This window comes from Zosterops lateralis (assembly GCF_965231275.1).
Source record: "Zosterops lateralis genome assembly, chromosome: 5".
NCBI classification, from domain to species: domain Eukaryota; kingdom Metazoa; phylum Chordata; class Aves; order Passeriformes; family Zosteropidae; genus Zosterops; species Zosterops lateralis.
In genome coordinates this window covers 31,154,647-31,283,035 of record NC_139766.1, presented here as the reverse complement: position 1 = coordinate 31,283,035, position 128,389 = coordinate 31,154,647, and the positions used below count along the sequence as shown (strand labels likewise).

Here is a 128,389-nt window from a genome sequence, read left to right as displayed (position 1 = left end):
TTTGCTACAAGGTCTGCTGAAGGTATGTTGTCTCTAAAGTTTGAATTTTCTGCCATTGATAAAATCTCTAGAACTTTTCATGTAACTTTGATCTCCATTATGAAAAGACACACTCCTTTTAGGATTGTTTTTAAATCTATATATAGTAAAACATTATATGAAGTTGTCATATACTTTTTATGTGATCTGGGACATAGAATAAAGGCTGTCACTTTGATACTGTGCATTGACTTTGTTGAATTTATTTGAATTATTACTGAAATTGGTATAGTGATCCATTTCAGAGAAGCTTTCTTGATTTAGAATTTCATAGCAGATTTTAGCTATATTTATATCATTGTGATTTCTTAGACAGGTGCACATATCCTTTGGATTTATTTTGGAACAAGGGTATGATTTCATTGATGAAAATGAGTGACCAATATTTTGACTCTGATTCCTGTGATATTCCTCAATTTATGTGTGAGGAACTGGTCTGCAGCCTGTTGTAAGAGATAAATGCCAGTGATGCCAATCATATTTATTTCTTCAAGAGAGGAGGAAGCAGTGGAGCTGTTAATAGGAAAGAAGATTTCTAAAGTTGTATATATTTTAATAATATATAAAGTAGGGAGGGGAATAGAAAATAACACCTCGGTGGTATTAAACCCTAAAGGTTTTTCTGAACTCCAGTAGCTGTGACATTATAAACATATCATCCCCTAAAAAGGTTTATTTTCCTTTAGCTTTATTCTATCTGAGTTATCTGATAAATGTTCACCATTCAGTATTTTATATGAAATAAACTAGAGCTTTTCATCTAGTTAATGGATCAAAGAATGTTCAAAGAAGAGAAACTCCTTTTATTGGCATTTTGTAGCAAATTCAGCTGACACAATAAGAAAGCAATGGAGGTGGAAAATGACTTGCTCTTTTATCTGTGAGTGTAATTCAAGGTTACAGCTAGCATGTCTGAGGGGTAGTTATTAGTGTTTTTAATTAGTCTGTTGAGAAATTTTCTATTCTATAGCTACTGACCCAGCAATTTATTTGTAGACTGAATCCACTTAAAATTGTATTTGGTGAACAACTATCTGACTAATAAAGAATCCAGATATAATACTTCAAATGTTTTAATTGAGATGGTTGAACTTGCAGCTATTTAATTATAACTGAAAAACTCTTGTGATTTTATGGGGAAGAAGTAATCTAAAAGCCAAGTCCTGAGTTTTTTACTTTTCAAATTATGTGGGATAATTTGAACACAATACTGTTTTTCTTGGCAAAATTTATGTAACATTATTGACTGGTTTTGTTCAATTATAGTACCTTTTATAACATATATCTGGAGGATATGACCCAAAATACAAAACAGCACAAAAGATGTCTGCTGAATAAAGTAAAATAAATGGTACAAAGCCTTCCAATAAATGGTACAAAGTACATGTTTGGAGATCTGTGTGGATTTTCTTTTCTTTTTCTTTTTTTGTTTTCTGAGAGAAGTTTGCAAAAGGTTGGTTTTCTTTTTGTTTCATTTTGGTTTGGTTATTTTGAATCACAATTTTAAAGTCTTTCATGATGTATTCATTTATCTTTGTATATAATCTCTCTGAGCTTCTTTCACTGCTATTAACTATCCCTTCTATTTTTGTCTACTATTTTTCAGGTTCTGTAGGTTTTTCCTTACATGAGAAAATGGATTGCCAGGTTGCCCTATCATACCGAAATATATCTGTCATTTTGATGTCACATGGATTGTTAGTTATGGAGAACTGTCTGTCCTATCATACAGAGATTTATTTGTGTCTCTTGACTTGATTCTCACCAGACATTTAGGCTCTGGTCTCAGTGGTATTTCCTGGGATTAGCATGTGTTTTATGATGAGCTTTGTTTGCCTGTAACAAAGTATTCCAGATAAGAAAATGAACAAAAAAATATAATCTGTTATACCTACCTATAACTGTCAGTATAGAGAGAGGATCCATAGTAAAATTATGGTATTTTTTCTCTTACTGATTAACCTGCTGAAATTTGTAAGTTATATTACAGGTTGAAAGTACTCTTTTCTCCATGTATATTCTTACTAAGTGCAACAATGTTCACTAAGTTATGGGCTGAGATTTTTCTTTATTTTTTAATTTGCCTTAATTTGATATAGCTCTATGGTTTCCAAGTAAAACAAGTGTCAGGCTTTGTTTATGCACATTTGTCTTATGCACTGTTCATAAATCTTCTGTCAGTGCTACTAAAGCCTCAAGAATCACTAAGAAAATTCACCATGTAGTGCTGAGCTATCCTACTGTAGGGACTGCCAGATCTTTCAATATTTAAAAATATTTGAGGATTAAACAAAAGAAAGAGTGGAATCAGATCTTTAATTTAAATTACTCATTAAATCATTGCCCCTGTTGTGGATTTTCTTACTTCATTGTTGGACGCCTGTTGCATGTAGGCAACAGGTATATTAAGAGTAAAAGAAAATGAAATGTATTTGATTTCACAGTGTTTTTTTCTTGTTTCAGTGAGTTTTGTCATCTATAATGTGATTTTTTTCAAAGGAGAATTCCTTTCCAAATTTTGCTGTCACCCTTTCAGTGATTACTGGAATTGCTTTCAGGTGTGTTCCATTGTCATGCATTTTCTTAAATTCAAATAAAAATATGGGCAGTTGCAGAAAAAGAACAGTTTTAATTTTTTTGAATCTGAAAGCTTGAGTTAAGTGTAATCTGTTTCTGATCTAGTGAAGTCTGCATAAAAAAATCCAATAAATCTGATGGAAATTATCACTACATCACATGGGCTAAAACATGGGTGGCCCTCAAGGAAAAGAGCAGAACCATTTTCCCCCACTATGTTCTTCCCCTTAGGTTTTTTGCAGCAATGGCAATCACTGAATGTGAGGTACACTTCCACCATGCAGCACAGAAACAGGAAATGGAAAACTCTTGAGAAAACACGGCAAAATTAAATTTTTAGGCTTTTCTCACAGGCATACATGCTACTGATGAGTTCTGAGAGAATCTGTGCCTTATTTTATCCTGGGCATAGAAGAGAACCTAGATTTAGAAGACTGCCTAGTGAAGTTATGTGTGTATTTTTCCAGTATTGGAGGACATGTTCCAATGTGTGATCAAACTCCACATGTGAAAATAAGCTGGTTTTTTTTTTTTTGGTGGGTGCTTTTTTTTTTTTTTTTTTTTTTTTTGTTCATTGAGTCACCTGTACTTTAATGTCTCTTTTCTGTGTGACTGTTCAGGTTAGCCTGCATTGCATGACCATGTCAGCTGCACGTGTGACATTGCCTTTCATGAACTTGCATTGTGAGCTGTAGTTACATGACACTAGCTTATTTCAGTGCAAAGTTGGAGGACACAACCCAGAAAATGTGTTGTCATTGAAGTGCAAGGTGAACTTCAGTGTTGTGTAATTAAGACTTCGAATGAAGATGGTAACATGTATTCCCAGTCTGCTGAAATACCAAGGAAACATACATACTGTCTGCAGTGGGCACTACAGAAGGCTTGAGGAGGAAGGGCTTATTATTGTATTGTGTCTGTTTTCAACAAATTCCCTTCTGAATTTAGACATTAGGAACACAGTGGGTAACTGGGATTTGGACATATATGTAGACCAGCAAACAGAAGAGATCCCTGGGGTTCTGCAGAAGAGGATGTGGAGCCTGGTGTTGCTTGGAGATAAGGGTAGGAGGAGTTCCTGCCCCCAGCAGATACAACCAGGGTCAAGATACAGACAGCCCTGTGACCCTGCACTGCCAGGTCAATGTCAAGCCTGGTGCCTTCCCCTGTTAATGAGGAAAATAGTGTTTATGGAGCTTCACAAGGGAGCTCTGAGACCTTGAACTCCACAACCATATCATTCCTGTGAGAAGTGATTCAGCCCACACTGAAGCAATGTCTGGTGTCCCCACTCTAGGAAAGGATATCTGAGTTTTGTCAAGATTTCTTGAGGAGAGCATGTTTTTTTCTTAAATTAAATTTTATGTGAAAGTAGAGAACCTGTATTTCCAGATGCTTTGCTTGTGCTTCTAGGCAAGGTCTGTTCTAGACCTAGATGCTAGAGCCTGGAAGTTTTGCTCGAGTCTTCTTGTTTCATGTATGGAGCTGACGACCTGAGAAAGAGCCAAATCAAGGTAAATTCTCTTATTTAGATCCTTTCTGCTTTTCAAAATCCGTCAGGAGAGGCAGGTTAGAAAATCTGGGAAAGCTTTCTTCTCTCATGAGCCCTTTGTCCTTCTGTCATATGCCTTGTGTTTCCATTTGAAATCAATAATTATCTTTTGAGAGACAAATGCTCTTTTCAAATGGGTATGAAGAAGAGAGTGCTCAATAATGTAACAAAATCTCCTTTTGTCATTGGCTAGATAAGATCCAGCTCTTTCTTCCTTTCTTATTTTACTCCTTTCTGATTACTGTAACCTCCTCAAACTTGCCAGCTGCGCTATATATTCCTGTTATGTTTGGGGAAAAAAAAAAAAAAAAAAAAAAAAAAAAAAAAAAAAAAAAAAAAAAAAAAAAAAAAAAAAAAAGTAATATGGTTTAAGTGACTGGGCCTTAAGGTGACTTTTCTGTGGACACTGCTAACTGGGAGAACCTACTCTAGAAAGGCAACAGGTCTGCTGTCAAAATATGCAACTCCTGTCATGCTTCAAGGAGTAGGATCTGCTTGGACAGGAATGGTGTTGTAGACCCTGGCACAACTCCATCAGGGAGTCAATGGTCCTGATGTCAATATTGCAAAGGAAATCACCCACTGAGGTAGAAGAAGAAGGACAGGCCCTCTATAGATGTCATGCCCTCTTTGATCTTTCTGCCTTTTCTATTGTATTATCCCTAACACCTATCCTGTTACTTTAAGTAATAGCAAATGAAGTAATCATCATGAAGTTCATCTTCTGTCTGATGATTTATGGCTTTAAAAGCAATAAAATGTTCTTGTTATCATTATGAGAGCCTTGTTATGGCTCTTCCTTAGTAAGCTTAATTGTCTTCTGGTTTTGACTAGAATGAAGGATTTTTAAAGTGGAATTTGGATTTGAAGTGGCATTTGGATACATTGGGAACATGGATCTTGTAATCCTGTCTTCTAAGGCTCCTCTTGTGCTTTGGGAACTGAAGAAGTTGAACAAAGAAGTAGATAGCTGAGTTGGAAAAGAAAATCCTATGCTGTGTGAGGGGTATTTTAAATACCAGAGGCATTTTTGCATCTCACTCTGGACAACTATTATATTTACACATTTCTTAAGTCCTGGAGAAAGAAAGGGAAAAAAAAATTAATCAAGGAAAATAACTTCCTGCTTAAACCAAGAAAACAGCTGAATCAGGGAGATGAACCCTAGTATAAATATATATTTAATCATAAAGAAGACATTTTCCATCTTATTACCCTGGATGTTGTTAGCTTCACATTTTTCTCCAGGGCTAAGGAAGAAATTTTAAAGTACACCAGATGAACCTTAAGGCTTAGATCAATACACACAACAGAATTCTTAAGAAAAACTCTTAAACTGAGCCTTAGCCCTATTATATGTACTAGAAGGCAGACTTTTTCTTGGAGACATGAAGCAATCAATGATTTGCAGTTGCTGTGTATAAGGAGAAAGAAGATATTATCATCCACAGTAGAATAGTATTACAGACCTCTCAGTAGTTACAAGTTAGAAGGAGGACTGTGTGCTTGAAACAAGGTAGATGTGGGGTGGAGAAGAGAATGTGTCTTTTCTGATCAAATACTTATGAAAGGTAAAAAATCTCAGTGGCTTATAGAATCATAACAATGCTTCACTGGTTTAGAGAGTGCTCAAAACAGAAGATTGCTTCTCATAAAGAAAAATGGGAATTCACTTTCTGCCCTCTGATCACCCTTGTTCGTTCAGCCCTTTGAAGTATTTGTTTTTTATGGGTAAGTTCAGCTGCTGTTTCAGAGAGACTTCTTGGTTTGGTTCTACAGACTGTACAAGCAGAAGGTCGTGGGGAGGTGGGGAGCTGGATTTCCCAGGGGAAGGTGAGGAAAGGGCAGCAGAGCTGGCCAGTGCTGGCCAGGACAGACTGTTGGTACTCCAGCACAGTGCACTCCACATGTCTGGTCTTCTTGATTACTTTCAGAACTGGGGGTTTTGGGGGCATTTTTTTGGGTTTTGGTATTGTTTGTGTTTTTTCGCTTGTTTGGGTTTTTTTTGTTTTTGATTGGTTTTGGCTTCTCATTTGGTTGCTTGGGTTTGTTGGGTTTTTTTGTGGTGGTTTTTGTTTTTGTTTTTGTTTTTGTTTTTGTTTTTGTGGGTTTTTTTTTTGTTTGTTTGTTTTTTGTTGTTTTTTTTTTTTGGTCAGTTACAGGATTTTTTTAGTGGCTTTGAGGTGTCCCCGAAAATGTAGCATGCCTGCATCTTGCAAGACTTCTCCTAGAATAGTTCTCTATCCTTTCTTACAGGCAAAGCCCTTTGGGCACAACTTGATTGTAAAGAAGTTACATAATAGCGAAAAGCTTAAAAAAAGAGGATGTTTTTCCCTAGTCGATGTAGCTGTCCCTTGCAACCACATGTTTAAATGTTGATGGGTACTCTAGAAACTTATCTCATCTTTCTGTCTTTTTCTATTGATTTAGCTGTGTTTTTAATGGACTGTCTTATTGCTGTAGCCTTTTGTCCACCTCCATTTTTGTATTTGCTTTTCAAGGTAATTTTCTCTCTCTCTAAATATGTATTGACTCTGCACTCTTAAAGATACTGTTACAATACAGTAAACAGATATCCTTCATGGTGGAACAGAGTATTAGCAATTACAGCAATTACAGCAAAAAGCTGATGAAACCCTGAGGTGCCTCTCATTCAGCAATGCAGCATGTTTAAAAAATTATATGGACAAACAAACTATTTACAGACAAAAGAAATGCCCTCACACACACAAACAAAATATGCATGGGCAAGAAAAGACCTCCAGAAAGATTTGGTGTATTTTTTGTCTTCTAAATAAAGCAACTACTTCAGAGCATGTACTATACAAATACTACGTTGTTTACAACTATTATTTTGCTATTTCAGGAAAAGCTGTTCTGCATTTAGTGTCATGTACAACTGTACAGCATATCTGGTGTGAAAGAAAATGTGCTGTTAAAACCAACGAACTGTATATTTTAGAAGCTGAATCAGTCACAAGAGAATTGGTGCTAAGATTTTTGAGGTTTATTTTCTGGCTGACAGAACTGGAAAACTGTGAACTTTCAACCTGATTGTAAGAGTCAGAATATACGGTGCTGGGTAAACAGGGACAAAGGTGAACAGTTTAAGAAATGGAATTCTGAACAAATAAATATGTACATTAAAAAAATAAATTTAAAAAAAAAAAAAAAAAGAAAAGAAAAAAAAGAAAGAAAAAAAAAGAAAAAAAGTTGTTATTGCTGACCCCAAATCATCTGCAGCTAATGTAGGAAGAGAATTTCTTTAACAAGCCAGATGAGTCTAACGAGGGGATTTACCAGGGGGTAAATCTTCAAGGATAATGTGGTGTTGTTTACTGTTCTGTGAAGACTGCAGATACACAGTGGCAAGAAGGATGTGTTCAAGCTGGAGATTAGCCAGACTGGGAATTTGAACAGTGGGGTCATGGTTGAAGGGAATGCATAGAGGCTTTAAGCAAGCTGCAGTGCATATATCTGGAAGGGAATTAGTCTGTCTCATTCTGACATCAGCTTCTGTCTGTTTAGATGACTAATAAAGCAAAGGACTACACTTTTATCTTGCAGATGTTTCTGAGATGTTTGTTACCAATCCTAATTCTAAAAGGCCTGTTATCTCTTCCCTTTATAACTGAAGCCACAAACTCCTGAAATCCTTGCTTGCCTTTCCAGCCCCCCATCCAGATTGTCATGTGAATTTTCTTTAGATCCTTGCTGAAAATTTACTCTTATGAAGCTTCACATGTTGGTATGAAGGGGTTAATAGGAGTATCTGTCCTCAGTGTCCTGCATTGCACCTGAGGGTTGGGCAGGATCAAGGTGAGAATATGGGAAGGTTGGCACGACCTTCATTTGGGAACAGGCAGAGAGGTGAAGTTTTGTTGAGGGTGGTGCTTCCAGCAGAGGTGAGCTGCAAAAGGGCTGCTTGTCTGGCTAGAGCTGTGTGGGAAGTGGGAATCCTGAAAAGAGCTGAGCTGCTTTGGGAGCTGACTTGAAGGGACATGAGCCTGTATGAGAGGCCAGACTAACCAAGGGATAAAAATCTCCATATTCTAATCCAGTTTTCTGAAAAGGAGGTGGAAAAGATATGTGTAAGCATGATGAAAAAACAGATAGTCCAGATCTCACTGTCATTTCCTTGTATTGATTTTATTTTTGTCCTGGAGAAGAAAATTCACCACATTTTTTGGTATTGTTTACTAATGCATATTCTGGACTGACTACTGCCCCTTCTAATGCCCACCTTCAGTCAGTTTGTGCAGGAGTCAAGATTTGTATGGCAATTTTATATAAGACAACTCTTTACTAATTTGGTCTTCAGTTTAGATTCTTCTTACCTCAGAGGAATAATGTGATCACTTGTTTCACCCTTACTGATGCCTGATTCTCTAAAATGGGAGGAGAGATCCCTCTCTGCAGCTTCACAAACCAGAAGTTTGCTGGTATGTGAACAGCAACATGCACTGAAGTTCAAACCAAACAATGTTCTGTAATCCTAGTCTTGGGTATTTCTCCTTCCCAAGCAACAGTGAGCACAACCAGATGTAGTCCAAAAGGCTGGGTGCAACTACTTCAGCCTAAGAGGCTGACGATTCATTTGGGCAAGCTCTGAAGTTAGTAGTATAACCAGAATAGCAGAGACTACTTTGAACAGATCCTTTAAGCACAAGAAACCAGGCTGGTGTTGTGATCACAAGATGAAGAGAAAATTTTAAATCCATTTATATTTTGAGCTAGGAATAAATACTTTTTTAGATGCTTCAGAGAATAATTATGAATCAGGTTCAGATTGAGATTCCCTTACTGTCTTGCTACTTTAGAAATACAAATAATCTTAAGGGTAGTATTGCTCTAGGTGTGCTGGACTGATGATTTCTCAGCTGTACAGTTTGATGACATCCTAAGATCTGAGATAAAGTGGTCCCCTGGGTTTCTTTCATCTCTCCAGTGTCACTCAGCATCATATCCTATATTTTGCCTATGAGTAAAGCTTGCATGCACATTACTTTATAGTCTTTATGTGCTTGTTTTCCCCAGGAATAGTTTTCCCAATAATTTGAATACTGGGCAACCATGACGATATCCAGTTTCACTAATTCAGACTGGCATGCCATCTGCACTATCTAAAGGTCAGTTCAAGTATTGTAATTCTGTGGCTTCTTAATAAGCAGCATAGTGGTGTGCTGCTTCCGTTCCCTGGTAACAGTAGCAGAAATCTAAATCCTGTGCCAAAAAAAAAAAAAAAAAAAAAAAAAAAAAAAAAAAAGACATTTCTCGCCTGGAAAAAACCTATATGTCTTCTAGTTCAGGAGCTGTTTCTGCATTTTTGAACACTCATTTTCATTGCTCTGAGAATTTTTCTTGGTGCTGATGCGTGGAAGGCTTCCCTAAGCTCTCGCCTGGATTACAGCAGCGAACAGCGGCCCCTTGTGACCGGGAGAAGAGTTTTTGGAACTCGGGTCTCCATGTGAGCAGCGCTGGTTAAACAGGCTCCCGAGCTGCTGCTGGATGGAAAGCAGGATGAGCTCTGGGAGATAGCTCTTCTTGCTGTTTGCAAGATCCACAGCTGAGCTAGGGGCAGCAGTGTGGGTCAGGGTGAAAAGGGAAAGGGAAGGCAAGAGATTATGTCAAGGCCAGACCACCAGCTGCTCCCCATATGCTGATCTGCTCTGGAAAAGAGCCTAGAGGTGCCTAGAGGTAGAGTTAAGGAAGTGAAATACCTAAAGGAGAGACAGAACTGGAGTTCTGGAGGGGAGAGGTGTGAGCAGAAGAGTCATAGAAGGGGTTGGGTTGGAAGGGAGCCTAAAGATCATCTAGTTCTATCCTCCCTTCCATGGGAAGGAAATCTTCCACTAGACTAGATTACACAAAGCACCATCCAGCCTGTTCTTGAACACCTCCAACCACTCTGGGCAACCTGTTCCAGTGTATCATCACCCTCACAGTAAATTTATTACTCATATCAAGTGTAAAGCTATCTTCCTTCAGACTTACTTCCTTCTATGATTATCTAGTGTCACAAAGAGAAATGTTTTCGGAGGCAGTGACTGGCCAGCAGCAAGGGCTACTTTGGGGTCCTGACTCCTCCAGGAGCATGTCACACCTAGTTTGTGTCACACCTAGAACTGAACCCTTGAAAAATCTCCAAGATTTCTGTTGTTGGTGGGTTTGCTGATCCAGTAGTGTACTTTATAGTACTTCTGTATCAAAGGAAGACAAGGCTGGAGAAATGTTCCCCCTTACCAAGTGCAATAAGTATTTTTCCACATACGGTTGTGTTTTGTGCTGTTTGGGATGCTTCTGAAATACTCAGGAGGAAGCAGTAGCAATAGATCACAAAAGAACTGGAATTTGAAAAGCTAGGAAGGTCTTTGGGCTTGAGTGCCAGTATTAGGGTTGCAAGTGATTTCCAGACCTGTGCTGTTAGTGCTGCTCCATTGCCACGTGTGGCTGTTGTGTGTTGATCTGCTTTTGTCGCATCATTCCTTTGAATGAAAGTGGAGCTCAAATATAAAGATGTTGATGGATAAGATCTTGTTGAGTCATAAGGTATCTACTGTATCTAACATATCTAAATAGTAGTTACTTATTATTATAGAATAGAAGGCATATCCAACATTTTGTAAATCCCAGTGAAAAGACACTTCACTGAGTTTGGATTAATTTCTACTATGTAAAAATAGAAATACTTAGAAGAGTATTATTAGGAGGAAGAAAATTCTTCCTTTTACCTATGATTTTTCCTGAAAGGGGAAGCAAACATTATTCAGTTTTATTTTATGCTTCTTCACAGTCCATATGCATTACTAACTTTAGGCTGTAATTTGATATCAACTTCACCTGTGTTTTTTGCCCATGTAATGTTTCATATTTAAAATTAGACAAAGGAGGGATAGCGCAAGGGGTGATTAGAGCCTTGAAGTACAATAGAGAACAACAGAGCACAACCAATACTTTGCTGTCCATGACTTTCTTTTAAGATTTGACACTGCAAATTAACATATTGAGGAAACAATGCCAGAGTGCTCCAGCAGCAGTGATTTCTACTGGAGGAAATATTTCTTCAGTGTCGGGTTGCCTTGAAAAAGCACAGAAGGAACTTCATTGTAGGACACAGCTGACAGCACTGCCATATAGTAAGAGATGAAGAGCAGTTTCAGAAACAGGGCAGTAAAAATAACTTCTCCCTCGTTCAGACACCAAACTGAAAACTTCCTTCAGTACAGCTGTAAGAAAGCTCCTGTATCTTGCTGAAATGAGCACTGTAAAAAACCAACCCAAAACACCCTTGGGTCAAGTTATCTTTTAGTCCATCTTGAAAACATCTTGCTTCATTTATTTAACAAAACTGAAGGAGCAGAACTAAAATAATTCATAAAAATTGGGAGATGGCATGAGTACAACTCCTCTAAACCTTTATTGACTGCTCCAAATTGCTAAAATGGTTTTTCTTTTTGTGGGAAATCTTGGTTAAAACCTTGTTTTCCATAAAGGACACGTTTTTCCCTCTTTCCTTTTTTTTTTTTTTTTCCTAGAACTGGCTGCTGTGTAAACCTGTCTTTTGGAAATACTTATTTGGTTATGTTTAGGCAGTAATTCTAATCTACCTGAAATTCTGTCCCTGTTCCATGACTGTCTGGTTGAGAGCAGAAATGAGTAGCTTTTGTCCCCTGATGTTGATTATACTCTTAATGTCACAGTGCCCATGGGAGATCTGGTTTTTTTGTTAGATAAGACCAAGCTGTTTGGATGAATATTTTTGATAATGGTCATGTTGGCAGGTGTTCTTTTGTCTCTTATGTTTGGGAACAAAGGGAACATTAAAAGATTGTACAGAGAATGTGCAAATGCCCAAACTGGTGCCATGTGATATGATTCAGTTCTCGTTTTACAAGCAGTGGACCACATTGATGGTTTAACAATCTCAGTTTAACAGTCTTAATTGTCTCAATTGCTTGCCGCTGCTTCTGCTATTAGTGTTTTCATTCTTTCTTAAAAGAATATGCATCTGTGAGAAGGTGCTGCCTGATTCATCTTGCTTGGTATCCTGTCTTTGCCAGTTTTAAGTCATGTGGTTCTGAAGAGGTTTTAGTTGGCTGTGACTCTGAAGACCTGGGTCTCTGATCCTTAAGTGATTTAGAATTATTGAGCCAGTGCCATATTGACTTTGATACTGTTTATTCCCATTCACTTATGATCTTTTTATTGTGTGATTATCATATTAAGCCATTTGGAAAGCAGCGAAACATCTCAACTTTTCCCACAGTGGACACAGATCCAGTCGGGAAGATATCTGCTAGTCTGGAATTCTCCAAGGTTCCTGTTGCACCTTGATCTTCCACTAGTTTCATATTTATAGTTTCTCTGGCAGAACTTCCTGCTTTTAATGTATTTTAAAATAAACCTTAATTTTTGATGTCTGCAAATTGGTCCTCAAACACTTCTGGGTTATGTTACTTGCCAGAGTTTGCTCCTTCTTTTCCTCATTTTTGTACAATTTTCACCTCCTGGAGTTCATAGACTTCCTTGCTTTTTTGCTGTACTTTGTCATTCTCCTTTTTGTCTTTCAATTCTTGCTGAAATAAATGGTACAAGCTTGCCGATATGACATCTTCGTACACTCTGTGCTCCATTCTAAGAATTGCCTTTTTAGCTGTCTCTCTCAGCTCTCTTTAAAAGTTTGTTCACTTCTGTGTTGTTTAGATGGTTTTGATCATGGCAGTTACAAGTTTTGGCTTTTGATGCTCCTTCAAAGCTTCATTTTTAAACTCTTGTTAAATACTATTTCTTTGGCAGTGTCAGTAGTCATTGAGTACTGTGAACCACAAGGCATTACCACAAGTTAATAAACTGATTTGGCTCTTGGGGGCTCATGGTGTGTTTTCTGCAGGAAAGGAGCTTCTGACAGGGCTGGAAGGTGTGTGGGTGGGCATGAAATACCCACACAGATGGGAACAGGAGAGACCACAGGGACCCTGCTGGTCCTGAGGCAACCTACCATAGAGTTAAGCTTGTGGTAAATGATCAATAAAAGAGAAATATGGAAAAATAAAGGCATTAATTCTGAATTATCCTGAGAGGTACAGTTCAGAGGATTCCTTCTTAAATTTTGTCATCTTCTTTGAGAATCTGTGTGTCTGTTATTGGATATCAACAGATCTAGCCATTCTCAGTTGCAAAGCCCACTTAAACATAGTATAGGAATGAAATATTTTTCAACTTTTTACATCAGTCTCTCAATGGAACTGTTCAGTATACCCTTCAAACGTAGAGCATTTTTTGTCTTTAACTCTGTAAGGAGATAGACAAAACCTGTTTGTTACAAGTTTTTCTTTAGACTCTTGTGAGAGGTTGGACAAGTTAGACACTCTTGAGTCTTTTACCTGAAGATTATTCTTTTCTGTACAGGCTACTAAAATGGATTGAGTTGAACAAATTTTTGGCAGAGTGGTTAAAGCAAATATGAATATGAGGGAAGAGATTTCTGCATTTTCTCAAGAATATTGACTAATTATAGCCAAAAAACTCCTAACGAAGAGCCTCAAACAAGCACTCTAAACCTCGGGGGTGCTTAAACTAACACACTTCACTCCAGATACAGGGAAATATTCTCTAGCATTTAAAATACACTATAACTGTACTTTTTTCTTGTTTGAGAGGTAATATCTGAATTCAGATACAGCTGGAGCTGAATGTCAATCCCTTAATACAGACCTTTTCTCTACTTGTTTCAACAATAAGTGCGAATACCATTGCCTTCTGGAGATATAAATCCAGCCCTCCTTCCTGTGTGCTTGTGCTGTGGGCAAAGTGGCTGTAGGCTGTTTAGCAGGGCTTTGGCAACAGAATTTATTAACCTCAGCTAGGGCTGAAATGGAGGAGCTGCTGTCCCCGTGGGACTGAGGACACTTAAATTTGAGTCTGCCTCACTTCCTCATAGTGGTAAAATAGTGATTGTGGGATTTTTAGGGTGGCCAGTAGAAAAATCATGGTAGCAATAGTGACGCCCACGGATTCTAGTAGTGCTTTTAAATATTTTCCTTTTAGGAAGGCTATTGAGGACAGCTTAGAAAGGTTTGCTGTCTCCCAAATAAGAAGGGACTTTAACTTGAGGAACACAGCGTCACATCTAGCTCTTGGAAAAGTTTCCACACTGAGGAAGAATTAGCGTACACTGAAACAGAGGAAGTCCCTAGGCTGTGAATTTAAGTGTCTAAAATACTTAAGATGTGGCCTACTAAAAAACTTGGAAACCATTAGTAGGATACACTTTCTTGGACTTCAAGCAAAACCTCTCTCTGCCTCAGCTGCTCTCTTACTTTCAGTAGCTATCTTCCTCTGATTTTCAAAATTCTTCATATTTTGCTTCTATGCATATCTGACTCTGAGCTGGAAAGTTCCTGTTGTTGTTGGCTGTGTTTTTGAATGGTTTTGGTGTTAGTGGTTTTTCTGCAGTTGTTTTGCTGCTTTTGTTTTCTTGCGACATCAGGTGCCTTTTTTGTCTTCGTCTTTTCTGTTGCCTGGGTTAGATGGCTTTCTGACTCCCTCAGCCTCCTCCAGCTCTTGAGGTGGGCGATCAGTGAAAGATGTGGATTTAAGCATTTGGGGCGTCTAATCCAACTCAGCCAAAGTGAACTTTGTTCTCCTGCTTTCTAGGTGTGTCCGAACAGCTACACTAAGTTTTTGGAGGTGAGTTCTGTGAAATTTTAGTGATATTGAACAGTGTTTTGCTTTAAACAAAAAAAAAATTCAGTGCATACAATCAGGCTCCAGTTGTCAGGCTAATTATATTTTTAGCCTTTTTCTCTGTGAGTTGAGGCATTTTTTCCCCAGTGAAAGTCAAAGCAGAAGTTTGTGTTACCTAAATGGCCATCATGAGGTATTAGTTGTTTAAACAGGAGGCCCTTGAACTTTTATGCTATAAATTACTGTCAATGCTTCAAGTTCTCTAGAAAAAGATGAAATTACAAAATAAACTTTTTGATGCAGCAGAATAATCTTTCCCTACGTATTTCTTCAAAGTTAAATTCAAGCTCTGTAAGCAATTCATCTTGCTTAGCATGTTTTCCAATTGGGACCCTGGGGATTAAGGATAGAATGACTCATTCACATAATTGGGCTTCTCAGTGCTTTTTCTCAAGTTGAAGGTTTCAACTCAAAGTATATAAGAATATAAGAAACTGAGAAATGACCATCTGCAGCAAAAAGTCTAGAAAGGCATATGGCTCAGCTTTGATAATGCTAAATGAGATTGTTTGCTCTTGTTCTAAGGTCATGTTCTTACTGATAGCCTTGACTCCTGAGTGACTGCTTCCAGTGCCTAATTTGTTTGTGTGTGAAGTTTTAGATGTGTGTTACCAGGTTTAGCAATGGACATTGGGCATTGGTAATTAATAACCATTTGATTATCAGCAAGTTTCCTCCTTACATGAGGGAAAATAATTGTAATTATCTTTCTCTTAAACTTTTTTCCTGTAAGATCAAAGCAAAGATCCCATTTTCCTGCTTTGCAATTGCACTAGGTATTGCACTATGATTCTCTGATTTTTATTCTCCCCCAGTGTAGCTCTGGAAGAACGAGTAATGCTGCCAAAATTTGTCTGCTTCAGCGTGATTTGTTTAATGGGGACTTCATCTATTTAGTATTTTTATAAAGGCTTGTGTGGGCTTGAAAGCATTTAATGCTAAATGTTGGCAAGAGCTATGAAAAGAAACTGAGGCAGCCACCTCTTGGTTGTCTGACGTGTGTGGAGTGTGTGCAGAGTTTTCAGTGAAACGTGTAGACTCCTTGTGTGGAGCCTGTGGTGTGGATGTTCACAACTGATGTGTGCAGAGCTGTGATCCAGACAGTGCTTCTGAATCATAGAATCATAGAATAGTTTTGGTTGGAAGATACCCAAAAGATCATTTAGTTACAAGCCCTTGTCATGGGCTGGGACACTTTACACTAGACCAGGTTGCTCAGAGCCCCATCCAATCTAACTTTTAGCACATCCAGACATGGGGCATCCACAACTTCTCTGGGCAACCCCTTTCAGTCTGTTATTATCCTCACAGTAGAAAAAGAAAAATGGTTTTCTAATAATTCATCTAAACCTACTCTCAGTTTGAAGCCACTCCCTCTTGTCCTGTCACTACAGGCTCTTGTAAATAGTCTCTCCATCTTTCTTGTAGGTCCCTTTCAGGTACTGGAAGGCCACAATTAGGTCACCTGAAAGCCTTCTCTTCTACAGGTTAAAGGATCACGATTGTCTCAGCCTTTTGTCATAGAAGAGGTGCTCTATCCCTCTGATCAGCTTGGTGGCCTCCTCTGGACTTGCTCCAACAGGTCAATGTCCTTCCTGTGTTTTGGACCCCAGAGCTGGACACAGGGAGGGTCTCACCAGAGCAGAGCAGAGAGGCAGAATCACTTCCCTTGACCTGCTACCCGTGCTGTTCTGGATGCAGCCAGGACCTGTTTGGCTTCCTGGGCTGCGAGTGGATGGCTCATATCCAGCCTCTCATCCACCAGCAGCCGTAAGTCTTTCTTGGCAGGGCTGCTCTTGATATGTTCATCCCCACCTAGCCTGTGTTGATACTGGGGGTTGCCCCAGCCCAAGGGCAGCATCTTGGTCTTGTTAAGCCTCATCAAATTCCCATGGCACCACTTCTGGAGCTTGTCCAGGTCCTCCTGGATGGCATCCCATCCTTCAGGTGTGTCAACAGCAGCACTCAGCTTGGGAGCATCTGCAAATCTGCTGAGGATGCACTTGGTCCCTTCATCTATGTAATGAAGACATTAATTTAATGATATTTTGAAAATACATTAATAATTATTTAAATATAAAGTATTATTAAATGTTAAGTACTACATTATTATTTATTACTTAAATATTAAATAGCACTGGTCCCAGTAGAGACCTCTGAGGGACACCAGTTCTGATGACCATCATGACTGAGCTGTTGACCACTACCCTCTGGATGTGATGATCCAATCAATTTCTTATCCACCTAACAGCCCACCCATCAAATCCATCTCTCTCCAATGTAGAGAGAAAAATTTTGTGGGGGCCTGGTAAAAGGCTTTATAGAAGTTCAGATAAATGACATCTGTAGCTCTTGGCTTGTCCATTGATATAGTCAGTCCAGCACATAAGGATGAAGAAAAGGCTGAGTTACTCAAGAGCTCTTTTGCTTTAGTCTTCAATGGAAACCTCTTTTCTTCCACCTCTCAAGTGGATGGGCAGTAGGATGAGGACTGGAGGAGCAAAGTCCCTCCAGCTATGAGTAAAGACCTTCATGACCTTCTGAGGAGCCTGAATGTACCTAAGCCCGTGGGACCCAATGAGGTACATCCCAGGGTGCTGAGGGAATTGGCTGATGTAGTTGCCAAGGCACTCTCCATGATACTTGAAAAGTCATGGCAGTCAGGTGAAGTCCCAGGTGACTGGAAAAAGAGAAACGATAGTGCCCATCTTTAGAAAGGATAGAAAGGACCCTGGGAATTACCAGCCTGTCAGCCTCACCTCCCTGTCTGGGAAGGTCATGGAACAGATCGTGCTAGAAGCTGTGCTAAAGACACAGGGAGGTGATTCAGGGCAATCAGCATGGCTTCTCCAGGGGCAGACTTGAGTCGGGAGTCACGGGAGGCACTTTGTGAATCGCACTTATTCAGCACTGGTCTGTCCACAGACAGGTGTCAGTCATGACCCCTTCACACAACACAGACTAACCCCTGCAGCTGTCTTCCCTCAAAGGCTTTACAGGTAGATTCAAGGTGGAAGTAGAGCATTTATTCTTACTCCTCTACTCCAAAAAGGAGCTTGCAGTTAGAGACATATTTCATACCTTCCTTGGCTTGAGGGGATTCAGATTTGTACCCCATGGGCAGTGCAGGAGCTCTGCTCAGATGTGGTTTCTTGGGACAGTACTTGTTTTATGGAGGCCATGGGTAGAACAGTGGAAAAACAATCTGAGTAAATATCCTTAGAAAAGGGGCCCAAATCTGGTACTCTGGTCATGTTCCTTCTATTAAGCATATATGCCTGCATCCTGGAGTTCTCAGACCAGGTGTGTTAAATACTGAATGAAAGAAGTTTCATGTCTGTTGTAGTTTCTGCTTCAATTATTCTTAATCAGGTAAAATTGCAGTTTGTTCTCTGCTTCAAGGCTAAGTGACATTTCATTCACTCAAAACATAGAATAGACAAAACAACAATGAGCTTGAATCGAATCTGCTCAAAAAACCCTTTAAATTCTACTATCTCATAAGTATTTTAAAACAGAAAAAAAAAAAAGCTTCCATTGAGGGACTTAACTACAGTTCAGCAAAGAGGCAGTAAGATGATTAAGAGACTGAGGCTGCTTTTATGTGAGAGGCTGAGAGAACTGAGGCTGACCAATCTGGGGAAAAAAGAGGGCTCAGTGGGGAACTTGATGATGTTTATAAATACCTGATGTGAAGCTGTAGACAGAGACAGGCTCTTCTCAGTGGGTGCCCTTTGGCACGGTAAGAAGGAATGGGGACAAATTGAAACACATGAAACTACATCTCAACATAAAACTCTTGCTGTGACATGAGGACAGATGAACACTGAAATAGTGAATGTGTGACTTCACTGAAATTCCTTATTTTAAAATGTTTGGTTTGTAAAATAAATCACATGGCTGATGCTTTTGAATGTGCTGGACTATTGTTGAGTTAAACACTAATGCTCTGCTGTATCAGTTTTAATTGGGTTTAAAATGTCACCAGTTTCATCTGGTGTATTGCTGTAACTCTGTGTGGGAAAATAGGTTTGATTGCACTTACTGGACCTGAATTAGGCAATAAGAGCTCCCCACAAAGGGAGCATTTGTCCAACATGTCCTTGCTTTACACACCAACAGCAAGGCTGTTGAAAGCTGCGGAGTTGAAAATGCCTGCTATTTCCATAAGTGAGTGTTACGATGCAGCTTTGTTTTCTGCTGTGAAGTATAACCTTGGTGTTACAGGTTGCCTAGCAGCACAGTTCTTGTGAAGAGGTAAAAAAAAATACATATACATATATATATGTGTGTATATATATTCTGATTCTTTCAACAAAACATTCTCTTACACCCACATGGAATTTCATTGTAGAATAATGCGACATTGTTCGTTTTCAGTTGGATGTTCTATGTTAGCCTTCAGTTCACAGTACTACAAATAAAAGTGTATTTAAATGTTGATATTCCTGTCCTTCACACCTCTCAATTTTAAAAATATGTCTTCAGGTCTTTTTCTGTAAATGAGCAACTTTAGAAAATGCATTTGTAGGGCAGGTTTTCATCTTTTCTGGAAATCTTCATCAACTGAGAAATTATGCCAAATTGTGCAGCATCTTCCTTTTGCTGACTCCTGAGACTCATTCCTACTGAGCAGCAGATATTAAGCAATCTTGAGCAGAACTTCCACTAGGCTCAACCTTCCTCCCTCAACATGGGCCTTATGGAGTGATGTGAACTACTACAGTGTGTGACACCCTCTGCTCATAGTTCTGTAAGATTCTTCTAAAGCTACTAATTAAGAAAATTCCAACAGTCTCATGTATAAAAGGCTCTTAGTTATCAGGGTCAATATTGCAGTGCATAGCCAGAATGTGAGTTTAAACCTATTGATTTTTTTAGTCTTTTTACATAAGTCATGAGATTATTAACCTGCATATGGGCAAGCTAACACAGGAATATCAGTGCCTGTGTCCTGTAATCCACCCAATTTCCATTATACAGCTGCCAAGCTGGGAGTTGTTCCATTTTGTATATAAATAGCACTCCAAATGCAGTACTGTTCCCCTAGATGGAAGAAGGCTGAGGCTTAGCTCTCAGGACAGAGAGAATCTTATATTGTATATTTCTAGGCTACAGAACTTTTTGACAGTAGGAACAAAATGGAGGTGGAGCTGAAAGGATTCCAGGCTATATTAAAAATTCACTAATGTGCCAAGAAATCTGTTCTGAACTTAAAAAGCATCCCTCAAGCAAGAGGCAGAAGAGTTACATTATCCCTTTAGCCTACCATCAGGCCAAATTTATGCTAGAGAATTCAGTTAAAGGCTTTGTTCTTTTCTAGTCAGAAAAGCAGCTGGATAATACACAAGAAAACTGTATTCCACCTTTACCTCTTCAAGGTAAACTTCTAGTGTGAACTTAATGTAAGAAACTGCAATTGAAATATAGTGGCAGGAAGCCACCAGCTATTTAGCACTAAGCCAGACAATGGAATGGCCATTTCAGCATGCAGGTGGCACAATCAAAGGGTAACTAGTCATGAAAGTAAGTATTTAGGTGATAAAGAAGGAGAGAAACTGATTTAAAGATATTGGGGATTTTTTCTGTACATATTTTTGTGACTTGAGATAAAAAAATTCAGTAATTTAAATAGCTGATACATGTTTAAAGAAAAATGCAAACTACTGAGAAGGCTACTGCAGTTTGATACCCATCAATCTTTATTCAGACTGGCCCGATTACTTTTAAAAACACCATTAAGCAGACACACACTGCCATCTCGTGAGCATCTCTAACACAGCTGCAGGCTGATTTTGGAGGAGAAGAAAACGAGTTGCTTGGAGCAAGTAACTTAATACAGTACAAAACATATACAGACTTAAAAAATGCTGCACTGAATGCTTTGTCAATGGTATATTATATAATAGAGATACACAGAGCAAAGCTAAAATATTTTATTAATAATTTATTGTCAGTAAGAAAGACTGGCTAATGGTAATTTTCAGTAAAAACCTTTACAAGACCATTGGATCACAAATATACAGACACTATAAAAACTGTGTCATGGTGGTTTTGGTTCTAAACTGGTATGCAAAGGGTCCCCAACACACTTTCCAAGAAGGGAAAAACATGTTTACAGTTCTAAAATACAGCAACCCATTTAAGACATTTCCATATAGCTGACCCAGAAAAATATCAGACCTAATGTATGTACAATTGAAATTGTGTGATTATGTTGAATGTTTTAGAATGAAATGTCAAACCTTAGTTTTCAGGGGAGTACATACAGTGATGCCCTGATTATAATAAGTCAGGGTGCTCATTTTTAATGGCACACTAACACCACTAGTTTCAGTGGAAAACAAATTCACAAAGTATCTACAAAATCTAGTTAAAACTATTAAAATCAAAACTGTACATAAAATTTACAAAAAGTAGGAGAAAATTAATTGCATTAGAACTATATAAATATAAGCATCATGCTAACATGAAGAAGTGGTATGTGATTTTTTTTTTTTAAACATAAAACAATGTAAGTACATAAAGGATGTTCAGAAATGGCACAGCCAATGGAAATCTTGGAACTTTCCAATTACAGTAGATCAGGAAATGGAAAGAGGTTCATTTAGTGAAATGAATTGCATGATCCAATGCTGCCATGCCAGTTTAGCTCACTGAAACAAAAGCATTCACCATGGCTGGGAAAAAAAAACAAAAAGAAAAAAGCTCTTGAAAATTGTTCTAGATTTCATAAAGTTTGTTAGAGTCCAGGCACTTTTGTTGAGTGTGTCAGACTTCTGTATGTTGCTGGGAATCAAGTGGAGGAATTTTCACATCTTCGAAGTGACCATCGTCTCCACTCTCGTAGTCACTCATCATGACTTCCGACTCCATCTCACAGCATGCTGACACATCCGAGCAGGAGGCTGTGGAAGCGTACACAGACATGGACATGTTGTCTACAGTGGGTGCTTCAAAGTCTTGGCTGAACCCCAGCGAGTACGGAGCGTACGGCTCTCTGTAGCTGCCGCTGCTGCCGCCGCCGCCGCTGGGTGTGCTCTGGGGTTCTGACATGTCTGCAGGGTAGTGATGGGGAAGGTACTGGTTAAGGTTAAATCTCTGCCTGCTCCTTGCTGAAGAACTCAAGCTACCTACAGCTGGCATGTCTCTGGGTGGCTGTATTGACTCAAACTGGTCGCTGTATTCAGGTGGTAATGGTGGAAGCTCATCAGGTGCAGGGAAGTCGTCAGGTGGAGGTGGAAAATCACTTTCTATGTCATAACCACCAGGGTAATAGTCTGTATCGATGGCATTTGGATCTGTGTAGAGGGGAGCTGACTCCTCAACCACTTCGTAATTTGGATACTCTTGGATACCTGGCAACTGAACACTTGGCATCCAATCTGATGTATCCCAGTGATAACCTGAAAAGTTAATTTAAAAAAAAAATAGTATTACTATCTTGTGTTCAAATTAGTCTGAACTGAGAAATCAACACATGTATTAAGACAATGCAATCACTGTGATTAGGACACTACTTGTTAATCAGCAGTTTGCCCTGGTTGCACAGAAGACATTCAACACAACTTTACATTATGCCATGCATGAGGTAGTGCATCATTCACACTTGAATTTTTACATTTTCTCAGATGCCACACTTAATATGGGAAGAGCTGTAGTCACCTATGGAATGCGCTGTCACACTACATAGTTGTTCAGTGGATAGCAAAGAATCAACATCCTACCTGGTGCAGCTAAATACTTTATTGTTGCTGAGTAATTAGTTAGGGTGGTAACAACAGCCTATTTTTCTTAAGAATATATTTAGCATATATAACCCATGACTTTCTTACATAAAAGAAGCAATTTCTATCTGGTAAAGTGCTCAGACCATTTAAAGTGACTTTGCCGCTCAAGCAAATTACAAAGTTAGTTTCACAAAATGCTGTTAGCTCTACAGGAACACCTGATAAAAATCTTTTGTTATTAGTAAAGACATTCCACATTCAACTCTAAGAACAAAACAGGAAAATCAGGCATAATCATGCAAAAATGACTGGACTTGATCCTCTCTTGCAAACTCCTTTTGAATAAGTTTGTATTTGTCTGCTGGAAACTAGATGTAAGCCTAAATTAACTAAAATCCAATAATTTCTCTCACCTGAACACCAATAAAAAATACACTGTTGTAATATAGAGCAAATTTATTAAAGAGAAATCACTGCAGACAAATGCACAGCAAGCAACTGACAGTAAGTCTGTGTTAAAGCCAAATATGAACAGAACTATTTTGGTGAACATCGATGAACTGCATGCAGAAGTCACCTCTTGAATTGCTGAGGTCAGGAACAGCAAAAGATTCTTTAGGTGGCAGAGTAAGAAGAAAAAGGAAAAAACATCTGTAGTTAGGAATCAAATAGAACCAATATAAAGACAAAAAAATGACTAGTAACTATGAATTCACACTGCTTTTGTCCAGTTGAATTAGCAATACTAAAGTTGGCTTTTTAAAAAAAAATTCTCCTGGGCTCCTTATTTTTTAAGACTTGAACTGTAGGACAGCTACTGAATTCATGTACACCCCATCTGGGACATAGCTGTCTTGTAGTGAAATCTGCAGTCTGGAGAGTTTACTGAAATCCTTGTATCAGTATATTCAAGGACTTCTGCTACACAGGGTAACAAAATTTGATCCGATTTTTTTCTTTCCTTGTATCTACCCTCGTGTTTTGATACAGGGCTCCATCTATTGGCCCTTACACTTTGAAGTATCTCTTGATATCAAGGTAACTCTTCCTTTAGTGTCTGGCTCCCATACATAAAGCACTGGGAAACCCGCCTCCCTTGGTACAGCAATTCCAACAACTCATCATCAGCAGAAAACTGCCCTGTGTTATCTGAAAAATATTAAACCTTTCTCTATTCAGGAATCTATATTCCCTGCTAAAGTCTCTAAGGATGAGTGATGCATATCCCAATAGCAGAATCTTCTAAGAATTCATATTTTCATCTGTTGGAAGACTGGAAGGGACAGAGGTTTCCTCTTTGAAGAGAAATAACTATTGTTTTAAGCTTGCCTAGCCTAGACAAGAAAAATACTGTTCAGACTAATGGAGATGCCAGTCTGAGCTCTAAGACTCTTAAAATATCTCTGGCCTCAACTCCAGGAGAAGGTTCTGATCACTAATCTGCTTAGAAGACAACATTCTTTAATTTTATTGGGAAATTGGGAAAGCCAATAGGCTTTATGATTTAGAGCACTTTTACCAATAAATGGAGAGATCTTGGTTTTCCTCTTCTTCTGAGGCAAAGACCCTTTAACATAAATGACAGAAACACAAACTAGACCCAGATGTACCCATCTTTATGTGACAATCTGCTAGATTGGACCTATATTTTCTCTTCCATTCAGCATTAGTGATTTGCATCAAGCTACAACCTGAGGAGCAGTGCAGAGAATACAGGCCTGAAACTGCCCTATGATAAGATTAGCTGAAGTTCATGCTTCCAGGATGCCTGTTGGACAGAAACACTTGGGGAGACTAAAGGTAAGGACCATCTGTCCCAGAACAGAACCTTGCTGCAGGCTTACGCAGGGATCTCTGCTGCTTGAACTAACAGCCTCCTGAGGGTACTCAAAAGCAGAACTCTTTATCTAAGATGTTTTGAAAGAAGAAATGCTTATTAAGAGCAGAAACTTTCAAATGTGAAGAAGCAGTTGAGTAGGACATATTTAATCTATGACTGCAATGCATACAATGTTTGCATTTATCTTATGATGATACTAAACCACCAAGCAATACTTTTATCTTTGACTTGAGAACTACATCAATTTTTAGATTCTACCAATTAAAATCTTAAGATAAAATCTGACTCAGTTATTAAATATTTCCCCTGGTACATCTGGCCTCTTTTAGTCTTGTAGTTCTCCCATTCCCAAGTACTGTGCATTGCAATTTTTCTGCACTGACTGTTGTCTGTAGGTACGTATTAATGAAATGGCACCCTCATTAATGAAATACTCTCAAGTAATTGGAAGCCCTTGCATTTGTCTACTTTCTTTTGTCTGTCTGCATAAATTAAAAAGGGTGTACTTCCAATAACAAATCAAAGTGCAACTTCAGCTACTATAATCAATTTTATGTTCTTACAATGACTTTGTTTAGGTAGGACTTAGTAAAAAACATTATGTTTCCTAGTTCATATATAGAAATAGGAAGCATAGGCTGGATGTTATTTCAGAAGAAACCTCTGCAAACTCATAGTCATGGAGTGAATAATTTGCCTTTCACTGGAAGTTAAAGTACTATTTAGTCAATTAAACAATAGTTAGCATTTGTATAAGCTCACTAGCACTTTTATTACTACTATTACTTTGTGAAGAGTTTGTATTTCCCAGAGTGGTTAATTCTTAAATGTTAGCAGAAATGAAATAAAATACCATTGAAAATGCCTACCTTGCCTCCTTCTAACTTCCAAATACATACTACATACCCACATACACAAATACGTGTGTGTGTTTGTGCACATACCCAAACGTATATTTTGGGTACTCCTTGTAAGGCTGCATAGTAACAAACTACTTAAACGGAAGAGGATGTGTGTGGCTATATATCTCAGCTGTAGACAAAAATAATTTTTTTCTGCTTAAGAAACAGATTGATCTCAAAACCAAGGAAGTGAGTACTGATAACAGACTATTTTGATTCTGCTCATCTGGACAAGGTATCAACAGGTGTGGGTGGGAGAAAAAAAGGAAGCGGAGGCTGCTGCTGTTTCATCTACAGTACTGCATAAATTTGCCTTTGATGTTGCCTCAATTCTGCTGGCAGCTTTAGTATGAATATTTTCAGAAGAGAGTAAGCACCAAGATCTTTTTATGTTGATTCTTTTTTCCTCCAAGAAAACACACTTTGAAACCTCTACAGCATATGCAAAAAATATTAACAGATATACAATATAAATATATTTTTTGCTATAACTTATCACAAAGTATAAGTAAATAATATTTTATAAATTGCATCTGGCTGGGACTACATTACTAGAACACAATATAAGAAGACAAACGTGCATTATGCCGCCAAAGCAGTAAATAAATATGAAAATATGTATATACCTTCTTTTTCCACCGAGTCAACAACAGCATTGACAAGGTGTATTACAGTCACTACGGAAGCTTGTAAAAGGTATAAAAGGAGCAAATTAAAACAAACCTAGAGTTAGTATCACTTTAAACAGCAGACAGATACACATAAAAATCCCCATCAACACTGTGAAATTGCACTTTGTTACTATTTTATAGAGGAAAATTATTGGTGTACATACACATTTACTCTCAATCTAGAGTAGTTACATGTAATACACAGAACATGTATCTAAGCTCAATTTTTTTCTTGCTAAACATACAAAAATACTTGTAACTACTCATGAAGTACGTTTTGCATGAGCACAAGGCTGCTTAAGTTGTGTTAGAATTTCTGAAATGTTGCCTAAATATACTCATTTGCATAATACTTTATCTACATAGCAACAAACCAGACTTTTCTAAAGGCTTGTGTTGGATGAATTAAGGATTATTGCATTAGACTTCTCCTTTAAAAATGTAAACTATGTTGCCTCCGTACCAAAGAAAGATATGGGAAAGAAATTTTCCCTGAAATGAACTAAAAGGATAGAATATAAAAAACACCTACTGGAAATTTCTGTTACTGATCTACTTAAGTTTTGTATGAAATAGAGATATCACAGTAGGAATATCAAATTCAGGCTGCTACATGCTTATTTAAAAAAAAAAAAAAAACCCAACAATTTTAATGAATGTATTTTTTAAGTCTTCCCTTTCCCTCAAGACAGTTTTGGAATGGAGAAGGATTTGTTCTTATAGGGTAAAATGAAGTAAGAACATGCAACTTGTTTGCACAGCTCAGGGATTAAATATCAAGCTAATAAATTTTGAATCTACCAAAATGGAAGGAAGGAACAGTATCTATGATGCTACAGCTATTTCTCTTAAAATGATGTATTAATGAGTAATCAATACATGACAGAAAATTGGAAAAAGAATATGCTAAACATATGGGATGGTGAGGAGGGGAGAACAACATATACAACACGACACATAAAAACACAGGAAAAAAGTTGGAAGCTGGTATCAGGTCTACTGATAAAATGATGAGGACTGTAAGCATACCATTTTACTTTCACCAATCATTAAACCAGATAGGGTTTTTTCATGCTGTTAATAACAAATCACTCTACTTCATTAAGAAGCAGAATGTTCTTTATTCCTAAGCTAAAGGAATTCCAAATTCTTTTTTACCAGGCAGAGACAAAAGCAGAAAGTGGAATAAAGAGTCAAAGCACACCCTAACTTAGCAAATTAAGTTATGAGACAGCTGTGGCTTTGTCCAATCAGTATGACATGTTTCTGAATACATAGATGCATTCATATCAATTATAAAAGCATCTATCATCACAACGGAAAAGACATCCAATTAATAATAATCAAACCCACAAATATGTATGCTGATTATATTTTGATGAACTTGAGGTAGGATCAAAATATTTATATCTTTATATTGGCTTTTTTCAATGTATGAAATGTTTATATGAATTCATTTCAATCATGGTGAAAGCCAAATATACTGTTCTATTATAACAAAATTCCTTTTTGTGCAGTTTCCTTCATTACTAAAGTAATCAAACTTACAAGCAGTCCCTTAAACTCTGCTCTCACTCAGAACTGATCTGATCCATATGGGAGCTGAGGTCGCAGCAAGAAAAAGAGAAGGAAACAAATGAAACTGTAACACCAGAAAGCTTTTTACTGAGAGCTGAACAGCAAAGTGAAAGTTATATTTGCGCAGAGGCCATTTTTAAAATTCTTGCATAGGGTGATAACTAAGGATAATCTTGAAGAGTTTACCAAAATTCTAATACATTTTAAATACAAGGCTCTGAGCATCTTGAGCTGCATTTTCACTGTAATACTCTAACAGCAGAATAATTACATATCATTTTAAAGTAAAATAATTAACAGTTGGTGTAGATAGGTAAAATATTTTTTAAAAAATTACCAGATCTGGGTATTAACATAAGTAAATACAAATATATATTAAATAAGCTACTATTTAATATATATTCAATATATGTAAATCCTATAGTTACTAAGAAATACAGATGCAAAGACAGAACAAATGAACATCAGCAGTGGTACACGATGATGGCATTTTACGTACCATTGTCATCACATGATTCAGACTGGAAGGAGCTGAGAGACTGGACTTCAGACATGCTTTCTCTAGCACTGTAGGGATGGGAGTTCTTTTCATCCAGAGGCTTCTTAGAAAGGCAGGGGTCAAGATCTACTACTTTAGCTGAAAGAAAAGGTTTCAAATGAGACAATGAATAGATTCTAGATTAAAGAATCAATACAATTTAAAGCTGAGATCTGCACATTTTTACAAAGCTTAGTGGAGCACGAAGGCTGATCAGAGACAAAACTCAGTAAAGTCATAATGCCTTTTGTACTCTAATAGGTATAGACAGAGACTTTGTACTCATATTAAAATTGTGCCAGAACACACATTTAACAGGAAAGTAAAAAAACAAGAACATCTCTTACTGTCATAGTCAAAATCCCAGCTGGGTTTCTGTATGGAATCACTGTCTGAAGGTGAGTTGGAGGGAGGTGGAGGTGGCAAATTTGGTGCAACACTGCAAACAGCTACAGCTTTCCGGTGACCATGTACAGAATCTGGGTTAAAAGTACTAAACTCGGGGTGCTCAGGGATAGCAGACCCTTCAAAGGAATTCCTGTCAAGATTGTTCCTGGAATCGCTTGGAATGCTTGGAGTGTACGAAATGGGACGAACAGGAACCTGTGGTGGGATGTCAGAATAGATGTTCTTATTCAATTTTGCATCAAAACACGGTCTTTGCAAGAAGGCTGTTGTAGCTCCCAGTTGCTTGTCTTCAGGTTCTGGCTGGTGCTTCTTCTTCCTACCAACCACTTTGCGGCAAACAACAAAAATCACAACTAACAAGAAGATTCCCGCGATGAAAACAATAATCCCAATCACTTCAGCTAAGCTGATGTTCCAAGATGTTGAAACGTATTTATTAAGAACAATATCTGTGCAGTGTTTGCCTCCAAATCCACGACTACAGTTGCAGTTATATGAACCATAAGTGTTCTCACAAAGGGCACCATTGAGACATGGGTTTTCTACGCATTCATCGACATCAGTCAGGCACCTATCAGAAACAGAGCACAGCAGCAATGCTTAGTTTACATCAGTCGTCTTTGTTGCAATCTTGTTCTCAACAATTTTAGATATATTTATTATAAGGTACTTCACACTTACATGCATTTGCTATTTTATCAAGATCCCAGATTTCAAGCAGTTTGAACTGTCAATCTGTTAATTAATACTAGTAAAATTCAATATATGTGGAATGCTACCTACCTTTCTCCACGAAAGCCTGCTTCACACTCACAGACAGGTCCATCCAAACTGTCAATACACTTGCCACTGTTTTTGCAGGGATTGTCTTTGCAATATGGACCCAGCTGGCACCTGCAAAGGCAAAACAAAAAAAAAACCAGCTGAACATTACCTTACTGCAAGCAAGCTTATAATGTGGGATTCAGAGCTGTAACATAGGGGCTGCTGTTAACTTCAGCCAGCTCCACTGTGTCTCAAAGTCTGACCTTTAAGTAGGAAACAGATAAAAAAAAAACAGAAAAAGTGTTACATTTATATCCTGTTTTCTAAGGGGTTCATTGATACAATGTAGCATACAAACCTACATACCTTTGACCTGTGTATTGTCCTCGGCACTGGCAGATAAAATCATCACTGACTGGGATGCAAGTCCCACCATAAAGGCAGGGGTTGGAAGCACATGGGTTGACACTCACATCGCAGTGAGTTCCCATAAACAAAGGTGCACACTTGCAGTAGTAACCTGAAATCAAATACAGCCTTTTTGAAAGATGCACACAGCTTTACTGGATTTGAGATAAAATCTTCCCTGCCCACCTACAGATTTAAGATAAACTCCTCCCTACCCACCAACCCGTTACAAGAGTGAAAAGATGAGAAAAAATAGGAATGTTTTTATCAAAATATGAGGCAAACTGTAACAGTAAGACTTTCTTTAAACATGACTGAAGGATAATTTCCATTTCTCTCACAAGACAGAAGGTGTTCCAATGATTTCAGAATTTTTAAAGAAAGATGCTGGAGTAGTTAAGACGATGGACCTCAGATGTGAGCACTGAAGATTAAATCCCCACTTTGCCAGATGGACTTTGTCTACCTCATACCCCAAGGAGTTGAATCTAGAAGGCACACACAGCCTTTCTTACCTATTCAACAACTGACCTTCTACAACTCTGGAAAACCAAGAATTATGCACAAAGTCATTTTGTCCTTCAAAGCAGAGAAGTTAAACAGCAGTTTTGAAAACTAAAAGCATAAGAATAAAGAGCAGCTTACCTCCATTTGACAGTGCGTTGCAGATGCCTCCATTCTGACATGGGCTGCTTGAACAGCCATCTGTGGCAGTCAGTAAGCATCCAGGAGTGACATCTACAGATTCTTCCATGTGTGCATAGTTTCGTGGCTTGCTGTTTAGGGGCAGCTCTTGTCCATTTAGTACAATGGAATCCATACAGCCTCTGAAACCATTGCTAACCTGAGGACTTCTGCCATGTCTTGTACCTTGCTGACGAATATGACCACCAAAAAACACATGATTGTCTAGGTTTAGAGTTCTAAGTGTACCAGGAGCAGTGCCAGATGCAGTATGCACCCTGTCCAGAACAAGTCGTGCATAATTTCCATCCACTTCAAGAGATACAGAATGCCACTGGCCATCATTGATCTGAGTGCTCTGAACAGAGACAATCCCAGGTCCACTGCCACAATCAAATTTATACTGCAGTCTTCCATGATGGATCTACAGAGGAAAGCCACAACATCAAAGTCTGCACACTTAAAGAGTATAAAATATTGATGCCTATAAAAGTTTATGTTTGCTGGAGAGACAAGATGATGGTGGTGTTCATAAAAAGTAGCTTAATAACACTGTTTTCTAGTCACAGCAACTGTGATTTATTCTATATATTTTTTTAAATTGAAATGTACACTTTGTACATTTTGTTCCTCTAGCAAAGCAGTCACAGATCATAATCAAAATATTACAATACCTTTCATCTTGTGCTTTAAGTAACTTTTCCTGTATGGACTTCAGTATTATAAGCAAATACATTTAAAGTTGCTTAAAATATATGATTCAGGAAGCTTTGTTTGTTTACACATTTTAAAAATTCTGTACAAGTTTGTCACCTGGATGTGTAACACACCCTACCTTTAAGGCAATTTAGAATTATAACAATTCTACAGAGATGTTATGACTCAATCTTTTAATCTGACACAAAAATAGTAAGAAGACGGTAGGAAGAAAGGAGGAGATATGCACTAGGAGATTTTAATATACCTCTAAGATACTGTAGTCTGTTCCTCGAGCATACATAACAACTGCATGAGCAGAGTAAGTTCTAAGTCTCATTGTCAGCTTCATTTCCTCTTTGTTTTCATTTTCCATGAGACGATATTTCACATAGCTGCTCCCAGTAAATGTCACAGCAGAGCCAGCTGATGCTTAGGAATACAGAAAACCATAAAAAGTGTTAGCGCAAGACTGGAATAGAATTTATATTTGGAAAGTAATATACTTCTAAACAGAGTTTTTTGGAGTTAATTCCTTACCAGGACATTGTCCAGCTTTGCTGTCTTGGCAAACACAGGTGTATTTTCCTTCCTTTGGATCTCCTAAACATTCAGTACCTTCAGGACATGGGTTTCCTTCACACACACTGTTCACCAGGGGGCATTTCCCTTCTGTAAAACCAAATCCATTATTTATCTTCTGTTGGTAGTCGATGGTATTTTGTGAAAAGGGACTCCCAAGTATTGTAACTGAAAGTACCCCAAATGATATTCCAAACTATCAGACAAGGAAGTGAGTAACAGTTATGGGGCATGACTGGCACAGACTAGGCAAATAGCATATAGTGTGGCTGATGCTCATCTTTATCTTGATTACTCAATTCAATTGTTAAAATTGGGAAACTGGTGTTGTGGTTTAAGGCTTACAATTAGAATCATTCACCACAAAACCCAACATGCAGATATTACACAGGGACAGAGTAGGTTGGGGAGAGCAGAGAAAAGCATGTCTATATTTGAGACAGAAAAGGAATGGTCTTTAAATATTTACTTCATATGTGCAAGTTCACCCAGCAAGGTTAAGTCTTGATTTTAAAAAGCAATGTTGTTTTCCTCAGAGATAAAGATATATTAATCTTCTGTCAGAAATATACTTACATATATTTTAATGAATATTTATTTCCCACATTACCCTCTCATTCCCAAACAAGTTTGGAAACTTGTGTTGGCTACTCCTCTGAATAGAAACAAGGAAGTATTCAGACACTTTGGAGGAACTTACCTTTGTGCACACAAGACTGAAAATGGCCATCAATATAGGACAGGCAACAACAAAACTTATTTCATAAAATAGAAAATGAAGGTGTAGTTATAAATATCTGCTCCCAGAAGCTTGTATTACATAAACTCTAGAAATGAGGTAATGAGATAAGAAAGAATTGCTCTTTACTATGAATAAAATTAGACAAACATTATGGACAGAGTTACAGAATGTTCCTAATCCTGTCCTGTAATATAAATTTCCACCTTTGGACTACTGCTTTTCAAAACCAGAAGGATCTTTTTCTTACTGTTCTTACCTTTACAAAGACAAACTGCTGTTCTGTGATGACGGGGAGTGACGAAACTCAACCTGGCTGTGCTGTGGGTTGACATGATGTTCTCATCCACTGTTACTTTTTCTTCACAAAATTTTAAAGGACAATCTAGGCCTGCACAGAGCTTGTGAAACACATCAATTATCCGGACACCTAAAATCTCCTCTAGGTCAGGCACAGAAGAGTTTATCTTGTGGAGCAAAATTCTCATTGGGTGATGAGAGCTACCAGACTTTTCAATATTCAGGAGGACATCCAGATTAGAAGGAGGATCAGAAGGCTGCAAACTAACAATCTGGATGTCATTTCTCCTCACACCCAAGATGTTTCTTAATGCTCTCTGGAAATTGCGCCAGTAATCGCCAATGAACTCTTCAGGGGACAGGTTTGCAAAGCGTATTGCGATACTGTGATTTAATACATCCTGTGTGATTTGTCGGATGTGTACAGTGATATCGGCTGCAGTTGTAAATTTTCCATCTGTAACAGTGACATTTAGGAGGTACTGTCCTACATCTAACCTTTTATGTGCTATTAGTTTGCCACCAGTACTGGAAACAGAGAACAGGGATTCCATTTTGGGGTCCAGACTGTATGTCAAAGTATCATAAACATCTTGATCAGTTGCATGAATTTTTCCAATTACACCTCCTGAATATTCTTCCCCAAAGGCTGTGATAAAGATTTCCAGAGGTAGTATTGCTGGAGAATAAATGCTTTCCTCAATAACTCTAATATCAATGTAAGTCAAAGATGACAACGGTGGTTTTCCATTATCTGCCACCTAAAGGAAAGATGAGGACAGATTTAAAATTTTGCTTTATCTCAAATTCTACTGTAGATATTTTTACTGTATACAGTAGAGCTGTATTTTTGTACCAAAATAACCGCACCAAAAAGTCCTATAGGAAAATACTTTACACAAATTCTGTAACACAATTCCTAACATAAAAGTTAACACTGAAAATTTAAAAAGCTTATATAAGCAGGCACACACATTTTCACTTCTCCCAAGATTAAAAGCCTACAGTGCTCTTATTACCTGAAAATGCCCAGAAGCTATTAACACTGGTAGCAAATACGGAGGAAAAGCACAGTAGCTGATTTCAGACAGCAGATGGTGCTTGAAGCTTTTTAATATAAAGCATGGAAACACTTTACAAACTTGAAATGAGTCATGCACCAGAAATGTACAACATGCTTCACTACAGTTAGGAGGTGGTCTGGAAGACAAGCTAAATGCACTGTGCCAAACAATACTTCAAAAGGAAAAAAATGCATGCAGAAAGTTACAATTAATTATGTTGCCTTTCATATTTTTGGTCACTGAAAGGGAAAAAAGAGGTGTAGTGCTATTTGCTTCAGACATATAATCAACTATCTTTAACTGTATCAGCCTAATTAAATTTTAAAGCCTTTTTGAACGCCCTATTCTCCACCCCTTTTGGACAAAGACATACACTGTTGCTGTATGAAGACAGTAAAAAAAAAGTGGAAAAAGTGAGTAAAAAGCATTTCCTTGGGTTCACTTTTTTCCTTCTTTTTCTCACCTCTTGTTTCCCATCAAACTTTTTCCAAAACTCTCTCCCAGTTACTGAAAGTTACACTGAAGAAATAGCTAAAGAAGAATTGGAGACATGTGAAGGTTCAAAGGGGCTCAGAAAGTAGAAGATATTCTGCATTGTTTAAAGGATTTTGCAATAATTTTATGGAGTAAACTTTGAAGATCTATGCAGAGAGACTGCCTTTGATTTTTTATACAAATTTAGGCAAAAGAGAAGTAACTCCAGGCACAAGATTATCTGTGCATGGGCACATAAACATGGCATTTTTAAAAGGTAATGCATGTCTCAGCACTACATGTCTTCATCTGTTTCTATTAAGTCCAAAAGACAGGCATGGCCAGAAACTTGCCCTCCAGTTACCCAAATAAATAACCCAAATAAAGAGCTTTAGCTCAAGTTGGCAAAGTTTTGTTTTGCCTAGATCTCTGCCTGGAAACAAGACAAGGCAGGCAGTTTAGCTACAGAAGAAATGCCCAAGGGAAACAAGAAAAGGCTCAAAACAAATAGACAAGCAAAATTATAACAAATGGACAGCAAGTAGGAAAGAAGAGCCCCAGGAGGAATGCATTTTCAATAGTGCAGATATTTAAAAATGTGCTGTGGTTTTAAACTGAAGACTTCACGGTGTGGCACAAAGGACTGCATGACTCATAGCTGAAGATTTCGCACACTAATGCTGTGAGACATTTGTTAATGGATAATCTATTTCCTTTGGAGAGAGGACAAGCAAACAAGTGGCATGCCCATTTAAGGTGACCATTGGGAAAAAAAAAATCCTTATTTCTATTAAAATGACAAAAGTAAAGTCTTTTGGAGGTAGTGGGTGCATAGAGTGCACATCGGGAAGGTTTGTGTGGTTTTAGTAGTTTTTTCTTTTGGTTATGAGTCCTTTCCAATTAAAAACATCACTACCTCAGCAATCCATTCAGAAAGTAACTAAGGTGAAAGCTGTCAACACTGAAAAGCACACCAGTAAAGGTCATGAAAAAACTGAAAATGGGTATCAAGAGATTATACACGGCCATTAACCTGTGATTTGCATGATCAAAATGCAGAAACTAAACATAAAGCAAACTTGAGAATTTTTTTTCCTACAAAAAATATTATTTTAAATGAATAGAGGAAGATTATTTTACCTCAACAGCCATGCCTATAGTTTTTTTGTGTATCATTGGAACTGGAGTCTTGTGATAGAGAAATGATAGTTTTAGTCTTGGATGCCTTCATACCCATGGATTGTAAGATAATAGCAAATAATAGCAGTATGTCTATTGAAAAAAGCTAGCAAAGTGTAAAATGACAAATGGCAATTAAGACAGTGATATATTTTAAGAATCCAGTCAAGAAACTTGGAAAACAACAGATCAGACAGGTCCAAAATACTGAGATTGGGTACTGTGTGACACAAAAAGAGGCACATTAGTACAGTGTGCTTTAATGATTTACAGTCTCTGAGAAGTCTTTGTTCTAAGTGAGTACATTTGTTTGAAGACACTTGTTTAGCTACTGGATGCCATTAAAACAGCCCATATTAATTCACTAATAAAAAGGCACTTTTCAGCTGCTGTGCTGAAGACAAGATAGCTGAAGTACTGACAGACTATTTACAAGCAGACTAGGGATCAGAAAGTGGCTTAGGAATGAAAGAATTGCAAGATTCCACCCAGAGGAAGATGTTAGACAGGCGTCTCACACTTAAGAAAAGGCAGGCACATAAGGAAGGGCCAAAGGTGCAGCTCAATCATGAAATGTGACAAAGTCGGTGTAACAGTCTATGCAGAACAAACATAACTGCTTGTACATGCATTTATAAGAACACATTTTAAAAGGAAAATAAATAGAAATTAGTTACTGCTTAGGGAAGATTTGAAGTAAAACATATGAATGCACTACACTGATTCCACACACAGGAAAAACATCCATGAACTAAAGGGTGACTTTGGGGGAATTGGCATACTACTGTTTAGGAAAAAATAGTGAACAGAGGAATGATATACCTGCCTCCATTTTCATCCCAATTCTTAAACCCTAAACTAAACTACATTTGAATGAAACTATATCTGTCCTTCTACTGATGGCTCTTGGTTACTAACATTTCAGTGACTCAAACAGCAAATCACAGTATCTGTGTGAATTTTTTCTTCTTTTCCCAAAGGAAATAGACTTTGTGTAAATACGTCACAATTATCCCAATGTGGACATAATTCAGCATACACCGTTATAAACAGTAGTGCTCTAAAATTCTACAAGTGCATTTTTACTCATAAATTATTTGCAATAATACGTGTAAGAATAATTTGGAGGTTGAAAGAAATTCCTCATGTGAAAATGAAGGGAAGGATTTTTTCTTAAAACCCTATTCTGGAAATGAAGTTTAAGAATTAAGGCCATCTATTTTTAGCCATCAATTTTAAGTCCTCTGTTCCCAGCTGCTTAATTTGTAACTGAATTTAAAAGGACTAGGTAAGATTAAAGCAATTGGTTTGAATTTTTCTCATACTAGGTTACAGAAAGTATTTGAGAGAACTTAGCTAGGTTAATGTAGGCTTGGACATGGTCTGGTCTTTTTGCACAACAATGGCAAGTATAGCATATATTATAGTATTTCAATATTTTGAGTTTTATGCTGTGGTTTCTACTGCGAGATCCTGAGATCTCAAACTACTGCACAGCAAGTTTCAATGCAATGAAAAAAAGTCTACTGAAAATACTATGGAAAAAGGTCCAAACTTAAGATGTTTTCAATTGCCATTAAAAAAAGAATGCGGCACTACACAAGAAATTTTCATTCCTGCTATGTTGCACAATATCCCTGCTTTCATCATGTGAGTTTAGTCTGGCACACAGCTTCAAGGGTCAAAACAATAGTGGCAAGAGGAATTCTGCAGTCAATAGTGAGTGGCTCAAGGGGCCTGTCCCCTGCTGGTGTTTTCAACATTCCAACCAGAAGGCAAAGGGCTTATCAAGACCACTCCCCCAGTTAACATTTCACTTACACCTTACTTCTACTGTGAGTTTAATTGAACTTCCCATTGCATCTATGTAGCATTTAAGCCAAGAGGTGATTGTCACCTCATGGGACATGCCTCAAATGACTACCTGGCATGTGAGGATCTCCTAACAGAAAGAGAAGTGGTGGAGTGAATATGAGTGGGAAAAGTTAATTAAACACTTACAATGCAAAACAGTAAGAGGAACATGACACAAACATCCTACCTTAACATGAAGCAAATAGTGATCTCTCACTTTGCGATTCAGTGCAGCACTTGTGGTCAGAACTCCCTGCGGGGTAATCTGAAAAGTTCTCTCTTCGTTTCCAGTCAGGATGGTGAAGAGAAAAGGAGGGCCATTGTGAGAAGAATCCCTGTCTGTCACCACTAGCTGCAGCACACTGAATCCAACAGGCTTATTTTCCTGTAGATATATAAGTGTTGTTATAATTGAGGATATGGTCTGATGCTGATTTCTTCATTCCAACAGAAACCTTAAAAAATTACTGTCAAACCAGTTAATCAGTACAAGAGAAATCAGAATGACAATACTGCTTCAGGGAAACTACTACCCTCTGAGAATAAGACTCAAAAACAGTAAAAGGAGAAAGGCAGTTTTTTAAACTTTGTATTGTATTTTTGAAGGTAGTTCAGCCTTAACATTTTGTATTTTTCACTTCTGGTCTGAACTAGTATTCTTGTAGTCTAATTACCAAATCATCCAAGATTTGAAATTTAGAGAAAACACCTGTTAAGAATAATCTAATCCCTTTTCTGGGAGGACTAGAAAAATATCCTCCTCCATCTGACCCTTTGGATCCCTAATTAGAGTTCTGACTACAGCTGTGGCTGCTACAGCCACCAACCAGTTAAAATATGAAATCCAGGTTTTAAAATTTGCATCATAAAATCCCTTCAAATTTGCATCACATGGATGTCTGAGGTTTCACAGACACTTCACATACATTGGCTTATCATGTATCTTACACACACATACAACTTTATCTAATACTTGTAATACCTCTCCCAGAATACTTGTATCAGCCAGATTTTTCTATATGCATACTTATTTGAAAAGGAAGAAAAGTAGAAACATTATTTTGAAGTAGGACGATAACAAAATGCTATCCCTTTCACAGATGTAAAATCTCCTGATAACAATTCTCTGTTTCCAAGAGAATAAGTCAATTTAGATATTAGATACTGCAAAAAGCTGAAGCATTCTGCATTCTCCCTTTCAGCAAAACAAAGACCATTGCTTTAAAATAAAAATATTTACAATTGGATATCCAAAGTAATTTGACTTTCCTAAGAGCTAAGCACATTTTCTACTGCATCCAAATTTTTCCATCTCCAATATGTGAGGAAATGCACATCAGCATTCTTGGGCAACTCTTCCAGATTCTTCTCTGCTACCTTCATTTCAAGTAGGGCAGGCCCATATGAATGAACTATAAACAAGAGGTCTCCCTTTTTAATTGAGTAACGGAAATAGTACAGACATTGGGTACACAGTCTGCAGTTCAAGAGATATTAATTAACATTTATTTCATGAAAGACTGTAATTGGAGAAAAACAGATACATTTGACAGCAAACAAACATGAATGTGTTGTTTTGGGGTTTGTTTTTTGTGTTTGTTTTTTTTTTCTTTTTTTTTTTTTTCTTTTGTCGTTGGTTGGCTGGTTTTGTGTTTTTGTTTTTGGTTTTTTTTTTTTTTTTTTTTTTTTTTTTCTTTTGTCGTTGGTTGGCTGGTTTTGTTTTGTTTTGTTTTTTTTTTACAAGATCCAGGACATCTTACTTGTATACTGTGTATATATTGTAAATATTCGCTTTGCCCTATTTCAGAAAGCTGCCTTTTAAAATGATGCACACTTTGATGTCTCAAACACAAGTGGTATGTTAGGATGGCACAGTGCATCAGGCAACATTGTCTGATCCTCACTGATCTACTGTACCAGGCCAGGAAACAGTAGGACCCAAGGGATTGAGCTCATTTGCATTACTAACCTACAAAGTCTTAATGCAATTCCTTTGTTGACTTCAATTTATTTCTGATTGGATTTAAGAAGACAAGAAGTATAGATGCTGACCCTGCTGTCTTTGCTTTAGCAGTTTTCTGAACCAGGCCAGAAACGTGCCTACTGCTACCATCCTACGGTGTAAAATTAGTCAAAGGATCGGTATGCAGCCATATGAAATTCCACTCTTGTTCTAACTGCTGCTGATCCCAGAGGAGGCCAATGGGAATCAAGGCTTAACCTATGTGCCATGGTGAGAATTTAGCTTAACAGTAACAGGTACCTAAAGGATCTTTTTCTAAGCAGTAACTCTTTGAAATAAAAAAAAAGCAAAATTTTAATGTATTTTAGCATCCCTGTATGATTCTAAGATTGTTCTATGCATAAATGGAATGTACAAAATGTATACACGTACACACACAAGGAATCTGAAAAATAGCCCAGAGAGGTTATTGCAGTCTCCCTCACTGTAAATATTCAGGAACTGTCTGGACTCAACCCTGTGCCATGTGCTCTGGGATGACCCTGCTTTAGCAGGGAGATTGGACCAGATGACTCACTGTAGTTCCTTCCAACATCACCCATTCTGTGCTTCTGACAACTTGCAATGTAAGATTCTATATAATGCGTAAACAGGAATTTTATAACCCTCAACACCTATTTCATAAGTAGTCTCACTGGCAACATTAAATAATTAAAAATACAGAAAAATTCAAATCACAAATTTGCAATTCGATGACATTGATTTAACTACTTCACTAATTGTATTTACCTGGATGATAACACTATAGTTTCCTTTTGAGAACACTGGAGGATTATCATTTACATCAGAAACATCAATGTTAACAGTAGTTGTGTTAACCTTAGGTGGGCTTCCATTATCTGAAGCTTGAACTGTCAAGGTATATCCTGAAATCTAAAAAATTAATTAAAAACAAAAAATTAAACCATTTACTGAAGAGGAAACAAGTAACATACTCAGATTTTGTTTTATGGAAGAATTATTTTAGCACAACCCCCAAGTAAAGGTTTCCTTCATAGATTTAATCCTTTCTCTTCCTCCCCCAAGTACTAAATATATATATATATGACTGCACTTTATTATAGCTATATTAATTTTGGAACATGAAATGGTAATTTACAAATAGAGTAAAAAAATGGTGGCCATCAATTATGTATAGGTAAATTAATCCCAGCTGCCCTAAAAACACAGAAAACTCACCTTTTCTCTGTCTAGAAGCTTAGTCACTTTTATTTCACCCCTGGTAGGGTCAATGGTGAAAGGATTTCCTTGATTGCCATCTATAATTGTGTAGTGAATGTGGTTGTTAGAAGGTCCATCCGCATCATCTGCCATAACCTAAGGGACATTACAATCTCATTTAAAGCAGGTTGAAATAGATTCTAGTACCTTCTAGATAAATTCATCCTGAAGATGAGCTCTTTTGGTCTAACAAATTTCACAGGAGAAATGCCATCTCAATAGGATATACCAACACCACTTAATTTCCTGAATTTCTTCTGAAAGTTAAGTCATGGTCTCACGAGAAGAACATAAACATTTGACAAAACATCATCTACTTTCCCGCAGCATCTGAAGTCCCTACTTCTGAAACTTTTTCAAAGTAAATTTTCAATTCACTCAGTGGCAAACATCTATTCATTGATGTTCACCTTCAAAACTGAAAGCATAATCATCATGACAGAGTATTTCAAAGTAAAAAAACCAATACGTACTGTAATAACTGATTGTTCAAGCATAGCATCTTCACTGACTACTGCAGTGTAAGTGTCTTGGCTAAACACTGGAGAATTGTCATTGATATCCGTGACATTAATATTCACTGTTACAACATCACTTAATGAAGGTGTGCCTCCATCTGTGGCTTCTACTGTCAAGTAGTACTCATGGGAGCTTTCATAATCCAAACTCTCAATGACAAAAATGGCTCCTAGGAAAGAAGAAAAAAAAAAAAAAAAGCCTCACACAAACTCTGCTACTGCTGTAGTATTATGTGTGGCAAATTTTTATTTTGACCTGGCAAATACTCAGCTTCTTCAGGGCTTGATTTGTCACTGTAAAGCTAGAGCTACCCAGTGAAATGATTATGCTTTACACATGGAAGTAACAAGATGCAAAGTTTCTGCCATTACCACAAAAGATTCACAGTTTAAAACAACCTGGCTTACATTTCGTAATGTGAGTTTTTAAATCACAGTTAAGATTAGTGCAGTCCCTAGCATACACATTGATTTCCTGGATGAGTTTTTCTGGAACCTTTTTACTCCTTTCAAATATGTGAAGTTTATCGGGCAAAATACTTATATACCTTAGTACCAGCATGTCCACTGGAAAAGCAGAACTTTAATTTCCACTATCCTAGTAGAATTGACTACTAAACTATTTAACTAACTACTAAAAGTCAATTAGAATTAACTTTAGTGTAAAAATCTTATTAAAAACAAAGCACCAACCCCAAACCCAAAAATTTTAACCAGAAACTAGTTCTAGAAAAAGAACTAGATACCTAAACAAAACTAAAATTGAGGTGGTTATTGATTTTTAACATAGAATTGTCTTTAATAGCGAAAATTTCTCAACATAACCTAAATAGTCCCTGAGTCTAAATCTGACTACCACACAAGCCTAAAATCTCCACTGTCATGCTGGATATATAGTTGAATATAATATTCCTATTCCAAGCTCTCTTTAATTCCATATCAAACTTCTCTAGGAGTACTGCCTTTATGGATCAATGAATAGTCTTCCCAATCAATTTCATTTCTAATCCTTCTTTTGCCAAGTCTGGCCATTCCTTCTGATTATATACTTTTTGTGGAAAGACTATTGTGTTTCTTATTACAGATCTATGTCTTTCCGCCTGCCTGCCTCCAGAGTGGGGAATTTCCAGTTAGGAACCCCTTACTCTTGCCAGCTAAATGAAACTAATCCAAGTAATAATCCAATAAATAGAAGCTACAAATAAAGTTCCTATTCTACATTTTACTGCACTCCTCTAGTAAGCATGCTGGCAAAATGGGTGAAAACACAGCAGCAGCAACTTTACAGCCAGGATAACGCATGTAGATTGTCCATAACCTGGCTGAACTATGAAGGAAATCAGTATGGCATTGTGCTTGCTTGGCCTAAAGTACATTCACAGTTATAGCCTGTTACCTGTTGTTGAATCGATGCTGAATTTTCCATGTTCATTCCCACTGACTATTGAGTATGTGATTTCAGCATTGGCCTCGATGTCTCTGCTTGCAGCATAGATCTGGAGAACTTCAGTTCCAACCAAAATGTCCTCTGATACACTTGCACTATACTCCCTATGCTCAAATACGGGGGGATTATCATTAATATCCAAAACAGAAACAATAAGACTACTTGTTGAAGACAGTCTTCTAGGTAAGCCTTCATCTGTAGCCTTCAAAGTTAACGTGTACACAGCTTGTAATTCCCGATCCAAAGGCTTCTCCAAACGAATGATTCCAGAGAATTCATCAATAGAGAACTGCCCCTCTGCAGAGTTCACCAGCGCATAATGGATTTTACGGTTCAACCCTGCATTTTGAAAACAATTTTCAAGTATGAAGCAGCCCTTAAAAATACATAACAACAGAATAATCCATCTGATAGCCACAGAAATAAGACATGCATGATAAATATTATCATACATGTTTAAAAGTAAATTTCAGAAATCGTTAAAGTCTCTTGTGAAGGGTAGAATTACTTCCAAAAAAACATTAAGCTAACATTTCAGTGAACCATGGTTCTGCTTCAGTTCCAGTACTAGTTAATATGAAACAATTGTTAATATAAATGTAATTATAACTTTAGAACAACAGAATCTGCTTAGCAAGCTTATAATGACAGAGGAGGATATGGGAGAGTTAGTCAATATCAATTAACTAGACTCAAAACCAGTACATTTATTTAAGAATAGTGCCCCAAAATTAACAGGAGCAAAATTTCTAGCAACATTTCTTTACAAAACAAATAAAAACCTTACAGATTTTAGGGGCAAGTATTTTGGTCTGTCTGAGCCTTTTAGATTAGTGAAGTATGAAAACATTTGTCTGTTACCTTCCAAACAAGCAACCTAGCTTCATCATAGCACAAAGCAGGTCAGTTGTTTTAGGAGACTGAGGTAACTATTAACTATTAATACTATTTGATTAAGAAATTGATGAGATGTGAAAATCATACACTTTTAAAATTACTTTATGCTGTTGTGTTCCTTACAACAAAGCCTATGGACAAAGTCTTTCTAATGTCATTTTCAGTTCATGTTTATAACTGAACAATGAAGACAAATAGACAGTAAAAATCTTAACAGCATATACATAAAGCTACAGCTAACCAGGGTTTTCCTGATGGCATGGTCATCGACGGCTGGCCTGAGAAGCATACATTCAAAAATCCATGAATGCCATTTACATGAACAGACATGGCTTGATAGTCCTATTACTTACATCAGGAATAAAAGGATGAACCTAATCAAACATAACATTAATACCTCATGACACTAAAAATATCCTACATTTTATCTCTGCCTCCTCTTCTCTTTTTTTTCAAAGACACTGTAGGGGTGTCTTCCAAGCTACTCACACATGGAAGTCAGGTGTTAAATGATTTAGTAGACCAAAATATATGCTTCAGGAGTCTAATCCTGAATGGTATTGAACATCTGTCAGCTCTACTGAAACACTTGACACTTCTCAGGATAAAATTAAAGAAATAATACTGTAAGTCTGAGAACATGACAAAAGTATCAGTCAAAGAATGCATACCTGCATCTGCATCCGCTGCCTGCACTCTTGTCAAAAGGGTTTTAGGCTCTGTGTTTTCAAATACTGTAATGGAGTAAGTATCAGTTGTAAACTCTGGGGCATTATCATTCACATCTTCCAGAGTTAGGATAATGTTAGCTTGGCAGAATCTTCCTCCTCCATCTGTAGCTTTCACTAGAAGATGATAAACTGCTTGCTGCTCACGATCAAGTGCCATTAATGTTTTCAGTTCACCTACAAACAACATAACATGTAAGTTGATGCAAGTTGCAAGGCTTAAGTACCCCTAACATGTTTTCTTCTAAAATAAGAGAAGCTAAAGAACAATTTTCTTGTTTACAGTAATTTCAACAGCTGTACTGTATTAATGAACTCCACTTTTGGCAAAGCATGTAACTGACCTGTCTTTTCAGCTTGAAAAGATTAAGGACTAAAACTCTTTATTTTTTTTTTCTAATGCTCTTGAAACAGAAATTAGCTAAACTCTCTGATAGTGCAGAGAGAGAATGTGTATACGGGCAAAAATCCACGTGTGTTTGTGCAAAGAAAATTAAAATATTAGAACTCTGGCTTTAAAAAATGCAAAGTTAAATGCATGTTTGGTTTTTCTGGGCTATTTAGTTGTATTCCTTCCATAGCTATTGCTATTTCCTCCTCTAACACTGCACAGATAAACACAGCTATTCACTCTAAGGTCTTAACTGCTACTCTAACACATACTTTCTTTCTAAAACAGAAAACATGAGAGGCTACTACTATGTATAGTCATTGTCTCCTTATAAACAGTTCAAAAAAGTATTATGAAACACTTTTTGTGAATATTCTAGTCCTACCAATTCTCAATTTCTGTAACAACACAGTAGCGCATCACACAGGTGACATTCGAAGTTGAAAACAACCCCTAAACCCGTGAAGGTCCTTCTCATTTGTCACTGAAAGTTTTCTAATCTCTTCTACTTGCATTACATTTTTGCATTCATCTTGTTCCATTTTTTCTACACTGTTTACCTTCCTACAGCTTGTCTACTGCAGCCTGCACAGTACAGGATTTTGGCAATAATTGTGACCTATACTATAATACAGAGCACATAAACACCATGAAAACCAAAGTGAAGCAAGTTAAAAGTTCATCTCATTTATACTTTTGACTTAATCTCATTCTAATAAAACTGGGGGCACTTCTGGTGTTTGCTATGGAAAGGAAATTTGTTGCTCCATCCAACCTCATCCCATTTAATTTTTCCAAAACAAAAGATGGCAAAGAGAATCTGAATGAAGATATGTTCAGTTAGAAACCATTATTGCTACTACTACAGTGATTATAAAATATAGCAAAATTAATGGCATACTTTTATTCCAGTCACTTCAGCATGGAAGTTTCTGGCTTCAGGGCAATTACCCTGTTTAGACTTTAGTTCCTCATACATTAAAATACTTCCCTTTTGCCTGACTTTATTCAATATATTATTAGTATTTGTGTAGTAGAAACTCACATTTTAAACTGTTGTACAATAAACCAACCCTTAGTGGAAGTTTTAACGACTGACATTTATGTCTTAATGTAATAGCAAAACATTTTATAAAATGAGGTGACTGGAATCTTGTATAATGTATAAAGTATTATTACCTGTGTCTGGAGTGAGTCTGAACTTTTCTGCTCCTGTGCCATGCAGTGTGTAAGTAATTTCTGCATTGGAACGAATATCTGCATCTGTAGCAGACACCTGCATTATCAGTTTGCCAGGAAGGGCATCTTCAGGAACTGAATCAGCATATAAAGTCTGCAAGATTTCAAAGTTACATTGAAAAACTAAACATACAAAGTAAGCAGAGCTTGGAAAAGGGAGGGGGAAAAGGAACAATAGAGGAAATAATATTCTGTTTGAATGTTTGGTAACATACAGTGTGAACCAGAGGATGAAATAACTGAAAATTAAAAGAACTTACGGTTTTCAAATTAATTACTTCCCATTTATTAGATTATTCAGAAAGGTATTTAATACTGCAACTATAGAGACTTTTGAACATAACTGCATTGCTCAGAACTCAAAACACTTGTAACTGATTAACTGATAATGAAATGTGTTCCCAAAATAGGAATTATAAATTTTTGCTAATTTCATTTATGTCTTTTGGTGGATCATCTTTTCTAGGTCTGTCTCAATCTATAAGAAATTGATATCTACCCTTTATTGACACAAAAGCTTCTAGATTAAATTAAAAATAAGAAAAAGAATACAGAATTTTATGACACTAAGCACTCTTATAGCTCAACCACGTCAGGAATGTGCATTACATTAGAAGCACTAAGCCTTGTAACACCAAAATTAACAGAGAGGAAAATAAAAGGAAAAAAAAAAAAAAAAATACTGACTTGCCAGTGTGTATAAGTGCAACCATTTACACAGAAGTGATCAACATAAATGTTAACTACGAAAAAGAATCCTATGTTCACTGTATACCTGTTTTTCCTAGTACAAGAGAAGATTTCAACCTGGTAATATCAAAATTGTGTTCAACTATGAAAAGTCCAAGAGAGGCAATAACACATCTTTCCGGAGCTATTTTCCTGAATTTTTTCTGTTCCTTATTTTTCATGTCTATTTTTGCAGACTATAAAATCTGGTCAGGTAGACAGCTTTGTAACAAGAAAACATTTATGGCCCAGAGATTTTTGGCGCTGTTGACTGCAATTGCAGGGTAATGTTCCACTCTTTTCAACTCTTTTATGCCAGGAAATACACACATAGTACAACTAAGCAATGGGATTAATCTTTGCTTAAAACTTTGCTTCTTTCATAAAATAGAGCTTATAAACGATGATGGCTGCAGCTTAAGACTTCTTTTTAGAAAAGTATTAACACAGGAGAAATTTACTACAATTCTCCTTATATCTCTCAAATACCCACTGAATGTCAACGAATTGTCTTTGGATTTTTAAAAAATCTGTCTGTGAAGTATCTTTTATTTCACAGCATTCTATCTTAATAGTCCAAATTTTTCTTACTGGTTTAAAAGGAATAGCTATTTGTCAGTCTCCTGAGAAGCAATTTCAGAGAAAATGTAAATTTTATGTATGAAAGTAGCTGGTAATGGAAGATACAAGACTCTGCCTACCTTTTCACAAACAGGGCTATTATCATTAGCATCTAGGACTTTAACCTCCACCACAGCTTTAGCTGCAAAGGTCCCATCAGTAGCTGTAATATTTAGAAGATAATTATCCTTTTCTTCCCTATCCAGAGGCTTTTTGACATAGACCTTCCATTCATTCTGTATATTTTCAATAGCAAACTGTCCCAAAGGATCACCTCCTGAAATACAAAAAGAAATAATTATTTAAAGATGGAGATTTCTACTATAAGTCTATCAAAATTAAAGTATAGCTAAAAAAACAAAACAAAACAAACAAAAAACACACAACAAAACAAAACAAAACAACAACAACAAAACAAACAAACAAACAAAAAACCAAACCAAAACAAAAAAAAAAACACGAAAAAGAAGAAGAAGAAAAAAAGGCAAATAAGCAGCTACTCTGGCTTTATGATGAAAATATCAAAATGGCTTCATTTCCCGGGTAGAAATTGTCAGTACATGCTCACACAACCAATTCAACTGTGGCCAACAGAATCCATAAAAATTAATGTAGAAATTCATGTAGCATTATAGAAAACATCATATCATGATGTATGCTAAATAAAAACAATAAATACTCCACTGGAAATGAACAGCCTATTATTTTGTGAAATTTCTTTCATTTCTTCTTTAACTACACCACTAATCTACATATAGATTTTAAAATTAAATTCAACATATAAATAATACACAGAGAAAGGCATTTTAAGCAAGGCACACATGAAACAAAGCCAGCTAAAACTCATTTTTCCACTGAAGTTTTTAATATTCATATTAAGATACACACATTCACTCTTTGCAGCTCTATGGTTTCAAACACTTTCCAGTCTTCCCAAAGATTAAGTTGTATCTGCCATCATTCCAGCACCATTCAAATGGTTATTCTGACATTACCCAAAAAGATTTACCTGTGATATAATAGAAGACTTGTCTATTGGTTTCTTCTGTATCCGCATCTGTTGTACTCAGGATGGCAATCACACCACCAGGAGGGTCATCCTCACTGACTGTTCCTTTATAAATCTCTGCAGTGAACCGTGGAGGATTGTCATTCACATCTGTGACAGTAACATCAACCACAGCCATAGAAGACAGTTGAATTTTTTCACCCCGGTCAGATGCGACCACTCTGATTTTGTATTTGTCCTGTTTCTCATGATCGAGTTCTTTCAGAGTGGTAATCCAGCCAGTTTCCATGTTTATGGCAAAAGAATCCAAAATGTCTAGCTCTTGAGAAGGATCCAAGCTGTAAGTAACCTGCCCATTGAGTCCTGAATCTAAGTCAGTTCCTTTAACCTGTATGACTCTTGTTCCAGCTGGTGTATTTTCTACGATGAATGCTTCATATGGGTTGGACTCCAAAATGGGTTTGTTATCATTTGCATCTTTTACTTGAATGCTTACCTCTACCGAGGAAACAACATTATAATCTTCACTTGTATACTGTGCTTGAACTGAGAATTGGTACCACTTTGTTGTTTCATGATCAAGATTCTTCTCAAGTTTCAACTCTCCAGTCTGTCGGTCAATCACAAAAAAGTCATCTCTGTTGCTTTCAGGAGTGTTCCCTTTAATCAGATTATATACTAAAGTCTGATTATGCTCTGCTTTGATAACATCTATCACAGTTCCAATTGGAATGTCCTCAGAAACAGCATAAGAATAAAATGGTTCTGAAAATTTTGGAGTAGGCACTTCTGGTGGGAGTATTCTAGCATAGACAGGAACAACTGACTCTTTTTGGGGGGATCCACCATCAACTGCTCTAACAAGGAAAGTAAGAAACTCATTTTCCAAGCCAATTAAGCTTTCTTTTGTAATAATTACACCAGACAATGAATCAATTTCTAAATTCTCTTCTACATTTTCAGATTCTGCTTCAATAGAATATGTGATGTCTGCATTTGTACCTTCATCAGCATCAGATGCCCAGACTTTAATGACCGAAGTACCCCGTGGAACATCAGACCCAATATTTACTTCATACTCCGTTGCTCGGAATTGAGGAGCATTATCATTGTCATCTGTAAGAATTACATTAACAGTACAGAAAGCAACTTTCCCTCCTGAATCTTTGGCCATTAAACTAATGGCAATTACTTTTTCTGCTTGTGTTTCACGGTCAAGCTTTTCAGAGGTAAATATCTGCCCTCTCTCATTTGTATAAAATCTGTCTTTGGCAAAATCATTTACAATGTGGTAAGTGATATGGCCATATGTACCAGAGTCTTCATCTGTCGCTTTAACTTCAGTAACTAAAGTATGCAATGGAGCATTTTCAGCTAGTTCGACCTCATATTCATTCTGGCTGAAAATAGGGCTGTGCATGTTGGCACTGATCACAGTTATATGGACTTGGGCTGAGCTTCTGAACACGCCATCAGAAACCGACACATTAAGATTATAATGTGACTTCAGTGTCTGTCTGCGTAGGTTTGAGATGGTGATAATGCCAGTTTTACTATCAATCACAAAATTCTTCTGATCATTGCCTGTGAGAATGGAGTACTCCAACTTGTCAACATCTGAACTATCTGCATCTGAGGCTTGCACACATATCACAAAATGTCCTCGAGGAGCCAGTTCACTTATTTTGGCTTCATAAAGCAATTGGCTAAAAAGAGGGGGGTTGTCATTGAGATCAGTTACATCCACAGTTACAACAGTATCACTGCTTAAGGGCAGCATGCCACCATCTATGGCCCTTATTAGTAACTTGTGTTGCTTAATTTGTTCATAGTCCAAAGTTCTCGCTGTAAGAATGAGTCCAGTGCTGCTATCAATGTGAAAGTAGTCATGACTTTCACTGTTATCCTCAACCAAGTGATAGGAAATTCCTCTGTTGGTTCCAGAATCGGCATCTGTAGCGCTCACTTGTGCAACAGATGTTCCAACAACAGATGCTTCAGAAAGTGCTGCAATGTAAGACTGCTCTGTAAACACAGGAGGATTATCATTGATGTCTTCCACTATTATGTCTACAAACACATCAGCATGTGCCCCATTTAAGGAGTCAGTTGCTCGGACACTCAGTTTATAGGCTGGATGAGACTCAAAGTCGAGAGGGGCAACAACATTTATAACTCCAGTGTTGAAGTTGATAGTGAATTGATTGAAAGGATCTCCACCTGTGATGCTGTAAAACACCTTGAGTCCTTCAGGGCTGATTGCTTGTACATGTACCACAGGACTGTGGAGCTGAATGTTTTCTGGTACCTCTGCACTGTAGAAAGGCTTTTCGAACACTGGCATAGCTTTACTCATAACTGTAATTGGGACTCTAACTTCAGCTGAAAATGCAGGGTCTCCTCCATCTTTTGCAACTACTGTGACCAGATACTCCTTATTTAGTGTGTCTGGGTCAAACTTCTTCTTCAGGGAGATTTCACCAGTGGGATCAATTTGGAAATGTTCATGATGTTCTTTGAGATAGTAATGCACCTCTCCATTTTTGCCTGCATCTTTATCCACTGCTGTCACACGTTGAATAACATGGCCTGCTTCAGAGTCTACTTTAACAACGGCATAATATGGAAGATTGACAAAAAATGGAGCATTATCATTTACATCTTCTACTGTGACTTTAACTACAATGTGTGCAACAACTGACGGTTTATTTTCCTCCGTCACTTCCACGAGCACATCAAAAGATTCTTGCTGTTCACGATCAAACGGTATTCCTGTTGTTGAAAGGACTCCTGAAGTCTGGCTTATTTTAAATCTGCTGTCTGGATTTAGAATATGGTAAAACAAAGGCCTATTTATTTGATTCCCTATAGCAGTAACAACAGCTATTGTTTTTGCCTCTGTGGAATTCTCCTGAACTGTTGCAGAGTAAGAACTCTGTGTGAACTTCAGCTGGCTTGCTTTGCTTTCTTTCACATTAATTTTTACAGATGCAGTGCTTGCAAATCTGCCATCAGATGCTCTCACAGTCAATTCATATCTGCTTCTTAACTGAGTTGTGTTTTGTACTGTTATATCTCCAGTCTTAGGGTTTATTGAAAATTTTTCTCCAATGTTGCCTTCAATAATGGAATAAATTAATTGAGAAAAAATGCCTGAATCTGCATCAGTGGCATTTACGCTGATGACTTTCACGCCTTTATAAGTTGGAACCAGAACGGATGTCTCATATAGCTCTCTTGAAAACACAGGAGGGCAATCATTGATGTCAATCACATAAATAGTAACATTAGCTGCATATTCTGCATACAGACGTGGTATCCCTGTATCATGCACTTGCACTGAAAAGTGGAAAATATTTGTCTCCTCATAGTCCAGACTCATTACTGTCCGAATGGCACCAGTGCTAGAATCAATGGCAAAATACTGGCGGACAGATGGTTCAACAATTTGATAAACAAGCAAAGCATTAGATTCTTTATCAGCATCTGTAGCTCGAATTACTAATGGGACATTCTTGTCAGTCAGAACAACACTGTTAATTGAAGCTGATTCACTGATGAGTCCTGTATATTCAGCCTGCATAAAAATTGGTGCATTGTCATTCTCATCCCGAAGATGAACCAAAACTGTTGTATTGCTGGACAAGCCAGCCATATTTGTTCCTTGCACAGTTAGAGCATAAAAAGGCAAAGTTTCAAAATCAAGTATCTTCTGAGTAACGATGACACCTGAGTTGGGGTTGATAGCAAAGGCATCATCTGTATTACCATCTTTTATTTCATAAACTACAGAAGACTGACTGTATGCTGCAACCATCCCAACAAAACTGCCAACGTTGGCACTTTCACTGATTTCCGTGGAATATTCTTTGGCTGTGAATTTTGGTGAGGCATTATCAGAAACTGTGACAAATATGTGCACAGAGGTCACTTCACTCATTGGAGGATGTCCTTTATCTGTAGCTTTTACCATCAGGTTGTATTCTTCCTGGTTACTACGATCTAATTCCTTTGCAATTTTAATCATACCCAAAATGGGATCAATAAGGAAGGAATTTCCAATATTCCCTGTGAAGAGAGAAAAAACAATTAAGAAAGAGGTATACAGAATTTAAGGGATGATTGCTTATTTAGCTCTATACTTAAAAAGAATAGACAGAACACAGAGACTATGAAAGTTTCTTAGTTTTGCCTGATAAACATTTGTTAGCCTGTCTGGAAAGTTTTCTGTAATCAAGAGCTGGCAGTAATTCTAACTTTACTTGTGGAAATATTGCATAAAATATAGTTCGCAAACCCATCCAAGCCTGAAAATGAAAGCAAAAAATTTTCTTTCAGCAAACACAAATATCAACTGAAAGGAATTTATATTCAGGAGTTAACATTAGTGGAATAAAAGTTACATTTTATAATCTAAAACAACTGGAATGGTTTGGGTAAGAAAAAAAGAAGGGTTGAAACAAACCCTTGTGAATCTTGTTTATGCAAGTATTACTTTAATCACTGCTTCAAAAACAAACTTTTTGAATTGGACAAATAGTTACCTCTCTCTTAACTTCCTATTGATACATAGACAAGTTATTCCCTGCGACAGTGTTAGAAGAAAAGAACCAGTTGTCATTTAATATAAACACTTGTTTGCTTCAAATTTTGAAATACACAGTTGAACACGGCATACGAGACTCTGCTCATGTATTAAAGATACTAAGATTTAACATGTTACTTACCTAAAAAATTACATTACTAAAGCCATGATCTCAGCATAAAAAAATCATTAAAAACTTCTGAGTTCTGCACACAAGTAAGCAAGAAGGAGGCTTTGTGTTTTGTTTGGGTTTTTTTACTGTTGGGGTTTTTTTTTGGTTGAGTGTTTTTGGGTTTTTTGGAGGAGACTCTAAACACAGTGGCATTCCTAAAATATCCCATTACAAATCTAAGCAGTCATTACAAGCATTTAAGAAATGTTCCTTCCATTTGCTTAGAATATCAATTAAAATGATTTAACCTTCCAGTAGACCACAATCCTATAAAATAAACCTTACAGGTCTTACATTTACTCCTACAAAAAACTAGAAGAAAGGAAGAGAACAGCATGTTACTTAATTCCAGACTGCAGGCACACACATTTTTTTCTTGCCATTGTTTGGCATTCATAAAACAAGCACTAACAAAATGGGAAAGGCAAGAGAAAAATTTCATGGACGTTGGTGTTCTGCTTAGTAAATGTCATATTTTTAGAAACATCAGAAAATGACAGAAAAATCTCATGTAATTTAAGCAACTTATGAGAGACTCAAAAACATTCAGTCTTGTCAGAGTATGATAATCACAGCTTTGTTTTAAAATGGTATTAAAGTATGCTTTCATAAGAAAACAGCACTTTGGAGAAGAAAATATTTATAGTAGATAATTTCTATCCTTTACAGAGCAATTTATGTAAAATAAAAAAAGCATCTGCATATATCACTTTGCATGGAACAGTAACTAAGTAACTTTTTACCTATTGGTGTTCTCTTAATATACAGTCTCTTATGTTTGTTACTGGGATTGTTATTTTAAATTATTTTTTTACCTTGAAAGCAGTACTTCACATAAGAAATGAAATTTAAATATCTTTTACTAGTCATGGTGTCTACAAACTCAGGACCTTGATAATGGCAAACTTATATTAATTCAGATTTAATGGACTGAACATCAAAAGCCACTTCTGTCTGGTAAGTAAACTCAATCAATGTCATTCGGATTCTAATATTAAAAATTTCCACACTTCAATCTCACTGTTGTAGGCAAAGTCAGAAAGATACTCTGAGGTTAAAAAACCGAGCAGTTCTTTTCTGGCCTGCCATCTGGAAGGAGTCTTAATGCCAAATTGACCAACTTTTAAGGAATTTCTCAAATATTTTAGTAAGATAGCAGTGCCACTACTAAAATCAGCCAGAGGGAGGTATGGAAAGCAACCCCTTCTTTGCTGCATCGATCAGAACAAAGTTTATCTTGAAAGCTGGGACTATTTAGGTACATGCATATTTAAGTTATTCTTGAACTCCTTACTTCTGCATTATAGTAAATACAGAAGCAGTAGTCTCAGGCTCTTACTCTATTCATCAAGTCTTTGTTTTTCCTATGCCACAAAAAGTAAGACTTAAAATACCAAAATGGAATGCATTTATTAGACCTGAACAGAATGATTCTGTAATTTCTAAAGAAATTATTCCTTTTGAGCATTTCAAGATGGCTTTTTCTACCCCTACTACTAAAATATGCCAAATGTATCTAGAGGATAACATAAATAGCTAAAGGATAGAGATGAATATTTGTAGTTTTCTTTTAAATACTCTGAGGCTGTGTCTTCAATACATCTCTCAGAATATGGCACATAAACCTGCACTGTCCCCTTTTTTTTAGAGATATGTTTTTACACATCTACAGTTGAAAAAGTATCAGCGAGTTCCATGGACTGAAAACGTAAGGAAGTGAATATACCTGATTCAATAGAGTACACAATTTCTGCATTTTTTCCTTTGTCTTTATCTAATGCTGTAACCTGGAGCACTGCTGATCCAACAGCTGCTGACTCATAGACTCGTCCCTCATAGGAAGGGCTGGTGAACCATGGAGCATGATCGTTTGTGTCACTGACATTAACAATGACTCTGGCGTAGTTGCGCTTCACAGGAACATCTTGATCTCGGACCTGCAACAGTCAGCACATCACCAGTAATTAGCACTGTTACTTCAGTACTTCACCTGATTTTAGTAATAATTCAAGGTGCAATCAGTTGCAGAGTGCGTAAAAATTAAACATAGAAACAAAAGTTTGAAATATAGGGAGAAACTAAAATAACATTAAAAAGTATCTTCTTGTCATTCACAACAGAAGAAATCTTGTATACTTACCATTATTGTGAGAATATGCTGGTTCATGGTCTCATGATCCAGTTTTTCTGAGGTATAAAGGGAGCCAGTTGCAGGGTCCAGACGAAATTTTTTAAGACTAATGGGATCAGTGCTGCCCTGCATAGTATAAATCAGTTTATTCTTCTCATCTCTGTCTGTGGCACTGACTTGCAGAATTTCTGTGTCTGGTAAGATATCCTCAGGTATAACGACTTCATATTTTGAAGCAGAAAACTGAGGCCTGTGATTATTTGTGTCTATAACTTTGATGTACACCTGAAATGATACAATAGGAAGGGGAAATACTGATGATATTTGGTAGAAATTAAAGGACGATATTTCATTAAAATTCAGACCATAACACTGAAGTAATAGCGGCTCTGACAATTTTATTTTGCTGGGAGGAGGAGAGATCCAAGACTTGTAGGGAAGAAGAATGTCACTAAAGCCAAATCTTCCTCACTAAAGCCTCACCTTCCCCAAAGTCAAACCAGAAATCTGTACAATCAGAAACGTCTTAGGTAAGACAACTTAAAGGGAATGATTTTTGCCCAAAGCAAGACAAAAAAAAAAAAATCCTTGTTAATTTTTGGAATTAAAAATACACTATATGGATCCTACAGTGGGTAAAAATCCTGTTTCGGGGTGCAAATCTACAATTTTAAACAATGTTTTTTCAAGGCAGTGCATGCCTATTCTCCAGTAATGTCGCACAATTTCAGCATAGCTCACTGGTCACCAACACGACTTCTCTGAAGTTATAGTTAAATTAAATCAGATGTTTCAAATTGCACCTTTGTGCAATATTGCTCACTGGAACCACACAACATCCCTGCACCCCTACTTGCTTTTCACAGCACCAAAGTTTTGTATAAAAAGGGTAAGACAGCCACCATCCCGTTCCTTCAACAGTGATTATCATCATAGAAGTAACGGTAATGCAAAGGAGTTGGCAAGTAGACAGCAAAGCTCCAGCAACACACAGACAAATTTAACTTCTTCATGTGCTGCAGGTACAGCCATGCTTTTATCCACCAAAGGTTAGGTGCTTTGTATAAATTTGTTAAGGGCTATATATAAACAGGTTTTTTAAATAGGTGCTTACAATATTGTAAGTGGGTTAAATTGCTCTTTGAAGACACTTACTGTTTTCCACTGGTTACAGGTGGAGCCTACAGATGTAATTTAGACAAGGTACCAAACTGCATGCAGTAGAAACTAAATTATATGAACCCTGATGGTGGCAAATAATTAGGAAATACCATACCTCTTGGTACAGGAAGAGGAAATGTCAGCCTTGCAAAACTAGGATCTTACTCTAAAACTGGATAATTTGGCACACTGATAAAATCCCTTGCAAGATGTTGCTATGGAAACTAAGGAGTTTGGTTTTGTCATGGATTAGAAAAAGATTAAAGAAAAGAAACAAAAAGTTAGAATAAATATTGAGTGGGGAGAAATATTGATGATACGTGACCCAGGATATATATTAGGACAAGTTTTTAAACATATTAGCTAACAAATTCAATTGGAAAATCAAAAGCAAGAATACATATTATGTTACAAATGTGATCTTTTTACATTTTCATGATTAGACAATGCAATAAAGCAACACAAGCACAAATGTTAGTTTCTTTTTTAATTTTGTATAAATAAAATACATTTTAATGCCTCTTGGAAGAATAAGACAAAAGGGTCTAATATACTCACAAAACATTTGAGTAAAAACAGCTGATCACTGAACAGTGGTGCTCAGGAAGATTAAAAAATTATACCAAATGAGATGAACAAACAAACAAAATTTGAAAAACCATAAAACCCCAACATTCAATACAAATTAAACTATAAAATAATTTTCGCATAAATTGAAGTTTTAAAGGCCATATACAATTACAACACTTCATTAATGGATACTGTCCTTTCAAAATGAACACATCACCAATTTTTTTATTAAATTTCCACTCCACTCCCAAAAAAATTATTAAGGTCAGACTCAGGAAAAAACCAAAGCGAAAAGATAAGGTGGCAAATGCAATGAATTTAAATTAAAATTGCTATTCAAGTTTATCTCTATTTCCACTTCCAAATGAGGAAACACAGAAATTTAGGTTAAAATTGGAAGTGAGAAGGTATAGGACTACAGAGCAATTCTGTTAAGTGAATCTTTGGAGCAGAAGACATGGCCACCTGTGCTGCTGGTAGTATACAAAACAAATAAATAAAACCAGCATTTCTAGAATGGAGCACCAAAAAAAAAAACCTCACGCAAACTACTAAGTTAAATGCCAGGAATGTAGTGACTGTAAAACAAACATCGGTACCTGCAGGACTAACCATATTTCCAAAGAACCTGCTTAACTGAAAAATGAGTCATTGATCATAGCATCAGGATTTACCATCAACTCTGGTATTAGCTAGTGCAGCAATTAAAATGATACATAAGGAGACATCCCCCAAAAAGTACTGTTGGGCTCAACAGATAAGGAGTTTGCCCCTCAAAATGTACAGCATTTTTAAATATGAATTATTAAAAAAAATACTGCTAAGAAATAAACATAGTGACTCAGTCACTATAAATATTTAGCTCAGGTATTCCATTACTTGTCATATTAGTTGTTCAGGCTGCAGTTTTTCTCCACACTGGTAAACACAACTACAAATACACAACTTCATGTATTAGTGCAATCATTTTAAATGTATGAAAAATCCAAGGTTTATCTTAAACTCAAGTGAAAACTGTTTTATCTACATGCTCTAGGATTCATTTTTCCATCAGTGATGTTATTACATTATGCCCCTGCACAAATTCTGGTGGACAAGCATAATTTGACCTGATGGGTTCCCTTTTGCTAACTTGTCTAACTCTGCACACTGGGCTGCTTAAATAAGGGCAGGTGAAAGGAATTACCCCCTTCTGTTTGACACTCACTGGTGGGAATGTAGATCCACTACAGTTTTAAGCCTGTAGTACAGGAGAGACCTTGACAAAGTGAAACAAATCCAGGTCATTAAAATCAGTGGGCACTGAAAAGAAGTCTGTTCACAGGAGGGGGGCAGGAAAGAGAGCCTGACTCTTCTCAGAGATGCACAGTGAAAAAGGACAGGAGGTGACACTCACAAGCTCCAGTAAGAGAAAATACAACTATGTATAAGAAAAATTTTTCTTCAAGGGGAGCTGTTAAACACCAGTATAAAAGCAAGTCCAAGGAAGAGGTGTTGTGCTTAGTCACCCCAGGTAGTTAGAACCTGATGAGTCACTGAAAAACTTGATCAACTACAGTTTGCTCTGCTTTGACCAGGAGTTTTAACGAGACCTCCAGGGGCTCTTTCCAATGTAAACTGTTAAATAAATATTAGATAAATTTCCTAGAGAAATCCTGTTTTCAATTCAGGAATTCTTACTGAGGCTAAGTGCAAGGTGCTAGATGTGCAATTACCTTTTAAAGGCAAGAGGACCAAAATTTCATGTAAACTGTCAAGACCTTGAAGCTAAATGGAAAGCACTTGCAGAAATAATTGTGAGTGCAGTTCTAAAGATCCATAAAGAAAAATATGGTTTAGTGTGTCTGAGAACAAAATACATGAAGAATTTATGCTATTCTAACATAACATGCAGCATAAAATAAAACTAGCTATTGAACATTTTTCAATGAAACTATAAGATTCGATTCAAATGAAATATGTTAATATTATCTCTTAAGAAAGAGTTGCACATTAAAAGAGACACAATATGTCAAGATGATGTCAAAAAACGCTTGACATCAGCAGAACATAACATTATCTTTAAAACAAAATGTTCTGGAACTAAAGAAACTTCACCCATTTTGCAAAAATATGCATGGGCTGTGTTGCCCAGCTGCCTTCTGCCCACAGATCCCACTGAGAGCAATGCACACGGGTTATACAAAGAACAAAGCAGCCCAGGATTACTTTGAGGAAGGACTTCAAATCTATTAATAATCTGGCAGGTGAAACCTAAATTTGCATATGGATGGATTCATTGCTTCTAAGAGGAGATACATGCCAGTGACAAAGTACTCAATGGGCAATATTTAAATATAGTTTTCCTTTAGATTGCTTTAATATCATTTTTCACTCACTGATTTTATGTGGAATTTAAAATCTATTCCTGTCCCATAACTACATTAGTCACATTGACATGTTTATAAAAACTTTCATAAATAAAAGTTGTATCATCCAGAGATAATATAACTTCATTCCAGCTCTAAATATTTCTGTAGAGCAGTGTAATCACAAGCAAAAATGCATGCAAAAATGTAGTACATGAGGATTATTCTATACTCCATTCTCAAAGTATCATATCCATATAAATTTTGCATAAAGCAAGATTAATTCTTTTGCAATGGAAAAGCAATAGGTAAAATGCTGCAATTAGCTGTTAACCATCTGAAGTATTACTTTTAATGAAAAAAATTGATATACATACCAATGAATGCACGTGGCTATAGCTAGAAACAGGACCATTCCTTTTTTATTTTCCCCAAAAATCAATTCAATAGGTCATTTATTACTAATTACAGCCTGTGAATAACCTCTTCTGTTTCAGTACATAGGTACACTGATTTGTAGGATTTAGTTATTTAGCTTCTGCATTTTTATTTTTATTTTATTTTTAATCATAATCCTTCCAAGCATGACACCAGTAATTTCTAACATGTCAAACACCACTACTGTAGGCCTGGAATTTGTTTGTCTTTGCTTTGCCTCATGCATTTGGCATTTAGATGCATGCAAAATTCTAATAAGTCTCCACGCCTACTATTGCTTTATTTTTCAAAAAAGCTATTTAACTCAAGTCCTGAAAGAGTCAAATGCTCTACAGATGTTAATGGCCCAAGGCCAGCAAATGCCTTCCAGTTCAAAGTCAGATTCAATACACTGCTTTTACACAGTAAGATTTTCATTTCTTGTGCCCCTTCTAATTTCTTGCAAATGCCATTTCCTTTTTCAAATTAAATGTCAAATTACTTACTTTACTGTTAATCAAGATCTGTTAAATTGTTTACTGTTGTTAACTTGTTTGCTGTATCTAGTGTTTATAGCAATTACTTTTTAGGCTAAAAGTTCTGCATTGTTGTTCCTCAGGTATGCACTCAGAATTTCTTTAATCTGTCACTCCATTTTAACTGTTTATCAGCTCTTAGAAGAATCCAATGCCACATCAGCATGTAAACTTTAATCATCAGTATTTCAGCAGTGAGTAATGGAGTTAACACACTGGCAGCCATAAATCACACCTTTAGTTTTGATTTTGTATCAACATTTTTAACCCCCCAATTTAAGCCTGATCTGAAATGCATCTTTTGAGGGATAGCCCTAAGGGTTATTTTAACAGATTAGTGCATTTGGGTGGGCCCGGAGTTTGAGGGAGATAAGAGAATCAATTAAAATCAGGATCATGCACCAACAGCTGCAGAGAGTTTGAAGCAGTCCACACTCCTCAATCTCACACACCATACTGAGACTCCAACAGCATCAGTGTAACTTGTGCTTATCCCACAAGCCAGGCAAAAGAAGACAAACAACACAAAGGAAGTCTTTGTGCTTGTTTGCAACAGAAACCACAATCTCTGCTCCTGCCAAACCTAACTGAGACAGGAAGGGAAAGATGAAAAATACAGTCACAGAAAAAGCAATCACAGAAATTACAAACTTGAGACTACTACTCCAGTTCTTCCGGAGAAGAGTGTTGTCGGGTAAATGTTAATAATGTTCACTTAGCTTTACAAAACGTTACAATAACAAATTCATTTTAAAACCTTGAACAAAAGCTACACTGAGTATTCCCAAGAAGAGCTAAATAAATCACATAACTCAAAGGAAGAGAAGGGGTGCAGGTTAAAGTAATTTTTTGACCTTCCAATTCTTGGTTGTTCTAAAAGACAAAGCAGATTATGGTTCAACTGTGACAGCTCAAGACGTCTGCATAAATTCAGATATGCAATCAGAAGCACTGGAAAGGCTATCTGCATTCATCAAGGCCCCATATTAAGCCTTCCCTAGTCCCCAGGCTACCCCAACACATTGTATGGCATTTTTAAATGCATTTTTGGGAGGGGGGAGAAGTGTGTATGGAAAAGCCTATTGCTGTCTTTTTGACTTTTAGCTGAATTTTTGTTCCTTCTATTTTTTGTCTTAAGTAATTTCTGCCCTCTATCCAGCATTCTGTAATCTCTAGAAGGGAATCTGCACAACATTCTTACCACAAGTGAGCAAATTAAATAAATTTACAGCAGGATTCTCCAAAACCTTTTATGACGGTTATCAGCACCAGAGGTAATGGCACCACAGTTATGATTGCAGCAAGTTCCTACTGGCAAACATGTTGCTGTCTTTGAAGATTCATGGTCTAGAAAAATCACTCACAATTGTCACCTTTAAAGGAAAAGGCACTTCTCAAAGGAAACTGCTAAACTTGATCACCTTCTACTATCAAATTTATTCTATTTGACCTATCAAGCCTCCAGACTTGCAGTCAGCAAAATAAAGATCCTGTTTAAAATCCTGAACATCGACAAGAAACATCTTTTCCTCTGGCCAAAAGCAGAAGACAACATATAAGGCATTAGAAAAGATAACAGAAAAACATACGCACTGCACGGAAGCTGAACAAGAAGAAATTGCATTTGTAGCACAGATTTCTATGTACAGAAAAGACAGTAGCAACCCACTTATTGCTCTTTGAGTGCCTGAGGGGCAGATCAGTGATAGGGGTAGGTAATACAGACACATCACTGTCCAAGTCCAACAGTCTTTAATCGGTAAATAAAACCTTTCCTTTCTATTTGGAAGAAAAGAGGAGCTCCTCTATAATAATGGCTCTATTCACACCAACCTCAGCTAAACTGTACTTTCAAATATATTCAGGTTCTGGACTGGGAAAAGAAACTAGATGGGAAAAACAGCTGGGATATACATCATAAGCTACTTTACTATTTCCAGTACTGTCACACAACGCTTCTACACCTTTAAATTAAATTATTAGTCCAACTGCAAGGAATTTCCACCATCACAGAGCCTTAGTAAAAAGGTAATTTTAAAATGTTGGTTTATCTGAGGCTGCTGCTTTTTGGCGATTGCTAAACAATCTCTACTTCCACCAAAACTAAAATAAAGTATTTGGGATAATACAAAGAGATGGTATAATCTAAACCTTGTTTCTATATGTACACTATGCAGAAAAAGCAGCTCAGTTTCATATAAAATTTCCATTACTTGGAAATTGCACAACTGGTCATCCACAGATCTTTCAGGGGGAGGGGAACCACAAATTTTTTAAATGGTTGTCTTTAAATTTCAAGAACAGTAATCAATTTGTGTAGTAATTTTGGGGGAGCTTGTAAAGAGGAGTAATTCAGATTAGCAGTGTTAATCTTTTTCTTGTGAGAAAGTCATGCATGCAGGGGCTTAGTTTCTGTTTTCATTTATTTAGCTGTAGGAACATGTTAAAACTTAAAAGGTGTTGGTTCAGACTACAGTTTAGTAACGCACCACATTACACCTAAGCCACCAAACAACATGGACAACATGGCTCTGTGAATATCAGAATTCACTTCTATTTTAGACAGTCCCTAATTTAAATAAATCATGTTGTTTGTCTAGGATTAAAAAAATGGTAAGACGAAAACCCAACACCTTCCCCACCCTCCAGCTACATACTCTTTCTATAAGTGCTTCATCAGAATGTTCCTCACCTGAGTGCTGATAGATCTGGTTCCATCTGTTGCTTCAACTGTCAAGTTGTAATTTGATTTCTGTTCTGCATCAAGAGGTCTTGCAACAATGATAGTTCCTGTGCCCTTGTCCACATCAAATCGACTGTCATAGTTGCCACCTTGTTCAGGAAGTTGTGAGAGGGAGAAGTTAATAAAACACATTTTTGCTTCAGCGTTTTCATGTATGATCATGTTCTGTCTTCCAATGCTTAATGAAGGTGGAACTATATATACATATACATACATTTAGTTTAAATACTTCAGGTTTTTTTCCTGGTAACATGATAATAGATATTTAAAACTGAGTAATTTTGAACAAAGCTGACTTGCCTGGCTTGTGGAAAGTCAGCAGGGACATTCTTATTAGCAGGATTCTCTACTTTAAAAAAAAAAAAATCCATGGAATTTAATGATTCCATATAGCAGGAAATTGAGAATTACTGTGTCAAATGCAACAGTTCCTTTTGGGCAGATTTTCAGCTAAGAAGTGAAAAACATACTTTTTATCAAAATACATTAAAATCCCAAATCAGACACACAGACAAATTTTCATTTTTTGGAGCAGAGTATGTATTATTATATACATATATGACTATAGATAAGGCTGAAAAAGCTGCAGTACCTCCAAAGGATTCTCATCTTAATGTTGAGTATCTAAAGAGTTCACTATCTCAACTGAGATAGGCAGGATTCAGAATAGTGCTAAATGTTTAAATGCCCCGTGCTTAAATATGGCCAAGTTCCTTTTCTGAAGCAAATTATCTTAATTTCCCTTGTGAAATTTTCAAATTACTCTTTGAAATATAGTTAAATAACTGTGTAGATCAATAGCTACACTCAGTTGCTTAAACATTTAATTGATCATCCTGCTGTCACCCGGAGCAGACTGTCCTGAGAATGCAATGTCCATTAAGTCCAAATACTATTAGCGATGATGAATACTGCCATTTAACTGCAATTGCTTTAGACCTCTCAATAAACTGCCTAAAATGGAAGAATCAATTTTTATTTTGGTCAAGCCAGTGCTAGATATGGCAAACCAATTTCTCCTAATTATGGGCATGTGTTTTTCTAATTATATTTTACAAGGATAGCAGATAGCATTCAGACACCATCTGAGTGCTTTTTTTTTCCTTTAACAAGATTATACATGCTAAGCTTTGCAAATCACCGAATGCCTTTTATGAAAAGCCAATGTTGGAAGTGAGAGGGTAAAGTTCCAAAGGTTGCAAATTTGAACTTAGTCCAAGAAAAAAACAGTAAATACTGAAATGAACCCCACATGTAAAAAGGATTTCACCTTTAGAAGGTTCCACTGCATGACAAACATATCACTTTAGGAAAGATGGGCTGGATTCTGCTTCACTGGATTTGAGATATTTGATAATGACCAACATGGCATAATTTTTCCAATTCAATTGAAAGCCAACTCGTCTTACTGACCTAGCAGCAGTTTCTGAATCACTCAAATGAATAGAAACTGTACATCATCAAAGGCAGCAGCTTTTTTCTTTTCTTAACAGATGTACATGAAATTTTTTAATGAGCTTTGTGCAGTATGTCAGTTTTAGAAGCTGAATCTATTTTTTCCTTTTATAGCTGGCAGGCAAAACCATTTTCTCAGATGCCCCAATGAAGTTCTCTATACTTTAAGGGAAGAGTAAAGTGAATGAGCATGAATTGGTACAATCAGTTTTTCTGACACAAGGACAAGCTCTCTAACCAACATTTTCCCTTCCTTATCAAGAAAATCACCAGGGTCTTGCCTGTATTTGTAGCAGTAGTGATATCTGGTGATCCGCTGAAGCAGAACTCAACCCAAACTTCTGCATCTAGTACACCGAAAGTGTAACAGCAACAGTTTTGGCCAAAGCCAAACCTGGATGCTCAGAATTGATGCTGTATAAATGTAATGATGACAAAACAAAACAAAAACGAACCTGTCACAAATGCAACCGTGAGCACTTTGATTTCCGAAGGGTTAATAAAATAAATAGTTTATAAATGTACGCTTTCATTTCAGATCTCATAATCTGGTAATAAATTATGTGATCTCAGCAGATACCTTCTGCTGTACAGTTCAGGTCACAAGCCATCTGTAAGATGTAAAATACTTCACTAGCAAGCTTGTCTCCTGGCTCAGCCAAAAAGAAAGAAAGCATGGAAAGCAAGCACAGAACACAAAGGAAAGCTGTCAATCAAATTCATTCATGCTATTAGAAACAGTAAAAGAGGGCAGTAAAGTGACCACCTGTAAGAGTAGCCCATAACTTCACAACATGATCACATATCAAATTTTCCAAAACACTTTTACTAAGAAAACTGTCAAAATGTAATGGTTTATTTTATAAAGCTTGGACAAGTTATGGTCTTTTCCCATGGAATTTTCTTTATATGTCTTTCTAAAAGAGCAGGAAAAGATCATTCATTTTCTGCATTAGGCATACAATAAAAATATGTAAATGTCCAAACTGTGCTGCATACTTAGAAAGAGCAGATCAAAATTATACTCTCAATCAGAATTCTATTCAGATGTACACACTGTTCAGAGTGCATAGCAGTTGAAGCATGCTAAGAACAATAGGAAAGTACATCCTCAATCTAATTAACAAATTTTGCTAATAAAAGGTCCCAGAAAACATCACTGCTGTACTGTGTTCAGACTGCAAAAAACTCTGAGGCCTATTTTATCTACTCTCTTTCATCTCTTTCACTTTCTTAATCCTTCATTTAATGGACTCATTTAGTCTACAGATATTTGTTTGCTATTGACTGGCTAACCCTAATTTGGAGTACATGATACCTTCTCATTTTCCCTGCTCACTTATTTTTTATACTTTCTGCTTTTCTATTCCCGTATCCCTGAGTGTGTTTGGGAGAACAGTGAAAGAGCTTGGTTCCAAAATATCTCTAATGCAGAACTTTGTTCCTGTGAGAATGTAAGAAAGTATCTTCAACTTTATAGTCCCTCTAGAGAGTTCTATTGATCTGTAACCCCTAGATTTGTCAAAATGGCAATATTTTTTAATTCAATTACAATCTATTTGGACTTTTTTTTTCAAGAATACATTAGAAAGAACCATTTAAAAAATTCTATGTCAGTATTTAATGCATTAGCAATGATTATAATTATCATCACAGGTTGCTCATGCACGAAGCATGATTTTAGGAAAGAATTGTATCTGCTTGCATGTTCTTGAAATTTTTTTGAAAACAAGTGTTTGGCATTTATATATTCCTGCTACTTTTGTCAGTTTCATAAACCTTATTTTTAACTGTTCTCGGTATGCCTCAGGAAATGCATACCACCAAAACAGATGTTTAAAATACTTAAATTATTGACAAATAATTTAAAATATGCTCTTCCCAGCAACTTAGCATCATAATCATGGCTAAAGTTTCCAGTAGTAACCAAGATGATAAAGATCATTCTCTTGTGAATGTAGTAGAAAAATCACAAATCTATTGAATCACAAATCTATTAAAAATCTGATAGACTGACAGAAAGAGTTTACTTAAGACTAGAAGCAGTCTGCTACAAGGGACCTCTCCTGAAACAAAGCTATTCCATTCTCCTTGATTCCAACACACTTAACACACAACAGAACTTGGTTTTAGTATCAGCTATGCAGTGAACACTCTGTGTATTACTAGTCCTCATAAGTCTAGTGACAAAGTCTAAACTTCAAAAAAGTACTATTAATTCTGCTACCATGACATCAACATATAGTCGTATTACTGGTTAGAATCCCCTTTCAATGGTAGAGGTTAAGATATGATTTAGTAGAAAAAATATGTACAGGAAGAAGATTGCTGGGGTTAGGAACATTGCAAGCTTTCCTTTTAGTACTGAATCAAAGGACAGCAAATGAGAAGCAGCCCAGAGGAGAAGAAATCTATGTGAACCGTAAAATCTCTTTTTGAGCCTACTATCCTGATTTGCAGAAAACTAGCATCTTATTTCCTTTCCTATCATACAGTCTATGAGATTGACTTCATTAGTTTTCATTTCAGTGACACAATATTCATAAATAAATTTTAAAACTGCAATACAGCAGATGTTTTGCAGCTTCATTTTAATCTTTGATAGAGAGTGGCATTTATAAAAATTAAATAATTTTGCCTTATAAAATCCACATCTGCATTTAAAGAACGTCAAACCTTGCATTATTTAGAAGAGTGATTAAAACCAAGCTGCAATGAGCCCTCCAGTATCTCAGACTCCATACATTTGTTTCTAATAATAAAGGCCCTTAAGGCATCCTTACCCGTTATGTCAAACCAAAGTGGTGTTCCAAGAGGTTCAACAGCTATTACACCAATCATGTGAGCAACTGGGTCACTTTCCATCACCGTAAAAGAAAAAGATGATTCCTCAAAATAAATAGGCTCTGTGGGAGGGACAGGCTTTGGAATCCATTCTATGTGAAGCCGTGTAGTCGAAGATTTTTGTGGACGACCATTATCTACAGCTTTAATCTGTGAAACAGACACATCTTTTAGGCTACAGGATCACATAAATCATTATGTCACATAAATAGAAAGCAGTAATAAGCTCCAAGCATGTTTGCTCGTGTGAGATATTTCCAAAAAGGTTAAGTGTCTCTCAAAGTGCCACTTGCCCTTCATTATCTGGGCAGCAAATGGAGAAAAAGTATGCAGCACCTGATAGCAGCACAAACTACTACCATAAATTCACTTTTATTTTGCTTTTTTCCTGAAGGTGAGTCAAACTGTTTATGTTCCCTCATCACAAAAATTATCTGTCAAGCTCTGAAAAACAACAGCAGTTCTTAATACACAATACAAACATCTCAAATCATCCTTTAATAAAAACCAAACAAACACACAAAACAATACTTTTGGATTTGCTGAAGCTTTCTTCCTTCAGAGACTGCAGTCACTCACCTGCCAGCCACTTAATAAAAAATGAACAGATAAAAGAATGCTTTACATATTCAGGATATACAAGATTTTCACTCACTGAAAGGATATCGTAGTCCCTTGCTGCCGAAAATTTCTTTGATGAAACCACTCCAGTTTTTGGTTCAATAAAGAATTTGCCATGCTCATCCCCATCTTCAATGCTGTAGGAGATCTCTGCATTGGGGCCTTCATCTTTATCTGCAGCAATAACTCGATAGATGGGCTCTCTCCTGGCAGCTCTCTCTCGCTCGGGCTTACCACGTTCTGGAAGCCGAATTTTGTAGAATTTTTGCAAGAATTGAGGCTTGTTGTCATTCTCATCTAAGACCTTCACAATCACCCGTGCAATTGTTGACTTTGCAGGAGTACCGTTGTCTGTTACTGTTACCTGTTTTTATTAACAAGGGTAAAGTTAGAGCTCAAACATGGTCCTTCCAACAATGCTCCTCTCTAAATGAGATTTTCCTACAACTGCCTAAAGAACTGTTCAGTTATCCCCTAACTTCAGTTAAAGCACTTGCCTAAAGCTATTTACAAAAGACATTCAAAAGTATGTTCAGCTATTATCTTCATATTTTGACACATAAAATGCAACATGAAATGCAAATATTCATGCTCATGTCTAACAGATGGTATGATTTCCACATATATGAATATCTGCTCCCTTTGGTACCCGTAATGGAACACCACCACATTTTTCAGTTCACAAAAAAACCCCAACCACACCCAATGAGAAAACCAAAGCATATCCCAAATGAAGAAATTACAAGGGGTATGGGATAACATGTCCATTATGTAAAATTAGCATTGCACTGAACCAAGCAAATAACAAAGGTGAATTTGAGAAACGTGTTTGATTTGAATGCAGCATCAGTTTTGAAGGCATTACTGACATAACCAAGAGTATACTAAGATATGAGAGAATAACATGAAGCTAATCTAAAATAACTCCGTAAGAAAGTGTGAATTGGAACTCAGAAAACACAATTTAGGAATAAAAAAATGGGGCATATTATTTACTATTATGCAAGCAGAAGTGCAATCAATAATCCAATTTAATAGCAGAAAGGAATAAACCCACCAACTCATCTGGTCAACATTTCAATGCTCGATTAATTAGCCAGATACTCAGCATTTGGATGATAATACTGTCCATCATTATGTGCATTTCTGGGTTTCTTCCCAACCTATTATCAGAGTTGTAAACATAAAACTAACACATGGGAGAACTGCTACTTTAGGCCAGGCTGTCTGTCAGTATCACTCTGTAGTTATGAGTTCTTCTGTCAGATACTTCACAGACTTTTAGTTAAAACAACCAGTTGGGATTCAAAATGAAAAAAGAATGAAGAATTATGAATTACACCAGCAGGCAATAAACGATGCTCCAAACTAAAGAGCAATGAGCTTAAGCTGCTATTTTATACAGAATGATGAAAGCAGGAGTATTTATGTGCCACTACGTGACATTGTAATCCTAAAAATAAACTTTCTGAATTCTGTACATGTTAGCTTAAGGTTATAAAGTTAAGCTTACATTAGCATGACTGCTAGCAGACAACTGCCCATAACATTACACTATGAGTATGACCTCTGGCATAAGTTTTGGTCCAAAACAAGTAGCGCACACACACACACTGCTTAGCTGCACCTTGAGAATTCGCACAATTCAGATACAATTTTCAACAGGCAACTTGGATGTGGTCATCCGGTTCCAGGGATAAGGTGGAAGCAATCAAGCCATATGGACCATGTTGCCTCAGGATCAGAAAACAACTCACAGTGCATTTTATTTACTGTATAAATCTAATAAAGAATCCAGGAGAATATATAGAGAAGAAAAATAACAATTTACCAATTTTACAACCAATATACATAGCAGTGGTCAAGAAATAAGATATAATGGACATGAAGTGCTTTGGTAAACTGACACAACCAGGTTTGAGGAGGCAATTTGAAAAGAGAATTGTTAAAATTTAAAATGTACAGGAATACTATGTCTAGTACTAAATCAGATTTGCCATTTTATTAATTTTGTTACTATTACTTCCAGAAACAAACTGCAAAGGAAATTCTGCCCCATTGCTACTTAGGTACAAAGCTTTCTTTTCAAAGCTGATACAGAAAATAATGATAAAAAAATTGGTCCAACAGCTGCATTAATCCAGCTTGCAATGCACCAAAGAGATACAAAAGGCCCAGGAAGACTGCACATATACTGCAATTACGCAAAAGGATAGTTGGTGCTATCATGGAACAAATACATTCATCTCCACGTTTCTGCAGTCACTGCACTCCTATTGGAACACCTCTCTAAGGATTTCACAAGTTTTGAGTAAATCTAGAGTTGCTTCTCTGTCTTTAACAATAATTTGGCCAACTCTCGTTGCAGTCTTTTATCTGTCATCCAGGACAAGAGGCACAGTAAATGTTCCAGATAAATCTCAGGACATAAAAATCACTGTGAATATTAAGTCTTCACTACAGAGAAGTACCATGCCATCACATTGCTTGACAACATTGTGAAACTTAAAGTTCTCCATATGTTTTCCTTTCCGGTTGTTTGACAGAGAATGAGAAAAGCTCTTAAATAAACTACAGGCAATTAATTAAATATAGTTAAGTAAAAGCATTATGTCACAAGTTTCATGCTCTTGGACACGGGCTCTACAAAGCATGTCTTGCAACTGATTGGTAATTGGTAAACATCTTATGCAGGAAATAGGGTTACTCACATACCATCCTTTTGTATTCTCAATATTATAAAAAACCTTCTGCACTTCTTTTTCAGAAGCCTATATTCAGCAAGTTAGGCTGAAATAGCTATTCCAACAATCACACAGGAATATAAAAAGAGGAATCACTCCTTTTAACAATCATGCCTTTGTACCATTTGAATGTAAATCTTTGTTTTGAGATATAGAAAAAAAATCATTCAATCTGTACCTTTACTCTTTTTTAAGCAAAAAAGCCTCAACACACTGTTTTCATAAGATACATGGTTATCTGCATTGCAACATAATGAACACAGAAAGAAATTACTTCTGAAATTCCTTCTTTTTTAATTCTTCATATAGTAATCAAGCCTGGCAAATGTAATTCTCTGTAAAAGAGCAATGAACTTACAGTCACTACTTTTCAGCAATCTAAATAAATTATTTACCTCCAGTATGTGCTCTGCCTGCTGCTCTCGATCTAGCTTTCTGGATGTTGTTGTAATTAGCCCTGTAAACATAAGAGAATAATTAATCAGATCCGTGAAGAAAATAATCTGAATGAAGGTTAGGTTAAATCAGCAGGTATTGATATCCTTAATATCAATTTCTTCTTAGGTGGCCACTTCCATTTTCGTAGAATTTATGTTTTCATTAAGGGAAGAGGTGAGGGGTTTCCAATCCTTAAAAGCTGTGAAAATATTCTTTGCAATCTGAAAACTAAGCTGTTCTAACACTTAAGACAAACACAGTTCAGTGTGTGAAAAACACATCTGTGTGTGTTATGTTTCTGACAGAGTAATGAATGCAATTCTCCCACATGAAATCTTGTTTTCAGAGGGCATTCATACGCCTTTTTGAAAGAGTGCTGATGGACATTATTTGAATTAATCACCAATCTCTTCTGGAGAAATACCTATTTGTAATATTAGTGATAATGGCAAAAGAATGATAGCCTGAAGAGATGCAGTAATAGTGGAAAAAACGGCAATTTGTCTGTGTTGGCTTGATTTCGCAACGACAAGTGGCCAAACAGTTGCTGTTGACAATAGCAGAGAACCACAAGTTTTTGCTGCATGATATTGTAATTTGTCACAAGACTTTGATACACTCCTGATGCAAGATTAGAAAGGTATGATGGGTTTTGCTTTAAATGAAGGAAGTCAAAGAGTAAAAGGTAACAAAAAGACAGTGAAATCTAATGCAGAAGGATCTTATTTGAATTAATTCTCCCTAACAGTTCAGAATTTTAACTATTGAGTTTCAAGAAAACAAAATTTGGTCAACTCTCAGTTATAGTGGAATGATTTGCTATTGTGGGAGTTAACTGTGTCACAGATGCAGTCACAAGAGAATTCAGTTTCTTTGCTGCACAAAAGCCATTATCCATTTTGCAGGTCCAAGTTGGTCCCACAAATATCATTGCTGTGTCCACGTGGGACTGAGCCTGTGCTAGTAAATCTTGCTAGACCCAACCTGGTCTTTCATGAAGCAAACACCAAGGTTTGGATTTGCTCAGTTTGAGCAACTGCTGATCAAAGCATCCCATATTCTCTTAAAGAGCAACACAGAGGATATTGCAATGTCAGAAGACATTTTATCCAACTATCCCAGCTTTTGATAGTGAAAGGAAAGCAGTCATCCTAATCCTTAACTGTTGAACTGGAAAACAAGGAAGCAAATTACCCAATGAAAGATGAAATAGAGATCAAAATACAGGTGGCATACTTCATGTTCCATTTTCTAACTACAGAGTAACTTTTTGATTTAGTAATTTTTAAAATAGTAATAGTAAAAGAAATAGTAATTTTAATATGACCTTATCCTAATGAAAATTAAAATCCACTTATAAAGTTTTCAAAGCTGGTCTGCTACACTAAAAAAACCTTCAATTTTGTCTCTCAGATGATAGAAAGCAGAGTATGTAAGAAAAGCAATAAAGACTTCAATTTCACTTAGAAGAGAAAGGCCAAGAGAAACAGGATTATATACCACAGGTGCATAGTTACGCAGTGCTTCTGACAAAAACAGCTGTAGTCTACTTATACCAACAAAACAGACAGCCTGTACTAAATAATACCAATGAAACCTATATAAGGCAATATTACAGCTGTCAAATGTTCAAACAACTATTCTTCAAAAAAAGAGATAGTACAAATAACAGCTGTTTCAATCTGCCCTTGTTTTTCCAGCAATTTTGTTTACCATCATATCGAATTCATTATTTATCTAGTATTCTAGACAAAGATATGTCAACTTCTCTCGCCTTACATTTTTATGCTTTTACAGCACACAGAAGGGCTCCTATTGTTAGGATATATCTTTTGGTATTATGAAGTAATTGTCCTTAGTTACAAAGAAAGGGCAAATGAAAATTAAAACATACAAAACCCCAAAACAAACCAAATAAACAGCAAGGAAAAAAAAAGATGCACTATTATCGTGAATTTAGAAAGGGGCAGGAGAAGAAAGAGGAAATGATGTGACAGCTGTCTATTAACCTTCTTGAGGTAATATTTTCACATGGATATTACAGAGCTGTGAATAATGACCACTGAAAATATTTACTGTCACATATTCTAAAAAGCTTCACTTTCCTGCCTAAGTCTGGGCAACACATTTTCTTTTCACAGGCTCTATGGGAAACAGAATAGGACTGTTAATTGGAAGTGCACAAGTGGCACAGCCGCCACCTCATCTGCTTCATTCCAGCAAAGGGACTTGCAGGTGACTTGAAAAAACACAAGTTCTGCTAAAACCTCTTTCTACTGAGTACCTCTGTAAAAAGCCAGTACAAGCCCTCCCATGAAGCATTAATCTCAAGGCTCATCACAGTTACAAGAGAACAGGGTAGATTGCAGCATAGCCACTAAAGGAATTGACTGTTGAACAGCTGGATTGAAGACGGGGAAAATCTAAAAAAAAACATGGGAAAAATAAAGCAATCCTAGCAGAAGTACCTCATGATGCTTGCATTTCCCTGAATATTAAACAGTTAGTCTGCATCCTCTCACAGCACAGCAAGTAGAGAATTACATGAGGTCAGAAAAATGGCACTTTTCAATAGCTTCCTATCAATTTTATTTTTCATCAAGAGCCATGAAGACAGGAGCCACTCCTGAAGACGGCAATTAATACTTGGAGGAACAAAACAGCAATCAAAAAAACATTCAAAAGCTTTTGCTTTAAGCACTCAAAACAAAATTCTATCATGTACCACTACTTTACACACTAGTGATTCTTAAAGCAAGTCTTGTTCCAGATAAAATTCCTGTTAATGAAGTTGGTCAATACAACTCAAATGGGTAAGCAGAAAAATATCCAGCAAGAACAAAATACACATGCTTTGATCTGTTCAAACCTCCAGTTTTTTTAGCCAGGCATGCCACACTTCTGTTAAAACACTTTGGACCAATAACAGAAGGGCTTAGTCTTCACCATATATATCCTGTATATTCAGCAGAAACTAATGCCAACAAAGGAAATGTAACACTTCTGGATTTAGAATCACATACACATGCATAACATTCTTTTTATTTAACCCTTTACTGCTAGACACTTTCCTAAGTGCAAATTTAGCTTCAGTGAAGTGTTTCACTTCAGCTTAAGACTATAAAAGGCTTGATTTTTGCAATCACTACATTTTTCTATTTTTGCCTGGTTTTTCTACATTACAGAATGTTTAATGCTGCACCAACAGATTTTGTCCATTGTTGAAGAGCTTTCCTGAACTATGGCTGTTATAATAAGGTCAAGTGTTCCTGTGCACTGTGACTGCCTGTTAAGAGGATTGGGAAGAATCTTTGGACCTAATGTAAGTCAGCCCCCTGCAACAAAAGCCACCACTCTACTCTGATCTTAAGGTTTTTTTATATTGAACTCCTTCTCTTTTCTGTAACAATTTGTATAGATCCTTGCTGTGCCCCTCCCTCTCCAAAAATAAGTGCAGGACTACACTTATGCACACACCACACCCCAAAGAAGTGGCAAGTAAAAGATTTCAATGAAGCTCTGAAGAAGTATAAACCACTCAGTTTTGAAATCCTTGTTATGAGGTGGGGAGAATGTGTTTATTGCTGAATGAAATAACAGCATGTGTGAGAAACAGGTCACTGTGATAAACCATTCTATTTCAAAGCAAAACTGACTCAGAGCACTGTTTTGTAGTTACATTCTTGCACTTTGCTTCTGCCTCCTTTTATCAGCCCCCTCTCCCAAAACCAACAGGAACAATAAGCTCCAGTAAGTCACATCACTGACTATTATTCCACCTGAAATCAATGTAACTATGGCAAGATGGGTCAAGCATTCTTGAGAAATGCAGGTTTATAAAAAAATATTTCTGAGATAATGATGAAGAAATGATATCTCTAGTGAATTGGTGCCATTTTTGTATTTAGTAATATTAAAAAACTTGCCTCATCAGAAACATTTTCACAACAGCAGCTTAATAATTTAGAGATCCTTTGGATAAATCATAGCTGTTCTGCCTCACTAGCTGGAGAGCTACTAGAATCAACTAAAACTAACTGTAAATATCTGTAACAAAACAAAACAACCTGCACTAGTAGCAAATGCAACTGTATTCTCCCTTCATTCCTTATTTGAGCTTACATTTTGGGGAAACCTGCTGTCTATTTGAGGCCTACCCAAAAACTAAGAGGATCACAACTGCATTCAGATAAAACTTACCTCAGATTTCTATTTTAAATAATAGCAAAACAAACATATAATAATGCAACTACAGCATATAATTATGTAAATGTAAATTAAACTGCTACATTTGGAACAGAAATTAGCACCAGAGATCAGATATTAGCAGGGATTTATTTCACATCGGTTCCCATCTACATCATATTATCCCTTTCTGAAGATTAGCACATCAACAATTTTCATTCAATGCTGAAATGGCAATACTGTGGGCACTGCTTTAAGAATTATCCATTAGCTATCTTTACAGCATGGATTATCTCAGTGATGAAAGAAGTGGCATCAGAAAAAGTGGTCTTTGCAAGGGGACTCAAAGTTTTTATCTTGCTGCATATACATCATGCATCCCTATACATTTGTGCTTTCACGAATATCTGCAGATTTTCCAACTGCACATTCAGCTTAAGATGATGAAGATATTCTGGAAATGGGAGGGAGTTTGCCTGTTAGACATGGCTAACCCCCACAATGAGCCAAAAGAACTAAAGCAGATGCCAAGTGTACTATGCTGCCTCCAATGAGTTTGGACTGATAGACTTGATTTGAAATAGTATAACACTATTTGAATTGCAGCATACAAAACCAAATACAGTTTCTCTGATCTTTGAAAGCATTGGCAGTGAAGAATTAAGGAAGCAGCTATGAATTTTTTTATCACTAACTTCAACAGATATAAGTCATAAACTAAATATGAGGGAGGCCATATTTGGTCAATGTGATTTTTGTCATCTGCATTAAATGCAAACCATAACTAACCAGCAGAAATTGTTTCTCTGGACGGCATCAGCCAATTATCACAACCTGTCAGTCATCCTTACTGCAACTTAGTCAATTCTTATTTTAGCTCTCGTTCCTCCATTTCAACCCCAAAACTAACAAATAACTGGTGAATGTTAAAGGGTTTTCTTTTATTTTAAACATTTTGTTATACCTTCAGATCTGTTTAAAAGGTCTTAATATGTAAATCAGTTTAAGATTTAAAGGAAGTATGGATTTTCAATTCACATATGGCTGTAATGGTAATCAAGTTAACTACTGCATAACAGCCCAAAAGCACTGAGCAAATTACAACAAATATTCTGTAAGTTGAAGACCAATTATGTCTCTTCAAGTGATAGAGGTACTGTCTCACTTTAAGGCAGGGTTTCATACTTATCTTCCTTAGTGTACTGTATCCTTCAAGACAGCTTTCCCTTTTAGACAGAGGAATAAATCTTTCTTATGTATGACAGACTAAGAAGTTCACAGGAATCAGCAGTTTCCTCCACACAGAAGTACTAGGTGTGATCAAGTCATATCTTAGACATCTCTCATAATACAGTGAGTGTCAAGTCTCACTGTCTGAAAGATCTCTTATGACATTATTTTAAACTTCTTCCAATATCTCAGCACTTTCCAAAATACAAACAAAATAAAATGATAACCCATGATTATTTCATCACTGACATATAAAGATTACTTTTTTGCAGTCTTCTTTCAACTGACTTCAAGTTAATTGTGTTTTACACCTAACCTACCATACAATCAATGATCATCAGAAAAGGCTCCTATTATATTTCTAAATATGTTCAGATAAGCATATTGTCAAGACTGTTGTCAAATCTTGTTTTCTACATAAGCCAAAAAACAGCTTCACAACCAAACCAAATGAACAAGTTAATATAAGCAGGTCAATAAAAATTAATAGCAAAGGGATTGAAGAAGAGATTCCAGCTTTGCAGCTGGCAAAAAATAAACTCTGTCTTACTAGCCATTTAATGACTGATGATGACTACTATAAACTAGAAAGTCTAATATTTCACCACTGTCATACGTCACCATGAAGGCAGACTGCTGAGTTAAAAAAGAAACAAGATAGTGCTAATAAGCTATCATACTGGAGGCAAGCATATCATAAAGGAACTGAACTTTGGTTTACATAGTCTTAAAGATAATTCCTCAGCAATTTCACTTGCTTTTCATTACTAAACTCTTCCTTGTTCTAAGCATCTTAATAACTCTCATCGACACCAACAATTTTCTAATGCTGAAATATGATTGTAAATATACAATCCCAAGAGAAACTGGGAATATCATTTACAAGCACCTTAAATGGCTGCAAATGCTTCTTCTGCTCAAGAACAACACCTAAAAGCAATCATTACTGTTCCTTCAATAAAGGCCTCAGAAATGGTACCACTTGTCAAGAAGAATTTAGAGTCTGGATTCCCCTTTCAATTCTCCTAGCCATATACTCTCGTCATTAGCTCTGCTGTTGCTTCCTTGTTCTCTCTGCCTCTTGAATTTTACCTTTTTGCTATGCAGTTGTTTAGGCATAACAAAGATTCATTCTGCCTAACAGAGCTCACAGTCTGTGACTGTTAGTCTAGGAGACTTTTCTGGATAGTTTAAATGCACTTTTGGGGCTAAAGGACTTATTTTCCACTTCTATATAAAACTTCCTGATGAGGGTAATTACACAAATGAGTTACAATACCCTAGCTTTAGAAAAATTAAAATGGAAGCCTACTGCAGTACACTCTGATGAAGTCACTACTCCCTTTCTGTTAAGAATAGCATGATGGCACTCAACTAGTACAGTCTTTCACAGTTTTGGTGCCTTTTCCCCTTCAATTCCCATGTATAGCCATTCAAACAAAAGCCAACAGAACACTCCCACAGTGTACGGACACCTAAGTAAACTCCAGACTGAAAAGCCTGAAACGCAGTAAAATGTATTTGCTCTTCAGATCTCCTTTTGTTTTTACTTAGGTATTTCCTTATTCTTGTTTCAAATGCTAGTGCATATGCTCCAGATTTCATCCACAAAAAACACTGTTTGCACACTTTTCCCAGATGAATACTTCTTGCCCTTTGAATAGTACTCCATGAAAAGTCAAGCAGTAATTGAGATCTCAGTCCTGCCCAAGTCAGCACTGCATCAAACAAGGGTAACACCCTGTTCATAAGGGTGTATTTGTGCAGCACATTTATTGAAGTACAGTAATATCACAGAATATGCTGAGTTGGAAGGGACACACAAGGATCATCAAGTCCAGCTCAGGGTTTATTAGATTGTTGCTTGTTACCAAGACAGACAGCTTTGTATGTAGGATCAAAAAGTAGGTTACTTCATCCTATGGCTAATATTTCATACCACCAGGCACCATGTTCATCTGTAACCAGGCAATTTAACTACTCAATCCTATAACTATAAAGTTTAAGTGCAAGGTGCACATCTGAAGTTGAGTCACTTACCTGAACTATTTTAACAGCATCCTAGAGTTTGCTGAGCAGAATACTCATTAACCACATTTGCGATCAGAGCATGAAGCCAAGACAAGCAACTGACAAAAGATTATTTATGTTCAGCATAAGTAAGAAAAAAATAAATTACATAAACAGCTAAGCCATCCAATACAACGAACACTGCAGAGCTTCAATTTCTACTAGATTTCAAATGGACTGTAAAATCAGTGTTTATTGATCATATAATTGTAGAAAATTTCACAGATATATCTAACTAAAAGTAAACCATGTAGTTTTGTATATTCTAATTAGTCACTGACTGCATTATTTTTAGTCTGGATTTACTAAGTCACTGGTATTAACTTCTTCTGCAGTAATTTTTCTAGCAGTAAAATTATCTGGGAAATAATGAAAAGGACTATATAAATAACAACAAACACCCAAATAGATACATTAAAGTGTCTGATCCTGCATTCTCAGTGCTTGAAAGCATTTGGGGTAAGTCCAATTTCACTGTCATTCATATTCTTTTGGTAATTTCTGTCATACAAAAGATAAAACACAGAAGTGTAAGTCAAAAGCAGTATAAGATAAAATCCAAAAAAACTGTATTTAATAAATAACAACAAATAGTTAAAATAATTTTGAATGAAAAATTGAACAAAACTCACGTACAATTATTTTAAGTAAACTAATAAGTGATGATGCATTTCCCCTAGAAAGAACTTTGATCTTACTATCAAGAGAACATTATAAATTTTTGTTACCTTTGTGTTTACTTTGTGAAAATATTCTTGCCTTCAAAAGCCACACCAATTCAAAGCTCAAATGTCTTCAGAAATTAACTCTGAACAAAAATTGAGCCTGGCATTGCTTACCGGCTACAGAAGTGACACCAAAAAATTCAGCATTTTGATCTTTATTTCATTTTAAATCACATAAGCATGCAATATACTAATGGTGGTTTTATCCAAGTTTCTAAATGTTATGTCAATTTGGATTAAAAACCACAAATAGTTAAACAACAAGATTTCCTTTGTTAAAATGAAGCCAATACTACTCTGTGGTCACTGACCCTTCATTTCCTCACTAAGTAATTCTCCAGTGTTATCGGAAACCCATGGAAGTTGTTTGCAGCTGTACACATTTCCCATTTCACTTCTGTCTCCAAATCAAACAGACGGGGACACACACACACACACTGCTTTAAACATTAGTGTGTAAAATGCACAGGATGGAGTTATGTTCTGTAACAGGAAATTACTCAAAGCTTCTGCTGAATTCCCCAACTAATATCCTTATCTAAATGGATGACCTCCTACACCCTAGGATTACTAATTTCCTCAAAGGTACGTCCATAACATGCTCATAATAATACTAAAGTGTTTCATATATAAATTAATATATCTTTACAGCAGTCCCAAGTAATTAGGTCATGCCAATATTTTTATTTTATATGTGCAAAACCTAAATATGGGGAAAATTAACAACTCAAAATTAATTCTGGCATTTTCCTGTCCAGGTTGTGAACACAGTTCTACTTTTCAGAAGTATGCATCTCTTTCATACCAAGTTTCATTAAAAGCATAGAAAGCTATACTTTTGCAATCAGCATTCCCGCCAATCTAAATCAAAATTGTTACATGGAGCAATATTAGGTACTTCCCTTCCTCATTTGCTATTGCTGTTTAAAATTTCTGAGGTAAGGTATGACTTCTCAAGAAAGTGTGTTTTGCTACCCAGCCTTGATTCCTTGCCCAAGCCAAATCTGGTTGGCACAACAAATGTAACAGAAAGTTCCTGGGGAAGTATAAAGACACATACCAATTGTGCAAAAGGTCAGAAATTATTTCTAGCCTGAATATATGCACAAGGTAATACAAAAAGAGTAAAAGGGCCCTATACAGATACCTGGTTAGGATTCCATTTTCTTGCTCAGAAATACTAAGGAGAGCTGGAACTAACTCCTTTCTCCATGGAAATGCAGATTTTGCCCTTTTAGTGTGTTTGCTGCCGCTTACAAAGCAGTATAACCTTCTCTCAGGCACCTTAACTTGCCAATCTTTGAGATATTCATCATATAGAGCCTGTAACACTGAGCATCAGCCATAGGTAAAAAACATGGCACAGCAAAACTACTTCATCCATATGGAAACTGACAGAATTCAGGGAATTCAGTGAGCTTTGTTTCTTTAGAGCTCAGTCTAATGTTTCTAGTTCTACAGCAATTAAGGAAGTTCTCCCCAGCTCTTCAATTTCCATGTTTCACACGTGACTTGCTGAGTCATTAATTTAAAAGTTACTATCTTCCTTCTAATTTCACATGGATGTTTCCCATCCCACAATTTAAAAAGTAAAGCTAGAAGAAAAATACAAAACAGGGAACAATGATAGGAAAAGAATTTGGTTGACAGTGTCATTGTGGGAACTGTAAGCACACATTTTACATCAGGGAGCTAGTTTGCAAACAACCCTTACAATTCCTACTGGGTGCAACAAAAAGCTCGTATTTCATGCATACCCTACCCTCCTGAGACAGAAAGAAATTACATGGTTTGATTGAAAGCTTTTAGTAAAATGAATACAGTAACTCTTTTGAATAGGCACTAACAGATCCATTTCTAAATATGAATAGATCAGAAAATAAAATCATAATTCGTCAAGTCATAAATGTACACTTCTATACAATGGCATCATCAGCTATTACTTGTAGATGCTACACTAATTACCTGTTCCACTTTCTCTAAGAAAGCAATCCTGCTATCAAGTGTCATCCTTCCAATACTCCTCAAAAGCAAAAAGCAAATTAAGATATTGTAATATGAAAGGCACAAAGATGAGGAAAAATTTAAATTTTTCTACTCAATATGACTGTGTTCATGTAAAATAGAAACACTGAGTAGTTTATTCCAAACATTAAAATAATCAATTGTATTTTGTAAATACAGCCATGGAGTTTACATCTAGGACACATAAAACTTTTCAGTTCTACCAGTACGCCACTAGCTCACAAGCAAATAAACCACACCTGCAAGAAACAAATAGTACTAAAACACTATTATACGTACCATATGTATGACATGTGCTTATAAAAGCATTGTGTATGTATTTTGAGCTCTGAGGCACAAATCCCAGAACTTGTTTACTGCTATATAATCCTTTGCTGTACATGAGTGTTGCTAAACATGCAGATCTTCTCTGAGCCCCAGTGCAATACAGCCCTAGTGTGAAGTGCTGAGATTTACCAGAGTCCCAGGACATGTGTTCAGAACAACCATCAAATCGTGCAACTTCAGCTCTTTCTGCCTAAACGTATTAACATGAGTTGCAACTCTTCCACTTTGTCAATTACTTCTGTATTTAATTACAAGCTATGTTGCAAGAAGTTATATAAAATAATAATCATAATTTGCATGTTTGTCTACAGTTGTGTTCAGATTGAGCATGTAAATTGTGGAATTAAGTCTTTATTCTCATTCCTTCTGGCAAATAATATTAGGGAAACTATTTTTATTCTATCTGGACAGCTTATACGTACAGCAGTTTCTTTTCATTATATGGAAACCCAAAGATGAATAAAATGTTATTTCATTTGCTTTCATGAAAGACCAAGTATATGTAAAAAGATTACAAAATATCATACTGTGTTATATATCCTGTTCGAAGAAGTGGAATAGCAGGCAAAGAAAAACTTACCAGTGCTTCCTTAAGTTATTTTATAATTATATGAAATATAAAAGACGTTTTTAAGTGTCAGTGAAGATCTACTGATGGGGACACTTGGAAACAGATTGCAGTAAAAGCATGCAGATACTACTTAAGCCAGTAGCATTTCTGAGAAACAGATCAGTCAGTTAATAGTTCTTGTCGTGAAAAGAACTCTCATCTTTTTGTGAAAGATGAACTATATCCTACAAAGATCCATGTCAGTGAGGTTTTAAAAATTCAGGATTATTGCATTAAGACACAGACATCTTAGTCTGGAGTCCACAAAATTCTAGAAATGCATTAGCTACATCAGGAGAACAGAATGCAGTGTTTCACTTGATACAGGTTACATGTAGGTTGCTTCTATTTATAAACTGTATTACTACTATGTGTGGGAATTCAAGCCATGGACCACAATACCATACATTGAATTTTATAAAGAGAAAGGAAACAATGGATCCTTGACCAGGAGAAGAGATAATAACACATTACCACCTGAAACATAGTTTAAGAATCCCAACACTAGCTTTTAGTTGACTTGAACTGAATGCCATTACAGCCCTCAACTCACCTTTGGGGATGAACAACAGCACATACTTAACTCATACTGTCACTTCAATGTTACAACAGGATATAGTTCAAAATACTTGATTCACATTCCAGCCCTATCTCCCCTGTGGTTTGAATGGAAACTTGGGGCCCTGGGGAATGTTTCTCTTCCTTGGGCAAATACCTTACAGTGTGATAACTTCACAAGGTACAACAAGGATCATACACACACAAACAAAGACATAAGCAAACAAGACAGGACTTGATCTCTCCAATTCTAGTCAAATGTTCTCTTCAGCTGAGTCCTCTTTTAATGCATTAGGGAAGATAAAACGCACTGAGTTATAATTAAAACAATAACCAGTTTCTTTTTAAGTGTTTTTTCAACTCCTTAACATGTCAATTCTATTGGAAACACTTTCAAACCAAATAAAATCTCTTCAGATTAAATATATTCAATATCTAATAGACATAAGAAAGACTTGAGAACTTATGAACCTGATAACCTCAGTCAAAATTCGACCACTATGTTAGTGGCCACTGCAGACTAACAGCTTCAAACTGCCCATGTACAGGATACGCAGCGTGGCCCATTAGAGCACAAGAAATTCAGGGTCCTATTTAATGGGAAGACAATATATATGACTCAGATTTTTAATATCCATTGAATTATCTGAGTGCACTTCAGGAACAAGTAAATTTCCCTTCTGTCCTCTGCCCATATTTCCCTTTCAGTATGTGTTTAGGATGCCTGTCTAGAAGCATGTCTATCTAGCATTATGATTTTAACAGCAGTAGACACCAGCGAAGGGTGGTATGAATGGCATGTGACAGGTGAATACCTAAGCCTGGGCATTTAACTACATTGAGGGAAAAAAAAAATTTCTTCTGCTGTATGTAAATCAGAGGGAGATTCTTTTATTCCCAGTGCTTGTGTTCTGAAATATAATGATATAATTATTTCCAGTTGCCCTTTTACCTTTTTCTCTTTAACACCAAGCTGAGAAGGACTGTGGCTCACACTGCTTACTTCTACTTTATCCATGCTACAATAAAGGCAGGTATGAAACTCTCTTGACAGAAAATCTTTATGCCTTTTCTATTAAGTGTTCCTTATCACTTTACCATCTAGTGTGTTGAGCTCTCTCTCAAGGTCCCTTTCTAATATAAATGAGATCACAGTAAGCTACTGACATGGAAAACAGCAAACTCTGGCCGAAGACAAGTCACAATCTGCCAGCATCCTAATTCCTCTACCCAATAAATAGGAATAAAGATATTTCTTTATGTCAAAACTTCGGCAAGGGAGGTACAGAAGTGTCTTTTTTCCAAACACAGAAAATTCCACCTGATGATGGGGACAGAAAGGGGAGGAAAAAGAATAGAAGAAAGAGGAAGAGAAAGTGACCTGCAAGATTATTTAAGGGAACAAAAATCAAAAATAACTGGCCAATTATACAGTAATGATGAAATGAATGGAAGTAGAATTTACATTCCTTTGCAATTTAAATACTGCAGTCACTCACTTTTTTCCACCCAACTCACAGGGCACTTTATTCCCATTTTATCAGTATCATATTGAGACAACAAAAAAATATCCAAGTGGCAGGCAAAAGTACTTTTCAAAATCAGAAAGGGCAAGGAAGTAGATAAAAAAGCAGACTTTTTTTCCTTTTACATCATGTAAAATGAGAGAAAAGAGAAACACAGAGTGAACTAAACAGAAATACAGCATACAAACACTTTCTGCATTCACTTTAAAAGACTGGTTGAAATTTTCTTCTTTTACTTGTCAGGCTCCCTTTTCTCTAAACCCAACATTTTGTAAATATAGTGTTTAGATGAAGGCTTTAACCATACTAAATATCTTCTGTTGCTATAGCTATTTCATATGTCTCTCTTGACAGTGTTTTCACAGATGCAGCACATGCTGACAAAGAAGTTATTGGCAGAAATAACCCAAATAACATACCGGTGTTTGCACTCAAGAGCTTTCTTTGCTGACACAGCAATTGCAATTGATAAAGCACACAAGTCTTTCATACTCTTAGGTGAAATAAGTACAAAACAAAATGAAGGCCATAGCCTTCAAAACATTTTTTTTCCACTCCATTTTTGCTCCTTTAAGTCCCCTAAAATTGCTTCCATGAATGGGCAAAAGCTAAGTTAATAAAGCTTCTATTGCTCCCTTGTACTTACTGGGTTTGTAATAAATTAAAATAGTTCACTACATCTCTGCAGGACCTCTAACCTAAACTCTCTGAATAGCGAGAAAAAAAATCTGGTTGAGTGAATCAGAAGCATCTTTCCTAATTTTTACTGTGAAATAATACCTGAACACAACGTATAAAAAGCTGAGCTGGACACAACCTGGCAAAAAAACCTCAAGCTCTTCTCCAGGCATAAACTGTGAGAAAAACATCCAGCATTACATGCATTATTTTTTCCACATTCAGATGCAAGGGATGGTGGGCAGCCCTTAAAATATTTTCAAAATTACTGGGTTCGCTTCAGTTGAGACTGACTATTTTGCTTCCCATCTGTCTGTCCTACACACCTTTCAGTATCTGCAATTCAGTTACTAAAAGGTTACTTGGTTCTTGTTTTTGTACTCCCCTGTTAAAACCTCAATGTTTTTTTCTGAAGCTTTCCAAATAACCAGTGAAATCAGACTCTTTCTTTTCACTGCATAAAAACCATACCTGAAAATAATCCTCCACATTATGTATTTCTAGCAGCAGCAATAGTTAATTACAAAGAATGTATCTTCTGACTGTGGGACAAGTGAGTCCGCATGTAATAAATAGCTTATTTTGCTTAGACTAACATGACCTCTTCCCAAAAAAAACAGTTTTAAAAAGGCAAAAAGCTATGCCTGACAAAAAACCTACGTATGAAACTTTGAAGACAATTAAACACAACTTGGATAAAACTAAACTAAAATATTGGGTTTTACTGTATACTTACTGCCCCATAAAAATGCATGGATGTTGGCTGGTCTAGAGTGGAGCTACTCAGAAGTAAGCCTTCACAACACATGCCTGATGTGGATGTCAAGTACTTCAAACCAAGTGCTTCACTCTCATATCCTTCTTTACATATTTGTAAAACTTACTAATATTGACACAGCCCAAGACACCAGCTTAACTCCAGCTATTGTGAAAGCATGTTTTCAATGTTAAACCAAAGATTTTGATTTCACCTGGTTTATGCATTTATGCAAATACAATAATTGATTAATACATAAAATAAAACACTGTATTGTACTTACCGGTTTTGGGGTTTATTGAGAAGAATCCCTGTGGATTTCCACTTGTAATCTTGTAGGTTAATTTTTCGCTTGAGCTTGAATCTGGATCAAATGCCTCAATCTGAATAACAGATACATCTTTAGGCGAGTTTTCCATGACCTCTGGGTAATAAACGGGTTCTGTGGTCTGAGGAGCATTATCATTAACATCCCCAACTTCTATGTAGATTTCAATGAAAGATGATAAAGGCACAACACCTTGGTCTGTTGCATAAACAGTAAGCCAGTAATGTGAAGTAGTCTCACGATCCAGGTGATCTGCAGTCTCAATAATACCTGTTTAACAGGAAGAAAGTTAAATAGAAAATGCTCAATAAGTATGCAGAAATGTGTAAAAATACAGTAAGCAACAAGTCTAAATAAATTAATAAGTCAAAATGAATACAAGTTCAAAATAACCAACATTGATTCTACAATGTGTGCTAACACACAAACATGTTAAGGCTAATCTGGAGACACAAAAAATAAAATTACTATAACAGTTTTCAGCAATTATGTGTCACATATTTAAACAATATACTGCTTGATCTCCTTTCCAATATATTTTGAAATACATCAGACCAGTTAGCACTATTCATAAAATCAGTTTTGCCTAAAAGATTAAATCAAATATGTAATTCACAATATTTTGGGATCTGAATTACTCTCTTCACTCACTACAGTAAATTTTATACCATATTAAACTACCTGGTTTAGATGCCAAACTCTTGAGGTCTTTACTATAATTCGTATTAACAAGCAACTACTTAAATGTGAAACATTTTTATCTCTGTGTTGAAATGAATTATTTGACAGAATTCTCTTAATGTGCTGGTTTATGTTCACACAGTCATGTCACAGAAAAGAAAACAGAAGTTATACCAAAGCTAACTTTGCTGCATTAGGACTAACCAATGGTTGCCATTACTCTAGAAATGGAAGGCAGCAAAAATAGGGGCAAAAATCTGCTCGATCTTTAAAACATAAAATTAATTACCAAATAAGGAACTACTATACAATTCATGAACTTAATAAAAAGCTGTCTGCTGAGCCTATAGGAGATTGTCTAAGCCAGAAATTACTAAAGAATTTACGCAGCACGAAGAAATACAACTTTATTTTTATAAGGAGTTTACAGTTACAGCCATACTATGCATGCATCAAAAGGGTATGTGGTATTGTGGAACCCATAAGACGGGGGATGAATATTAAATAGTCATGGAGCCATGGCACAATAAAACTTCATACTTTCGTTTTCCTGATCCAGTCACTCTTACTGGATGTCTGATTTTAGATATTTTAATAGAATTTAAAATCAACATGATGCATGCTAGGATGAGGAACAGAGTAAGCCCTTGCAACCGTTTCAGTGGAAATTTTGAAGGACTTTGTCATGGCTCTTACTATTTGTTATACACTCACACAACAGGACTAATCAGGACTGGAACCAAGATGAGTCAAACTATCACCATGATAGTCAGTTTTGAACTCTGGACAGAGCCACATAATGTGAGTATGCATGATGTGGCACTTCTAAGCTCATTTACATCACACAGATACATTTATGTCTATATACTTCATATACACACCATCAGTAAAACAGGACCTCAATAAAACTCTGTTACTGTCTTCATAGGAGTCCTTCGGGACAGGAATTAACTCCAGGTATTGTGTCCTTCACACACTACAGACACTTTTTTAAATACATTACACTGACTGAGCAAAATATTAAGTAATTACTTATTTATTCATTATTTTCTTTGTCTTGTGAGAAGATGCATAAAGGTCTGCTCATGGCAGTTTAAAACTTTAAGATGTCAGTAAGAACACTTCGGAAGGGCTGGAGGGGATTGAAACTGATACTTAGACCTGCAGATTCCCATATATAGCATTTCAAGCAACACAGCATTTCAGAACTACCACCAGATGTCAGTGTAGAAATTGGTTTAATATAGTGTCAAAAGCTACAGAACTGGGATAAAAAGGAGGGGCACTGCAATTTCAAAATATACATACCTTACATGCAGTCTATAAAAGTTTTTCTGAAAGTAAACTACCGGCTTTATAATTTCCTTTTTAATTTTTTTGCAGAACATCATAAACAACTAAGTTCAGGTGTTAATTATTATTGATATTTTGCATTTCCAGTCTCTCTGCCTCAGCATTTATATTTTGTTTGATGATAGTTTTACTATATAAAACAAAAAGGTAATACTATCCAGTAGTCATTTGATTTGTGCACTGATTACCTGAATAGTTTCTGCATAAATTTCTCTTAAAAATGGACAAAGCCTTGAGCACTCAGTTACCCAAATTCTACTTTGTAGCTCATGGCACACTATTTGCATGACTCTACCTCAGCCAGGAGACTTGCTAGAGAGTAAACAAATTTGTTACTCACTGCGGCCTTACTTCTAAATCTAAATGCTGGATGTAGCATACAAGCACTTAATCTTAAATCTCAGTAGACTCTGTATATGCCTTGGAAAGTTCTGTAAACCCTTCATGTCCTACCAAAGAGAAGACTGGATTGTATTAATCCCCTTATAGCAAGGCTTCCAGCAATGCTGCTTTATTGCTTGTGATTCCTGCTGAAAAGAGCAACTGTTTTCATTTTACACAACCCACTTTCTAAACAGTAGCTGCATCAGAAGTGGCAGATTAATTTTAACGTAGCCTTGACTGATTCTAAAGAAAGATAAAAAGAGACTCTTGTGGAAATGAAGCTCACTCTCTGCAACTGCTAACCTAGAATCTACAAATTCTACCTCCCTAGCTATCAAAGCCCTCCTCAAGTATGAGAATGATTGAACCTATTTTGTTTTTGTAGTGTATCAGTTCTCAAATGTCCATTCCCCCAACTCACATCCATCACAAGAGATGAAGAGGAAAAGAAGTACCATACCCAAAAATAGTATCTCAAAAAGAAATATGTGGAAAAACTTGCAGTATGATACAGTGCGCATGGGCAACTTTGTCTTTTGGTTAATTTTGATTTTCTAATTAGATCTGCATGTATAATGTTACTTCAGTATATTTTACATAGACTTTGAAGAGTGTTCAAAAAAAGGTTTAGAATCTGTCTTATGAGACTGGATGCATCATGTAACACAGATTCCCCAACAGGATAGCTCCGGCTTTCAGAATGTCCTGATTTCCTCCAGGGGCACTCACATTCTAAGCATGCACCAAAGTAACAGGGAATTTCATTCTTTTTCCATTTTTCTCATGTTTCTCACTCAACTGATCCTGAATTTTAGGGTGAACATTTTTTCTTTATGAGGTTTTTATAACTCCAATCTGATATAGAAAGCATCCAGGAGAATAATTTTATCATCAGTCAGCTATGCAAAACTGTCTACATAACTGTTTAACTCTAATCAACAGGTTAATTCCTGATTATTTTTTTTAAGGAACAAAGGATACAGTTTAAAATAGATGCAGTAGACAGGTATGAGTATGCAAGTTGGGAAACTTGTATTTGTCAATGCTCTACTCCTGAAAGGACAAGCTTGGATAGGTCTTTAAACAACCTGAGCTAGTGAAAGATGCCTCTGCCCATAGACACAGAGTTGGAACTAGAAGAACTGTAAGGTTCTTTCCAACTTAAACTATTCTACAATTCCATGATTACTGGAGAGAGGCATCGCAGGTAAGTGGATTACTTTGACAATTTAAAAAAATGAAGACTCAAAATAAACATTCCTCCATAGTTAAAGCTATGCAAAAAGGAAGATAGAGCACAAAAATTTCCCTTCAGCCTTCATATATTGAGGGCTACAGAGGAGAGACCACCTCACCTAGCTCTCCTCACTGCTCAAAGCTGCAGGCAGTAGTAAGGGAAGGGATGACTGGCCTATTAATATGACTCAGCTTTCTTCTTGATGTTTGAACCCAGTAATAAAATCAAACAGCACACATCTAGGGGTGGGGGCAGGCTCAGACAATCAAAATCTGAATTTCTTCCGGTTCTACATCAGCTTTTATGCCACAAAATACAATCAAAACTAAACACACATAACTATATGGAGTACTTCAGTTTTTTCTCTGCCTCCTCAACAATCTCATCTTACAGCAGTAATTACAAAACACCATCCTACTGTCATTACTCTAGTTGAAATTGATCCTGCTTCTGCAAGTTTAACACTAAATCTTTCCTGATTTTGCCTATGAGAACACTAATAACTTCATTTTTATTTTCTATGGAACAATAATGAAAAAATTGCATGAAAACTTCAGTAGCCTACTACACTTTCTAAGGAATACATGCTCAAAAAAAAAGATTTTTTTTTAGCAATGACAGCAATCATTCTCCTAGCAAATCACAGTCTAGAACCAGTCTTTTAAGTATCATTGGTCCTTGTTTCAGTTTTCTGCTTTTGCAAAAGTTGACTACAGTAGCCTATTTTACATATTAGGGCAGTGTAAGACTGTATGCTGCCTGAAAGCCAGCACTCAGCACCTTTGGAGTTTATAAATTCACTGGTTTCTAGTTCCAGTAGTTCTCAAGGCAATGGAGAAAAAACTGATTGGAACTCCTATATCAAACAGAAATAATAAAAAAATTCAGTAAGAGTTAATTTGTTTTAATCTTGCAAACACCTAAATCCATTAAGCATCAGTAAGATGTTGATCATATCAGTTTCAACAGCATGTTTTTGCTCCTAGAAAGAATTTTTCCCTTTTTCTTCAAGTGGTGCAAGGCACATTTAAGGAATACACCTTAAGTGCCTCTATTTTATCTCCAATACTGTAAAATCTCCATCTCTGCTCTGACTCTTCTTCCATTCACAGACTATCTTTAATCAGCAGATTTCTCATCCATCCTCTGTGCTAAGGCAGTTGGCTAATTTTGACTTTTACAAACCATTTGCTTTTTATATAGCGAGACAAATTGAGAAATCTACTAATGAATCTTTCACATGTATGGTAATCCCAAAGACTTGCAAACATTGTTATTCAAAACACAAGGTGAAGTAAGGATTTAAAAAGCATTTTTCACTTGACTGGCTGCGCAATCTTGAAGCCTTTCAGGTGGTCAGGATAAAAAGAAATTTAAATTCAGTCACTAACCACCAGAGGGGAGCACAAAAGAGCTCTGATGAAATGTTTCTCAGTCATCTGCAAGAGGACATTAGAACTGAGTTTACAATATTCATATGTCTGAAATTTTAGACTGATGCACTTGATGCAACAGGACTTTCCCATCAATTTCATTAAAGAAAAGCAAAAGTCCTAAGTGACTACTGTAGAATATATTTGGACAGAATTCAATGTGGAGGAACAGGATGGTTTATGAATACATCAACTGAGAAAAGAATCGAAACAGTAACCCCACTCCCAACAGGAACAAACACTTCCCCTGTTTATATCCCACAACACAAATCACTACAACCAAAGTCACTCCTAAAAACAAAAATAAGTATAAAATACACCTCAAATCTGACACTCCTACATATGCCAGTTTTATCTAATTAACAAATGCTCAAACTATAATACTCCCAATTCCCAGGGATGATCCTCCTTAAGTGTGCTTATCCATAAGAACTCTAATTAACAATATTAATGATTTCATAATGGAAATCAAAACCTGCAATCATTTCTCAGCAAAGCAGGAAAATGCAGTTTAGCAGAATTTGCCCCAGGAATGGCATTTGAAACAAACTAAGAAATCCCTAGCCTGGAACATGATGCTTGAAATCTGATTAAAAACTCAATTAATCTAACTTCTAATAAGTTGGGTAAATCAAAAAGCTTCTTCAGCTGCTTTAAAAGCTACTTGAGGGGCTAGGGGGAAAGCACTATTTTATGAATTGCACAAACAAAAGTTTTGATCAAGAATGACCTTCAACAAACAACCAATTCAAATCCAAGTTCTAAAAGCCAGTGGATTAAGCCTGCTAGAAACACGGAGACATGCTGTCCTCATTGGCACTAGACTGCCAGCACACCAACCCAGACTGCAATTGTCCTGAATTCTAAACAAACAGCAAGTCACTGCAGGGTAAACTATCACTAAGGCCTGCACACTCTTTTAAATTAGAGATAAAATTGCTCAGCACATACTGCAATTTACTACATGAATCTGTGTTACCTCAAGATAGGCAATATATGTATCTTCCTGAAGTTATTATGTGAACAAGGGTCCAAAGGATCCCAGCTCCCTGAAGTTTCCTGGCCAATTCTTTCTGGGAAAATTTCTGCTTTACATTTTGTGGAACTTTGCTTAAGTTATTGTTAAAACAAAGGAAGAGTCACATCAGCCTCATTTGTTAGTGGTTTGGCTACCTTCCTAAGTAAAGTCTTACTTAATATAATACTATCATACTTTGGCTTCGAAGTTATACAATTCAGAACAGACAGTTTTCAGGTTGTTACTAAAATATCCACAATTGCACAGCCAGAATAGGCCAGAAAAACAAAGACATTTTATAAAGCTGGTGTTTTCAACTCTTGATTTTTCACACAGCTCATTTTATTTAAAATAGCAACTATTCTAACCAATACTTTGTTAATGACAGTGCAGTTCTTCAAACATATCCAGATCAAACACAGAAGAACACAAATTACTTCTTATTCACCTCTTCTTATATGCTCTATTTTTCCTAGATTATTTTCTTACATTATCACCTACCATGATGTGATTAGCATTTTCCTGGGCTGTATAAATACAGAGGCTAGAGCAGAGAAGTTAGGATTTAAAAAAAAAATACAAAAAGCAAACAGTCCCCCACCCCTCAAAAACCCAGGAAAGAGCATCCAGCACAGGGAAAGATGCAGTGTGTCTGCTTCTCAGCAGACCCCAGAGGCCTTAAAGAGGAACACATCCCCACTCTTTTACCCTCCTTTTCCCCTTGAGTAACTTCTAGAAGCAGTAAAATCAGGACATTTGGCAAGTGCAACCCTGTGTACTCCTGTGTGTTACACACAGGGATTTTTCACTTGTTTTTTGGGTTTTTTTTTTTCCCTCCACTTTATGATTCCTGTCAGAAATGCTAAGAAGAAAGGTGATTTGGGAAAAAAGTGCATTTATTAATAGTTATGGTATCTACCCACACAAGATAGACTACAGCAGACTAGAGTGCACTATTTACTAGTACTACACCCATCTGTAATACTAATTGTGGCCAGTGTCATAGCTCAGATTCTTTCCACTTTTACAGCAATTTAAAAAAACCCTCTATCTGTGTTTCTGTTAACTTTCAACTTCCTTCTGATAACTTCTGAAACTTCTAGTCACAACTATAATCTGACATTGGGAAATGCCTTGAAGCAGCAGTCACAACCCTACATACCATAAACTGTTTTATAATGTGAAAGTTTTGAAACATGCAACCTATTGAACTTAGAAGAAAAAAAATATTCTTTTCCTGAGGCCACTGTGCTACTGTAACTCAGGCCTCTACCAAACACCAGTGTGTAAGAGACAACTAAACCTTAGGCCTACCATGCCTCTAAAACAGCATCCAATATTAATGTCAACCAGATTTAATAGTATTTGATCACGCAAGTGTAAAAAATAATCACTTAGTAAAACCAAAACAAAGACAGCACAATATCATATTAGCCCTAATTTTACACAAACTATGCTTAAGCACCGAAAAATTTACGTGTCTTTTGCCACAGAGACAATAAACTATTCAGTACATAAAATATCAGCTGAAAAGACCAAAATCTCCATCCTGGTAACTCCACGAAACAATCTCCTTCTCAAGAAGGAATGGAATGAGATTCCTCTTGTAAAAGTGAAATGTCAGCTCATCCTCACTATAAACACAGCAGAATGCCAAGAGAGGCACTGCACTCTAACTCTTGAAATATTAAAGATCTGTGGCAGGCAGTGTGAACTTTTTAAAAGTATATACAATCTCTTCTTTTAAGAAAAGTATTATTTTTGACAAATAAGCTGAGCTAGAAAAAAATCTTACTTTTATTGCATGTGCACTTTGAACAGGAAGCATTACATGATTATGCCTCTATGGAACAAAGTGCAAAATCCACCCAGAGAAATATGATTTGCTCTTCAGCTCCATAGCAATTTAAAGTTGTCACTGACAATGCAAACTACTCATATCAGACTTCTTGCATGTGAAGATTCACACAGACTAAACTGTACTGTTTCAGAATATAAATAATCCTTGCTTGCAGCCCTGAAGGAGAGCAAAAAGTTTTAGCAACTATTGCTTGCCTTTGAATCACACATGAACAAGAGATGTTCACTGCTTTTCACTCGCCTATTCTCCAGAAGCATTAATTAGGCAAAGACAGAAAGACTGTAACCTGGCAACAAACCATCGATGCTGTGTTTTCCATACCTCAAAGTGAGGTGACTTGTCTGCAAACACGTCTGAAGAATATGAATGTGCAAAACTAATGAGTCAGTCTAGTTTTAAATTGTTTATTTTTTCCTTCTCAACCACTCAGAAATTCTTCTGTTTTGCTTAAGTTGAAATGCAAATTAACACATTCTGATTTATTTTTTTAAATAATTTGGTGTTTTACCTTTTACATGCATCCTGGTTAACTGCATTTTAATGTTAGAGGGAAAAAAAAGAAACAACCAAAAAACAACCAACCGAAGATTTTCTCATGTACCCCAAGATAACATTGTCTAACACACAATATAAACAATATTGTCAATAGACATTCGTTCTAAGTTACGCTTGTCACGCATATTTTACAGATTTTATACACTTCCTTTAAATATTCAGTAAGTTACTATAGAGTGGTTTTAATTCACTTTTACATAGATATAACATTTTTTTCTTTATCATAAATAAATTTCTTCTTTATAAGAAAGGCAATGAAAGACCTAAACTTCACAATTTCAGCCTCAGAGAATGCAGAGAAAAATTTCTCTCAGGAAAAGCTACTAAAAAAACCCACCACCTTAAAATAAGTTGAAAGTATCATACTGGAACAACGAGTCTTTTGTCAGCATATATAAAGGAAGATTCTGGAAGATGTAATTATATTTTGTTTATAGCTCTTTGACATAGATAACTATACACATTTCAGGTTGTGTCTTGTGTAATACCAGCTGAGAAACCATGCTTAGTTGGAACTATTAAATAGAAAATAACTCCTGTTGCTGTTTCAAGGACAAATTGCTCATTTTCTAACAAATCAAGGCCTGGAAAGTTTCAAATAAAATCCGTATCAGTATCAGTAAGTTGATGGAACTGCAGAAGTAGCAAGACCTTAAACATGTAGAATCCACCACTGCTTTCCTTCTTTCCAGGGACCAGTTATTGCAAGTTCTGTGAGATGGAAGGGGAAGACTATCACTGCAAGGCACACAGAACTCACCCTTAAACAGAGTAGAGGAACTACAACTAGCAGAGTAGATTTAAAATTTTAACAAAAAAAAAAAAAAAAACCAAAAAAAACAACAAAAAAACAACCACAACCAAATGGAACAAAGAAAAACCTCAATCGTAATAAAATGATGTTTTATATCTCAAATTCAACTTCACTGAACTGATTAGATGTAGCACAACATATAGCCAAAGCCAGTTTTGTAGCAGTATCTTAAGTAAAAGTGATACTAGTAAAAGCTCTCAAACCCTCCAGGTTTCATTAAAAAACTACTGTATTTGAAATTAGATTTCTATGACACTAATGGAACAGCAAGAGTAGTCAGTAAAACAATCAGACACTATCAGTGTCCAGTAAAACCTGTCTCACTTTTCCAAGCTCATAGAAGTTATAAAGGCTGCCCTTTAAAAATATTTTTGGGAATGAAAACTTGGCATCCAAAGACACTCAGCACGTGGTCAAAGCCAAACCTTGACATAAAACAGAACAGTTTATGCATCACTTCCATGCTATGAACAAAAAGCAGTAACTTGAACTGTGTTCAGGTGGAGGGAGAGAAAGGGTCACTACTGTCCTCTGCTATGTATAGCTTATAAACCAGGTAGGTAGACAGATTTGAAGAAATACAGAATGTTCAACAGTTAAGAGCAGCTATCCCTTAAATAAGCATCTAGAGATAGTACAAAGACCTAGAAGTAAAGATGTGCATAGTTGAAGCTCTGTGCCAAAAACAGACTATATTTTAAAACATTGATAAAACAGATTTAAAATGTAGCAGTTAAATGGGTAAAGTAGAATAAAAAAATAGGGGAAAAAAGAAAATAAAAGAAAATTGTAAATAATTAGATGCAGTAACATTTTTTGTCTCTACTTTCTGCCACTTTCTGGACATTTCTACAGAAAACAAATCAAACAAACAGAAAACACAGTGTTCAGACCATTTATGAAAGAGAAACAGTTTGTACGTATGGTCCTGAAATTGTCTCCATAAAATATTGCACCCAGAAATTATGATTTGTTACCAGTAGTAGTAGTAGTAGTAGTAGTTGGTAGTCTGGCCTAGAAGCAATAAAACTCCTAAGGTCCACAAAGATTGTAAACTTCCTTTCAGGAAATTGGGGGGTTGGCAAGGGGGAATTTTTGCAATTAGAAGATCTGTGATGGCGCTGCCTTAGAACTCAACTGATTACTTCCAGTTCAAAAAATCTTTTGGGACAATGGCAGACAGCTCCCATTGTCAGCCTCATTTATGGTTATTTTAATAGTTCCAGCTTATTTCTGTCAGCTAGGCAGCTTGTATGTCAAGCTTTCGGACAGGCAATATAATTGCTATACAGAAGAACAGTACCATGTTGCTAAAGCTCGATATGGAGAGACATAAAAACCCCCTGATGAGTCCATATTAGGGAAATGTAATGTTAACTCCTATGTCAATAGCAAAAATTATTGTAATACAACCACATAGCATCTATGTTTGCTTGAAGAGAGAGCAAGTAAAGCAAGCTTTGCTGTTAACATCAGCAGTCATTCATGATTTGACAGAAAGCTTGCTGAAAAAATCATGACTGCACTACACAGCAGTCAACATCATTGTAACGTCAACATAACAGCAGGTTTATAAAATACTAGGGAAAGCAGAACAAACTGCCAGCAGGTTCTGGGCCAAGCATGTAGGATTTTGGTACCCACAAAAGTGGCTTCTCTTACTGTGTTACACAAGCAAGGTTTGTAGGATCTGAGGCAAGCCATTGCTCCCACTGCACCCATCCCTCATCCATGACAGTTTTTTGTCTTCAGATAAAGACATGACCAGTTTCTATGTCCCAAGAAACTCAGTTACATAGTATTATGAAATTAGAATAAGAAACTATATTTAAGTAAAACTCTTTGAGATAATATTGTTCAGTTATTTTAAGCTAAGTTACCTTAATGACCAAGAAACTTCTACTGAAGCGTAGGTGATTCACAAACAAGCAAAGGCTTTTACAGGTCCAGTGTTTGTTTACTTATGAACATCAAGGACAAAAAAGAAAATTATTTAATCAATTTTTTATAAGGAATGTGTACTTGCCTTTGCATGAGAAATTAAAAGGATCAATTTCTATATTCTTTGTTAAGGTTTATAAGAATTTCTTAAATATACAAATGAACAAATATATGCTCTTTAGAACTGTGGCTTCACCAGCAACTGCAAAATCTTTCTTAACTTCTCTATCAGTCTTCTTACTACTAAGAATTGTTGACAATGAGTGTGGTAACTAATAATTTAGCCAGGAAATAGGGAGCCTCTGAAGGGGAAATTCCTCTGCAAATGGCCCCAGGAATTTTAAAACTAACTGGAGTTGACAGATTAACCTAGGTCCCCCTTAGGCAGAAGAAGAGTCTACAAGGAAAATAATGAGACGCATGGGAAGCCAATTATGCACAAGAGCAACACATTTAATTGTTCAGAAACTGGTTTGTTGATCCAGAAGGATCTAACTGTTTAGACCTCTGCAAACTATTAAAACCTGGACAGTTCTGCAACAAGTATACTGCAAAACTATTAAACTTTACAGATTACAGGTTTTGTCTGTCACTCTCAGGGTTTAATGACCATCTTAAATAAGGAAAGCTGTTCCATATATCCCAAGAATACTTTTCCCATACACACTGCATTTCTCTCAGATTCTCTTTTTGGTGGCAATTTGAAACTGCAGTTTACCTCATCACCTCTGCAAAACACTGAAGGGCCAGCAAGTCCAACAGAGCAGTCCTATCCTTCAGTAAGAAGCCGTTACAGCTGTGTTCCACAGCAACTCTGGCTCATGACTAACCCGCAAGAAAAAATTGTTGTTTAGCACATGTGTCTGTTATTTATGCATGACTGTGGTTTGAACTGCTGCAATTTTGCTTCAAGCTTCCAGTCTCCAAAATATTTTCAGTTGCAGCAACTGCTGGTTAGCAGTGACAGTTTCCAGACCAGCTCTGAGCAAGAAAAGTTACTGATATCTATCAAAAGGCAGGTAGCATGTTGAAGAATACTGGAAATCAGTCTATTGCTGCTGTTCATGTTACTGCACCAGGTAGCTATACACACAATAGCACTTAATTACTGCCAACAGAAATGCTGCTCCCAAGCTGATTTCTGTGTACAAAGAAGATCTGATATGCCTCAAGGCGTGCAAATGCTAGGAGAACAAAGCAAATTGACAAAGTCATGAAATTAAAGCATCTGGGATCCAGGGACATCAAAAGACATTTTCATCCTTGTTCTGACAAAGTCAGATTTATTAACTTACAAAGTATCCATTTATTTATTCAGACTTTATTTCTGCTTGTGTTTCCAGAGGGGATTATACATTGATCAGTACCTGTTAAATTACTTTTTTTTATTAGCCTTATTTGCCTTTGCATAAGAACCAAATTTAACACAAGGCCATACAGAGAAACATTTCTGAACTTGTCTGGTTTTGAGTAAAAATCTAAAGGTAGGGGAGTCATGAAGGCAAAGTTTTGGAACCATAGAATTATGTTTATTCTCTCTGGTTATGATTACTGTATCAAGCAAATGAGAAATCCTCCATTTGTAAGCAAATTCTAAGAGCACACTGAAGAACATCTAAAAATAAGACTTGTAACTAGAAAACTAGAGATTACTTACCAAATGTCAAGTATACTTATTTACGGGGGCTTTAGATGCTTGTTGGGAAATGATTTCAGTCTTTCTCACATAAATAATGGATAACTGCATGTACAGTTTTAATCAACACTCTCCAGAATAAAAAAAAATACTAAATGTAGTAGAAATGAATGCAATTTACAGTTAAAAAGTATTAAAATCTATAAATTTAATTTGCTTTATTGCTTACTAGCTGAACCTGCAAGCATTTGAATAAACAGAGACCACAGTCTCTCTTTAACAGAATTTCCACTGAAAAAGCTCTTAATTATCCTCCACAGAAACATTTTTTGCTGAAGATAACTGCACCCTTCATAACAATATCAAAGAAAATTAGTGTTATGAATAACACTTCATAAAACAATAACTTGTCCTAAAGCCATAACAGAAGTAGATCAACTCTGTCAACACTAGAACACTCTGTAAATTATATTGTAGGTAAGTAGTAGACCGTTTAGGAATAAAAATGCATTTTGCTCCTAACCACTGAGGATTTTCTTCCTTGTTTAAGAAATTCACAGAATATACAGCAACTAGATGGAGTTGCACCAGGAGACCTTCTCAAATCTCTGTATCTGTGCATAGCTGTTGTCAAAAAGACACTCTCAAACGCTGGCCATTCTTGCGTTTGACTAGACTGAATGACTCAGTTTGCAAAGTATTTTTTTATCATCCCTGGAATTGCAGACATAAAATGGCATGCATTTCTTTACTCCATTTCCTCCCATCACCACACGCTGGATAAATATCCACTCAAATATTTACTCCAATAATCAGCAGTAATCTTGTTCTCACTCTAATTGTCACTCCCTTAACTTCTTATTAAACAATGCACATTAAAACTGATGTGTCATTTGAGTCAATGACAACTTGACAACTCATTTTCCACTAACAATTTTTGAACCTTCTCACACTTTCCTCCTCTACCTTAGATTCAAGTCAGTCCAAAATTTTAGTACAAAATTTCACCATTCAGTATGAACATTCTGAAGCAAGTGAAAAGCTAATTGAAAAGCTCAAGTTCTATGATAGTTTTTGTTTTTATATTTACAAGCACAGTTCTTGATCTGTCGGTTTCTGTACTTTACAGAGAAGGCCCCATTCAGAAATCTGATTAGGAACGGTGTAAAATACTTTAGACTCTGAACTGCTTAGATTTTATCACTTTTTTTTTTTTTTTTTGAGTCATGTTTGCTTATAACCATACACAAGTAATCCATTTATTACCAAATTGCCAATTCTTCTTACATATTTTTTACTTTAAAACTACTGTCTGGATAAACACAGGCAACCCAAAATATTACTGTACTAACTAATAGGACAGGTAAAAAGCATGTAGATATAACCAAACATCAAAGAAAGGCACAGGTCATTTTTCCATTTCTGATTAATCTGCTGAAATTGATCCTGTAATATTTAAATTACCTTCAAAGTGAACTATCACACCAGACTTCTTATGTGAAGAAATAATCATCTTACTTCCCCCCTCCCAAAGTAAGTAACATTCCTTGCACAGGCAGCTGCACATTTGTTAATCATTAACTAGCTTTGAAATAATAATGGAGAGAAACTGTTAGCTATTTCTCACAATGGTACACCAACAAAATTTCTAGAACAAAAGATGAAGTGAATACTGTAAAATTATTTACAGTAAGAAAAAGATGCTGTATATCATTCACTATCTCATTGACAATGTTAGTTGTTTGAGCAAGACTTTCTGTGTTCAAACCTAAGTAATTAACTCAAATTTCATCAGTAGAAAAATAGCACTTTTAGCTAAAACAGAAAGAGATTTTTTAAAGAAGATGAACTATGTTGCTAATAGCTTGAATAATAAAAAAATACATATGGCCAAAATTGCAACACCAAATATAATAGAGGCATAACCAATGCACACATTCCGACCTTATCTAGAATCACTTTGATTCATTCTACCTTGCTTTCATTACAGGAAGGGCACAGCAAGGGCATTCCTCTCAGATCAAACAGAAAATTCCACAGACAGAAGTTTCCACATGTCTGATTCGTTGCAGATTAAACCCTTATCATTAGACAGCAATCTCTAATTTTCATAGAGACAGGATATACTCTGTCATGGCAAATCTACAGGCAAAGGGGGGAGGAGGATTAAAAAAAAGTAAATATAAACCCCCTGCAGAATGGAGATGCATTCCCCATGAAAGAGGTACACACACCACTCTCACAGCTTTGGAGAAATGGAGGGGACAACATACCACCATTAAAGATCACACTCATGATTCCATAATCCATAATTCCATCTTAAACTTCTTTGCACTCAAAGTCTTTCAAGCTGAACTACCAAACTCCCTCTCTCTCACAAACACAACCAGGACGACAGGCAACACATACAGGAAGTCTCTATTCCTTTTTAGCATATTATTCATTCACTCAATTCACTTTATGTTATTTATTCACTCCATTTATTCATTAAATTCCCTGTTATGTTACCAGTATCTTCATTTTTTAACCCATGTTACTGGAATAATTCTGTAATGCTCATCTACATTACCAGTAACACTAAAATCAGAAGGCTATTCCATAATTATGCTTCTTGCATTTCGAAATTTGTAATATAATAACCTTTTCATCCTTAAATCCCACACAAAACATGAACAAGAACTCTATAACCAGCAACTGCAAAACCAAAATTCAGTAATTTTCACTTTCTGATGTATAGAGATGGTATCAGGCTTTTTTGCATCAGCAAAATAAAAGACTGTCTTTAATATAAATACCCCAACTTATAGATTTTATATATATGCAGGTTTTGGAAACCATTCATGTCAGAGAGGATTATTCTAGGTAGAAGATTAGTCAATAAAGCAATGCAATTACTGTATTTTCTATGTGTAACTTTCCCAACATACAGGCAGATATTCAGTTCTGTTATCAGCAATACCACATTGACAAGTCTGCAAAGACACAGAACTCTGAGCCAAATTAACTGTTAATGACCACCGCTACTAGTAGGTCAAGTCAATTTAAATCCACTAACCCAGCAGTTTGCTCTTTAACCCTAATGCCAATCCAAACTATGCAACTACTTATAAGAACCATGAACATATTGATTATCCTTGTTCACAAATAATTTTAAATTAAAAAGAAGCAGTGATTAGAATCATGGATAGAACAGAAGGAGCTTGGGAAAACCTCATTTCTGAACACAGAAATGATTTGTTGCACTCCTGTTTCTAGATTCTTTGGACACTTCTGTTTTTTCCAAAAAAATCCCTCTCTGATGGCACTGGAATGCTAGAGATTTTCTTTTCTTGAGCCACATGAAGAGTGATGAATTGAAAACTCACTTTTGGTCACATTCAGATATCCAGTGTAATCAAGTCACAAATGCAGTTACAATGATATACAGATTAAAAAATGGACCTGCAAAACCTAGTTTCAGCAAAGCCCAAAATATTTTTAAATCCAAGTTCTAAAGTTGCAACTAATGCATGTAATAAAGTCTGGAAGTTTGCCAAATGCTCATGTAGGTTTGTCCTTCGTTAAATATGTCCAAATGCTGTATGATTAAAGTCTAAAATCTTCAAAGAAAAGAATAAACATTATGCAATCATTTCAAGCTCCCCTCCTTTGACCTTAATATGTACTTCAAAAGCTCAGCACATGCTTAGTAGGAAATAAATCCCCAATTCAACAGATGTCCCAACAGTGATACAGCAAGATGCACCTTCCATAGCTTTTGGCAACCCTTCCCTTTTATTATTCCTCTGCTCAAAAGTACTTTTCAAGTCAAAGAGAGACCCAAGCAAGTTAATAGGCCCTTAATATCTATTCTGCTGCCTGAACTGATTGCTGTTTATAAGCTAATCTTTGAGACCACATGTGGCTCAGTCCCAGTTCATCTCCTACAGAGACACAGCCCCCAGGCAGCTCTGTTTTCATCAAACCAAGCTGTAACCCAATCAACACCTTTCACCAGGGAACAATCCCTTACTTTCAGCATGCCTGCAGTAGAGGAGAGGAGCTTCAGCTTTTGTATGGGATCCCTGCTTGGCAGCTAAGGTGATGTTTTACTCAGTAGGATACCTAAGAAAACTCAAACTACTTTGGGAGATGCCCCTGCCAACAAAAAACATAAGATGAATATGTTTGCCTAAAACTAATTCAGCTTTTTCCAAAGACAAATTCTAAAAGCTGCATTAACAACCTAATAGCACTTTGGGAGTTGCCACCATCACAAATGCAAATTACATGGTTTTCTTCAAGCCTAAGAAAGAAAAGTAATTCCCTAGCTCCAGGCTGCTCAGGACCTTGGTCCAAACCCAGACCCTCCTCAACCTCTGCCAAACTGAAACTCAGCTTTAGTTCCAAATGCAAGGCTTAGTTTAATGCACCTAAGAAAGAAACACAAATGCATCATATCACAGTTTAACCCAGGGGCACCATTAGTTCTAGACCTTAGAATGAACATAATCACACAGTCAGTACAGGAGTACAAAGCTGCAAACTCCAGATGGCCCCTGACAGGTTAACCAGGTAACCTCCTCTGAACTGGAGTACTAACATGCACTTAACTAAGTTTTGGGTGTGAGATACTTTGCTTGATTGCTGGTACCATGGCTGCCTGAAACCTGAATTCAGTCCTCCCCATGTCAAATACTTTCTGTATTGCTTTCTATGTATAGGAACAAATTCAGGCCTTGCCCTTAATCTAACAGATCCCTGGCTGTTTTATTTCTTTAATCAGACACAAATTGTATTAAATTGGGTCTATTCTCTTAAAATGTTTTAGATTTCTCCTAATACTATAGGAGGTCTGGAAGTACAAAGATCATTCTTAGTCAGCTGGTGTCACAACTATTTGTACTGTCTCATAAAAGAGAATCTTTGTGCCAAATGCCTCATTTTTAAAACCAAAACAAATTGGTGGAAAATATACTTGAGTTGCATGACATTTTAAGCAAACGCTTTTTTAAACTCAAAATACTATTCAATTTAGGCACAGTTCCTTTTTTTTTTTTTTAAACAAAACTATTTTTTTCTTGCACAATGGCACAATTTTGCTTTAAGGCCGCTGAAGAAAAATCCATAAAACCAAAATGAAACCATACAGATCATCCTGTGTCAGCTTCGCTCAGTTTTCAACATCATACTGAACACATGCAAACCCACTGGGTTATCCTTAATTAGAAAGCAGAAAATAATACCCCATTTTAGAAAGTCTACCCAAGTTTTTTAGTATCTGTAATTAACAACCACAAGTCTGCCTCCTCAATTTCAGAGTCCCACACAGATACGGTTGTCTCTCCCATCTTGCAGACTAAGCTACAATTTCAGCTCTGCTCCATATATAGCACGCTTGACTGCCACTGAAAATTATGGTAGGAAAAAGAGGTCATAAAAACATGAGATAAATGCTTTAAGAAACAGGTCATAGTGTTTGGATGGGCATAGTACCGTAAGTGGCTTTATTATTTATTGTCACAATAAAGCCTTTTTTCTGGTGGTCTTGGAGAAGCTTGATAAGGACTCTCCTGCAAAGGATTCACAAGAGTGTCAGCTGGAGAGTTCAAACGTGCAGACCTGGTCTAGAGTCAGTGAAGTTGTTCTCATACTGCTCATCTTTCTCAATTAAACACCAAAGGGAGAGAATGCCCAGACAAAAAACAAAATATACCACTAGAAAAAAATCCTTAACATGTATCAGCATTAAAATGTCTTTCCAGAGCAATTAACTACCAAAGTAATCTTTACTTGCCCTGCCCCCTATTTGTAAGTAGTGTTATTTTTACAAAACTATCCTCACTGAGTAGGATAAAGACTATTTCTGCATTTCTGACCTAAACTACTTCATGCTTACAGAACAGCTGTATTTTTTATCATTTAGCACAGATAAACTAAAACTTCTAGAACAGATATGTTCCCAAAATTTCTTGAAACACAAAAAGAACCCCCCAACCCAACATAGACTTTTACGGAGATACACACAAAAATACATCTCAGACTCAGAAAGTGTTACTTTAATTCTTTCAAGAGCTTAAATTACACAGTATTCAAACAAATAGATCCTTGCCCTCGTACTGTTTTCCAAACAAGTGTAACAGTTTGTATTCAAATTCCAGGTGTTGACCTGAAATTCTGTTCTAGATGTCAGTGTGACAACTAACCAGCCAACTCCAAAATCCAAAAATAATCTGCATAAGCCCTTTGATTAAGAAAAGCTCCCATCTGCTGACTAGAATGTCATTCAAACCTCCAGCATACATTAGAATTAGGTTTTCTCTTAATTACAAACTGAAGCACTAATGCAACCCCTCATTTAAACAATTAACCTTCCAAATTAACATTTATAAGCTTAAGAATTTAACTCTAACTTGGAGTTTACAGAACCTAGTAATCATTCTGGGTTTTTGCTGTTGTTTCAGCTGTTTTGCATGTTGAGGGTTGTTCAGGTTATTTTTTGTTGGTTTAGGTTTTGAGTTTGGTTTCTTGGATTTTTTTTTTGTTTGAGTTGGTTTTGTGGGTTTTCTTCAAACTGCATCATAATAATCTAAATTCTTACTCTAGGACACGAATGCCTCGACTACTGAAGAAATTTAACTGCGATAGCTACATGGGAAAATCATTAACTTCAATACAATCTAATGCAGCTGTACAGAATGCAGCGTAGTACGAAAAAAAAATTGCCCAAAAAGCTAATTAGGTATCTGCAAGATTAGTCTGTGCTCTGAGCTTCACTCATGACTGTACCTGAGCTAGCTAGGATAAAACTTCATTGTGCAAAAAGCTGCAGCCACTTAGTATTTTGCAGAAATACAGAACATCTTAATCCTTCTCTTTCTTCAAATGTAGTGGGAAGAACTACTGCACTTTGCAGGAATAAAATACTATCAGAAGACCCCATTCTATGAGTGTCTTCTTCCTAGTTACTTCTCACTTGTAACTGGTCAATTATAAGGAATTCTAACTGCAAAGCCTATGCGCCAATGAGACCTCTTTGGACAGAAGCCAAGCAGGAAATGCCAGTGTCACAATATTTGTAAACAAACATAGTTCATGATGTGAAGATACTCTAAGAATTAGTCAATCATATTAAATCCACCTAGAATATTCTCTCCCTAGTATCAGCATCACCTGATCAATTACAAGTTTTAATGTTTCGTAGCTTTCTAACAATAAGATTTGCTCAACATATTTTTCTGCTCATAGTTTTCATCCACTACAATCTAACAGATCTTCAAAGACTCAGAATAAACCCTAAACCAACATATTACATGGAATTTGTATAGTAGAAGAATGAAAATTATTAATAACTTCTTGGTGTCTTTTTCCCCCCCTCTTCTTTTTTTTTTAATTTAAACTGAGACAAACTAAGTTTTTGCATATCCTGATGTTTATATCCATTATTTATAAAATAAGGGTAACAAAGTATACAGAAGGAGCAACTTCAAAGATCAAGCATTCAATGAAAGAGTGTGAAGAAAGTCCTGTATCTGTAATGTTGCCTAATTATGATTAACTTAAAACCAAATCATACTAATCTCAGTTGTGATTAAAAATGCCTCCCCTACCTCCAAGCATTTTATGACCAGATCTTTACCACAAACAGAAAACATTCCCAAGCTTTTGAACTTATGTACTGTCAAACTGCATTTGGTTTGTGCCAACTACCATTCTTCAAAGAGCAGGGGGCACAGTTAGGAGTGAACTGTAGGATTAGGATTCCCAATAGATTATCTGGGTACAGTCCCCCTTCCTAAAGGTACAAGAGTTGCTGGTATGGATGCAGGCCAGTTGGTTTTTGTTCCAGGGAACAGTGCTGGTTTAAGAGCTATCCATGTGATCTGCTCCACTCATGACCATAGCATTTAAACTTTGCTAATGCCAGTCTTTGGAAAGCTCAAAAGCCAATGACCACTGCAGAGATGGAACCTGAAGTTATCTCTTATGCACAAATGTTAATGACATCCCGTATGTAAATTAATGGATTTATATGGACACTACACAAAGCAATGTTAACATGCTTATTGCATGTTAGCCACGCTCTGTTCTTTTTATGAGTATAATTCAGTACTTTGCTTTACACAGCTAAAATCCTACTCATTCTCCTTAATGAATGTCTTCCCAGATGGAAATAGTTCTGGTAATATTAAAAATAGCATCATGTAGACATTGAGCTTTATTGACACTATTTTATGCATACAGAAATAGTGCAATAAATTCGATTTTCTTCCATATGGTCCTGCTACTTTTTTTACTTGTTCCTTTAATATTCTTTACTAAAGCAATTCATTTTTCCTCATCACAGTAGCAAGGTTACACATGAAAGTTACATGGTTCCAAGGGAAGTCTACACAAGAAAGATGAGCACACCAATGTTACAAACCATGTGACTTGAAAACTCCCCAAATACAAAATAACCAGAGACTGGGAAAGTATTAGAAGAAAGTATCATCTCTGTGCCCTGCCTATGCTACTGGAGACAGCATCTCAGGCTAGACACATATTTGTTCTAATAAATCACAGTTATTTGCCTCCTTTTAAGGCAGCAAATTAGTTTAATCACCTTTAACTTTGTATTGGTAAAGCAAAATTGCTGTTCTTCTAAAACACTTATGGCCTAATAACTCAAGTTCAGGTTAATGAAAGAGCAGTAAAATTCCTGGTAACAAATAACTACACTAAACACAAGTAATAAGGTTATCATGTATGAAGTTCAGACTGCCACATCGTCCTTTACACCATTCTGGAATTAGGTGACATACTGTGAAATATCCTCAGTTACAGAAGTTTAGAAAACACCTGCTGGTCACTTTGCCAGTTGAACTAGCTTCTAAGTTTCTGACTTGAAATATTACTGTGCAGGGTCTACATGTAACATCCTGCATCTGCATGTATAAGGGTTGTAAATGCAACCACTCAACTAGTTAGCTATAACAGACATCATGGAATTCATTACTTAAACCTTCCTTCACTTCTGAACATCAGTTTCCAGCATGGGCTCCCATCTTCCCTAAACATTTCAATAAGACCTTTCTTAGGGTAAATGACCCATGGCATCTTCACATCCAGAGTCTGCTGGCTCGCTTAGCTATCTAAATTTTGAGCGCTAGAAAGAAAACCAAAACCATAAGAAAACAACCTTGAAAAAATATTAGAACAGACAGCCCTCAACAGTCAGCTAGAAGTTCTGATATTTCAAGGAAAAGAGCAATCTGCTTGGAAAAAATTCTTTGGAGAAGGTCAGAAAACCGCTACGAGTTTTTTTCAGTCTCATTTTTACAGTTGAAAATCAGTGTGGACACTTGCTCACCACATGCTGGTGCTCCCATGATAGTGTCCCATCCAGACCAATGGGTGACACTGCTCCCCTGCCTATACAACTGGAAGAAGTACTACAAGCCCTTCCCAACACCATTTTTATGAACTAGAGCTTCCACTTTTCAGTTAACCTTTGAGGAGTGCAAATACTAAATGGAAATGCTCCATCCTCGTATTTGAAACCCAAAAAATAAACAGGAAGACATTCTTCCTTCTTCCTTCCTGGCCTGCTGGAATAAAAACTGGGACAAGGAAGTTTCAGTATTGCCTTGGTCCCATAGAGCTTCTGCTTTAGGTTCTGCTCCAGCAATTGCTTCTGTAATCCTATAGTTTTTCTCAATCGAAGTAGCAGCATGGTATTGACATGATTTATCTCACTTTTACTGTTCTGTGCTAATGGGATTTAGATGGTGCATGGATTTTTCTTGTGGCACACTGAGATCTGCATCAACACAATGCCTTCTATTATTAATACACACCGATGCCCTCAACTCCTTATTAAATTCTTTGAGAAAATATTTTACTGCTGCTTTAGCAGGCAATTTATATAGCCAATTGATCAACTCAATTTACAGCCTTTGATTCTGCTCACAAATAAAAAGCTATCTTAAATTCCAAGTTCTCCTGAGCCTGTACCTAAAGGATAAACAAATGGCTTTGTTAAATAAATTCACAGCACAAAAGTCTTATTTTAACATTTTTCCTCTCATATAATATCCTAAAGTCTTTATTTATCATGCAACTTATATTTTATTTCTGTACAATGCACTGTTGTACTTCTGAATCATATATTGAGAGATGACCTCTGATCTCCCTCCCTTACCCCCTTGGATTCCAGTTAACAGTTTATGAGCTGAAGATAGCATGAAGCTGAAACTCAAAATAATCTCATTAGTATCATTTATTTTCTTTAGTCATACTTTCAATCTCTATAACTTCCTGAGGAAATGGGTTTCATGACTTTATTACACTTCATGTGAAAAACACTTCCTTATTGCTTAGGAAAGGAAAAATACTCTAAAACCTGTTAACTGTGTGTGCTTTACTTCTCACATTACAAAAAATAGACAGTGATATAGGTGCCACAGAAACTATTGCAATTTTCTAGACTTCTTTTATCTTGTTCTCCTCCTTTCTGACCATTACTGCCTTTTCAGGTTTAAGAATACTAAGAAAGCTAAAATATGACTGACAACCAAATTTACCCCTAACATTTATGTTTTCTGTCTATTTGAAAAGCATAAGAGCAGTCAGGGAACTAAATAATCAAAGCAGCTGCTGAGTTTGGAAATATTGGTGTTTACTGCTCCCTGTTAAGAGATTCACTGCTAATGGTTTGGGCATAACTGCAAAAAACACAACCTATGAAAATCCACAGACCAAAAATAAAGGTAACTCATGGAAAACAGAACTCAAGACATTGTGGCAAAGATATATTAAATTCACTTCTGAAAATACCAGAATTACAGGTACAAATATGAACACTAATACCATTTCCTACCTTTTGAACCGTAAAACAAACTTAACATGGGAAAGACAACCTAAAAATCAACAAAAAACAATGCATGGAACTAGCTCTTCAATGCTTCTATAATCATCTTAGTCTACCTGAAAATATGATGGTTGTCCTTAATTTCTTGTAAGCAAGGGATAAAAGAGCCACTGAATAGTTAAGTGTTGACTTGAAATAAGTTCTTAAATCTGATTTATCCATCTTTGAATTGACAGTGTAGTATGGTGCTCTCCAAAGACAGAGGGCAAGGCATGAAGCTCAGGGGTAAAGTCAGAAAAACCTTTCAGCAAGCTGAAAAAATTATCAAGTTGCTTGACAAATCTCTTCTTTCACAAATTCTTTAATGTGCTTTGTTGGCTGATAATCAGTCTGCTCCCTGTATCAAGGCCAGTCCATTTTGAAAAATATGACAAATATTCAGACACTGCAGTATAAAGAGTGCCTTCAAGAACAATTCTGATGGCTTTTTACCAAAATGAAACATCATTCCAAAATTTAAGCTACACTGTCAAGTTTGTACATACTCACTGTCCTTTCATGGGTTCCTTAAGATCACCATTTGATGGAAAAAACACACCAACCAATCTGAAATAAACACTTTCTTCCCCACACTAGTGTCATAAATGGAATTGCTTCAGTAAGATTAAAAACCAGCAATCCTTCTTTACCAACTCCCCCATTCCCACGAAATCCCTCTACTTTCATCCCTGAAGAATTGCAAACGCTAGACACCAGATATGAATACAGACAATGCCTCTCCCCTGCCTTGAAAATACAGAGCCACTGTTCTGGACAATATTATTAAATAGAAGCTGGCTTTGCCCCAAGCTCTGCCAACTTTGTAAACCCAGCTGATAAAAAGCAACTTTGTTAAACTCACACCAATTCGTTAGTCAAGTAAACTAGCTTTGTGCCAAAAGAGTAGAGGTAACACATGCAGACAACTAATTCTGCCATGGTGGTAAACAAAAAGACACATACCTGTCCACATACCCACTTCATTCTCACTTACTGCTGCTACCTATCACTCAGATAATAAATTGCCAAACTCAGACTCATTCTCTAGAACAACTAGAGACACTTCTAAAATACCATAACACACAGTGAACTTTAATATACTTAAGTCAAAAGATAGGCATAATGATAGACAAATTAATATTCTGGACACATACCAAATGGCCAAAACTACAACGTCTTGGAAAGGAAGTATTCAATTCTCCACTTTCAGAAATTTTGCTTCACTGTCTTAGCTATGCGTTTTCTTAAAAGCAAAGCTAAGGGAAGCATTGTTACATTTCAATCTGTAGAGCTGATTCTTTAGCCACAAACCATGTAATTTAATAACTGACTTTCTATAGAAGAAAAAATAGTCAGGAACAGTTTGTTCACCCAAACCCTAAAGAGTAAAGTGGCTCCATGAGTCTCTATTACCCACATTCACAGTTGTGGGAAACAGAGAAAACACTGAATGACTACTGGATGAATCAGACATAATTCCCATCTTTTATTCTCAGTTACAAGCTTTTTTTCTTTAAGACATTGATCACATATGCCATCATTTACGTACATGTAACCTGTAGACAAATTTTGCACCAGATTCCTCCTCAATTTATTTCACGATGCTTAGATAATTGCAAAATATCAATGCTCTCTCTTTATCAAAGACATAAACAAATAGATAGCTACATAAACATCCAACCAAAATGTTAAAAGTCAGCACTAGAATTTTACTGAAAATAAAATTGTTTCTTCTGAACACATGACACTGCAAAAATTTTCACACTGCTCATCAACATATGCATTATTTATGAAATAAGTCAACAATTCAGTTTGCTTGATTCATATGAGGTTTTTCTAGGGGTGCATCAATGCTTTCTTTGGCAGAAGCCTTCTGATAAACAAGCCACTGCTTACTGAATTCTAGATGGCCACTTGTAAACTCTGAAAGTAACTAACAAAACCAGTACATATGGCAATATCACATGCATGCATACCTCCAGTAAAATGAGTAAAAGATAATGTCATTTAAGACTGAAAAGTATGACAGTCCCACTGTCCACAAGACAGAGTGTGTGTGTGCTCACATGAGGCAGATGTCTATTTTATATCAAGAATATTCTTACTTTTTCTGGGGGACATAGATTTTAAAACTTAAGCATGGCTTTAGGTAGGCTGGATGGAAGTGGGAATATTAGAGAGAAATTATTTATCAAACGTATAAAAATAATTTCACTTCAACAGCAGACACAACTATACGTACTGCTGGTGACATTTTTGTCCTAACAAGAACACCTGTGTCAACTGTGATAATGCTGCTTCTTTCTTTCTTGGCATTTAATTTTATTCACTATATAAAAATAACAGAAAGCCACCTTACCTTTTTCTTCGTCTATTCGGAAAACTCCTATACCCGATCCATCTCTGATGGAATATCTGATCTCCCCATCTCGTCCTGTATCTTCATCATAAGCAGATACTGTCATTACTGAGGAGCCAACAGGAGCATCTTCTTTTATAAAGCCTTTATCTGCAAATATGGAGAACCGTGGGGGGTGCAAGTTTTCATTCACATCAACTATCTCAACCTCAACATAACACGTGGAGGACAATGAAATGGGTTTTCCTTTGTCCTTGGCACGAACGGTCAAGTTATAAAGTTGTTTCTTTTCATAATCCAGTCTTTGTACAATACGTATTGCTCCACTTATTTTGTCAATGTCAAAGGTGCCATCTCCACTGTCCAAAAGACTGTACCGTACTTGACTTGACTGGCCTAAATCAGGATCATAGGCTTCTAGCCACGTAATAATAGCTCCCTCGGGAAGATCTTCTCGAATTTTCACATGGTAATTTGAAGGAATAAACTTGGGAGGATTGTCATTAACATCTTCTACAGCCACTTTCAAAACAACTGTTGAAAATAATTGAGGTTCTTCAGTAGGTTGGTCCCTAGCCTCAATTTTCAACAAATAAATGTGCTGTTCCTCCCGATCCAGGACCCCTACAACTTGCACAACTCCTGTCACAGAATCAATAGTAAACTTGTCTGTGTCTGTAAGAAGAGAGTATTTCACTTCTCCATTAGCTCCCAAATCGTTATCAGTAGCTCCAATTTGAATTATTGCACTGTTGGGCTCTTTGTTTTCACTTACTTCAATAAAATAACTGTCTTGGAGGAACTCCGGTGGGTTGTCATTAGCATCCAAAATTTTTATATCTAAAAGGGTCCAGGCAGACTTCTGTGGTATTCCAAGATCATAGACAGTAATATTGAGGGTGTATTTATCTTTTAGTTCTCGGTCAAGGGGAGATAGAATTTTCAACACTCCTCTTTCCATATCAACAATGAAACTACTGTCTTCATTACCTGCAGAAATAACATACACTAGCTTTCCATTGAAGCCAGTATCAAGATCGGTAGCATTCACAGATATTATGCTGGAGCCCACAGGTAGGTCTTCTCTTATCTCAATGCTGCTCGGAAGAGTACTTCTAAACTGAGGTGCATGCAAATTCACAGAGTGAGTATCAAAGAAAACATCCTCAACTTCCCCACGATTGTGCAACTTATTTGCTTGTAAGAGTTTCTCTGCGAGCATTTTGGCAACACCAGTTTCTTCACATTGCAAGCTGACTGGTCTGCGACTACTAGCTACAGTTATGTTGATATACAATGGTTTGGCAAAGTTCTCTCCATCTGTAGCTGTAATTTTCAAACTGTAAAAAGATATTTTAGCACCTAAGCCATCTATTAGTGATTGTTTGAGAGAAAGTACTCCAGAATTTGGGTTTAGGCTAAATAAATCCAGTTCATTTCCAGATTCAATTTGGTATTTCACCAACTGGAGCTCATCAGCATCAATAGCAGACACAGTTGTTATTTGTTCTCCAACACCAAGATCCCTGGGGATTATTCCCACACAATTTATTTTCTCAAACAGAGGTATATTGTCATTCAAGTTATTTAAAATAATAGTAACAGGAACTTCAACTTCTCGGCGATATGGTATGCCCCAATCAGAGGCTCGAATCCTTAAATTGTAAACCCTTGGCATCAATTCATAATCCAAGTCTTCTGAGGTACTAATAATCCCACTGAAATGGTTTATCACAAATGGCAAATGATTTAGGTTTGCAATGCTATAGGTCACATAACCATTTTCTCCTTCGTCAGGGTCTTTTGCACTTACTCTCATAACACTTGTACCTACTGGCACATTTTCATCAAAGGAGGCTTTATAGGATGTCTGAGTAAATTCGGGAGGATTGCTATTCATGCCTAGTACCTTAATTAAAACTTTTGCAGAAGCTCTTCTGTCACTTGTCACAACTTCAAGTTCAAAATGGGATGCATATTGTGCTTTTATGGGTTCTAATGTGGTAATAAGACCAGTGTGAGTGTTTAAATTGAATTTTACTTTTCCTGGTGTGTTTTTAAACACATATTTTAAATGTGGGTAACTAGGCACAGCTTTCACCATTATCACAGGTGTGTTTGGAGGAGCAAATTCACTTATTTCAGCTCTATATATCTCTTTTTCAAATCTGACAGGACCAGACTTAAATTGTGGTGATGTCACATGAACAACTTTTACAGAAGAAAATTGTGGGGGATCCCCTTTATCTTTAGCTTGAAGGGTAAGGTTGTATCCAAAAGGGTGACTCTCCCAATCAATGGGACCAATGGCTTTTATTTTGTATTCTTTGCCACCTGGAACAGACCTCACTGTTTTGAACTGTTGAAGCGCATCTCCTGCAACAATATTTAATGATGCTATTTCCCCATTTGAACCCTGGTCATTGTCCTCTACGGTTATAATTGCATACGTTGGATCTGTGTCTGATTCTGATGGAGTCAATGGAACAGCTGTAATAACAGGGGCATGTTCATTTGCTTGCTCTACATGAACAGTTAGTTTTGCCATACTGCTTATGCCACTGCTACCATACAACTTCAGTCCACGGTCCACTGCAAGAATTTCCATCTCATAACGCTTAGTGTCTGAGTAGTCAAGTCTACCAGTTAGAACTACCACTCCACTAGTTGGATGTATAGCAAACACATCTGTTCTTTCTTTAAAGCTATAGTAGAACTCTCCATTTGTTCCTATATCTGCATCTGTTGCACTGACTCTTGCAATGCTGGTCCTTATTGCTGTGTTTTCAGGCAAAGAAACACTGTAAGATGTTGGAGAAAACAAAGGCCGCAAGTCATTTGTATCCAGTACCTGTATCCTGACCTTGGTGCGCGTTTCAGCATTTGTATTTTTCTCAACTGCTTTAACAGTCAGCATATAATGGTCCTTCACCTCTCTGTTAAGGATAGCTGTGTTTCCTCCCTTGGTCCGTATTCTCAAAAAGCAAAAGTTTCCAAGAACATACTCTTCAGCTTTGAACAAGTTCTCACTGTCACCAGAAATAATTTTGTATCTTAAGTCCCACAATGGATTTGTAAGGTAAATGCCCATTTTCACTGGATGCCCAACGTAAGTCTTGGCTGCAGAATTCTCATACACAGTGGCATTATACTCTACTTGTGTAAATTGCATTGATGGAGCATGATGTGGCCTTTGATTTCCTTCACAGTTTCCAAAATGCTGCACCAGCAGCATCAGCAGCAACAGCATAGTCAAGTATCTTCCCATGGCAGCAATTAAAAAGAAACCCTGAAACAAGAAAGAGATATTGTAAGACTTATGACTGTTCAAATGTGTTATCAAATAAACACTGATGCTTAGTTCAGAATTCATACTTGAAAGAAAACTGTAGGTTACACATTTAGACTCTATCCTTTTCTCACAGAAAGTGTCAAAAATATTTGCAGTAACAGAAACAGAGATAAATTAAAAACTAAAAAAAGCCAAGAATCCATTACAGCAAAAGTCTAGGAATTACTAACCCAACACAAGAGGAACACTGAGTTAAGTTCGAATGAACATTCCCATGAAGCAACATGCTAGAAGAAACATGTCAATGTTGTCTGCTATGAGCAAAAAACTAGGTCTGAACTAATCTGGAGGAGTGAACATTCACTCCAGTTCTCTACTTCATCCATGACAATATGAGAATGATGTCTAGTAGAAAATTCTTCTCCTTCATTTCATATAGACTGTAAAATGACTGATGTCCAACTATGTGGAAGTAAACTGCAAGAGTTGGCTTGATAGCACCATCAATTCATTACAATATCCTATGTACATCTGTTCCAAAAATTATAAATATTATAAACAGAGAATAATTCTGTATTGTATTCCCTCCAGCTCTGACTACTTTGTGAGTAGGGGTTGTCATAAAAGAAAAAAAAAATCAAAAAAAATCAAGCACCACTAAGGTGTAAAGCCCATAAAGAATAAGATATATTCCTTTAATCCCCTTTCAGAACAGATCTTCAACAAGTTAGTATCAAGAGCTATGAGAATAAGAATCTATCAAAATTACTGAAGGAACATTTCAGTCAGGTTTCTCCAACACATTCCAGAAATGACAGAGAAAGAGACTGGAACAGCAATACCGTCACAGAGGCACACCTTCACTAGATTTGCCTTTTGAAGTCAGTGTAACATTTTCACTACCTAAATCTAGGCAAGACTGCAGTACGAAGAAAGGCAGAAAACACAGGAACAAGACATCTGGGACCATATTCTTCATGTGGGTTTACAGCAACCATCGTTACTCCTTCAAGTCTCACATATACGAATCAAAGCTTCAGAAGGCTTTCAAGCCCAAGCTTCCAACAAGATCTTAGGGACAAAAATTCTTTCCAGCAAGTAGAAAGCAATCTAACATTTTCTTGATTACTTTGATTAAGTAGTACACATTTATTTCTTTCTCCTTTCCCTATTTATCCTTTTTTTTTTTTTTTTCCCTTACCTCTCCTTCTGAGTTTTCTTCCCTGGCCAATTTGCTATGCAAATCAACCTAATTGCTCACTGTGTCATTCTTTTATTACTCCTGACCTTTTCCTCCCCACATTTTAGCCCTAGTTTGCCCTTATCCTATTCTTTGGCTGTAAATATCTCCTAAGTGCCTATCTTCATGCTACCTCTGTTCATCTCCACTAAAACAATATCACATGTTGTCTCCTTCCTCCACTTACAGTTTCTCTTACAATAATTTTGCTCTTCCCTACTTCCTACCTGCTCAGGTAGGTACATGAAAGATCACACTGGCTGACATTCCATGGACTGACTCTGCCCACTAGCAAACATCAGGGCAAATTAATCTACTTATGTCAACAGTTCACTTCAGAACCTCAGAAGGAATTCAGTCACGGATATTACTAAGTCAATGATTTTGACAGGAATTTAAGACTCAGATTCACGCAAACGATAAGAAGTATTGCAGAGGAGTAATGAAAAGGAATATCCTTTTGGAAGGAGAAAAGTGCGTCTGTCTTTCAAATCTAGCAATTAAGTTGCACAATTAAAACTATAAACATAGCAAACAAAAAGTGAATATGCAAATAATAAAAAGCATTAAAGCTCTTTGAGTCAGTCACTAGCTGGAACCAATACCTACAAGGTCTTAACGCTGAATGAAGAAAAGGTTGGGAGGGCAAATGAGTGAAATTGGAACAGTCACCATTTCAATGGCTTAACAATCCTCTTCCTCCCCTATCTATTTTCCTTCCCAGGCTATGATATGTCCTGGGAATACAGAGACACTTGGGTCTCCAGGGCTTTATGTCCCAGCATACTGCCAAGTTAACAAATATTTGTGCTAAACCAAAACAAATAAACAAACAAACAAACTCTTACACACAACCAAATCTTTGCAATAAATAACTGATATCACTAATTACAAAACTCTGAAAATTTTAAGATGCTACCAGACTGGCCTAAAAAGGCAATGTTAAGAAGATTGCTTAAAACATCATTTTTTAATGTTTTAAAACATTTTAATGTTTTAAAGCTTTTCCTCCCTCTTGCTGGAATTTGGAAATCATCTATTACCAAAGATCTATTACTTAACGATTAACTTTTATGTTGATCTGATCAGATGCTTCCCTCTTTTCTCCTTCAGTTACCTAGGATTTACTATTATTATTATTATTAATTTATACTGAAGTCCAAAACCCAGCTTTGCTTCTGATGTTGTAGCACCTGCTAACTTATTGCCTATACTTACGTTTGGCAAGGACTATTTGAAGTGGTGGATTTCTAGTGTAAAACATTGTATCTATTTGTATCTTTTATCATTTGCTTCTCACATCTCAGGCACATTAGACGGGACCTTAATGCATTGAACTGCATTAAGATATCCAAACTTCTCGTTAGTACTCAAAAGTTAAACATGTGTAAGTTTTACTATTACTGTAAATATTGTTCTGTGCCATAGCACCTTGAGCAGTTTTTGCTGCTCTTCTGTAACAACATCGAGTCTGCTCAAAACCAGCAACAGGCAGCCCATTACAAACAATAATGCAACCACCAGTCAGAGATTCTATTCCTCAGCAGTAACCTCTTCGACTTGCTGAGTCACAATCAAGAACATAAAAATGTCTCTCAACTGAACAGTTAACCATGTCAGATAAAAAACAAGTTAGCAGTTTCTTTTACATGACACTCTTTCCATCTTGTCATAATTTACATAGCTACTAGAAACTAAAAAATGATGACTAAGATTATCAAAAAATCAACATAGTGTATTCTTGGAAAATAGCTAAAGTATTAAGCAATTTCAATTATAAAGACCATTAACTACTAAGAGGAAGTATGAAAGCATTAAGAAAAAAGTGATAATGTGTTAGATATAAACTGAGATGGCTCACTACAACGTGCCAAAATGACTGAATTTCAGAAATATTTTAGCCAAAGGTTACACTTTGAACTCCCAAATATTTATTATCTTTGGAATATGACCAGTTTAGGATTTTCTCTATCCATGTTCAATACATAAAGCAACAATTTCCTTAACAAAAAATAGCCCTAAATTCATAAGAAGTGCACACCTTATTATTCTGAAAAGCTACTTTCAAACAAACTTTGATTTCCTATCTGGAAATTATTATTCAGGTCATTTTTATTTATATGCATAGCCAGGTTATTTTTATGTATATGCAAATCTGGCACTGGGATACGTAAGACAGCTTTACTTCTTAGTCACAACATTATCAAAACTATTAGCCCATCAAAACATTAACATAATTTGTACATGTTAAAAAATATTAATGCAACTTAGAAATGTGAACTATCTTCACATTAAAGGTCTAAGTATAATTTTGGAGCTAAATTGATAACTTACAAATTAGGATGACTGGATAAGATAGCAGTAATACAAAAGACCATTTCTTCTAGCAGGAAGTTTACAGTATTTACATTTCAAATTTTATAGTTTGAGATTTTAAAGTTTTAAGCATAAAATACAAAACTTAGTAAACAGCAATTTCAATGCCAAGCAAGCAAGCAAAAAGACAAACCAAGCTTACCTTGTTTATCATAGATACACCGAACCAAGCTTGCCATGTATCTATGGGGAGCACACACTGAGATATTTACTCCCCCACCAACAGAAGTCACAGGTAGAAAAAGGACCTAAATCAGGCCATATCCCCAAACAAGTCTTAGTCTCATTGCTATTCCTTTTCTGCATGCAAGCTGTACCAGTTAAATCCAGAATAACCTACCTGCCAAGCAAAACATTAACTATTTACTTTAAAGGTCAGTTTTGATCAGCACACCCAACTGATGCTGTCTGACAGAAATGCACTGTGAAACTAAACAGTCATGACAGGATTTCTAGTGTAGCAGTCTATGAGAGATCGTGTGACTTTGCAAGCTGCACTAATTGTGGTTACACCTCTTCTTTCAATTGTTTAAAAACATTTATGTAGTCTGATGGGAAAAAAGAATTACCAGGTTTAGCTGTTTCAACACACTTAACTTTCCAATCAAACAAATTAACAGTGTCTTTTGCTCTTCAGAGAGGGAAGGTGTTTTGGTATTCAGAAAATTAACACATGATGAGAGTGTATGGCAGTGTTACTTTAGTAAAGCTGGAAAGTTATTCAAAAAATGTACATTGTCCAAGAGATTAACATAACAGTTTCAACTTGTGACTAAAGTCCAGAAAGTTTTGTTTGCATTTCCCACATCATGAGTTAATCTCATGAGATACTTTGATTTATGTTTTCAAGATATTAGCTGTTAAAAGCAAAATGCAGCAGCTATATTCCAACAGCAGGCAAAGAGTCTCCAACCAGAATGAAACAAAGATTCACATGGAGAATTTCAACTGTTTATCTGTAGGCAGTTACTTACTGGTGTATCTAATATGAACTCATCAGCTGTGCAAGGAAAAGCAGACCTCCAATCTCTGTCAGTAAGTTTGATTGAAAATTAGCATGACACCCTAAATTTTTTGATAACAAAAATAGTTCTACAGATTTTGAATTGTTAAAAAAAAAACAACTAAAAAAAAAAGAAAAAATATAAAATCTTCGCAAATTTATAGCCATTTTACACTTATTTACTTGAACTGATAGCAGAGTTAACTTAGCCATACAAAGTTTTCTAGCATGCTTAATTAAAAAAAAAAACTAAAAAAAAAACCTAAAAAAAATAATAATAATAAAAAACCCTATCCTTCTTCTGAGATGACTACTAAAGCTCACTTTTCAGTCTCCTCAAAGAGATTTCACAGTGAATAGAACAAAAACTTGAAAAATAGTTTCCAGCATGCAAGATATTGACTCACTAAATAACTGAATTACTTCCACACGGTTAGAAAAGCAAATGGGAAATACACATCTATTACACAACGTTCTTTTCTTTTACAGAGAGACAGCAGAGGTGGTTAAAGAGTACAGGTAGTCTTTCCTATGCCACTCCCTGGGAACAACTTGTATGCAAGTATTTAAACCGCAGGAAAACCTGCTGCTAGAAGGCAGCATTTCTTTAACTTAGTAATGCGCTTCCGAAAAAAAAAAAGTTTACAATAGGGGGATACTATCAGCGGTAAAACACGGCGTCACTTGCTGACGAGCGAGATTAAAAAGGGCATCTTTCAAACATAACTTCGTTCTGCTTCAACTAAAGAAGAATAAAAGAAGCAGCAGAAGCCGAGTGATGAGTCCAGCCGGGCTTTTCCCGGGAGCCGCTGCCCAAGGTCGGGTCCCGGCGAGCACTGCCCTTTACCTTTCGGAGCGAGCCGGGGAGGAACGCAACGAGGGACGCGGTGTGGAAGTGCGAACAAAGGAAGAAATTCATCCCAAGGTACTTCTCACCGCCGCGAGCCGCCCCTGCCGGCTCACCCGGGAATCAAGTTTGCAATGGCCCATCAGCCGCACTCGGACACCTTTGCCTCAGGGAAAAGCACCAGCGCCAGCTCTTTTCCTCTGCCCCGCTCAGGCGGAACCTGCCCGCTCAAGTCCTGCTGGCTCTCCGGGGAGCTCCAGCCCGGCTCCAGCCCGGCCCCGGCTCCAGCCCCGGCCACAGCCCGCCCGGCCGCCGCCAGCCAAGGGGGATGGGGGCGGCCCCGGCACGGCGGGGAGCGGGGAGGGCCCGGGGCCCGCAGCCCGTCCCCGGGCCCGCAGCACGAGGCGGCCGCTCGCCCCCGTCCCGGCCTCGCCTCGGAGCCTCAACTTCCCAAAGGGTCCGCGCCGCGCGTCCTCCCCCGCCGCCAAAACTTCTCCCAAGTTTGTGCCGGCCCTGCGCTCACCTCTGTCGGCCGCTGCCCGCGGGGCGAGGGCGCGGGTCGGGGTCGGGGCCAGCCCCGCACGGTGCCCGCCGCGCCGCTCCCCCTTTCTTCCCCGGCCACCCGCGCGCCTCGCCGGTGCCTCCCCGCCCCCCGCGCCCCCCGCGCCGGATTCCTCCGCGGCGCTGGCCGGCCGCCCCTCCGGAACTCGTTTCTGCGCCCTTCGCCTGGAGCGGCGGCGGCTCCCGCACCCCTGCCCGGCCCCGCCGCGGAAGGACGAAAGGCGGAACAGAACGGCGGGGGAAGGGCGAAACACGACCACAGGCTGTTCCTCCCGGCGGCCCGAGGTTGGGGGGACCCCTCACCCCCGCCGCGCTCGCCCCGCTCCTGCAAGACGGGGCGCGCAGACACGGGCCACTTCGCGTACGGCGGAGTTCTCCCCCAGAAAGGTTACTCGGAAACTTGGGAAAGCTGCTGCCGGGGATGTTTCTTACGGGGAGATGGTCAGAGCCCCGGGAACACGCGGTCTCCTGCCGTCCGAGGAACAGAGGGTGGCCGGGTCAGGTCCCGCGGTGCCCGCCCGCGCCGATGGCACCCGAGAGCGCCCGGCGGCGACCACAGCGCCTCGGCCACCGCCCCCTTTCCCCCAGACGGCCAGGCTGCCGCCCCCGGAGCCACGGCGGGCTGGTACTCACGCCTCCCACCTCGGCTGGGCTGGCCGGGCGAGCCGCCGCTCATCGCCCGGGCGGAGGAGGGAGGTGTCGGCAGAAGCCAAAAGCCACTGGCCTCTCCCGCGGCTCCCTGGCACGGCTGTAGGGAACGGCGCCCTGCTCCGGCGGCCGGGAAAGCAGCGGCAGCGAGAGCGGAGCCGGGCACACGGCCGGGTGACCACCCCGCGGCCCCGGGGAGGGGATGGGCTGCCTCTCCGGACCCTCAGAGCGGAAAAGCGCTTCAAGTTGAAGGGATATCTGTCACTCTGTCAGCCCTCCGTTAAAGATTAATACTCCGAAACGGTCCTTGAAGAATTCCCCGCTCATTAATAAGTGATCACACTTAATAATGATCAAGTGTTTGCCTGGGGAACCCGGTCTCAGCGGACTCACGACGAAGCCGGGTTACAGGCAGGAGCCGCCGGCGGGGGCGCATTTACAACGCATTAGCCCCGCCGCGTCTTTTATTAGCCACATAAATAAATACAGCCGGCGGCGGAGGGAGCCCCTCTTCAACCACAGCCTCACACGCCCAGGGCTGCAGGTTAAAAGGACCCAACCCCGTCCAAAAGCGCTGGCTTTTAGGGTCACCAACCCGCAGCCAGGCGGCTCCGCCCCGCATCGCCCGCGCCCCCTCCCCAGGGCCGGTCCTGCAGCCCCCGGCCCGGCACCGGCCCTGCAGCCCCCGGCCCTGCAGCCCCCTCCCCGGGGCTGGCCCTGCAGCCCCCGGCCCTGCAGCCCCCTCCCCCGGCCCGGCCCGGCTGCCCCGCGGTGGCGGCGGCGGTGCAGTTCCGCGGCCGTCGGGCAGGGGGCGCCGCGGCACAGCGCACGGGCGGCGGGCCCCGCTCGGCCCCAATCCAGCCCCGGCTCTGGCGAAGGGAGCGCGGCCGGGCCGGCAGCCCCGCGGCCACCAGCCCCGCTCCGGGTCCGGAAACTTCATCCCAGCTCTCCCCGTGAACGGGCGGTAAAGCCTGGGGTACCTTCAGCTCCAGGTACGCGTAGCTTTGCATAGAATCCATGTGCGGGTATACATACAGGTATTCATATATACACAAACGTACACACTGTACACAGTTAAAAACCACGGGTTGAATCGAAGGCCCTACTGTTTTCAGTAACGCAACAAATTAGAGCACTAGAACTCTCAAGGGAATCATCCCTCTCAGCACCCTGCTGATAATAAACTCATTAAACAAAGAACTCACCAGACCAGCTGGACTCGGCACTCTTCTCACAAAGTCCGCTCCAGCTCAGTTCATCTCCGCACGCTTCCTCCCCGCGCTTTGTATTTGTCCTCTGGAGAAGGCGCTCGCCCTGTCCCGGTGCCCGCACGGCCCTAGAGCGGGAACCCCGCGGTGCCCCCCCGGCTCAGGCTCAGGCTCAGGCTCAGCCAGCGCGGCGCCCGGCCCCACCGCCACAGCCCGCCCCGACCCATCCGCCGCCCGAACTTCGGCCGGAGGGGAGCAAAAATACACCGGGACTGCGAGAACAAGGAAAAAAAAAAAAAAAAAAAAAAAAAGAAAAAAAGAAGAAGCAGAATAAAGGCGAGAGGGAGGGAGAGATCCAACTTTCTTAAGACATGTCCAGGCAAAGAACGGGCAGAGTTGAGGAGTTATAGCAGCGGGGAGAGTGAGTGGAGACGCTGCGCCGGATTGCCGACTCCTTCCCTCCCTCTCTGCTTCCCCGCCTCCCTCCCTCCTTCCTTCCCTCCCTCTCCCTCCGTCTTCTTTGGCACTCTGTCCGTCCCCCTCGGACCCTGCTCACGGCAGCACCACCCCCTCCTGTCCCCGCTGCTGCAGTCGAGAGCGGCGGCGGGAGGGAGTAGCGCGGGGCTCTGCGCTCCGGCACGGCTCCGGCACGGCTCCCGCGGGCTCTGGGCACGCACCGCGGCTGCCCTCCCTTCCTCCCTCCCTTCCTCCCTCCCTCCGCAGGTGAGCGCCGAGCCCGGCACGCCCCGGCCACCGCCGCCGCTCGGAGGCCCCGCTGGCTCCGCCGCCGCAACGCCGCTGGACTGGACTCGGCAGCGCCTGGCGGCTCCTGCTCGGCGGGCATCAGCCGCGGGCTTAATGCGAGGCTCCAAGTGGGCTGGGCACGGGAATCTCCCTCTCTCTCCCGGCCACTTTAAGTCAAGAATAGCCCTCTCCTCTCCTCTCCTCTCCTCTCCTCTCCTCTCCTCTCCTCTCCTCTCCTCTCCTCTCCTCTCCTCTCCTCTCCTCTCCTCTCCTCTCCTCTCCTCTCCTCTCCTCTCCTCTCCTCTCCTCTCCTCTCCTCTCCTCTCCTCTCCTCTCCTCTCCTCTCCTCTCCTCTCCTCTCCTCTCGCTTTTTTCCTTTCTCTTTTCTTCAAGGGAGGTGTATTTCTCAAAGCACAGCAAAAAAAGTGCAGAATGGCAGCTCTTTCTCCAAAATAATACATCACTAGCAAGCAAGATGTATTGGTAATGTGGTTCTCCCTCATCTCAAGTCAGCCCCAACCAATTACTCTTCTTCGACCAAGTTTAGGAGTTGTTGCACTGCCTTAGTGGCAGCGATCAGCTGGAAGGGGCGGCCTCAGAAGGTCCTGAACGGTGTGGTTTATAAAATTTTGGTAAAACTACAGAAAATGCTTTAAAAGGTATTTGCCTGAGAGACATAGTGTGACAGTAAATTTGTAAAGCACTCAGAGATTCTCTCAAGGTAAAGTATTCTTTTATGAAACAATTTATCCCTAGGGACCTTAAAGTCATGGCCTTCTTCCAAAAGTCACATTGACTTCTGAAGACATTGAATCGTTATTTCCTATAAGATACACCACTAAAACCTATCAGCCAAATGAGCATGATGCAGGATTCTAGGATAGGAAGAGCAGATACAAACTGCAGTATATAAATATTAAGTACATTTCCAAATAGTGCATACATGGCATTTCTGTCTAGGAATGTTCATTTTGAACAAACCTCTGGAAAGTTTAATGTCAAAATTCTCTGTCCTTATAGGTTTCCAAAACAGACACAGCTGACTGATTTATTTAGCATCTCATCTTCTTTCTAAAGACCCTAAATGGAATTACACTGAGTCCTTATCCAAATGCCACTGGGCCAAATGACCTTTCTTCTGTGAAAACTGCTTCAAAGTGAGTTGCATAAAATAAACTGCATTGAAAATAGCGTTCCAGAAAAGGACAAAAAGGGAAACACTTTCAGCCATTATAGCTAAAGCATAGAAACAAATGTAAACCACACTTCTACTCCTTAGAGCTGCAAATATTTCGTAATTTTGGAGTATGAAATTTCCTACTTTTCAGATCCACGTTATGGTTGATTGCTGAGTTAAGTAATGAAAGATCAGGACCACAGAGTGCCTAAACTTTTGTCTAAACTTTAATTCTTAATGCCTGGAGAAGTGGTAGAATTGCAATAACCTCCTGTAAGTTGGACAGGAACATCTCTGAAAAGTATCTGGTAAAGATAATAAAAAAATAATTAGAGGCTTCTGATTTGGGTCTCCTACTAGACATGTGTCCTAGTTTAGTCAACCCAGGACAACATGCTATGCTGACAGTAAGTACTTTAGAAGGAGAATAAAGGAATATGCCATCCTTCTCCAACAACGGGTAACCGTGCTTAGCACTTCAGATAAAGTGTTGGAGCCATGATGTCCAGGCAAGTGTATTCATAAGTCTGCTTAATATAGATAGGTTTACCTTCTGAAACAGGTTTCTAACATCTTAAATAATGTTGACAAAGCCATTTTGATACTTACTGAATATTCTATTTTCATTTTGTGTTTTCTCTGCCCTTTAATTTTTTTTCTTGGAAATAGTGTCAATAAAGCTGTTATAATTTTTATTATTTACTTTCACTATAATGTGAAAGGATATCTTTGTGATATGTTATTCCAAAGAAAATTCATATATTCTGTTATATTTTGCTAACCTATAGGAAAGGTAAAAAAGAGAAATCACACTTGGATATCTAGGGTACCATCCACATTCTGAAAATCTTCCAATCTTACAACAGTTGTAGAAAAGTATGTTTGGTTCTCCCTGTCATCTTTTAATATATGTTTGTCCTTATTAAATTGCCTACGATGAAACAAGTTTCAGCTCCGCGGTCAAAAAAAAAAAGAAAAAAAAAAAAAAAAGAAAAAAAAAAAGTTTATCTGGACTTGACTATTTTCTTTCAAGAGAAACGTGAATCCTTCAACTTAGGAATTTCCCAAATACTGAAACTGAAATTATATTTCCACATAATCATAAACATTACCATTTTCTTCTAAGGTGTTATGGCACTAACACTCTTCTCACAAATTTCTCTCAAAACCTAGCCTCACAGATTTCAACTCTTGTTTGCTGTATATTTAACAAAGAGGAGCTGAAAGTTAACTGGGTGAGATCGGAAGTAAATACCAAACTCAAGTGTCCTCCAGAGAAATTTTCCTGCTCCCAGCCCAAGGTATGCACTTGGGGAATGACATCTGAAGTACTTTGGACTGATTTCTCAGCTCGCATTTTTGTTACAGAGAAGATAATTTTAAATTGTTGTGACTTCAGCTGTGTAAAACTTTGAAGATCGAAACTGGCACTTTGAATTGCACCAGCTCAGAGATGGCAAAGGTGAGGATAACTCTCTTGGTCTCTATGAGGGTAATCCAGTTGCTATTGCTACACAAAGTTCAAAAAGGACTTTTGAACATAATAGCAGCCTGTGACTCAGGGGCAATAAAGGGGCCATAAACGTTGGTTGTCTGTGACAGAGGGCAAATACATCTTTTCGGTAAAGAGGTCAGACGCAGTTTTCCAGTGAGTTCTCTGTCAATTAAATATGAGCTGACCTGATTGGTTTTACAGTAAGAACTAAATTCTGTACAGTACAAAAGGCGAGCACAAAACCTGTACTCTATCTGAACTGCTTTTATACAGAGAGAAGAGGCTGTTTTGTAACAGTTCTGTTCTAGTTGTTCTCCTGGTCCTATCTGGTCTTAAGAAGCATTCCCCAGACCTCAAGTAGTTGTAGCCTTTGGAAAGCAAAATAAAACAACTTTCCAAAACTTCATAATTATCCTTTGCCTGGCCTGCAGTCAATGGTATATACTCCTTTACCACTCTAGTTTGTTTCCTGTCTAGTAAATGCAGACCTAGTAAATGCAATAAAAACTAATTCTGTCTTTCTGGCTGTTCTTTTTACTCTGAAAACTTGGGTTGAACTACAAATGTCCGCTTCCCTCCCTTTTCCCCCCTCTGTCATTTACAGGGGAGAAAAGGCGGCAATTTCTATGAAATACACATTTGAGAGAGTGCTGACATTTTTCTTACCTAAACCAAACTTTTTCAAAACCCTTCATCTTTGGGTAAAGATAAAGGTAAAATCTTTAAGAATACCTTGGCATATATCTCTTTATCTGACAGAATTAGAGCAAGGATATTTAACTTTTCATATTTAATTATTTTTATTGACTTTCTTTTACCCTAGAGAATTATTACTGCGTAAAATATCACTGACTATTTGATTAGGTATTCTTTCACGGTGCTATTCAAGACTTCCAAGGCAGCAATGTCAAAATTATAGTCATATATCAGCTTTGGTATAATGAAATGCTAAACAATCTCAGCTACTTGACAATCTATTGTGTGCCCTGTGAACATAAAGAAGAGTTTACTGAGGCGACTCAATCATTAAACCTACAAGCTACAACTATTTGTGGATATGTGTTAAATACACACATATGCAGTAGTAAAGAAAACCTGGAGCAATGCTACAGAGGAAAAAAATTAAACTTGAAAGGTAGTTTTATGTTTCTAGGTTCTAGTTTTTCAGGTGCTAGTAAGGTGAGGACATCCAAATATTCCAATAGTAATTTTCTGAGCCTTTGAATTGGCAGAGACAGATGATCTGTTACAGAGTGATTTTTAAATTTTTTTTCTTTTAGCAGCAGGAAGGAGAAAAATATTCTTTAAACAGAAGTGAGCTAGGCAGCCTCATATTTACATTTTGGTCTTACAAATTACCTCTGTGTATGTCAACTTTTGAGAAACATTTTAACATCACTTCAGAAACAAGCCACTTTTCCACATCACGCTTTTCTTCACCAATCTATCTTCATAAATAATTTTAAAAATCATATAGTGTAAGTTTGCTTTTATGACATTTATTCTACTGCATGACATACTGGCAGCTGGAACAGAACCAGCTGCACTGTTATGGACAGTTCTGGTGTTTTGATTAAAGGTCTGGATAGAATTTAATGGGTAATGGTTTGTGCTAGTTCATCCCAAACAAAAAGTGAACATCCCACTTATCTTCAGTATTCCCTGGGGAGGAAAGATGATGGAGTTCTGCAGGGATTTTTGTGTTGTCTGGCTCAGAAAGGTA

At 37.3% G+C, this 128,389-nt stretch overlaps 1 protein-coding gene across 2 annotated transcripts; it reads right to left on the bottom strand.

The window, feature by feature from the left end:
* Nucleotides 1–20,848: 20,848 nt before the first annotated feature.
* Nucleotides 20,849–123,772, bottom strand: FAT1 (FAT atypical cadherin 1). Of its 2 annotated transcripts, none has more exons than XM_083860766.1 (27): nucleotides 123,248–123,772; nucleotides 112,076–115,364; nucleotides 85,889–86,203; nucleotides 70,872–70,933; nucleotides 67,767–68,096; nucleotides 67,051–67,261; nucleotides 62,762–62,901; nucleotides 55,047–55,322; nucleotides 54,633–54,843; nucleotides 48,150–52,217; nucleotides 47,221–47,417; nucleotides 45,731–45,884; nucleotides 44,104–44,337; nucleotides 42,485–42,874; nucleotides 41,044–41,258; nucleotides 40,529–40,666; nucleotides 40,079–40,222; nucleotides 37,514–37,711; nucleotides 32,715–33,516; nucleotides 31,675–31,806; nucleotides 31,403–31,566; nucleotides 30,400–30,862; nucleotides 29,713–29,866; nucleotides 29,365–29,475; nucleotides 28,521–29,152; nucleotides 28,135–28,272; nucleotides 20,849–22,320 (listed from the first exon to the last, which is right to left on the bottom strand). In XM_083860766.1, the coding sequence occupies exons 2-27, from the start codon at nucleotides 115,341–115,343 to the stop codon at nucleotides 21,686–21,688; spliced, it is 13,782 nt and encodes a 4,593-aa protein (XP_083716892.1). In that variant the 5' UTR covers nucleotides 115,344–115,364; nucleotides 123,248–123,772; the 3' UTR covers nucleotides 20,849–21,685. The 2 variants fall into 2 exon arrangements, with proteins under 2 accessions (XP_083716892.1, XP_083716893.1); XM_083860767.1 differs by lacking the exon at nucleotides 123,248–123,772 and adding an exon at nucleotides 121,357–121,395.
* Between the last annotated feature and the right edge of the window lie 4,617 nt (nucleotides 123,773–128,389).

Excerpts from the sequence above, each read along its gene's own strand:
- FAT1 (XM_083860766.1), bottom strand. The coding sequence starts at position 115,343 with ATGGGAAGATACTTGACTATGCTGTTGCTGCTGATGCTGCTGGTGCAG. Across the intron at positions 86,204-112,075 it reads CCGAATAGACGAAGAAAAAG|GTATTATTGAGACTGCAGAT; the intron begins GTAAGGTGGCTT and ends CCTGTTAAACAG. Across the intron at positions 52,218-54,632 it reads TGTGTACTCTATTGAATCAG|GGAATATTGGAAATTCCTTC; the intron begins GTATATTCACTT and ends CTCTCTTCACAG.